The sequence below is a fragment of the Papaver somniferum genome, chromosome 4, assembly GCF_003573695.1.
Source record: "Papaver somniferum cultivar HN1 chromosome 4, ASM357369v1, whole genome shotgun sequence".
Classification (NCBI taxonomy): Eukaryota; Viridiplantae; Streptophyta; class Magnoliopsida; order Ranunculales; family Papaveraceae; genus Papaver; species Papaver somniferum.
This window is the reverse complement of record NC_039361.1, coordinates 81909045-82053223: the sequence shown is the minus strand read 5'-3', so window position 1 is coordinate 82053223 and position 144179 is coordinate 81909045. Positions and strand designations below refer to the sequence as shown.

At 37.4% G+C, this 144179-nt stretch overlaps 3 protein-coding genes, 2 long non-coding RNA genes and 3 pseudogenes across 6 annotated transcripts; 1 reads left to right on the top strand and 7 right to left on the bottom strand.

The window, feature by feature from the left end:
- Nucleotides 1-45581: 45581 nt before the first annotated feature.
- On the bottom strand, nt 45582-49398 carry LOC113276034 (annotated as a pseudogene).
- Nucleotides 49399-50235: 837 nt separating this feature from the next.
- On the top strand, nt 50236-55428 carry LOC113276033. Its single transcript, XR_003323867.1, has 3 exons — nt 50236-50527; nt 51205-51412; nt 54721-55428. It is a non-coding gene; the product is annotated as an uncharacterized LOC113276033 (long non-coding RNA).
- LOC113276032 lies at nt 52182-54725 on the bottom strand (annotated as a pseudogene).
- A 530-nt stretch (nt 55429-55958) lies between the features above and the next one.
- On the bottom strand, nt 55959-56928 carry LOC113272749. Its single transcript, XM_026522547.1, has 3 exons — nt 56454-56928; nt 56238-56385; nt 55959-56103 (listed from the first exon to the last, which is right to left on the bottom strand). Exons 1-3 carry the CDS (start codon nt 56926-56928, stop codon nt 55959-55961), a joined length of 768 nt encoding a protein of 255 aa, XP_026378332.1.
- Nucleotides 56929-57911: 983 nt separating this feature from the next.
- Nucleotides 57912-69337, bottom strand: LOC113274033 (annotated as a pseudogene).
- Nucleotides 69338-85256: 15919 nt separating this feature from the next.
- Nucleotides 85257-88744, bottom strand: LOC113274032. Of its 2 annotated transcripts, XR_003322720.1 has the most exons (6): nt 88661-88744; nt 87655-87739; nt 87229-87531; nt 86558-86865; nt 86148-86324; nt 85257-85527 (listed from the first exon to the last, which is right to left on the bottom strand). It is a non-coding gene; the product is annotated as an uncharacterized LOC113274032 (long non-coding RNA). The 2 variants fall into 2 exon arrangements; XR_003322719.1 differs by having other exon boundaries at nt 86148-86865.
- A 2831-nt stretch (nt 88745-91575) lies between these two features.
- LOC113276031 (protein NRT1/ PTR FAMILY 2.13-like) lies at nt 91576-96824 on the bottom strand. The gene is made up of 4 exons (XM_026525624.1): nt 96264-96824; nt 95953-96170; nt 92768-93345; nt 91576-92624 (listed from the first exon to the last, which is right to left on the bottom strand). Exons 1-4 carry the CDS (start codon nt 96499-96501, stop codon nt 91739-91741), a joined length of 1920 nt encoding a protein of 639 aa, XP_026381409.1. The 5' UTR covers nt 96502-96824; the 3' UTR covers nt 91576-91738.
- Nucleotides 96825-99693: 2869 nt separating this feature from the next.
- On the bottom strand, nt 99694-101433 carry LOC113272748. The gene is made up of 2 exons (XM_026522546.1): nt 100856-101433; nt 99694-100729 (listed from the first exon to the last, which is right to left on the bottom strand). Exons 1-2 carry the CDS (start codon nt 101431-101433, stop codon nt 99694-99696), a joined length of 1614 nt encoding a protein of 537 aa, XP_026378331.1.
- Between the last annotated feature and the right edge of the window lie 42746 nt (nt 101434-144179).

The following is a 144179-nucleotide window of genomic DNA, read 5'->3' as shown; positions in this document are numbered from 1 at the left end:
TCGTCAAATTATATTAAAGGGAAAGTTTTTCAATCTCGAATATACACAAACCTTGTGTTCTGACGAGACAGACTAACATCGACATGTGTGATCCCGATTACCCTTCAAAAGAGAGCTTCTCTGGCAATGAACGGGATTCAGCTGAAGAGAGTGAATCGATTCTAAATCTTGTTAGAATCCAAACTGATAGATTCAATCAGTTGAAGCACCATGTCAATATTCTACTTGGTGCAATAAGAGATTGCAAACCCAAAGGTAATACTGAAGTTCATTCTTCGTGTACGTCTCTTGAAGCTAGCCTTAGAAGAGATGCCTTGGAAATTGGACATCGCTTGAGTAAGCTATCTATTCAAGGATTCTCAAAGCAATCTAATATGCCAAGTACTTCTGACACAACTAAAGATGGTTCATGCTCATAAGTAAAAACGGAAGCCCTTTCTAGTAAAACGGATGTGCCTGAAGTCACCATCACTCAAGGATGTTGCACATCAAATGGAGGGAAGAAATCTTCTAACGATGATATTAATACTGTACTATCTAATCATTCTGATGATCAGAAAGTATGTCTTGTATGTGAGACAAAGAGTTCTGTTAAACGAAAGGGAACCTCTAGATTGAAGAAAAACTCCTTGTTTCAACTTCAACACACCTTAGATTTAATTCTTAAAGGTGTAACTAACATTCGTATGACTAAACCAATAGGTTTTCGTACCTACCATATGTATATTACCAGGAAAGTCAGTTCAATGAGTTCCTCGAACACTCAAGAACAAAACAGACGTCTTAATAAACATCGTCTAAAGGAAGATCATGTCATGGTCTCTGGAAATAACGCTGCCCCTGATGAGAAAGGAAGTTCAGAAGAAAGAAGAAAAATTGATGAAATGAGAGATAATCTGAAAGAGATAATTAAAAGGTATAAAGAATTCGTCAACATCCTCAAACCAAGATTCTTCTGGTAAGAACTCAAACTATGTCTCCTATTTTGATGACAGTAAGTTTTATGATAATTTCTCACATAAAAAGGGATCCCTCTCTAGATTAAGGAGGAAAAAGAGATTTGACCATAAACACAAATCTCTTGATGAGCTCTTGGCTCATACTTGTGCTAATTAATCACAAGGTTTGAAGAGCTTACTCATAAAAAAAACCTGTTGAGTAAGATATACTAATAATCAGGTATACTTTTGGCATTTGCGTCTGTTGAGTTGAGCTATCTTCTTATCTTCCATAGATAAACTTTTTGCTGTGCTAAAAGTATTGTCGTGTATAAATTTGCTTCTCTTTTTCTTTAAGAAGTCCTCATTTGAGTCTTGTTTCTTGCTACAACTATGCTCAAAAGTGATTTTCTGTGCTATGGAGATTTTCAAACCTTGTTTTTGTAGCAAAAGTTTTGTTTATGGGCCTTTCTTTTCTGGGTAATGTTGCACTCGAACGGGTATCCATGTTCTGGCACGAGTCAACTGTTTAAACCCTAAAATCCCTTCCTCAAGAAACCCTTAAATACTCACCTATTGAGTTAATAAAATCACGTATGCATACTCTAGGTTAGTTTCTAGGTTGTCAAGAATGTATTCTTCTTCATCTTGCTATGGTGATTTTGCAAGAGGATTCCTTGACAAAGGTTTTGTTGTTGAGTCCAAGAAGAAAAGAACCCTTGTAGATGAAGATCATCCTAATGTTTCATGTTATTTTGCCTATGTTCATGAGGATGCTGAAAAGGATGATATGATTTCTGCTGAAGTTGTTCATGACTTTCTTAAGTACTTTGGGGAAGCAAAACAAGAAATCATTGTTACTCTAAAAAATCTTGACGCATTGAAAGCTGAGTTGGAAAAGGTTACTGCTGACCTTGGTCTCATAAAGTCTTACATCAATGATCTTCCCAAAGAGAATCACCTCTCTAATGCTGCAATGAATGTTGTTGTTCACAAGCTCAAAGACCCTATGACTCGTGAGGATCCTGAACCGTCCATATGATCTTAGTTCGTGTTCGGGCATAGCGCTGGAGTCTGTTTTTCTTTAGATTGTTGTTTTTCAGTTGCCTAGTATGTCTTCTTTTTGGTTTAGTTGGAAGAATAACTAATGCTTGAATAACAATGATTGTTACTACACATAGCTATTATTTTTCATCTTCTTTTTAGGTTTATTTTGTTTAAATTCTAAAAATATTTGGAGGATGATGTTTTTGCAGTATTAATCTTTATGATTTGAAATATTGCAATTTGTTAATATTGGTGTTTACGTCCGTGAACTATGTTTTTCCCATACTCTGTCAAAAGTAAAGTCGTTTGTGATCGGTATTCACGTACTAGTAAAAGAATGAATAGACTTTTGACAAATACAAAATTTAAGCCTATACTGTCAAACATTTGATGGAAGATAGGTTAATTTTTTTTTGTTTTCAAGGATTATGTCTATTAATATCGTTATGCAAATAATGATTGAAGATAGAATGAATTCTTGAGTATTCCGCAGTATTGATCATCCCTGATCCATATTTTTATGTATTACTGTGAGGATCCGTAATGCATCTTATATTGAGCACTAAACAACCAAGTTTATTTATTAGCTTAGTTGGTGTTCCGTGAGATATGTTATCTTGAGCATATTAAACTAAATTAATCATCTTGTTTGGTTATTTAGTTATTGATCCGTAAGTTTTCTTATGTCGAGCAAAACAAATGACAATTAAATTGATTACTTTTGTGATTAGTTTGGTTGTGTATTCCAATTATATTAATTATGGGTTCTCTTGTAGTTAATCTAGTTGAGTATTGTTAGTATCTCCATAAGTTCTCTTATGTTGAGCATAATCAATTCAATTGATCACCTCTTGTATTTAATTCGATTGCGTATTCCGATTAAATTAATCATGGGTTTACTTGTGATTAATTTGATTGAGATTTTTGGATATATAAAATCATTCTCATGGTTTTTGGTGTCCAATAAAATCCTTCTTTTCTTTTGAAATTAAGGTCGCTCTTGTTGTTCTTTCGGGAATGACATCAAATGGGGGAGAGTTCTTTTGAACTTGTGCTTAATGGTCATATCTTGAGGGGTGTGCGGCTGTGGAATATTAGAGGGGTTATCTTGTATCTTTAAACTCCTTGATGAATGCATTTATCTTGGGCTTTATGATTGCATCTAAATTAGTTGGTATGTATTCTTCTTTTAGTCTATGAAACGTCTATTTCAAAAATTTCATTAGGATCCCGTTCTTGTACCTTTTCCAATTTTATTGACAAAAAGGGGGAGAATTAATATGTAGTTCATACTACAAATACATATGGTTTTTGGATCATTATGTAAGGGGGGTGGTTTCCATGAGAGATGGAGTATTGACTAAGGGGGAGTGATACATATCACCATAGTATTATTGTTAAAGTTGCGATACAATTGAACTTTGGCACTGTGTAATAATACTATGGCACTGTATAACAATGATCGAGACCGATGCTTTCTCATTGTTATAGCTAAAGATCTTCAACAACGGTGATGCTAAACTTACAACCTTTGGGATCATTGGATTACTTGGAAGTGACGAAGATTTCGAGGAATGTTGAAGATTAGACATGTGGAATAGGAGCTACTAAAGTTTCTTTATCTTTTTTGTATTCCATATGTATTGATAGTTTTGTCACTAAAATTGACAAAGGGGGAGATTGTTAGAGCATTGCTCGGTCAACCTCGCATGCGTTGCTATCTCAAGCATGTTTGTCAATGTTAGTGATCAAAACTATAAGTCTTGATTTCTAGTCTATTATAGCTAAGTCCCGGACTAGGATAGAAAGTGTAGTTGAGATCAAGGACTTCATGGATATTCATCATATAAGCAGAAGAACTACTCAAGGAACCGGTGGAACTTCTGGACAAAAAGGTATATGAAGACTTGAACTTAACTGTCACTCAAAAGTCTATCTACTCTATCTCATACTATTTGAGACAAGAAGCCGTATGCTATATATATAGACTTGGATTATACACATTTGGTATTTCGAGCCGAGTATACCTCGCCTATCTATATCTTGAAATATGTGTTGGTAAGCTTTTCGCTTCGATCAAGTTTAGCTTTACCTAGTGACGAAGGTCATGATATGTTTCAATCACTTTGAAAATTTCTTTGACGAGAAATGGTGTAACAACTATATAACGTCCTCTAAGAATGTTTCAATGATTGAAATGAGAGTTTAGATTTCATAACCAATGATGGACATAAGAATTGTTGTGGAAACACATTTATGTATAAGTCATATTCCTTGAACCAAAGTTTGCGAACTTTGTTGATCAAGAGAAACTGGAAGAATGGCTTGTTAACAAGTCCCCGAACTCAGTCCGCGAACTTCCGAACTTCTCATCCCGAGAAATTATACCAGAGTTGACAAACTAGTTGCATGAGTACCAGTCCGCGAACCGGAGGAAGGTCTTTTGCCGAGATTTTTTTCCTGGAGTTTGTAAACTCTTCCTGGTTGCTTAAGTCCGCGAACCTAGTCTGCGAACTTAAGAAGGTTATATATCTGAAGATGATTTCTGAACTTAAAAAGACTAAGGAATGCAGTTTGCAAACCGTGGCTATAAAAGTTCATGAACCGATTCAAGTGAATCAAATCATCTTTGCTTCAATTGTGTTTTGTGTAGTACATAAGATTTCCTTGCAATTGAACAACTCTCTAACTAGTTCATTTTAAGTCATTTGAACTAGTTATGGTGAACAAGAACATGGTTGATATGATATGTTCATACGTTTGGGTACGGCTAACAAACCTAGAAGCGTGCATTGTCAAGTGTGTGTAACGAGCTAAGTTTTCAATCTAACGGTTGAGAAATATTAGCTTGAATCTAAATCAGGATTTCATCTAACGGTGAATATTGAATGCTTTGTTACTAAGCTAACATTGATTGCAAACCCTGATTTTAAAGACTATATAAAGGAGACATCTAGTATTGTGCAAAACTAATCCCCACACCTTACGTGTGATACTAGTTTGCATACTAGAGTCGATTCTCCTTTAACCTTTGGTTTTCTTCTTCTAAAACCAGGTTAACGACTTAAAGACTTCATCGGGATTGTGAATCCAGACCGATACTACTTTTATCGTAGTTGTGTGATCTGATCTTGCATCTTCTATCGTACGAGTACAATCAGATTGATTGTCTTGAGATTGATATCTCCGATAGGCATGATATAAAAAGTAATCACAAACATCTTCATCTCATCGTTTGTGATTCCACAACATCTTATTTCGCTACCATATGATTAAGATTGTTGTGAGGTGATTGATAACTTTAGGATGTTCTTCGGGAATATAAGATGGGATTATCAATTGGTTCCTGTTCACCTTGATTATTATCAAAAGACGGAACAAAACCTTTAGGGTTTATCCGTGGGAGACAGATTGATCCTTTGATAGACTTGTCTGTGTGAGATATATTTGTTTATTGTCAAAGCTTGCGATTTTGGGTCGTAGAAACTCTTAGTTGTGGGTGAGATCAACTAAGGGAATTAAGTGCGCAGTATCCTGCTGGGATTAGAGGCGTAGGATCATAATTGTACCTTGGATCCGTGGGAGATTGATTGGGGTTCAACTACAGTCCAGCCCGAAGTTATCCTGGAGTAGGCTAGTGTCAGTAGCGGCTTAATACAGTGTGTGTTCAATCTGGACTAGGTCCTGGGGTTTTTATGCATTTGCGGTTTCCTCGTTAACAAAATTTCTGGTGTCTGTGTTATTTCAATTTCAAGTGTCAATCAAAATTTCGGGAGGTCTAACAACTACACCAAATATTTCGTTTTTAGGTAATCTATATGGACTTACTCCAATATAATTCCAAGAGAATCAACTAGACAGTCAGACTCAATCAAGGAAAATTTATCCAAGAGTTATATCTTTTTTTCTCAATATAATCAGCAAATCAAATAGATAGAAATTCGGGAGCCTGATTATTATGAGAAACAACTTGAACGGTACCAAAGACCAATGCTTTCAAGTGTCAATCAATTTCAATCGACAACCAAAGGTTGGATTTACCAATTGATTGAACTATGCACAACCTGTGATATTTCAATTATATAAACAAGTATATAATGCGGAAAAGAAATAACACAGACACTAGAAGTTTTGTCAACGAGGAAACCGCAAATGCAGAAAAACCCCGGGACCTAGTCTAGATTTGAACACCACACTGTATTAAGCCGCTACAAACTCCAGCCTACTGCAAGTTAACTTAGGACTGGAATGTATTTGAGCCCTAACCAATCTCATACTGGTTAAGGTGCAGTCACGTTCCTTACGCTTATGAATCCCAACAGGACTCTACACACTTGATTTCCTTAGCTGATCTCACCCACAACTAAGAGTTGCTACGACCCAAAGTCGAAGACTTGATAAACAAATCTGTCTCCCATGGAAAAGTTTATTTTAATAGATAAATTCGTCTCCCATAGAAATACCTACGAAGTTTGTTCCGTATTTTGATAAATCAAGGTGAACAGGAACCGATTGGTAATCCGGTCTTATATTCCCGAAGAACAGCCTATAAATATCAATCACCTCACAATAACTTAACTATGTGGTAGTAGAACAAGTTATTTTGGAATCACAAAGAATGAGACGAAGAGATTTGTGATTAGTTTTTATATCTTACCTATCGGAGATAAATCTCGAGCAGATCTTAGAGAATATAGTACTCAACACGATAGAACAAGTAAGATCAGAACAAGCAACTACAGAGAAAATAGTTGGGTCTGGCTTCAAATGAAGTCTTTAAGTCGTTAACCTATAATGGTTTTAGGAAAAACCTAGGTTAAAGGAGAATCGACTCCATTCGTAAATAGTATCACACATGAGGTGTGAGGATTAGGTTTCCCAGTTGCTATATTTCTCCCTTATATAGTCTTCAAATCAGGGTTTGATAGCTTAGGAACAAATCAATCAATATTCACCGTTAGATAAAACCTGATTCAAGATTCAAGCTATTATCTTTCAACCGTTAGATCGAACTTAGCTTGTTACACACAAACGAAATATACTTTTATTTAGATATGGGTAACCGTACCTAAACGTGTATATTAAGTTGGCTCAATAACAGTTAACCGAAGTTAGCCATATGAACATTTTTGTCTTAACCATATTCATCTTAACACTTATAGATCAATTGATAATCAAATGAATCTAATTGTGTTACTCATAGAGTTTTTCAATTGTTTATATTCTCATAGAATTATACAAGACAAAATTGAAGCAAAATCGGATTGATTCAAAAGAATCAGTTCATAAACATTTTAGCCACAGTTTGAAAAGATTGCATTCCTTAATTTATAAATGTATTTGTTCATGAGTATGAAATCATACTTAACCGATTTTAGGAAATTGAACCACTTAAGTTTGCAAATGGGTACGCAAACTTAAGTTTCGGACATTGGTCACAAACCGACAGTTTATAAACGGGTACACAAACTTTATCTCCGGACCGAACTCACTTGAAACCGTTTGCGAACGGGTACGCAAACTTGGTTCCTGGGCTTCAACAATTAAATCAGTTTGCGAACGGGTATGCAAACTTAAGTACTCTGACTTAACAGTTGAATAATTTTGCGAATGGGTATGTAAACTTAACTTCTGGTCCTGAATTCCATCAAAACAGTTCGTACACTTAGTACACAAACTGTAATGTATCCAGACATGTTTTTTAGCTCTTAACTCCCATTTAAATCATTGGAACATTCTTAGAAGACGACAATAGCTGTTTCACGCAAACTATTAGCTTATAAGCAATTTTCAAGTGATCGAATGATCAATACGAAAAATTCTGAGTCTACATCAAATGACTGTCTCACACAAATCATGTAAGATGTTACCGGGTGATTTTCACATGATCATCTTTTGACTTTCGTCAAGAAAAATGATGAACGTAGTTAAAGCAAAAATATTTCCAACACATATTTCGAGAAAGATATAAGCGAGTTAAACTCAGCTCAAAATATCAAATGTGTATAATGTAAAGTCTATATGGCTATACGACTTTGTCTCAATAAGAGATGGAATAGAATAGACTTTTGAGTGATAAATGAGTTTAATTCTCCACATACCTTTTATCGACGAAGTTCCACAAGCTCCTTGTAAGGACCCTCAAGCTCGTCAATGCTATTTGACTGGTTTAGCGACAGTTAAGAGACCTTTCAGTCGATAATAACTCGATTAGATTAACAAGAACGTTAACTAATGTAAATTAATCTAACAACGATCAAGATACGAAACTAGTATCACTGAATAAATCTCAAAACTTTATGCGCAATGGACTACTCGAACGTGTCATTCGGATATCAGACGAAGAAAATATCTTCAGATAAGTACGAAGGGTATAATCATCATTTATATCTTAACCGCCTGGCTGCCCTTATCAGTTCGGGTGCCTTTATCAATCTTGGCCGACCTTACCTCAACGAGGAGATAAACTCGTTATTCTTTTCTTCTTCTTTATTATTTCTTCGTCTTCTTCTTCTTCCTTCCTCTTCCTTTTGCTTCTGCTAGTGATACCGAGAGATGAATCGAGATTTGATTTGAGAGAATTAAGTGATTAAACTGTATACATGATGAAGGGGATTTTGTGTATGTGAATTATAATGAATATCAATTAGGGTATAGTTTGAAGTGATAAACAAAGAGAGTTACAAGTTAGGGTTTCTGTGATTTGGAATGGGTTGGAGATTTATGAGGAATCGAGGATGGAAGTAAGTAATTGATGGGGGATTCTATGTATTGGAGATAAATAAGATGAATTAGAGTTTGATTCTCAAACCTCAGGGAAGAATCGAAGAAATTAGGGTTCGTAAGATCAACTCTGGGAAGTTGTAGATGATGAAATTGATAATTAAGAAAGGAGATTTGAGATGGGTTTTAACAGTTTGAGTGAATTAGGGTTCAAATGAAGAGTAATTAGAAATTGAAGAAGTCAGGGTTTTGAAGCTGAGATCGATTGAAGCTCATGATTGGATCTGTTGAAGAACTGAGGTTTGATTCTCGTATGAAGAAGGTGACGAAGTTATTATTGGTGCTGATTCAGTAGACGAGCATGAGGTAATGATTTCTCAATAACTTAGTAAAGTTATTATGTTCTGTTTTTGGTTTTGTGAGATTGTTCATGGTAGAAGATTTAAAAGAGTTTACTATTTATGAGGAGCTATTAATCATTGGTAGTGATGATGTTGAACCAGTGGTGGTATGAGATTTATCATATTGAGAATGATGGATGAATGGGTGTGCAACTTGAATTACAACTGTGTTACAATATGTGGATTTTGGTATGTAAATAGTGAGATGAGGTTGCAGTTGTTCTTGAAATGGGATCTGCAGTGTATAGAAGATAGAATTACATGAGGTGTATGAACTATTAGATTATGATTCAGACAAGAAGTGGTACTGCATGTGTAGTCGTACTGGTGGCTTAAATGTGTTGTCTTAATGGAAGTGTGCAAGTGGGGAGAATATTTTGTAATACTGCAGGTGTTTGTGATTGCAGGAATTGGGTTGTAGTTAGAGTGAAACTGCAGTTATGGTGGTATTGGTTGAGGATGGAACTGCAGGTGAAGAAGAGATGAAGTTAAATGAATTGGTTGTTGCAGATGTAGATGAGTACTGAGCTATAAATTGTAGTGGTGTTGTTGCAGTTGCAGGGGATATTAGTGGCTGGTGGAGGTTTAGAAACTATAGGTGTTGATGTTGTTTGTGTGTTTGGGAGTTTGCAAGCAGGGTAGGTGTAATGAGATGGTAGTTACAGAATTATAGTTAGTGTTTGTTGTGGGAAGCTTAAAGCTGCAATTGCAGGCAATTAGAGTTTAATTGTAATCAAAATCTGAAGTTTATTTAAGAATGAATGAATTGATGAAATGTTTAGATTAATGTTTAATTGGGTTAGAATTGCAACTGTGTGAGAACCTATGGTATGTCTGACTGAACTTATTCAGTCTGACTCGGTTTGTCCTTGTCTGACTCTAGCTGACTTAGTCCATCTGATTGAGTCGAATCAGGTTGACTATCTGAGTTTCCCTTTCCTGACCCGAGTTAACTGAGTTAACCAGTTGACCATTTTGACCTGACTTTGGACGTTGACTGTTAGTTGACCCATTTGACCGTCAGTGACCGTTAGATTGACCCAGTTGGGCCAGGCCTTGTGTAGTGGGACGGACTAGTGGGTCGTGCCGGATCAGGCCCATGGGCTTGGGCTTAGGGCCATCAATCTTAATTAGTGTTTGGACCACTTATGGCCTGAATTAGTCTTTGGTTTCTTCTGCAAAGTTGTAGATATTCATAAGACTTAACTATGGACTATATAATCAATCTAATTGGATTAGTTAAACCTTTAGATATGAAAGAGATGGATAATGAAGAAGTGTAGAACCATAAATGGGCTTAGAGCAATTAGATAGACTTGTATGATTCTTGTATGAGCCATTTTGGCTAGCTTCTTAGACTTCTTGTGTGATTAACAGTTAGTCTATTAACAACGATTGATTCAAAGGATGAACCAGTGGATCGTGGATCTCGAGCTAGGTGTGGCTTGTCATCAAAAGAGGTGGGAATACTTTTAACTCTTTTGAAACCATTGTTTGTTTCTTTTACAAAGTTTATGTTTATAAAACTCATGCATTGTCTATTTGTGCATTTCATACATTGTTTAGTTGTATTATGATTGTTTTGTTGATTCCTTGAATCTTTCCATGAATTGGAAATGACCTGTAATGTCTTGTTGTCAATATGAATTTTTATGGGAAATGAGAATTTCCACTCGTGGTATATATGATACGCTCTTTCATTTATATCTACATGAATTCAGCCTTTATGCTTATTAGGTATGGAACAACCCGACATCAATATAGCTATGCAGGTGTGGAAAAACCCGGCATCACTAATATATATTGTTTGAAGAAGGAGTTTGTCCATATACATGTTTGTGCATTTCCAGTGACTTAGTCACTTTGATGTTTGGGAAAACATGTATTGTTTTCCAAATCTTGTGCATGATTTTTTTAAAGTTAAATGTTATTCCTGCTGGGCACCCCTTCTAGGGATGATGTGCTCACCCTTTCCCACTTTCAGTTTCAGAGACAGATCAGAGTTGCAACGAAAGCTTCGAGGAGTTGATTTCGTTAATTAGTTAACTTCTGCTATGTTTATTATGTTGTTTATTCTATTTGCAAACCAAATGACTATTGTATATGTATCATTTGAGAGGAATTTTTGTATATATATTTCTGAGCGTGGTTAGTTTTGGGTTAAGTATTGTAGCAGATTTATTAATTGAATGTTTAAGTAAATGATTAGATTCTTAGTGCCTCTTTCTTTAGTTAATCTCTTGGATTAGTCAGCTGCTAGCTTTGGGGGCGCTACATTGTCCTTAGTAGTTCTTCGTCTTCAGTCAATGAACGCCGTGAAGTCTAAAGCTCAACTACACATTCTATCCTAATTCAAGATATAACTATAAGTAGACTAGAAATCAAGACTTATAGTTTTGATAACTAAACTTGACAAACAAGCTTGAGATAACAACGCTTTCGAGTTCGATCGAGCAGTGCTCTAACAATGTCTATGTCGCAATCACGAAGTTCAAAAGATAGGCCTCATACTTCGTAATTCCAATATACACAATTTTGGTATATATTATTCCTTGACACTTTGATCGTACTAAGATGATTAAGTCTGTAATACTAGAGTTTTTATATATATAACTTCACATGTTATGTTTTCAATATAAACGAATTAAAAGTAATGTAGATAGAAATGGAAACAAGTCAAGCCTTGTACTACAGATCTCAAATAAAAGGATAATGTCTTTGTTGATGTCGATACGTCTACAGAATATTTAGGTCTTCAGAGTAATACTTGTATGTCTCAATATTTCTAGACTTTCTAGTCTAACCTAACGAAGTTGACTATAGTAATCTAATCAAGATACTTTGAGTTTTGATATTAAAATATGACAACCAATCTTAACATACCAACGCTTGGTGGGTTCAACCAAGCAATGCTCTAACATCTCTAAACGAGGTATTGATAATCAGCCAAATACCTTTTCCATGTCCAAGTCAAGTACAAGGTCTTTGTCTGATAAACTCTTAAATGAGTCTGCTTCTCATGACAAAGGAAAGGTATGCTTAAAATAAATATTTCAAATGCCATCTACGAAATCTGTTTTGGATCCGATATCAATCAATGTACATGGATAATTCTCAGCTTCAACCACTCTACCACATATAGAAAATATGGATTCAACTTCTTGCTCTCTTATACAGAGGACTTTACTAGTTTGTAGGTTTTTCTCAACAAAGTCAACTTGTTTTCAAAACCAGGGAAATCCATTCGTTGTCTGGAAGATGTTTTAGAACATGTCGTTCTACAACAAGTTATAATTTCTGAAATGAATTGAGAAATACTCAGTTCTCAAAATAATTTTACTGATTATTTGGAACAGAAAATCTTTCTATGGAAGGAAATGAATCAAAAAACTTATGAGTGTGATAAACTGTCAGAATTAGGAAACTTTTCACAAGTAGAGAGCAAAATTCGTGACAGAGAATTTCTAACCGAATTGTGTCAAGAATTATCATTTGATAAATCTCAATACAAACGTTTTTATCAAGGGCTTAGCATCTTGAGCAGATATATGGAAGGATTGAATCAAAGATCTCTTATTACAATAAGACTTCAGAAAGTAAATCCGAATAGTCAAACATGAGGATTGTACCACGATGGGCTCAAAAATTCATCTCTGATGTAGCTTCATGCACCCGTCACCGTGAGAATAATAAATCTCTCAAACGATGTACAAGGATTCAAGATCAATCCTTCAAAGATGAAAAAATGTTGCTCCCGCATTACTTGGATAAAACTCATCTCACCCCAACACTAACTAAAGGTGTTGGAATATGCATCCTTATAAAATGCCCAATCAATTCCGATGTAAGAAAGCACAAGTAACCGGGCATCTGAAATCCTGTTGGAATCTCTTATTCAAAATAGAGTCATTACACCAATCTTTTAAGAATATTTTTTTGTATCTCCTTGAATAGTTATATATCTTGTGATAACTGATGTAAGTAAGATGATTTTCCTTCTGTACTTTTTAACTTGTAGATGATTATTTGAATGTGTTTCTATAAGGATTTTCCATGAACTAAGTTCTTTATTATGTCCACATGTTCAATCGCTTGAACTACTTTTGATTTTACTTGTAAAACTCAAAAGGAATAAAAGATTGGAGAATCTTTGGTGTAATGAAGAGGGTACCAAGTACACCACAATCTTTTCGATATCAACCTAGAAGTCCGATACCTTAGGTGATCTACTATAGACAGAAACTATCAAGAAGATAACAACCACAAGGTATACACTTGGTATATAGTTACTAGTTCAAAATCGAACCTTAACTATGAGGATCAACCCTGGGATTAACGTACAAGTGAAATTACTTTAATTATAATTTAAAGATATTATAATGCGTAAAGTAAAGTAAAAGCACGCAACAAGATTTTGTTAACGAGGAAACAGCAAATGCAGAAAAATCCAGGGACCTAGTCCAGTTGTGAATACTCTCAGAATTAAGCCGCTATACAAAGATACTACAAACTTCATACAGTTTCGACCAAGTAAACTACCCGTAGTTACCTAGTTTCCTCAGTATTCCTGCGTCTACAACCAATATGTCCAACACATGTGAATCCTAAGATAAAATTCACTATCTTAAGTTGCTTCAATCTCTCAGAAGACTTTAAGCACTCAACCCTTTCGATCGTCTTCCAAACAGTAAATGACTAATCTGTTTGGTAACCACTCTCTTATCTCAAGAAATCAATCAGAGTTATTATAGTTGAGCATGACAAAGACTTTTCTGTTTAAAATCAATTAAACTCCTTTGTCGGGTTTAGATATTTCAAGATCTAAATTAAACAAGTTAACCAGATCGAGTCAAACAGAACTACCAGATTCAGATACTGAAGAGTACCACCAAATGATAGCTTGTCGTTCTAAATAAGACTAGTCAATAATCATTCTATCAAAATATAAACTAGATCTAGTCGGATACCATCCGATCAAGCTTGTGCACGAAGAAAATCACGAAGATACAAAACCAATAAGAAAAATCTTCTTGTTTCCATTCTTTAATAGTCTTCTGTACCTGCACAATAAAAAACTGGATTCCTGACTTATGATCGATCACGCACAGAACAAAGTATGTTAAACATGGATGATCACAATTCAATGTTAAACTCTTGATCTAGTTTGAGTGACCTTATTAAAAACGCGGGGGCACAACAACCACACCCAACTATTTCGTTCGGCAATCTGTATGTGTTAAACTCCAATATAATTCCGAGAGTATAAACTGAGTAAATTCAGTCAAGAAAAATATCAAAGAGCTTTATCTCTTTCTCAACAAAATCAGTAAATTAAACAGATATGAATCTGTGAACCTGATTGTTATGAGAATAACTCGAATGGTACCAAAGACCAATTTCCGAGTGTCAATCAAGTTCTATCTAACAAAAAAAGTCGGATTTAAAAACAGTGATTGAACAACGCACAACCTGTGATATTTCAATTATATAAAGAAAATATAATGCGGAAAAGAAATAACACAGATACCAGAAACTTCGTTAACGAGGAAACCGCAAATGCAGAAAACCTCGGGACCTAGTCCAGACTTGAACACCACACTGTATTAAGCCTCTACAGACTCTAGCCTACTACAAGTTAACTTCAGACTGGAATGTAGTTGATCCCTAACCAAGTCTCACACCGATTAAGGTATAGACGCGATCCTTACGCCTTTTGAATCTTTAAAGACTCTGTGCAATTGATTCCCCTAGATGACGTCCTTTACATCCTAGAAGTTGATATGAACCAAAGTCGAAGACTTATTAAAAATCTGTCTCCCACAGATAAGTCTATTATATTTTTTCTTCCGTCTTAAGATAAAAGTCAAGGTGAATAGGAAACTCAACTAATAATCCGGTCTCGTGTCTCCGAAGAGCAACCTAGAATATTAGTAACCTCACAATAACCTAACTGATTAACAGAAGAAGTTATTGCAGAATCATAAGAGTCTGAGACGAAGAAACTGTTGTGATTACTTTTCATATCTTACATATCGGGGATAAATCTCGAGCAAATCTTAGAGAAAATTAAACTCAATATGATAGAAAAATTAAGATCAGGATACACAACTACAAAGAAAATAGTTAGGTCTGGCTTCACGAATCCCAACCGAAGTCTTTAAGTCGTTAAACCTAGTAATGGTTTTCAGAAGAACTGGAAACCTAGGTTAAGAGAGAATCGACCCTAGTTTGTAACTAGGACACACGAAAGTGTCGGGATTAGGTTTCCCAGATGATAGAGCTTCTCCTTATATATTCTTTCGAATTAGGGTTGCTTACAATCAAAGCTAAGTTAGCTTATTAACAAAGCAATTCATATTCACCATTAGATGAACTCCTGATTTAAGATTCAATCTAAGTTTTCTTAGAAAATAAGCAATCAATCTCATGGTTTAACTTGATACACACAAATAAAATATACTTATATTCAGATATGGATGGACCGTACCTAAACGTGTATAATGAGTTGGCTCAATAACAGTTAACATAAGTTATCCACATGAACATTTCTGGCTTAGCTATATTCATCTAACACTTCTAGACTCAATCTGATAATCAACCAACCATAATAGATAATCAAATGTATCTAAATGTGTTTTAAAAGAGTTGTTCAAATGTTCACTATCTCATGGAAATATTCATGAAGCATTTGAAATATATTTGGCTTGTTTGTAAGCGTACAAAGTACTTATACAACAACCAATTCATGAACATAATGTTTGAAAACCGAGTTAGTATACCTTAAAGTATTAAGAATCCAGGGACTTCAGTTCGCAAACAGAGTTCGCAAACGAACCTGAGTTCATGAGTATAAACAATAGTTAGCATACAAAGTATGTGAACAAGTTGTCATACTTACTGATATTAGAAACTAACCACTGAGTTCGCGAACTACCATTCCGGACCTTGCTTAGTTTTTCCGTTCGCAAACCACAGTTCCGGACCCATCACATATAAAATCGTTCGCAAACACAATTCACAAAAAAAATTCCGGACCTGAACTAGTACTTCTTAGTTCGCATACTGAGTACGCATACCGTACTGTATCTAGACATTGGTAGTAGTTCTAAAACTCTCGTTAATCGATTTGAAACATCCTTAGAAGACAACAATGGTAATCTTACATATACTACTAGCTTCAAGTAATTTTCAAATGATTATTTGATCAATACGAAACATCTCAAGTTAACATCAAATGATTGTCTCACACATATATCATGTAAGATGTTCAAGGTAATTTTCACATGATCATCTTGACTTATTAATTTCCAACAACTGAATTATTTACGACTAAAGTTGTCAAGTAGATGATGAAACATTATAATCTTTAAACTCATATTTGGAGAATTATATAAATGAGATAAACTCGACTCGAAATTTCAAATGTGTATAACACAAAATATATATAGCTATACGAATTAGTCTCATTAGTAGATAGAATTGAATAAACTTGTGGGTGATAGATAAGTTTTAGTCTCCATATACCTTTTGTCATCAAAGTTTCTCCAAGCTCTTCAGTATTCTTCTTCAATTGGTGAACGCCGTGAAGTCTAATGCTCAACTACACACTTTTATTCTAATCCGAGACATATCTATAATTAGACTAGAAATTAATATATAGTTTTGATCCACTAAACTTGACAAACAAGATTGAGATAGCAACGCGTGCGAATTCAACAGAGCAGTTATCTAAAAATATCCCCCTTTGTCAATTTTAGTGACAAAATTATCAATACATATGGATTACAAAATAAATAAACTTTGTAGATTCTGATCCATCATGCTTGATTTCCTTGGCTCTTTAACTTCCTTTAAGTATTCTTAAGTTCAAGTTCTCCATAGATTCTGAACGTGTTCAACTCAGCATCATTGTTGTTGAAAATTCGTAGCAGTTACAATACGAAAACTAATGTTTTCAATTATTGTTATTCAGTGTCATAGCATTATTATGTTAGTCAAAGTCCAATTGTATCACAACTTTGAAATAATAAGATGGTGATATGATTTGCTCCCCCTTAGTCAATACTTCCATCTTTTGCACAATAAAACCCATAAATCAGAATCCACTCCCCCTTACATAATGATCCGTAAACAATATGTATGTAGTGTGAAATACTAAATTATTCCCCCCCTTTTTGTCAATATAAATTGGCAAAGGTACGAAACTATGAGATCGTTATGAATTCTCAAAAGATAATTCATGATTAAAAGCATATCAACTTTTCTTTAGATGATTTCACATAGTCGAAACTTAGTGTATTCATCAAGGAGTTTATTAAGATACAATTTAACATCTACAAATTCCACAACCGCTCTCCCCACATAGATATAACAATTAAGCACAAGTTCTTGTAAGAACTCTCCCCCATTTGATGTCATTCCCAAGAGAACAACATGAACGACCTTACTTTTACGAGAAAATAAATATGTATTTGAACATTAACAAATCACAAGGATTTGTATACTGTAAACATCGAGTAAATTAACCACAAGAGGATCTTTTTGATTAATTTAACCGGAATCACTCAACATAAGAAAACTTACGGAGTAAATACATTACTTTCACATAAGTGGTAGGGAAAGATCAATACCGTGGAATATCTCAATATATTCATTCTATCTTTTATCAAGATATGCATAAAGACACAATAGACTTAACTTTTGAGCATTTATGAGATAATAACACAAAACACAAAACGTAAAGGCACATATCTCATAAGACATTTGCAATATATAAACCTGTTAGAGCATTGCTTGGTTGAACCCACTAGCGTTGGTATGTCAATTTAGTTGTCAAATTTAGTTGCCAAAATGCATTCTTGATTTAGTATACTAAAGATAGTTTCAGACTAGATTAGGTCTAAGAAGAGCTATTCTTGAAGGATGAAGACTGAAGATTACAAGAAGACATCAACAAGGACTTCATCAACAAAGGTATGTGTTGATTGATTTCATTTGTATTCTTGTTCAATTCTACCTTTCTAATCTATTGAAACAAATGCTCACTCTATGGAACAATTCCTATGACGGTTAATATACATTTATGCATATATACTTGAGGTTATTTGATCCAAGATTTTTGTGACAATAACCTTTATCCTTCAAAAGGTTCTCATGTTATAGTGAATGAGCTTACGAATTCAACGAGCCAAGAATCACTCAATTCCGAGTTATAATGATGAAGTTATGAGTGATTTATTAAAGTAACAGTTATAAATGTTGCTGTAACTGTTACAGTTCGTTAGTAGGAAACAATCCATGGACTGCTTGTAACGGTTCACGGACTTGGGCCCAATTACGTGACTAAAAAGGCATTTTTGGTCAAGTTGGTGATGTTTCCTTATCTAGGCAAGATGGCTATTAATCCAAACATATTTGATTACCATATTAAAGTGTTTGTGATAACTTTTGGTTCCTTCTTAAGTTAAAATGTGATTTATTCACATAAATGCAATATTTGCTAATTAATTATTTATTTAATTATTTTGGCAAGAGTTGTAACTTAGGAAAGACTCCCATAATTAGGAGAGTCTTGAAAAAGGAAAATAGCTTTGCTTAGTTTTCAAGCTATGTGTCACTATAAATAAGGGTTCGTGAGTGCTACACGTTTTTCATCCCCTTTGGAAAATTGGTGCAAGCTCATAAGGTTATTTTCCATGTCTTCTGTTCTTCGTGAATAAGAGTGAGATAAAAGTCATTGTATTTGGGATCACAAAGCCGAGTTGGATTAATCTTCGTGATTGATTACACAACTTGTAATCTAGGTTTTTCACCTCTTGTCTATTTGTTTGAGGGTGAAAACCGTTTCTGCTGTTTTTGGTAAATTTAGGTTTGTGGATGAGAAACGAGTCTAGACCCTAAACAATGCACTCACGGGAGTACTTTTGATTCAAGAGATCAATCTGTACAATCCTGGCCTAAAACAAGAAATGGTCGTTCCAGGATTGCTTCGGTCACAAAGTGAAGGAGAAGGGTTGGTCTTAGGGAGGGAAGCGAAGAGAGTGTTGAGACCAGAATGGTTAATTCTGAAGGCGTGGCTTGTTTTATGACTTGTATCAGAAACTGGAACTGGCTTACAGATTGAAAAGCTATCAGTTCTTTGGTGATTTCTGGATACTATGTTGTTGCCGACCAAAAACTTGTGGTTTGGTGGAAATAGGTGAAACCTATTTATACAAGTCGTAGTAAACGTATCCTGGTCTCGTAGGAAATGGAAACGAATGAGGAAGAGTGGAGTAACTTGTAACGTCAGAATTTATGCTTCCACGATGAAGGAAACATTTACACCATTACTCCTTCCCATTACTTACCGCCCTTCTTCATGACACTTTCTTGTAACGAGCGTATTGCACGCCGCACGCTGTAAACCGCCAGACCAATACCCTTATGAGTATCCCCCAGTTTGTGACATGTTTGATGTCTCAAGTGTTTCCGTGGAAAACATGTAGCACTTTGCTACGTGTGGCAAGTTAAAATCAAGAGGCTTGCCGCAGGAAAATAACATGCGATGCGATTAGGCTTGTCTTGGATGGTCGCCTGAAACTTTCCACAAGCCTGCCGACTCGGTGGAAAACTTTGATGGCTGAGATTGCATCTCATGATGAAGGGTAGCCGTTGATTATGGCTACCTTCTGTTGGCGCCTGGTAATAGCGCAATGGCACCTTTGGTGCATGCCAGCGGCATTGCAGTATGGATGGCATGGCTAGTGCATGTCAGTGGCACGATGATGCAAGTGGCGCCTGGCGTATCCATGGCCACTAGATTTAGGCGGCGGGTCGCCTAAAAAGTTGCCACAAGTCTGTTAGTTTGGTGGGAAACTTGGATGGTTGAGATCGTATCTCATGAAGAAGGGTAGCCGTTGATTGTGGCTACCTTCCGTTGGCGCCTGGCAATGGCACAGTGGCGCCTTTAGTGCATGCTAGTGGAGTTGCGGCATGGTTGGCATAGTTTGTGCATGTGCACTTGGCATGCCTGTTTGGCGTGTGCGATTGGCATGCTTGGCATGCCGTTTGGCATGTGCGCCTGGCATGCGCGTTTGGCATGTTTGGCATGTGCACCTGGAATGCGCGTTTGGCATGTTTGGCATGCCGTTTGGCATGTGCGACTGACATGTTTGTTTTTGGCATGTTTGACACTCCGTTAGCATGTTGGCATGGTTTTGGGAAGCCAACTTGGTAGGATAACCCTTTGACGCAATTTCCACCCTTTTTAAAGCTGTGGTAGGTTTAGAGCAACCTGATTGGTCAATGAAAGCAGGAAGCCGGCCAAGCATGGGCGTGGCCACCATTTTGGTGCGCGTGGTGGGTTTAAGGCGACCTGATTGGTCGATGGTAAATAGGGCCGGTAAGTATGGGCCCATCCACAACTTATGTGTGTGTTCCAAGTTTAAGGCGACCTGATTGGTCGAGGGAAATAGGGTCGGTTTAGGATGGGGCGTGGCCAATGGAAAATGGCGTCGGTTGGCCTAAGGCATGACCACGCCTCTCTTTGTTGATGTTACTATCCTGCGGCTCCTTGTTTTCTGATTCTAGGCAAGATTTTGCATCTGCTAATCCATGGCGGATTAATTACCTAGTTTTTCCTAGGCTTAATTTCGACAAGCAAGGTATGATATACTGCGCAAGGCGCAAAACCCTAACTTTTGAAAATTAGTCAGGATAATTGATTGAATTATATGTGTTGACACAGATTTCTTTTAAGTTCATTGTCAGAGAGCAGCATGCTTTCTGATTGAATACCTTATGCAAAAACCTTATCCTTGGTACTTGGAAATTCGTGCTGCTCTGCTGTGAGTGAACACAAATTGTCATGCCATATCAAAATTAAGGGTTCAGCCGGGGAATATAGCACATAAAGTATTCAAAGAAACTTATATTAACTAAATGTAGGCAAGTTGCCAAAATTTACAGAACGCCTGGGATTGTTGCTACATGCACCACTCTGGGAAAATTTCATAAGAAGATATTGAGTTTCTCAATAAATGCGTAAGTGAAGAGGTTGACACTCATGGCTTCGTTTCCTTACAGAGTGACGTCACATCAGATGCAAGGTTTTACAATTTTAACCCTAAGCTAAAAACCACCATCAACATTAAGTCCCCTGCTTAGCTCGGAACAACGGCATTGTTGCGGGGTAAGCATGAGATGGTGACAGACAAGGATAAAATCGAAACGGCAAGTCATGAAGAGATTGTCAGGAAGATTTGGCTAACCTTTGTCAGGAGGCATGAAAAATCTGTGATCCTTGCATTGGAGACTTTGCATAAATTCTGCTTGGCCATGGGGTGTTGGCATCAGCGCTGCAGCTTTGGCTACTGATCGGAAGAGATGGCATTGCAACTTGGTCCGCGGAACGGGTGCTGGCTGGCTAGGAAAGGTAGATGGCGCTGCTTTGGATGGTTAGGGAACGATCAATGGCGTTGATGGCTATGGAGAGGTGGAGGGCGCTGCTGGTTTGGACGCTGAATTCTGGAACGGGCATGGTGCTGCTGGCTTGGACGCAGAACGACAGAGATGGATACTGGATTGGACGCGACCCGCGGGCCAAGATGCCTCCTTCAACGCATGGCCCAAAAAGGAAACCTTCTCCTACTCGAACTCCAAAGGCGCTTTGCATATAAAAGGTGTTGCCTAACTTCTTTATATTTTGTATCGTTGGCTTTGTTTGTGCGTCTTCATATTGGCAGTAAGGTATGTCGATCGTGAGCCAATCAATTGGCAGGAAAACGATATCAAAAGGAAGCAAGCATATTTCAGGTATGTATTCCAACGTTTCTTCCTTTGTTTGCTCTTCCGTGTTGGTGTAAACCCTAGCCGTAGGCATGACCTCCATGAACTTGTAAAAATTCTTCAATATGAATGATTCCTCTTCGCTAGTAGTATTGTAGTAGCGTTAGCCACAACAACGAAACCAATTATTGTGTTAGGTAAGCTTGTATGGGCGGACGACTTCGTTTTCTCTTTTTTTCCATCAAAACCTAGATGTAGGGTTCCTTTTTTTCCATGAACACAATTACCGTGGCCAAGTGTAATTTGGCTGAGGGTATGCTTCCCGCGGATTTACATGTTCCCCGCGGCATTGTCTAGTTTCGACGAAGGGCGTATCCCCCGCGACGTCACATGCCTGTTGAGCAGGAATCAATCCCAATTCCTTTTAACCGTGAGTGCTATGACATGTGACCAAAGGAAAATTTTCCCGTAGAAAATTCGTTGTTGGATCTTGATTATTGCACCCAGATTCTGACAAAAATCTCCATGTATGTTTTTTTTTATTTGTTTTTTTTTAAGTAGTGACTTTTCTCCGTTTTTGCTCCATTGAAGTTAAGCAGCATAAAAGGATTTCGTTAAGATGTCACCTGAAAGCGGTCTCTCCGTTGCATCGAAAAATGTTAGCGTCTCCAAACTGAATATGGATGATGAGTTCTTCACAAAGTTTTACACAATTAGGAGGACACATCCCAAATATGTCCCGATCCTTTTGACCGGTTCTGAAATGAGGGAGACGTCCTGTCGGTTCGTCCAGGGCGCGTAATGCGGTTTTTTCTTCAGAGAAAAGAGTATCCTGCTTCTCCTATCGATTTCAAGATCTGTCAAAGTCCATTGCAGTCTTTTGATAAATGGATACAATTCATGATAAGTCAAGACTGCGTGAAGGCCAATCTGACCAAGGCGCAAATCATCAATGCTGTCATGGCTTCTGCAACACTTCGAATCAGGAAAGACATTGCGGGCTTGGTCACTTTTATCTCCGGATGATGTCCGGATACTCACACGGCCATATGTAGGTGGGGTGAAATGACCATTTCTTTGGAGAGCGTAGCCATCTTGCTGAATCTTCCAATAACAGGGAATCTTAACATCACTTTGTCTGATGAAGAAGAAAAAATGTGTACCATCCTTGTCGAGAAGTCTACAGGATTAGTTCGGAAGGAAAATGAGACGAAATGCTTCTATAACTGGTGGGTGTCTGAATGGTTCCCGGGTGAATCGAAGTCAAATCAGGAGCTGAGTAGTACGCTCCATGTTGCAGCATTTTTGGCTCTGTGACTATCCAGAGAAATTTTTGATGATGGCTCTGGCAAGAAGGAGATAAGACAGGAACTCATCAAATTTGCCATCAAATTGGCGAAAGGTTTCATTCTCCCCATTGGTGGCTTGTTTCTTGGATCTTTGTACACCCATCTGGATCATCTGGCCGCAGACATGCATGCTTCCAATGGTTATATGGAAGTAGACTCGTATGTCCACGTTGCTTTCCTCCAAGCGTGGCTGTGGGAGAACTTCAAAAATTATGCTCCCAACCCGCTAGATTCATTTCCTGAATCCTATGGCGGCTCTAGGATACTTCGTTGGTGGAATAAGCGTCCAAAAGCTGGATGAAACCTCATTGACTTCCTCGACAACGCGTATGCAGTTAACTTTCGTCCCTGGGCTCCGGACCATGCATCCATAGTTCACGCGAACACTTTTGCCTCTGCCCCGAACACGAATTTGCTTTCTACTAAAAAGAATATGAGAGTTGGATAAATCATATTCATGCGAAGCTGTATCCTCGGGAACGTACCGTCTTTTTTCCGAGGATCATATGAGGCCGTTCCTTATAATATTGACAGATCTGCTCGGCATACGGGTTTTGACCAAGGAGTCCCATTTCTTCGTCAGTTGACGACTCCATAAGAATTGCTATTAGCTTCTCTTGATGCCAGTGTCCTTGCGCCGGGTAAAAGTCTTCCTTTCCTGCTTCCAGAATGAAATCCAGCGACTACCTCCAGATATAACATATTTTGGCAGGATGAGTTTCTTTCCATCCACGGGTTCATGAATGAAGTGGTGAAAGATCCCCGTGGCAAGCCTTCCTCTGCGATCTTGGAGAAACATCCATTATTGAGGGAGCTTCCCACAATTAAGCGGAAATCACTTAGCCCAGATACGAACAGTCCTCAGAAAAGGGAGCGAGGTTCGAAGGGTCGTATAGGAGGCTCCCAACCAGGTTCGACATCTCTTGTGACTTTTAGTTCTTTCAACATGCAAGTACGTATGATCTTCTTACTGGTTTGGTTGAATTGTATAAATTCTCTATTTTGCTGCTGAACATCTGCTCTTATTTTAACTCAGGGCCTCGACAATTCGAACGTCTTCGCCAAACTTGCTCGGGGTCAGAAAATGGCGCCTCTTGAGGAAGGAGCCAGCGACACTGAGTCTCTTGAAGGTGGGGAAGAAGCTGGAAAGGAGGAAAGCTCCAGATCCGGTGGAAATGAGAAGAACACCTCTGAATGTAGCGATGAGTCTTCTTCCAGTGAGCCCTCAGACGAGCCGGTTTCCACGTTTTTTTAGGGCTATTTATTTGGAATAAATGCCCAATCAATAACATTGCAAGAAAGAAACATTCTTGGAGATAACCCTGAGAGAGATGATCGTCAGAGTGAAGATATAGCTTCGTCTCCAATTATGGAAGCCGTACCCGCTGGTAATCTGGAGATGGAGGTTGATCTTCCTGGAGAGGTTGATATGATTAAAACGGAGAATAATGTTTCTGTAGCTGCTGGTGCGATTGTTACCAAAGAACCCTTGTTGGTTGCGGGTTCAGCTGCAGGCGCCGCTTTCGTCTCTCCATTCTTGACTCCTTATGAAGATCGCGTGATGATTGGAGGTTTCAGCGTACCAGTTAAGTATGAGGCGCTGTATACCAAGATATGGAAAAGGTATGGGCATATCGCAACAACTAAAAAGATCACCAGCCGATTTGCGTTGGTTAAGCGTGTAGAAGAATCCTTATCCTCAATTCATGACATGTGCAACGTGACCTGCCACACTATTTCGGGAGATGTAATTTCAAGCTGGAAGTTTCACCAGGATGTGTGTGTAGACTTTGAGTTCAACGTCTCTTGGTTCTGTGAAGGTTTTTCCGAGATCCAAAAGTTGCAGGCTGAAGCGATCGAAGGTCCCTCTGCGGATGTGATCAACCAACATGAAGCAGAAGTCGAAAGGTTGTCTTAGGAGTTGAAGCTGAAACAGGCGGCTCTTCAAAATGCGAAGGATGCTTTCTCCAAGAAGAACGAACCATTGTTGAATGATTTCCCTTGAATCTCTTTTGTCTTCTGAACTTCCTTTTCCTAGTTTTTTGGATTTAATAGACGATTGCTTTCTGTGAGGGTTTTTGGATTATTTTTTGGAATTAATCATTACTTTTAAGATAATAGCAGCCTGATCACCGTGAGTAGCACAATTATTCCAGAAAAGCCGCAAAACCATGAATGTTGTATCAAAGGGAAAAATATGGAATAATGTGAATTTAGGATAACATGGTTATCGACTTCCGTTGTAAATGTGGAAATTCAGAAAATAGATCGTGTAAACGTTGTCTAACAAAACTTACTCGCTTTTAAAGTTTTTTAACAAAACTGGGATTTCATAGAGCAAATCCGAGCTTTATGGTGACGCCATCCTGGCTGTGAGATCGGGATTGAAAAATGGACTTGGAAATTGGAATTGATATTGCAACCGAGAGATTAAGCTCCCACTGTGGTCGCTAATTCTTTGAGGGTGAAAACCGTTTCTGTTGTTTTTGGTAAATTTAGGTGTGTGGATGAGAAACGAGTCTAGACCCTAAACAATGCACTGCACGGGAGTACTTTTGATTCGAGAGATCAATCTGTACAATCCTGGCCTAAACCAATAAATGGTCGTTCCAGGATTGCTTCGGTCACAAAGTGAAGGAGAAAGGTTGGTCTTAGGGAGGGAAGCAAAGAGAGTGTTGAGACCAGAATGGTCAATTCTGAAGGTGTGGCTTGTTTTATGACTTGTATCAGAAAGTGGAACTGGCTTACAGAATGAAAAGCTATCAGTTCTTTGGTGATTTCTAGATACTATGTTGTTGCCGAACAAAAACTTGTTGTTTGGTGGAAATAGGTGAAACCTATTTATACAAGTCGTAGTAAACGTACCCTGGTCTCTTAGGAAGTGGAAACGATTGAGTAGTGGAAGAGTTGAGTAACGTGTAACGTCAGAATTTATGCTTCCATGATGAAGGAAACGTTTAAACCATTACTCATTGCCATTACTAACCGCCCTTATTCATGACACTTTCTTGTAACGGGGGTATTGCACGCCGCACGCTGTAAACCGCCAGACCAATACCCTTATGAGTATCCCCCAGTTTGTGACATGTTTGATGTCTCGAGTTTTTTAATGGAAAACATGTAGCACTTTGTTACGTGTGGAAAGTTAAAATAGATAGGCTTACCGCAGGAAAATAACATGCGATCTATTAGGATTGTCTTGGCTGGTCGCTTGAAACTTGCCACAAACCTGCCGGCTAGGTGGAGAACTTTGATGGCTGAGATTGCATCTCATGATGAAGGGTAGCCGTTGATTATGGATACCTTTTGTTGGCGCCTGGTAATGGCGCAATGGCACCTTTGGTGCATGCCAGCGGCATTGCAGCATGGCTAGCATGGCTCGTGCATGTCAGTGGCACGGTGATGCAATTGGCGCCTGGCATAGCCATGGCCACTAGATTTAGGCGGCAGGTCGCGTAAAAGGTTGCCACAAGTCTGTTAGTTTGGTGGGAAACTTGGATGGATGAGATCGTATCTAATGAGGAAGGGTATCCGTTGATTGTGGCTACCTTCCATTGGCGCCTGACAATAGCACAGTGGCGCCTTTAGTGCATGCTAGTGGCGTTGCAGCATGGTTGGCATAGTTTGTGCATGTGCACTTGGCATGCATGTTTGGCATGTGCGATTGGTATGCCTTTGGCATGATTGGAATACCGCTTGGCATGTGCGTCTGGCATGCACGTTGGCATGTTTGGAATGTCGTTTGGCATGTGCGCCTGGCATGCGCGTTTGACATGTTTGGCATGCCGTTTGGCATGTCCGCCTAGCATGTTTGTTTTTGGCATGTTTGACATGTCGTTAGAATGTTGGCATGGTTTTGGGAAGCCAACTTGGTAGGATAACCTTTTGACACAATTTCCACCCTTTTTAAAGCTGTGGAAGATTTGAGCAACCTGATTGGTCAAGGAAAGCAGAGAGACGGACAGGCATGGGCGTGGCCATCCTTTTGGTGCGCGTAGCGGGTTTAAGGCGACATGATTGGTCGATGGGAAATAGAGCCGGTAAGTATGGGCCCAGCCACAACTTATGTGCCTGTGGCAAGTTTAAGGCGACCTGATTGGTCGAAGGAAATAGGTCCGATTTACAATGGGGCGTGGCCAATGGCAAATGGCGCCGGTTGGCCTAAGGCATGACCACGCCTCTCTTTGTTTCTGCTCCTATCCTGCGGTTCCTTGTTTTCTGATTCTGGGCAAGATTTTTCATCTGTTAATCCATGACGGATTAATTACCTGGTTTTCCTAGGCTTAATTTCGACAAGCAAGGTCTGATATACTGCGCAAGGCGCAAAACCCTAACTTTTGAAAATTAGTCAGGATAATTGATTGAATTCTATGTGTTGACACATATTTCTTTTAAGTTCATTGTCAGAGAGCAACATGCTTTCTGATTGAATACCTTATGCAAAGACCTTATCCTTGGTACTTGGAAATTCGTGCTACTCTGCTGCGAGTGAACACAAATTGTCATGCCATATCAACATTAAGGGTTCATCCGGGGAACATAGTACATAAAGTATTCAAAGAAACTTATATTAATTGAATGTAGGCAAGGTGCCAAAATTTACAGAATGCCTGGGATTGTGGCTACATGCACCATTCTGGGCAAATTCAATAATAAGATATTGAGTTGCTCAATAAATGTGTCAGTGAAGAGGTTGACACTCGTTGATTCGTTTCCTTACATAGTGACGTCACATCAGATGCAAGGTTTTACAATTTTAATCCTAAGCTAAAAACCACCATCAACACTATTCTAAGGTTTTCTCTTCTGATATAAAACCATTCAAGAGTTGTTGATCATAAACCCTAAGTTTTGATAGATTTCGGTTTCCGATCATATACCAACACTTGTTAGTCGAAATTGGAAGCTCGAAAGAAAACTTCGATTAAGGTATCTCGTAAAAATCCTTAAGAAGTTTTAAACAAGATATCTCTAGATTTATTCTAGTTGTTATTTTTGTTGAATAATTAGGTTTTTCTTCCATTATTGAAGAGTATAATAATTCCTAATCTACAAGTTTGTTTTGATATTACTTTTACCTAGTAATTTTTTTAATCAAAATAAACACAAGATTTCCAAAACCTTGATTCACATCTAAAGGGAAATCAAATCGGTGTTTTGTGCAAACAAAATATCGAATCGTATCAATCGTGTGATAGACGCATTTATATGTCTATTTTGATCTTAATTGTATATATTGTTAGTGCTCGATTTGGTACTTATTTGGTTATTTTATATCTTTGTAGGTGTTTTTGGAGAAATACGATTTTGCGGCGAAATTGGCTCGAAAAGTGGTTTTTGCGTTCGTAGAAGGACATTTGCTATTCAGACTCTCACTTTGGATAAGGGGTAACATAATTACTAAGGGGCACCCATTTCCAGGCAGCCGCTAATCGCATCCCTACTCTGGTTAGGGGGTAACCATTCTTCAACATTTGAAACGTAAGTTTTGGAGGGAAAGTATTACACGCTACTGGCAGTTTGGATTCGAGTTTTAAAGCTTTTGCGGAGAGATTCAACTATCGATTATGATTTATTTAGGCCTGTTATTGCTAAACAGGTCTGGTATAGCCCTTTACTCCGACTAAATTGGGCTAGGTATCAATCAGAAACAAAACAGGGGAGAAAACTATTTACGGAAACATGGAAAGATTTGGTCGATATTTTGATGGATTTTATCAACTGTTGCATTTGGTACTAGTTGTAACAACACAACAGGATTTCTACGCGTGCTAGAATTGAGAGAAAATAGGAGTTGTCGACAAGTCAGGAAAGATATTCTCGGCATTGTTTTGATTTATCTTTGACAGTTACGTGCAATGGGAGAAGGTATAATCTTCATGGATTCGTATCTTCCAGATTTGGGAAGTTCATAACCATCAAAAGACGCGTTAACTGAGGTGGCAGAGTTATTATCGTTACTTGGCAGAAAATAAAAAAAGATAACTCCGTAACTTTTGGTGAAAGGCAGGGGAGATTTTATCGAGTATTTTTGGTCCTGTTTCCTATATATAGGTTGAGAAGGAGTCATAACAGGGTAATTGGGAGTTAGGGGTCTGGTCAGAGGCCAGAGAATCCAAGAAAGAAGACTTGCAGAGAAGCTCTCTGCTGCTGCTGAAGCAGGAGGAAGAAGACGAAGCTGAAGAACATTGGACAGACGAGGACAGTCCCAGAGGCAGTCTTTTTCAAACAGCATAACAGAAGTATCGTTGTTCAACAATAATAGATAACATATATCATAATCTTGTCATGTTTTCTCTGTAACAGTTCAACCCGTTGTAACAACTGTTTGTAATACCGTTGCAGCGTTGCAAACTGTCTGCTTTATTAGTTTTCTCTTGTTTTTCACCTATTTGAGCTATGAACAACTATTTTGAGCACGTGAATAGTATGAGGAGCTAAACCCCAACACTGGGATGACGGAGGAAGCCATATTTCATGCGTGTGGTAATTATATTTAATTCTTTCATGACTTTTTGCATGGATTATTAATTGTTTTATGGTTTTTATTGAACGATTGTGATTTCAATTGATGGGTTATACTTAGGTTAATTCTTTTGATATCCCATGCTTTAGATTTACAGTCGTTGATTTTCAAAAATTTACCTTGGCAAAGAAACAGAGTCAATATTCTATTTGAGCTATAATTGTCTAGAATAACTATATGAATCACATGAATAGATTTATTGGTGGAATCCTGAGTCCCAGTCTCTCTTAACATTAAGTGAAACCAAAATTAAGTCTGAAATCAAATCTTTACAAGTATTTGAACGAACTTTATGTACCACTATAAAACTACATCAATTTTTTGCGCCGCCGACGCGGATTTGTATTTAGGTTTGTTTTAGGTTTATTTTTATTATATTTTGTTCTTTTTTATGCGTTTTGGTATTTTTCGATTCTTTTCAGATTTGGAGCGAAGCTACAAGGAAAGACAAATTGCTATAAAAGGAAAGCATCGCCAAAGAAGGAAAGAAAAGAGGAATCCGAAAGGAGTGAAGAAGAAGATTTTGTATATAGTTATTTTGTTTATTTTTAGAAACTGTAAATAGGATTTTATTTTTGTAATTTTTCTTTTCCTTTTTGAACATTTTTATTTTTGTACTTTATTTTTGGACTGGACATTATCATTATTTTTAAAACCCTAAGGAAGGGTTTAAAATTAAATAAAAATTGTTTGCAGGGAAGGACGACAGTTACGATACTGTCCTGGCCCCTCGGGTTCGTACACTGACATCGAGTCGGTGGCCTGAGTCGACTTCAACGGTTCATCGCCCGTCTGGTACGGGAGGTAAGACTCTATCCACCCACGAATCCCCTGTCAGTTGGTTTTATTTAGTGTGACAACTCACACCCCTGCAATAGAATGCCGAACTGGTATTACAATAGCCAATATAACGAATATCCGACTGAGTTTCAAAATGGACGTTACTACTTTGACCATAGTGTGAATACTTTTTGGGAACATAAGCCTTTTGAAGGTTATGGTCCATACCATGGTGAGCCCAATTACTATCCATACGCCCACCGGTCGTACGATTCTTCTCTACTAGAGTCCGCTTGTAAGTTAGCTGAGTCGACACAAAAGTCACTTGAGTCGACACATAGTTCAGCTGAGACGAATAACTTAGTTATGAATAAAAGCAATGCAACGTGTGAACCTTCTTTCCTAGATAAAATTAGGAAGTCTTGTGAGTCGACTCAGAAAATGTTGTTAGAGGCCCAGGAAAGAACCGCTCAAGATAGTCTTAATTTCCAATATAGTGTTTCCAATAGTACTCTTGAAAATGAGGATAGTTATTTGCATAATCAAGATCACGAGGATATAATTGGTAACACTACTTGTTGTTTCGATGAGGTTCAACCATTTTCATGTTATTATAATGATTATGATGAGGATAGTGCTGATGAAGAATGTGAAATAAATAGGCATAGTGATCAGGAATTTGCTACTCCAACTGAGCTTAATAATAATATTATTTCTAGTTCAAATCCAAATAATTTTAATAATTATTCACCTATTCAAAAGGACGAGAATTTGACTATAAATACCCCTGTTTTAGACGATGTAGTATTTCCTTTTGATTACGAAGCTAATAATGGTTTAGAGGAACAAGTATATTTTGAGTCTAGCGATTTAGAAACAATAGACTTAGAAAAAGAAAATGAACTCGTCAAGATGAGTGAGGATGTACCTGAATTAGAAGAATAAATTGACCATTTTCATGAATTAGGTGACCTTGAAATTAGGGAAGTTGTGACTAGTCTTCCTAGAGACACTGAAAACTCTAAGTTTGGGGGTGATTATCATTTTCCATGTGATTTAACTCTTAGAAAGGTCCCTCACTTGGGACTTGACATATGTGCCTCAACCATTTTACAAGATTATCTTCATACACGTTTTCCTGAACCTAGTGATGTCCACAAGAAATTTCAGTTATTAGAAACCCATCCTCTGGTTGATGTGGTTTACCCAAGCTATGATACCCAGATTGACTTTGTTTTCCCACCAAATATTTTTCTTAAAAATGTGTAAATGTTTGATTTTCAAATGTGTCGAATATTAAGTTTTGAGACTAAACCTAATTACTTTAGGAGATTAGGGTCGACATACTTGTTTAAGGAAGATCACCACTCTCATTGTGGTCAGCTGTGTAAGTCAAATCTGATTGACTTAGAGGATCCTCAATTATTCAGGTTATTATTATGTTCTTCTAAGTTTTTATTTGAGTTTTTCCAGACTCTAAAACCTGAACATTTGGATCTAACATATGAGGAAATGCAACCCATGAAAATATTTTATTTGGAACCAGTTATAAATCCTGAACCTGAACCACAACTAGATGTAGTTGTCTTAAACAGGAAACTAGACAAGGGTGTGCTTTATTTGTTCATTTTCTTGGCATGTTGCAGATTCCTTTTACTTGTGATAGATCTATTTGGTTTTGATGACCGACAGATATTTCGGCTGTTACTTTATGATTTTATAAGTTGACTAATCCTTTCTTAGTCTGGCTGAAGACGTTAAACTTAGCACTTCTTGGGAGGTAACCCATTCTCATGCAACACGGTAATATCTTTCCTTATCTCTTTTGCTTCAAATGGTAACAGTTTATCCTTGTTCATGCTTTTAGTTTGATCTTTAGAACATTGAGGACAATGTTAGATTTAAGTTTGGGGGTATAAGAGAAACTTTTTAGTTGCATAATTAAACTCCAGAGCCTAGAAATTTATGCCTATTAAGGATGCCACTAACCAATCTAAATGGATGGAAGCATTTTGGTTGTAGGAGTTGAGGAACCAATCTGACTAGATGGCAACATATAAAGAGTCTATTCATAAAAGCACAGAGCTCAGGTGTTAGAAATAACATGATAGTTTGACCATATCTCGATGAGTCCTTTTCACTTCTATTTTTATTTTGTTTTGTTTTGTTTTTAAACTATGTTTCTCTAAGTGATTGGGTGGGGCTCACGATTCAAGTTGTTACCAATGCTAGGGTGAAATAGAGTGATTGAGATACAAAAAAAAAAAAAAAACACCTGAGACCAGACCATCAGACCAACCGGAATAAATTCAATAAAGTCGACCACTGGTACCCTTGTATATGCTAGTGTGTTGACCTAGAGTTAGGATTATCAATCACTGGTTCCCTTGTATATACCAGTTTGTTGATATTAGTCAGACTAGTATCTCAGTCCATTAGGATAGGTTCATTTTGGCGGAGGCCTTCAGACAGATATGAGAAACACCGTTCACCTAGTAAACATCAAAACCATCTATGTTTTTCTCTATATCCATCTTCTTGATCTATCCATGTGATTAGTTTTGACTCCGGATATTGATGTCCATAGTGCGACTATCTGAGTAGAGCTCCGTCACTTTATATGAATTTTAGTATGCTTGAGTGCAAACTTGTGTACAACAATTGGAATTTCGCATCAGGGTACTTCTTCCTGTAGTCAATAAGTATGATAACCAAGGAGATTCTTTAGTGCCTTCCAAGGTTCTGTGTAGATAGCTAGGGTCTGGAGTATAAAGGTTTTGTGGGTATACCTCTGGTAATCCCTCCGGAGACAACACTCCGCCACTAGAGACACCTATGGGTTTAAAGGCTTATTGCATACGCTGAATGCAATAAACGATGCCTGCGACAGTGAGTTAGGATTTTATTTTGCATATTTGATTTGCTCGGGACTAGCAAATAATAAGTTTGGGGGTGTTTGATAGTCGCATTTATGTGTCTATTTTGATCTCAATTGTATATATTGTTAGTGCTCGATTTGGTACTTATTTGGTTATTTTATATCTTTGTAGGTGTTTTTGGAGAAATACGATTTTGCGGCGAAATTGGCTCGAAAAGTGGTTTTTGCGTTCGTAGGAGGACATTTGCTATTCAGACTCTCTCTTTGGATAAGGAGTAACCTAATTACTAAGGGGCATCCCATTTCCAGGCAGCCGCTAATCGCATCCCTACTCTGGTTAGGGGGTAACCATTCTTCAACATTTGAAACGTAAGTTTTGGCGGGAAAGTATTACACGCTACTAGCAGTTTGGATTCGAGTTTTAAAGCTTTTGCGGAGAGATTCAACCATCGATTATGATTTATTTAGGCCTGTTAATGCTAAACAGGTCTGGGATAGCCCTTTACTCCGACTAAATTGGGCTAAGTATCGATCAGAAACAAAACAGGGGAGAAAACTATTTATGGAAACATGGAAAGATTTGGTCGATGTTTTGTTGGATTTTCTCAACTGTTGGATTTGGTACTAGTTGTAACAACACCAGGATTTCTACGCATGCTAGAATTGAGAGAAAATATGAGTTTTCGACAAGTCAGGAAAGATATTCTCGACATTGTTTTGATTTATCTTTGGCAGTTACGTGCAATGGGAGAAGGTATAATCTTCATGTATTAGTATCTTCCAGATTTGGGAAGTTCATAACCATCAAAAACGCGTTAACTGAGGTGGCAGAGTTATTATCGTTACTTGGCAGAAAATAAAAAAAGATAACTCCGTAACTTTTGGTGAAAGGCAGGGGAGATTTTATCGAGTATTTTTGGTCCTGTTTCCTATATATAGGTTGAGAAAGAGTCATAACAGGGTAATCGGGAGTTAGGGGTCTGGTCAGAGGCCAGAGAATCCAAGAAAGAAGACTTGCAGAGAAGCTCTCTGCTGCTGCTGAAGCAGGAGGAAGAAGACAAAGCTGAAGAACATTGGACAGACGAGGACAGTCGCATAGGCAGTCTTTTTCAGAAGTATCGTTGTTCAACAATAATAGACAACATGTATCATAAGCTTGTCATCTTTTCTATGTAACAGTTCAAACCGTTGTGACAGCTATTTGTAATACCGTTGCAGCGTTGCAAACTGTCTGCTTTATTAGTTTTCTCTTGTTTTTCACCTATTCGAGCTATGAACAACTATTTTGAGCACGTGAATAATATGAGGAGCTAAACCCCAACACTGGGATGACGGAGGAAGCCATATTTCATGCATGTGGTAATTATATTTAATTCTTTCATGACTTTTTACATGGATTATTAATTGTTTTGTGGTTTTTATTGAACGATTGTGATTTCAATTGATGGGTTATACTTAGGTTAAGTCTTTTGATATCCCATGCTTTAGATTTACAGTCGTTGCTTTTCAAAAATTTACCTTGGCAAAGAAACAGAGTCAATATTCTGTTTGAGCTATAATTGTCTAGAATAACTATATGAATCGCATGAATAGATTTATTGGTGGAATCCTGAGTCCCAGTCTCTCGTAACATTAAGTGAAACCAAAATTAAGTCTGAAATCAAATCTTTACAAGTCTTTGAACGAACTTTTTTTACCACTATAAAACTACATCATCGTGTTGTTGTATCTTTTAAAGAGATCCTTGGGTTCTGATAGAAGATTTACGAGAAGAATTCCTAAAGACAATCGGTTTTGTGCTAGGAGTTTTATTAGTGCTGAAACAGGTATTACATCTAGTCCGAATATATAGTAGGAATTTGGTGTAACAACTTATAATCAGTGTGTGTTTATTCTGGACTATGTCTCGGGGTTTTTCTGCATTTGCGGTTTCCTCGTTAACGAAATTTCTGGTGTCTGTGTTATTTCTTTTCCGCATTATATTGTTTATCTTTATAACTGAAATGTCACAGGTTGTGTATAAGTTCAATCAATTGGGAATCCGACCTTTGGTTGTTGATTAAATTGATTGACACTTGGATATTGGTTTTTGATACCGTCCAAGTTATTTCTTATATTCAATCGGGCTCGCGAATTCCTACTTGTTTGATTGCGGGTTGAATTGACAAATTGAGACATAACTCTTTGATATACTTTTCTTAAGATTGAGTCTGACTGTCTAGTTGATTCTCTTGAAAGTATGTTGGAGTTAGTCCATACAGATTGCCAAACGAATTATTGGGTGTGGTTATTAGACCCCCGTTTTTTCAAAAACCAATAAGATTAAATACTGCAAGTTTATCTTCCAAAAACTTAGAATTTAAATAAATAAACCTAAAACATGTAAGATGAAAAATGTTGGAAATAACCTGTGTAATCATAATATATGCTATACCAAACCCTAGTTATCCTTCTCAAACACAAGAATAAATTCTCACAAGAAGTTTCCTAGACATAAGATTCTTGAAAAATTCTTTATCGTCCCCGAACTCCTTGTCGTCAACATACATTGGATCATAAGGTTCATGAAGAAAGGAGTCAAGTCCTACAAACCTTTTTGACTGTTGTCGAACCAGGGCCTTTTGAATCTCCAGAGATCTTAGTACAATGGATTTTATTTCCTGAATCTCCATCTTGGTTTGCTTTAACTCTTCAAGAACAATGGAAAACTTTTGAAGATTTGAGTTGTTAGCTCTTGGTTTCTTCATATTCTTCATTTTTCTCTTCAAAGTTGAATTAGAGAAATGTGATTTTCCTTTTTCCTTCATGATTGAAGAATTCTCAATCATACGGACATCTTTTCCATCAGAAGAAATAGTGCTTGGAGTCACCATAATTTTGAAATATGGATTTGTAAATACACAAATAAAACAACTCTAGAAGCAACTTTTGATGAAAAGAGTTTCAATGAAGGAATAAGAATGCCAAAATATGGAACCTATAAATATAAGTCGAATAGGGTTCACGTAAAAATAACCTCAAAAGGGTATAAAGGTCGATTTTTAACCTTTTATAATTACATAGGGTGAAATCTTTTCAATACCATTACTTGAAAAATAAAAAATTATGAATAGAAAAGATGGAAATTCAATTAATATTATTCAAGATACAAACTAGATTAGTTTCTGACCCTAGTGCCCGGTTGTACATAGTTCTAGTTTTTTTTTATCGGGCACATGAGATAAGATGCACTCTCAACACAGTTAGTCTGTGTTGGGGTGAATAGTAACTTGTTCACCACAAGGTTCCTGCACAGATTTATCAACATACCTCTTTATAGGTCGTTTAGACCTATTTCTTTTCTGTAGAGATCTAACCTTTTCCTTAGAAGTCAACTTTTTAGGAGAAGAGTTAACTTTACTTACCTCAGATGGATTTGACTTTAGAACAAGTTTGATCTTGTTTGCTAATCGACTAGCTCTCTGTTGCAGTTTTTTTTAACATACATTACTTTATGTTTGTACTTGAAACAATTAGAGATTTTGTGACCCTTAATAGTACAGTAAGGACATGTCAATGTGAATGATGGTTCAGACACCGTGGCCGAACATGCCGCTAAGCAAAGCTGAGTACCTGACACATAAGAGATAAAGTTTTCATTAGTAAGTGAAAAACCCATTACATCCTCCAGCGTTGTTGATGACGTATCATCATGAAAATTGTCAAAATTGATATGAGTATTGCTACAATTATCAAAATTGATATTTTAACCAAGGAGTGCTACACTTGATTTATCATCCTCTGTAGAATTGTAGTGATCAGATGTTTCATCAAGAGTTGCAGCAAGACCCATGTTTCCAGTGTATTTTCTATGATTTGGACACTCATTAGAAAAATGACCAAAACCTTTACACTTGAAGCACTGTGACATATCCTCATCATCAGTGTCGACAATATCCCTGTTTTTAGGAGGAACACGATCACGTGGATTAACTGATGATCTGAGTTTGTCTCTAGTGAAGCGTTTACTACTTTTCAAAAGAAGATCTCTAAAATGTCTTGTGATCAGAGAAGATGAGTTGTCAAGATCTTCATCTGATGATTCAGACTCTGTCGGATCATTCACAGAGTTGACAACACTTTTACTTTTATCAAGTAAATTAGTGTTCTTTTGTTCTTTGAACGCAATATCCTTTCCAGCCTTGGATAGACGTTCGTGATCAAAGATCTTTGACTTTACAACAAGAGTATTTCTGGAAAGTGTTTCAAGGTTGTTTCCTTCAACGATGGCGTGTTTCTTAGAATTGTATCTAACTAGTAGAGATCATAGAATTTTCATCAGAATATCCTTTTCAGGAATAGTCTTACCCAATGCAAAGGATGCATTAACAATTTCAGACACTTTGTGATTAAACTCATCAAATGAATCTTCATCAGCCATACAAAGGTTTTTCCAATCAGAATTTAGGTTTTGAAGCCTAGCTTCTTTCTCAGAGGTATTCCCTTCAAATAAAGTTGCTAAGATATCCCAAGCATCTTTAGACTTAGTGCACATAGTCACATGGTCCTGAAGATCTGGGGTAATGGCATGGATAATAACTTTTAACCCGTCCGAGTTTTGCTTTGCAGCACTAATCTCGGATTCACTATATCTTCATATGTCCTTTGCAATACCATTCTCTAGAACCGTTGGAGGATCGTAGCCATTTAAAACACGAACCCATGATTGAAAATCAAGCGCTTGTATAAAGGCACACATAGTAATTTTCCACCATAAGTAATTCGAGCCATCGAAGACTGGCGGTACGTTTATAGAGCTAACACTTCTGTCTATATAGTCAGATTGCTACAAACACAAACTTACGAGGTCTTAGCGTGTTTTCCTGCTCTGATACCAATTCAAAATGCAGAGGTACAACAACCACACCCAACTATTTCGTTCGACAATCTGTATGAACTAAACTCCAATATAATTCTGAGAGTATCAACTTAATGAAACTCAATCAAGAAAGATATCAAAGAGCTTTATCTCTTTCTCAAGACAATCAGTAAATCAAACAGATAGGAATTCGTGAACCTGATTGTTATGAGAATAACTCGGATGGTACAAAAGATCAATGTCCGAGTGTCTATCAAGTTCTATCCAACAAAATTGTGATTGAACAACACACAATTTATGATATTTAAATTATATAAATAAAATATAATGAGGAAAAGAAATAACACAGACACCAGAAAATTTGTTAACGAAGAAACCGCAAATGCAGAAAAATCCCGGGACCTAGTCCAGACTTGAACACCATACTGTATTAAGACGCTACAGACTCTAGCCTACTAAAAGTTAACTTCAGACTGGAATGTAGTTGAGACCTAACCAAGTCTCACACCGATTCAGGTACTGTCGCGTTCCTTACGCCTTTTGAATATTCCAAGACTCTGCGCACTTGATTCCCCTAACTGACGTCCTTTACAGCCTAGAAGTTGCTACGACCCAAAGTCGAACACTTATAAACAAATCTGTCTCCCACATATAAGTCTATTCTATTTGTTATTCTCGTCTTAAGATAAAGCAAAGCTAAGATATCTTATTAACAAGGAATTAATATTCACGGTTAGATGAACTCCTGACCTAAGATTCAAGCTAAGTTTGCTTAGAAAATAAGGAATCAATCTCCACCGTTAGATGGTTTAGCTTGATACACACAAATGAAATATACTTATATTCATATATGGATGAACCGTACCTAAACGTGTATAGTGATTTGGATCAATAAAAATTAACCAAAGTTAGACATATGAACACTTTTAGCTTAGTTATATTCATCTAACACTTATAGACTCAATCTGATAATCAACCAATCATGATAGATAAATCAAATATATCTAAATGTGTTTTAAGAGAGTTGTTCAAATGTTCACTATCTCATAGAAATATTCATGAAGCATTTGAAACATATTCGGCTTGGTTTTTCAGTGTACAAAGTACTTATACAATAACCAATTCATGAATATAATGCCACGGTTTGCAAACTGAGTTCGCATACCTTAAAGCATTAAGAATCCAGGGACTCCAGTTTACAAACAAAGTTCGCAAACGAACCTAGGTTCATGAGTGGACAATAGTTAGCATACAAAGTATGTGAACAAGTTGTCAGACTTACCGATTTTAGAACCTAACCACCGAGTTCGCAAACTATCATTCCGGACCTTGCCTAGTTTTTCCGTTCGCGAACCACAGTTCCGGACCCATCACAGATAAACTCGTTCGCAAATAAGAGTTCCGGACCCGAACTAGTACTTCACAGTTCGCATACTGGGTACGCATACCGTGTTGTATCCAGACATTTGTAGTAGTTCTAAGACACTCGTTAATCGATTTGAAACATCCTTAGAAGACGACAATGGTAATCTTACACATACTACTTGCTTCAAGTAATTTTCAAATAATTATTTGATAAATACGAAACATGCCAAGTTAACATCAAATAAGATCATGTAAGATGTTCAAGGTAACAACTGAATTGTTTTCAAATAAAGTTATCAAGTAGATGATGAAGCATTCTAAGCTTTATACTCATATTTCAAGAATTATATAAACGAGATAAACTCGAATCGAAAATTCAAATGTGTATAACATAAGGTCTATATAGCTATACGACTAAGTCTCATTGGTAGATAGAATTGAATGGACTTCTGAGTGATAGATAAGGTTTAGTCTCCACATACCTTTTGTCATCTAAGTTCCTCCAAGATATTCAGTAGATCTTCTTCTACAATTGGTGAACGCTGTGAAGTATAATGCTCAACTACACACTTCTATCCTAATCCGAGACGTAGCTATAAATAGACTAGAAATCAAGATATAGTTTTGATCAACTAACAGTGGGTTAGTCAATTAATATTTGTGGAGATGTTGAAAGAATTTTAGAGACTTCTAAAATCTCTTGCTAGTCAATAAAGAGTTCTTAAAAATCTCAAACAATCTCTGATATTGGATCGTGACTTTCTAAAAGTATTCATAATTCTTTGTTATTGGATTCAGAATTTGAAATCAATGATTTATGGTTTTGAGAAACTTGTAGAGACTTTTATTACAAAACATACCATAAATGGCTAAAAGAAAAGTCTCTCCAAAGTAGGTGATAATTGGAGAGACTTTTTTCTTTCTCTTTTCTTTAAGGATTAAATATCAAAATATTAAAAACAACAACCAAACAAGCTACATTTATATTCATAAAAAATGAAGAAAAAAAAATAGTTGTCTTAAAAAACCCAATAAGTTTACTAGAGATTCAAATCCCTTCTTTTCGTCTTGCTTTGATTTTATTGGAAAAATGGTTACAATTTCAATTAGCCATGCATATACTAATACATTTTCATTAAAATATTCATATATTCATTTTATAAAATAAATAAATATATTGTTTGTCTCATGTGTGTAAGCTGAAATTCATATATGTATGTTTTATTATCTCAATGAATCACCATAATTCCTTGAAAATCATTCAGAGAGTCTCTCAAAATCTCTAAACTCACGGAGAGTCACCCAAAATCTCTTGCATAAAAAGTCTCTGAATGTCTCTACTAATCCCAATTGAATAACCTCATGTAAACTTGACAAACAAGCTTGAGATAGCAATGCTTACGAGTTGGACCGAGAAATGCTCTAACACTTATGTCATAAGAGAAGGATCTCAAGAATAATCAAACTAGGTGCAAATCAAGAGATAACCACCGTTAGTCAATCAAATCAATAATCGAAAACTAAAATATCAATGTAATTCTAGTTTCCCACTAACGGCACCAATAGACGCTTCTTGATCTCAAAGAAGTCTTTAAACTAGCGGAAGTAATAAATTTCGTTTAATTAGGTTACTCTCCTCTCCAAGATAGTATTACGAGAATACTATTAGTCGCCCACATCAGAAACAACAAGGATGAAGTTTGCCTGGCTCAGGATAAGTTTATAAGAAGAAAAAGGTTTACTATTTTTAGACCAAGGTAGTTTGGACACCAAGGAATTTTCATAAACGAAGATATTATTAAGATATGCAATAAAGCACCTAAATTCAGTTTTATAAATTCGAACCAATATCCAACTGTATAACGTAAATCTTCATGGAAAACTCAATATTAACTAGCACTTAACTAATATATATTTCCCGAGTTATGTCTTGGTAGCTAGTAAAACAAAACATATTAATTTTGAAAATCTTAATAAGCTTCTCTACAATTTCGGTTTGGGATCTCACCTTGAGTATCAAGAAATATTTTTGAACAATTAAAAAATAAGATTTCAGCACATGTTCAAATTACTCACTATATCGACATCTTGAACTTTCATATTTTGTAAACCCTCACACAAAGCCTAAAGTGTAGATGACTTATAGAAATCGGTTATTTCCTATTGGGATCGGTTTTACCATGATACCTACAACAAATTAGGATCGGTTCTACCTTGACTCCCAATATAGGTAGGGATCTGTTCTACCTTCACTCCCAACATAATCTAGGATCAGTTCTACCTTGATTCCCTATATATATGTTAGGATCGATCCAACCTTATGATCTTCAATAAATACTGGACCTTCAATCCTTTTGATTTCCTTTCGACTACGAAACAGGTTCATACGTCTACTTCCTTAAACTCATGTAATTAAACATAGTTTTCTAGGTATGAAATCAAACCCATGTTCACTACACAATCTAGTAACAAGTTACAAAGATTATGTCGATGTCGCAATTACAAAGTTCAAAAGATAAACATTATACTTCGTAAACCAATATACCAATATAAAACACTTATCATTATTGATATATAACTCCGCATATTCCTTGACACTCTGATAACAATATGATGATCAAGTCTATTATGCTAGAGTTTCATATATATAACTTTGCATGCTATGTTTTCAATCAGACACGACTTGAAAGCTTACGATATAGAAATGAAAACAAGTCAAGTTTCATGCATTACTAACCTCAAATGGAAGGATGATGTTATCATTGATGTCGATATGTCTTCGGAATCTTCAGATACTCAGAGTAATACTTGTATGTCTTAACATTTATATACTTCCTAGTCTAACCTAACGAAGTTACTCTAGTAATCTAATCAAACGACTTTTAAGTTTTGATAACAAAAGACGACAACCAACCTTGACATACCAACGCTTGGTGGGTTCAATCGAGCAATGCTCTAACATTTGGTGTGGAAGGAAATAAAATATACACATAAGAAAAGAAAATTATCTTAGGATCTGGTTAGGATTATTTTAAGACTGGTATCTGTGTTTGGTATGTGATCGGATTTTATATTCTCTATATCATTTTAGAAAATTAGTTTATGTGTTTGTCAGTTTCGATTAAAGACTCATAGTAAAGATGCATCCTCAAACCAGATCCCAAGCTAAAATCCTAAAAGCTTTGAGTGGGAATGTTTATGATCAAATCTTAGATCTTGATGATTGTGTCAAGAAATCTAGATGTGAGAATATTTATAAAGATAGCTGAAGCCAAGATGAATCGTCATCTCATGCACGAGTCACAAATCTTCTTGTCCAAAATAGTTTGGATTCTAAGATTGTTATCTTCAGTCTTCGATAAGTTCTCCCCAGTACCTTTGAAACCCATCACAAACCGGCAGCACTACTAAGAACTGTTATCCGTAATCAAAAGAAGCCGATTGAACTTGGAATCAATAATATGGAGTATGGTCGCAATATTAATCGAAAGGTTAATGCTTTAGACTGTGAACACAATCAGGATACTATTTATCGGATTCGGAAAATCAGTAGTGATGCTATGATTCATATATTGAATCATATTAATTAAAAAGTTAATGCTTTAGCCTGTGAACACAAACTAATATTGAACCATATTTTGAGAGAATTTTATATTTATAAATTTATTTTCATTTTTAGGTAGCGTTACTATTTTATATATTATTCGAGACATATTAATGCTTAAGGAAAACTTCTAAAATATATTATTTTATAATTTTATCGAGTTTATTATTTTAATATTCTTTTAACGAGAATATAATATTATCGAAAAATATTTTTAAAGAAGTTATATTGTATTTCTTTTGCAAAAACGGAGGGAGTATACATTATGCACGAATATTAATTGGTAATTTTTCTTGGATATGGAAGGGTATTGTCAATAGTTTTTTTTTTTCAATTCTAATATAGTCAGGAAAATAAATGATGGTAATTCTACTAGAATTTGGTCTTCAATCTGGTTACCTGGTACTTCGTATCCGCCTCTGTCTATTAACCCTGATTTTCATGATTATACTTTTGTTAGTGAGCTTATTGATGTGCAAAATCATTGCTGGAATATTAACCTTTTAAATTCTTTATTCTCTCCGAATGATGTTATCAAGATTAGAATTGTTAGGTTTAATCTACAGCTTAAAGATAAAGTTATGTGGGATCATACGAGTAATGGTAAGTTTACTATTAAATCACCTTATAAGGTGTATATGAATGATAGTTTTTCGGTTGAAGATGTCTCTTTTTGGAAGAAAGTTTGTTCTTTAGATTGTCTTCCTAAAATTAAGTTTTTCATGTGGAAGATTTTTGCGCAAATGCTTCATGTCAATACTATGCTTAAAAGTTATAATCCTTCAATTGATGATACTTGTCCTTTGTGCAACAATGATATGGAGTATCTGATACATGTATTCTTTCATTGTCCTATTGCTTCTCATGTGTGGTTTGGTATGTCTCTTCAAGATCTGGTTCAATCTGATTTTTCCTGGATTGAAGATTTCTTTCTCAGCGGGTTTGATAGTCACTTGGGGCTGTCTCCTTTTGCTGTGAATTAACCAAGTATTGGGGGTATTATTACGTGGTTTATTTGGAAGACAAGATGTGATGTGATATTCAAAAAAATCTCTATTAATATGGATAAAATTATTTTAGATGCTAAAAAAAATACTTACGTTGCCCCTTCTTTGACTGCTAAGGAAGTTAATAGAGAGGTTAAAACTTTAGTAAATGTCGTGGAGTATACCATGTTTTTAGATGGATCCTTTAAGAGTTTCCACATGTGGTTGGGTATGATTCTTTGTGATAATGCAATAAGAATAGTTCGGTTTCGCTTGGACTTTGGACTGATTTCAGAAGCAGTTGGTGCTGAGGCGACTGCGCTTTTTCTAGCTATCTCCTGGGCGAAGGAGATGAATCTGTCTAAAGTATCGTTTGTGAGTGATTGTCTCCAACTAGTGGATTTTGTTAATGGAGACAGTGTAAATATAGAATGGAGATGTAGTGATCTGTTGGAAGACTGCAGGGTTTTGCTTTTGAAAAGTACTAATTATAATGTTTTTTTTTAAGCGATAAAAAAAAATATTAGCTGACCGGCTTGCACGTCGGGCTAGAAAGTATTGTATTAAGGATAATTGGGTCTCTCTTTTCCTCATTTTTTGATAAGAAAGGAACCCATATAGGATGTTTGTATTTCCCTTCTTGGTTAATTTAAGGTGTGTTTTTGAGAAAATCAAACCAGTGCCGAAGACTTTAATTGATTAAATTAATAGCTTCCTAGAAACTACCCCTCCACCACTTCCTCTTAAGATTTCATCTACTCAGAAGACCAATTTCTCGAGTAAAACATGGTCAAAGCTAAACACAGGCTGGATAGTCTTCGTAGATACCTCTTTCAAAAAGGAGGATTTGTCGATGGGATATGCTTTTATCCTGTACTCAGTGGACCATGAGGCATTCATGCACTTATCAGCGGGAACAGAGTGGGCTGCCTCAGCCCTACGCGCAGACACAAAATATTTGCTAAAAGAGGTTTCATGGCTAAAGGAAAATATCTTATCTAGTGTCTCAATAGTCACCGACTGTAAAATTCTGGCGGACTCAATTAATAAGGTTAGCGCGAATATCTCTTGGACAACAGAAAACTCTATGCAGGAAGTTAAGACGATTTTGAAGGATCTCCCTCAAGCTCGAGTCAACTTTATTGCAAGGAAGTATAATTCTGCAGCAGAATTCATCGCAAAGGAAGCAAGGATTAAAAAACTTCAGCAAATGTCGACTTAGTTAACTCAAAAATTTCAAAAAGCTAGCATCTTATTTAATGTTTTTGAAAAAACTGACCTTGTGAAAAAAAAAAGAAAAAGATTATGGTGTGTTTCTCGGCAACAAAAAAACAAAAAAACATTATGCACGATGTCTCTGCCATTGAAACAAAGTTATAAAATTTTATTTGAATAAATTCCAAATCATGGATGGTTGGATTCAAGGGTTTGAACCATAGCCTTATACCTGTACCACTTGGCACAAACTAAAAAATACACAAAATTCACAATCTCAATCAGACTAATGGTGTAATAAAAGTAATCCAGTCTCCCTTTATTTAGATCCTCAGCCAACCAATTCCCAGTCGCAGCGCCTTCAGTTGTTTGATGTACCACAGAGACCAGAAAACCACTTGCATAACTCCCTACCCCAATGGCAAGGTAGTATACAGATACTCCAATGCTTCTCATGTTCTCTGGAAATTGTTTGTAATAGAACTCAACTTGACTAATGAGGCCAAATGCTTCGGCAAGGCCACTTAAAATAAGTTGAGGGATCAACCAAAGCCCTGGCATAGATGAAACAGCACCACCACCTTTGGCATAACCTAGAGTAGGATGGGTTTGATCTAAGTTTCTTCGCCTTTCTTCGGCTAATGCAGAGACCAACATAAATAGTGCAGATAGGAATGTTCCAATTCCTATCCTCTGGAGAAGTGTGATACCACCGAATTTTCTCAGGGATGGTACAATAAGTCGATCATAAATAGGGATCCAGACAACAATGGTTAGCCAGGAGACTGCCGTGTAAGATGCACCAAGAATCTTGAAGTTGTTATTGCCTAGGCGCCTATCTGACTGAAGAGCTTGGTAGACCACATACGTCTGTTGTTGGGTTGTCGCGATATGTAAAATTGCAGATGAAACCCAAATAAGAAGTACTCTAACAAGACATTTTACCTCTTCCACTTTTTGCATCGTACAAAGTCGCCATGGATTAGCAGGTGATCCATCTTCGTTGATCTGATCCTCATTTGTTAATATCGCAGCCTTGTTGATAAAGCTGATACCATGGAAAAACAAATATGACATCGGGGCAGTGTGGTTACACTTTGTTGCCCATTATATGAAATGAATGCATCTAGAAAACAAAACAATTAGCTGAAACAAGCACCTCATCTGTGAGAGGGTTGTTGAACAAGAAAAGGTTCTCGGTGAGTTGTTCTCTTATAATAGAAAGAAAGGCGCCGGCAAAAATAAAAAATAAAATCACGTACAGACTCCTACAGTTCAACCCGTTGTGGAAGGTGCTACTGATCCCACCATTCCTCCTGGTTTTGAATCCCATAACAGGTTTCATGGTCTCGAAGAAGAAGAAGAAGAAGAAGAAGAAGGGGAGGTAGCCTCTTCCGACTTGGTTTTGGAAGATTCAGGGGTAAGCATCGCAAGGTCGTCATCGTCCAAGCCAATTATAGGAATCGGAATGAAATTGAGTATCAAACCCAAAGGTACAGGTATGCTCCCTGATGGTACTCCTCGTTTAAAAAAGAAAAAACTTCCCAAGTCTAAAGCTCCTATGGAAGTCTCGGCAAATAAACTCTTGGAGTTTTGGTCTTCATGGGGTTTGGAATTTCCACCTCCGAAGACTAATCGTGAAAAAATGTTTAACGATCTCGCAAAAAATCATGATGGTTTAGTTATAGACGATCTTGACGAGTCTGCTAACTGACAATAGGCAGCGGTCCTCATTGCAGTTAGCAAGTTGCTCTTTGATTCTTGTCCTACAAGCCGTGTCTTCTTCTGTTGACACTCTTTGTATTCTTAGAAATATCTTAGCTTCAGTTTTTTCGTTGTTTTTGTGGGCTTTAGCTCATTGTCAGTTGTATTCGCAGACACACAGCTTGTGTGCATTTTAATCTATTCTCTTTGATCGATCAAAAAAAAAAAATAGCTGAAACAAGCACACACACACACTTCTCAATAGATGAACTTGGCATAGGCTTCTTACCAAAACTGATTGGTGTAATGAAGTTCGGAGTTGGTTGAACTCTTTGTAAAATGTTTGAAAAGAGAGGTTTCTGGATCCTCTGGTTGCTTTAAACTGCATTTCTTTGCTGCAGCCACCAGAACTTGAATTATGCTTGTGATAGGACTCCCCTCAGGTTTTACTTTAACATATATTCTCGATCCCATGAAGAAGAGTAAGCATGCAATGAACATTAAACAGGGGGAATAGCTAGTCCCAGAGCCCAGCTTAAGTTAGATTGCACGTACACGATGAATGTCAAAGACAATATAAAGCAAATGGAGATGACACAATAATACCAATTCATGAAGCTGTCAATACTTTTCTTGCCAGAATCTGTTTTGGGATTGAACTGATCAGCTCCAAAGGCCATGTTACATGGCCTAATCCCACCCGAACCAATGACTAATAGAAGTAGCGCGACCAACAGGAAAGCCCATTGTGATGCAGTAGGTTGTACACATAAGCTTTCTTTCGTTCCGCAAGTGGGAGGATGTAATTTGGAGATGGTCGCTGTCAACATCACCAGAAAAATTCCCTTCAGGAGAAAAGGTGAATCAGAAAAATATGAAATACATTTAAACCTCTAATTTATTAGCATTGGGACCACTAAATTTAATTAATTTAAAGAGATATTAAATTATCAATAAATTAATAATTTATTATTTTAAAAATAAATTAATAATGTATTAATTAAGAAAATATTTCCTATTGATAATGTCAATAATTGAATTTGATTCATTTAATTTGAACGATTTGGAATTTTAACTATTTTACTATTGACTACAACGTTTTTTATTGCAATATAATAATGCAACTCCGGATCTTATCAGTGCATTGCAAACTATTAGGGATGAAACACAATTAGATTTTAACTTCAAAGGAAAACAAGCAACTATTAATTCATATTTTCCTAAAGTTTGATATGTATAAAAAAGAAATTCAATTTTTTTTATTAGTAATTATTAGTTTATATAACATTTGAGACCTATAAATATTTAAGGGAGATCGTTAAAAAGTATTAAATTATTATATTATCTAAATTATTATTTTAGCATTACAGGTCCGAAAAGGACTAAGAAATTTTATTATTTTAGTGAGATTATTATTTTAGCGAGTATTAATTTACAGAGATTCTAGTGTAGTACATATTTACTTAGAGCACAGAATGGAATATTGATAATAATATCTTAAAGCTTCGTACCATAAGAGAAGCTATTGACGCAAACCCGAGTGTCTTGAAGCGTCCGAAGTAAGCATCGGCCAAGAAACCTCCTATCAATGGTGAGATGAAGGTGGTTCCGTTGAAGACCTTCATAAGTATGGCAGCACTAACATGCTTGATGTTGAAGACTGTGGTGAAATAGACTACAAGGTTGGATGATGTTCCCCAAGTTCCCGAGTTTCTCAAACATTTCATTCCCTGCATTTTACATTGACGATAATCATAGGTAGAAAATGAACTTTAAAGTACTCGTACTTCTTTCTTTTCTGAAACAATGGCATGCAGTAGTTATAAGATAAGAACAGAAACTTCATATTGTTATTTGTGCATAAGATCTTCCGTAATTGTGTTTTATTGCCCAACAAGGCTAGTATAGCATAAAATATCTAGCGGTAAGTGCATGCATCATAAGGACAAGGCCATAAGTACAACTTCTTTTCAACTTTTGAAACGAACATGCATAATTACATGGTTTCTTGTATTGATATATTGTTGCAGCGAGAGTATTCCGCAGCCGTTCGATTTAGAGGCGTACCTATGTACTAGCTATATATCTCTATCGAGTTACATACCTATTATGAAGGGCATGGCTTTGATTCCTCTATGTCTGATCTCAGTTTCATTAGATATCGCAGCTTTCTCTTCCTCCATTGACGTGTTCTTGAATAAAACCCAAGATTATATTGTAGTGCTTCTTATGCTTCTCCTTCATGAGCCTCTCATCATATATAGAACATCATAAAAGATTTGATACCTTATTGCCTTGCGTCATTTCATCACTTAATGGTGGGGATCCCTAAATTATTTAACTAGCAATAATGTTGGAAACAATGGGGTTTACTGTAGCTGAATCATCATCAAATAGTTGAAAGTTATTTTTTCTTTTTGCTGCAAGTTGAAAGTAGAAATCTTTTTGATAGACAAGAAATTGCAATTACACTAATATGGAATCATCGATGCACTTAGTGGTGGTGGTCCTTGAACTGAGCGAGATGTGGCATATATGCTCTATGTATAGACTTATATGATCTATATCGATTCCCGCAAAACAAACAGGTTCCTTTTCATGTCATTGGTAAAATTTAGAAATGCGAATGAAGTAAACAGGTACATGGAGCTATATCATAATTACTGAGCTTATTATATATATTATCGTTGGCAAACCGGGGAACCGTGTTCTATTTCCTTCATTCATATTGCGACGAAATCGAGTTTGTCTCCTGAATTTAGCCGGAATTCTTTTGATCTGATTAAAAGTTGGCTAAATATTGTAAAGAATTAGCAAGTGGATTTGTAAGTGGGATATGTGCATTTGTTAGTGTGATCTTGCCTTCTAATGACATCATCACTTGTAAGTCATCTTCTCACGGCCTTTCTACCAGTGCTAATGTGAAGCATAATCCCTCTGCAGTGGTACTCAAACTACAGCTTCAATCGGTCATTCGACAGTAACAACCAACAGTTACATGAGTACTTGGAACGAAGGAAAGTGTACAGGGAATAATATACTCAGGGCTACTCAAGGGAGTTGGGCTGCCCGCTGTGCCGTATCAAAATTAAAACTCAGGGCTGCCAAAAAAAAAAATCATACCCTCAAATGAGAGTATGACACCTCCTCCACGGAATCAATTTTCTTTTGTTAGAAATGAGGTTTTGATTCTATTTTTATTTTCTGAAGTACCATGAGGATTAGGGCTTCAAGATTTCATTCCGTCTTGAAAATCTCAATAAAATATTGAATGAAGACACTACAGTAATGTTCTTGAAGGAGTCTAATCTTTAGGGTTCCTCCTTTACAAGTGGTTCTACTAGTGGAGCTCATAGTAGAATTCCTGCTAACAGGCAAACAAAAGGTTTGTTTCATTTGATTTTGCTTCTTCCATTTTGTGGTTTCTACTGTTCTGAAGTTCAAATTTAGGCTGTTTAGGTTAAAAAAAGAAAACAACAATTTCCTGAGGTTTTGGAAGTTTTAACAAAGTCACAACCTGTACTAGAGTAATAAAGTAATCTAGTCTACCTTTGTTTCGTTCCTTTGAAACCACTGAAATTTCTAACATAAGGTTAATTATTACCTAAATTGATCGGTGTAATCAAGTCTAGAGCTTATAGTAATTTTTGGAAAATTGTTGAGAAAGAGACTTTTGGGTTATCTAGATGGATTAACCGCCATTTCTTTGTTGCAGCAACCGAAACCTGAATTAAGCTTAAGTTTGATTGCTTGTAGAGAATCACAGGTACCAATAAGCATGCGGAGATGACAAAGTAGTACCAATTGACCAAGCTGTTAATACTCCTCTTAAAGGCTTAATTTTTCAGATTGAATTGGGCAGCTCCAAAAGCCAAATTGCATGCCCCAACCCCACCTGAACCAATTACTACAAAGCACATAATAGAACAGCCCATGTAGGTGCAGTAGGTTCAGAATGAAGGTAGCTATCATTTGCTCCCCAATTTGGAGGATGTAATTTGTCGATCATCGTAAACTCAGCATTTGGATGTATGTTACTAAATTCTGAACATTTTATTGCAGAAATGAAGTTCCAGCCGAGTTTCTTTTTCCGCCACGATGGGAGAAAATACGGAAGCGAACCCCAGGGTTTCAAAGTTAGTATTGGCTACATATGATCCTATTAAAATTTGAAGTTCCGTGGAAGGCATTCATGTAGATGGTGTCAGTTACTTGCTTAATATTTAGCACTTCAGCCAGATAGATTACGAGGTCTGTCGCTGTGCCAAAGGTACCAAGTCTCTGAATCATTTCATTGCCTGCATTACTTTACATTTGCTATCACTTTACAGTGCATGGAAAATAGAGTGACTATATATTGTTTATGCATGATTAAGAAGAATAACTATCTATTAATTTATCTTTCTTTCTCTCATCACTATAGCTTGTCTATCATGAAGGGCATGGTTTTGATTCCTTCATTTTTTACTTCTTTACCATAGTTTAAGCATTTGATTGAATCCACACATGACATTTTATAAACATCTGTCCATCAATAAATGTCACACAAAAGAAAAATGGTCTGAATCAGTCATCAGATACATGCATTTATCTGTAATAATAGTATTGAACCTAGAAATTTTTGGGGGCCATTTTCCAATCCATTTAATCCATGGATAATGGATGTTGCAACAAAGTAATAATTATATATCAGTGACTTTAATGTATGTTGTTTGTTCTATATTCTTTTTATTTTCATATAATCACAGTCAATTGATGCTTTTTATACTTTGAGATTTCTTGTTTGTCACCTATAAGTTTTGTGGATATCGAATAATTTGTTCTGCTCAAATGTTTTGTATCTTAAGTTATGTGATTTTGCACTTTATTTATCTCTTTATTTTCATTTTTACTTTTGCGAAACTTTTTTTCTTAGACTGAATAATCTCTAAGCATTACTTGAACAATTGGTTGACAGAGGGGAAACTACATTTATTAACATTAATTAGAGATTTGACAAGAGCGGATCTAGTCATGAACTCATGGTCGTGAGGAATTTTACTGAAATTACATATACCTTGATGATAATTATGCTGCTTTTATTGTTAGGTAACCATAGGGGTATAGAAACATGACACGAGGGAAGTAAAACTAAGAAAGATTCATTTTATTATAGCAAGTGAACAAAACATTTTGCAGTGGATGGGTGTTTTGTCCTGGGCATTCCTTCTTGGGGCATTTTCGATGGAACTGGTTCCTTGTACCTGTACCACCTAGAACATAGTACAAAATAGAAAAAGTTTACAACCCCTATCCCAGTTATGGTGTAATAGAAGTAATCCAATCTTCCTTCGTTTAAATCCTCTGGCAACCAATTCCCAGTTGCAGCCCCCTTAGTTGTTTGATGAACTATAGAAACCATGAAACCACTAGCATAGCTTCCTACAGTAAATCCAAGTAAGTAGACAGACATTCCCATGCTTTTCATGTTTTCTGGGAACTGCTTGTAGTAGAACTCGACCTGACCAACAATGCTAAATGCATCCGCTAGACCACTGATACTAAGCTGAGGAATCAACCAAAGTGCCGACATAGAAGAAATGGCACCACCACCTTTAGTAGTACCCAAAGTTGGAAACATAAGAGCAGTGTTCCTCCTCCATTGTTCGATTATTGCAGAGACTAACATCATGATCGCGGATAGGAGGGTACCAATTCCTATTCGTTGGAGAATTGTGATGCCACCTTCTTGACCTGTTATTTTTCTTAGTGATGGTACAATAAATCGATCGTAAATAGGGATCCAAATGGACATGCTAAGCCAGCAAAAGGCTATGTAGGAGGCAGCAGGAACCTGAAACTTGCCGATGTGCCTATTTGATTGCAAGGCTTGGAAAACTGCATATGTGTGTAGTGAGGTAGTTGGTATATGGAAAACTGAAGTTGAAGCCCAAATAGGAAGTACTCTTACTAGACATTTTACTTCTTCCACTTGTTGAATTCTACATAGTCTCCATGGATTAGCTGCTGATCCATCAGCGTTGATCAGATCGTCAGCGCTTACAATTGCAGCCTTATCAAGGAATCCGTTGCATCGTAACCAATGATAAACACAAGTAGATAAGTATGATTAGTTACACTTTGAAGTCCTCCTGATGTCCTATTTATTTAGTTTGCTATTTGGCAAACTTGGCATGTGAGGTCAACCTTGAACAAGTGGAATCAAGTACCTAAAAGCAGCATATTACTGATTTAATATTTTAGCTACATAGGAATGCCTGAGCTGCAGAAGTGGGGTCATTCTTACCTAAACTGATTTGTGTAATCAAGTTTGGAGTTCATAGAATCTTTTGGAATATGGTTGAAAAGAGAGACTTCTGGATATTCAGGTTGGTTTAGCTTCCATTTCCTTGTTGCAGCCACCAGAACTTGAATGACGCTCGTAACAGGACTCCCCTCGGGTTTCACTTTTACGTAAATTCTTGAACCCAGGAAGAAAAGTATGCAGGCTATGAACATTAGGCATGATGGTAGAGCTAGTCCGATGCTCCAGCTAAGGTTAGATTGCACATAGACGATGAGGGTCAGTGACACTACTAAGCAAGAGGATAAAACAAAGTAATACCAATTAATGAAACTGTTAATGCTCCGTTTAGAAGTTTCATTCCTCGGATCGAACTGATCAGCTCCAAAAGCCATGGTACATGGCCTAATACCTCCAGAACCAATCACTAAGAATCCCATTGCAAGTAATAGAAAAGCCCATTGAGGTGCAGTAGGTTGAATACATCACTTATTTTCCTTCACCTTGCAATTCGGTGGGTGTAATTTGGATACAGCCGCCGTTAATGTCATAAGAAACATCCCCTTCAGGAAACAAGAAAATGTGAGGATAAATATATATGTATACGAGCATTTACCAACATGTAAAATGTTATAGCTTACTCTTTGCAGTTGTGTTTACATTTATTAATACTAAATTACGGGTAAACTACTATACCACAAGCGAAGCTATAGAGGCAAAGCATAAGGTCTTGAAACGTCCCAAGTAAGAGTCAGCATTATAACCTCCTATTAGTGGTATAAAGAAGGTGGTTCCCAGGTAGACACTGCCAACTATAGCAGCAGTGACATGCTTAATGTTGAAAACCGTGGTGAGATAAACCAGGAAATTCGAGGATATGCCAAAGGTCCCAAGTTTCTCAAATATTTCATTTCCTGCAGTTGTTTATATTGATTATTGTATGTCGAAAACAGACATGAGAGTTTAGCTGCCATTTGCATGGTAAGAAGTAATAAAAACTCAAGGAAATCGCAAAAACAAACTTGCGCCAGTTTACTGCAATAGTATGACTTAACGTGACTGTACATGCAATGATAAACTGATCTCGAGACCATTTAAATCAAGGAACTCTGTGATCCTTCTCTCTAAATATTACTTACCTGTTAAGAAGGGCATTGCTTTAATTCCTCTGTATTTGATTTCATTTGCATTTGGTGTTGTGATCTTCTCGTCCTCCATTCGGTCACCTTTGCTTGGTTACGGTTTCCTTGTTATCCAGTTTGATATACCCCAGCTTCTTTTTATGGCGTTGTCAGGTGAAACAGTTCCGTCAGATATCAAAAAGCTGATGCAGTAATAGTGGTGTCACCAGGTAGCATCTTAATCTCTGTTTTTGAGTGCAAAACCCTGAAGACCTCTAAAGTTATACTGGCAAAATAGCAATGTTGTAAGCGAGTGGGTTACTTGAAATAGATATAAAAGGTAAGACTAATGGTGCTGACCTAAATTACGCTGGACCATGATTGAGTCTAATTGTGTTGCTCATTAAGCATTGGGTCGACAAGTATCACACTTATATACAACTAGTGATGTACTTTGTAAAGGAGTGCGAGTACATCCGGATAAGCAGGAGAAGTATGATGCTGTCATTATGAACAGAGTCAGTGACGTATAGCTATGTTATGCCTTAAATATTTTAAGTAGCATAAGAAGTACGCTTAGAAATACTTTTCCTTTTCCATTGTCGAAGACAAGAGACTTCTAACTGACTCGACGTGTCATCATCAATTCATATCCATTCAGTGTATCTTTTGTATTTTTATGTTAGTTGGAAAGTCCTTGGCATGTTTAATTCTTGCATCCATCTTAGTTTACTTCACTCAAGTTCAACCATTCATTTGTTGGAAAGGAAAAGAAAAGGAAATGGATGTGATCTCTTTTCCTTCTAAAAAGTAAATATTCTTGTTTTTAGAAAATTTATAAATGTCAGTCAAAAGTAAATGACGCACACTTTGTTTCTGTAATTTTAATTAGGAAGAAGCATCTTTTTTTCTCCACCATGAATGTTGCAACCAGATCATGACTTGTGTACTCCAACATACTGAGGTCTAAATGCACGAGGTTACCAGTATTTAGAAAAATAATACTACTACTTGGTTTCTCTATTAGTTGGTCATTTAAAATGTAAGTAACCGATCAAAAAAAAAATGTAAGTAGGTCTCTTCCAAAAACAGCTTTAATTAGAAATTTTGGGTTTAAACGTCTTTTATAACACCCATTTTAAGAAAAAGTACACTCGGGACCTTTGTATGCTGAAATGAAAAGTAAAATAGAACAGATTTTTTCTTGTCAAGGGTGATCTCATAGAGAACAGAGGCCGTCTATCTTTACAAAAATATAGTATTTCATTTCTTCCACTTGTTGCATCCAACAGAGCCTCCATGGATCCGAACGTATCATGCAGATAACTTCATCACAAAGTAGAAAAACTAGTAAACTACTACCAAACATTTTTTTTTTTTTTTTTGAAGCAAAAGAGTTGTATTGATTAGAATTAAGAGGTTACAGATTTTGCATCATCCTGAAGTTGATATTGGATGTTCTCAGGAGGTGATAATAACCAAACACTACTAATACAAGACACTCTAGTAAAGTTTGCCAACAAATGTGCTACTTTATTTTTTTCCTTAGGCACATATCTACAAGCCAGGAGCTATTATTCATAAAGATACTTTTAATGTGCAAGAGCATGTCACGGATCTTCCAGTCTATATTGCATCTTTGGTTGTTGACGGAATCAGCTACTATCTGCGAATCCAATTCAAATTCTAACTTGTTAAGCTTATTGTCTTGCGCCCACTTCAATGCTTCCCGTAGACCTTTGCATTCCACTTGTTCTGGACTGCCAGCTGTTACTAGATAGATGCATTTTGAACCCCTGTGATAACCTGCAAAATCACGCACTATTAGTCCAATGCCACCTGATTTTAGATCATAATTAAATGAGCCATCAATATTAATCTTATAGGCATCCATTGGAGGTGGAGACCATTAGCAGGTTGAGGAGTGGTACTAGGAGGTTTTATCTTAAGAAGTTCTATTTCTAACTTGCATCTGTGGACAACTGCATCAACTGCAATCTTTCTACCCTTAAAGACAATGTCACATCTAGTTGTCCAGATGCACCAGACAACTATTGCAAGCTTACAAATTTCCTCTTGTTGAACTTGATGACTGGTTAGCTTATCAAACCAACTACATAACCAATCAACTAAATGCACATCTTGCTGAATATGAATTCCAAGAACAACAAACCAGACTGTCCTAGAAGTATTGCAGTGCAGAATAGTATAAGAAGAAGTTTCCAAAGTTTGAGCACATCGAGGACAACCATAGTCTTCATCTTGAATAGCATACACAAGCTTATCTCTGGTTTGCAGGATATCTTTGATACACTTCCAAAGGAATTGTGCAATTCTTGGTAGAAGAGGAAGTTTCCAAGGCTTTTTATAGATAGTTTGCATCCTTCTACTAACTGACTAACCAATATTATTCTCTTCAAACAGCTTTCTGTAGGGAGATTTCACAGTAAACAAGCCATTTCTTTCAAGAGTCCAAACCAACCTATCTTCATGCTATGGGTGAATAGAGATATTGAGAATAAGTCTTGCAACTGAAGTTTCAAATAGGGAGAAGATGCGCTCATGATTCCAGCCTCCTGAGTCTGAGAAAAGTTGATAAACATAGATATAATTCTGATAGTTAGTGGTACCAGATTTGGGAGAGGGAGGGACTGACAAATCTGGGATCCATCTATAATTCCATATTAGTATTTTTTTTGACCATCACCTATGCTCCAGTAGATATACTTCTTAATGAACTGAAGTTCTAAGATCATACTCTTCCAAGAACAGGTTGAGTTAGGGTTATCTTTAATGTCAAAAACCTTCACATCTGGAAAATACTTGGCTTTTAGAGATAATGCACAGACAGATGTATTGTCTGTGCATAACTTCCAAGCATACTTAGCAAGAAGAGCTCTATTAAAGAGTTTAAGATCTCTAAACCCCATACCCCCTTCTTCCTTGGGTTTAATAACATGTTTCCAAGAAATTGCAGGCTTGCCTTTGTTGGTTTTTTGTTGCGCTGAGTTTAGACTGTTGATAGTTGCATCTGGCAACTTAAAACTTATCATATGGTGAACTGGAAGAGCATCTGTAACATTCCTCACTATGACAGATCTTCCTGCTTCATAGACATTAATAGAAATCCATGTAGAGAGCCTTGTATCCATTTTATCTACCAAATTATAGAAGGGTATCTTCTTGTTTCTACCAATGAAGAAAGGTAAACCCAAATATTTTTCATCTGAAATGCTTAACTGCCTGACTTGAAGAACTCCACTGATAATTTGGCCACAAGAAGGAGAAGTATTTCTGCTAAAATAAACAGCTAACTTATGAAAATTTATAAGTTGAAGAAGCTTATTTGTTTGTGAAAGGTTAGCCTTACAAAACAGCAGGTAGTCATCAGCAAACAATAAATGGTTTATCTTTGGAGAAGATCTTGAGATTTTCATACTTGTAAGATGTCTAGTATTTTCCAGATGATACATTTGCCTTGAAAAAGCTTCCATAAAAATGATAAATAGGTAAGGGGATAGAGGATCCCCTTGACTAATACCCCTTGTTGGCTTGAAGGAAGAAGAAAGTGACCCATAAATCATAATCTCAATTGATGTTGTACTGATGCATTGATTAATGAGATGGCAGAATTTTCCACAGAAACCAAATTGCTTTAGTACCTCAATAAGAAACTCCCACTCTAACCTATCAAAGGCCTTGGACATATCCATTTTGAGTGCTAAGTGGCCGGTTCTACCACCTTTCTTTTTCATAGCTTTCACAAGTTCTTGAACTAAGCAAATATTTTCAGAGATAAGTCTACTAGGGACATATGCTGACTGTATTGGAGATATGATTTCCACCATGTGCTTCTTGAGTCTAAGAGCAATGATCTTAGAGATTATTTTGTAAATGGTGTTGCAAAGAGCTATGTGCCTGAAGTCTTCTGGCTTGTGTGCTCCACTGACTTTTGGTATGAGAGAAATCCTGGTATTGTTGATCTTCTTTAGCATATAACCTGAGTTGAAAAAACCTTTAACCATCCTGCAAACATCTTCACCTACTGTCTGTCATTGTGTTTGATAAAATCCTGGTGGAAAACCATCAGTCCCTGGACTTGTCCAAGGTTGCATAGTCATGAGAGCTTCATAAATTTCAGAATTATCAGGGATCTTAATGAGAGCATTATTTTCTTGCTCAGTAATGCATGAAGGAATATGCTGGAGAAAGTTGAAAGGATCTGCTGGGTTTGAAGTAGAACTAATCTTCTTGAAATGAGAGACAAGAACATCTTCTATAGAATTTCTATCTTTGCCACCAAGTTCCTTCAGAAGCTTGCAAAGAATCAATTTTGTTTCTTGTTTTTCTTTTGTTGACCCTAATGTGGAAGTATTTAGAATTCCTATCCATATTATTATAAAAATTATCTTTGGATTTTTACATATTTGAACTAGCTTGGATCTCATTAAGCATGTCCATTTCAATCTCAAGTTTCTTAACTGCTTCAGTATTTGCATCCATGTACTACCAAACATTTTATCTTCCAATATTACGAGAAGTTTATTAAATGGCTTTGAGCGTGTTTTTTGTGCTCATGCTACCTCTTTGGTTGCAGTTCCACTACCCTTGTACATATACCACCTAGAACATACCAAGAAATAAACAAAATTGACTACATTCATCATAGTAATCATGTAATAAAAGTAGTCTAATCTCCCTTTGTTTAGATCTTATGGCAACCAATTCCCAGTCATAGTTCCTTTAGTTGTTCTATGAACTACAGAAACCATGAAACTGCTAAAGTAACCCCCCAGTGCAAAGCCCAGAAAGAAAAAGGACACCGCAACCTTCTCATGTTCTCTGGAAACTGGTTATACTAAAACTCAAGCTGGCATATATGACTAAATGCTTCATATAGACCACTAATTGAGAGCTGGAGGATTAACCAATTTGAAGACAGATGATATGGCACCTCCACCTTTGGCAATACTCAGCGTTGGGTAAGTAAGAGAGGAATTATGTCGTCGTTGTTCCGCTAATGCAGAGACTAACATTGTGATTATAGATATGAAAGTTTCAATTCCCATTCTTTGAAGGAGTGTGATACCACCTTCTTTACCTGTTAGTTTACTAAGTTGTGGGACAATGAGGCAATCATATATAGGGATCCAAATGACAATGCTAAGCCAGGAGAAGACAATGTAAGATGCTGATGGAACCTTGAAATTATTAGTGCCGAGGTGTCTATCTGATTGGAGAGCTTAGAATACTACATATGTATGTTGTTGAGTTACTGTGATATAGAAAATGGCACCTGAAACCCGTAATGGAAGAACTCTTATAACACATTTCAACTCTTCCACTTGTTGCATGTTACAAAGTCTCCATGGATCCGTAGAGGTCGCATCATCTTTAATCTGGTCTGTATCACTTAGGATTGCTGCCTTATCAAAGAATCTGCTACAGTCGCCAAAGAAAATCATCATTAGATACAGATGATCTGGTATAGAATTTTTTATTCCTACATTAGTTTCCTGTATTCTTAGCGAAGTTGAGATGATACAAATGCTTACTCAAACTGATCAGTGTGCTGAAGCTTGGAGTTGATAGAATTTGGGTGCATACAGTTGAAGAGAGATATCTCTAGGTTATCCGGTTGTGCTAAACACCGTTTTCTTGTGGCAGCCACTATAACCTGAACGAACCTTGTCAAAGGACTCCCTTCGGGTTTCACTTTGACATAAATTCTTGATCCCATAAAGAAGAGAATGCAAGCTATTATAATGTAAACGTGAATGGAATTCAAAATATTCTCATTGATCTGTTAGAGAATTAGGCATGGCCTTATATATACAGAGAGTTACAAAAGATTACAAAAGATGTCGACATACATTGGAAAGAAAGATGTCGACATTCAGCGTAAAAGAAGTCTTTGCAATATTGCAAAGTAAGCAAGAATATGTTACAAGTATACTTTAATACCAATACCCCCCCACCCACCCACCCATCAAGTTGGAGCATGAAGATTGGAAATTCCCAACTTGGCAAGAAGAGATTGAAAATGTTGACGACCCAAGGCTTTAGTAAGAATATCAGCAAGCTGCACATTAGTATGAACGTACGCAGGAGCAATAGTACCTTTGAGAATCTCATCACGTATAAAATGACAATCTATTTCAATGTGTTTCGTACGTTCATGAAAGACTGGATTATTTGCAATATGTAGAGCAGCTTGACTGTCACAATGAAGAGATACATGCGCAACATGCTCAACACCAAGACTCCGAAGCAAGTTCTTCAACCAAATAATTTCACAAGTGGCTGAGGCCATGGCACGATATTCCGCTTCCGCAGAGGAGCGGGAAACAGTTGCTTGTTTCTTTGTTTTCCAAGATATATGAGAGTTCCCAAGGAATACAAAATAAGCAGTATGAGAACGTCTACTGATTGGACAACTAGCCCAATCTGCATCACAATAAACATGAAGAACTAGAGTGGAATCAGCACGAAGTAATATATCTTGGTTGAGACTGTATTTCAAATAACGAACAACTCTCAAAACCGCATCCCATTGAGATTGCTTTGGATGCTTCATAAATTGAGATAATATATGAACCGCATAAGAAAGCTTAGGGCGAGTAATGGTAAGATAAATTAGACGCCACACGAGTCGTCTATAACGATCAGGATCTGTCATAGGTGTGTCCGATGCAACAGCTAGGCGATGATTTTCTTCCATTGGAACACTAGCCGGTTTAGAACCTATAAGACCTGTTTCAGACAATATATCAAGAGCATATTTGCGTTGACAAAGAAAAATCCCTTTCGAACTTCTAGCTACTTCAATGCCAAGAAAATACTTCAATTTTCCTAAGTCCTTCATACGAAAACAATCACCAAGATATGATTTCAGTTTGCGAATAACATCGCTATTATTCCCTGCAATAACAAGATCATCCTCATAAACAAGGATTTTCAATATCACTCCCTTTTTACGATAAACAAATAATGAATGATCAGATTTGCTTGCGGAAAAACCATATGCACGCAAGGCTGTGGATAACTTGGCATACCAACATCTAGGGGCATGTCACAAACCATACAGAGACTTACGTAGCCTACATACCTTGCCATTCATGCCATTACTAAAACCGGGAGGAAGGCGCATATATACCTCTTCATCCAAGTCACCATGAAGAAAAACATTATGAACGTCCATTTGAACTAACTCCCGATTCTGGATGGCGGCAACAGTTAAAAAAGTACGCACAGTAACCATTTTACAGTAGGAGAAAAAGTATCACTGAAATATATTCCCTCTTGTTGATGATTACCGAAGACAACCAGTCGTGCCTTGTATCGTTCAACAGTGCCATCAGAACAACGCTTGATCTGAAACACCCACATGCATCCAATAGTCAATATTCCCGGAGGTAAGTCTTCAATTTTCCAAGTTCCATTGGCATCAAGAGCCGCAATTTCTTCCTCCATCGCTTTTCTCCAGAGAGGATCATTCATTGCTTCCTTACATGATGTAGGCTCCTTATCAGACGAAAGAGCTGCAAGAAAATGTTGATGCGCAACATAAAAAGCATTACAATTTACATAATGTGTTATAGGATACGGAGTACCTGAGGAATGGATTGGTATGTGTGAAGTGTGGGGGGGAACCAAAGTCGTGTTAGTCTTCGGCTCCACACTTTGCCATTTTACAAAATCTTTGTGTCAGACATTTTCGAATCTGGTATGTTTGCCACGACCAAGATTCGCATCAACCAATTCCGTGCTTTCAACACCACAAGTATCATCAACCAAAATATTTCCATCAGCATCTGCAGGGACACTTTCATTTTTAACCAAACTTCCACTGGAAAGATCTCACAAAACAGACAAATTTTCAGATGTTGCTGGTAACAAAACACTGTCACTGGATGAAGGTTGGGTGTCACTAGGCAGTGCATGTGTATGAAGTGGAATAAAAGTCGGCATATCCTCAGAAGACGTGTCTGAAGGTGCATCATAAACTGACGTGCTAGCTGGAAGTATGGGAGCGTCTAGAGGCCCTTGCTGCGACTGTTCAGGGACTGATGACTGTGTACAGTCCTCAAAAAGATCTCCACAGTCCGCAGAATTATGTAAGTCACCAAATTCTGTTGGATATAATGAGTGAAGACGATCCATTTCGTCGGGATCAGCTAGAGGGTAAACATCTTCAACAAAACTAACATCACGAGACTGAAAATAATCCCCCGTCGCAAGGTCAAATAGATGCCATCCTTTCTTCCCAAAAGAATATCCAAGAAAGATACACCGAAGACTTCGACTATCAAACTTATCACAAGGATTAATATTCTTCGTATAACATAAACATCCAAAAACTCTAAGCAGATCGAGAGTAGGAGCACGACCATAAAGCATTTCAAAAGGTGTCTTAGAATCAAGCACACGAGAAGGAGTGCGATTAATCAGATATGCAGCGGTTAGAGCACATTCACCCCAAAAATCAATAGGTAAACAAGCTTGAAAATGTAAAGCACGAGCAACATTAAGAATATGACTATGTTTATGTTCTACTCTAGCATTTTGCTGAGGTGTTTTAACCATGGATGTCTGGTGAATTATCCCATTCGTACGAAAATAAGTACCAAGACCCTTAAATTCTGTCCCATTATCACTTCGCAAAACTTTTACTCTTTTCGTGAATTAACGATCAACCAAGGAGAAAAAATTTATTAATAAACGTGGAACCTCGTCCTTTGTTTTCATCAAATATACCCACACACATCTAGAAAAATCATCCATAATAGTCAAAAAATGCCGAGAATTGCAAGCACGATTTGCACGATAAGGACCCCAAACGTCACAATGAATTAAATCAAACAAATCGACTGCTTTATTTTCACTTAATGGAAAGATACTACGAGTTTTTTTATCCCGATAACAAATATCACAAGATTTAAACTCCAACTTATTATTATTACTACGACAAACTTGAGGTAGTAGCTCCATTACTTGTCGAGAAGGATGTCCGAGCCGTTTATGCCATAAATCTGCCATGTATTTCCTATGAGCAACATTAACACGAGTTGGTTCCCTCACCGACAAATGATAAAGCCCTCCAATAAGCTCACCCATACCAATCTTCATCCTCAAGACAAGGTCATGTACAACACAATAAGAGAATGTAAATTGTATGCTTAACTTTCGAGAAGATAGAAGTTGCGAGACAGAGAGTAAGTTACAAGTGAATGAAGGGACGAATAACACATTTTTCAAGACCAAAGAATTGGTTAAAGTAACTTCCCCTATTCTGGTGGCCTTTATAGTAGCACCATTAGGCAACCCAACGTGAATAGGAGTTATGGCACGAGAGAAATCAAACAGATTTTCATCACAGCAAACGTGATTCGAAGCACCAGTGTCAACAATCCAAGTATAAACTCCCTTACCAGTTAATCGAATAGGATTGGTAGGTGCAGACATTTCACCCAAGACAGCATTCACTTTGGATGTAGCAACTGTATCAGGGGTATTCATGCTCTGTTTTTCACGACCTGTGGCTTGCGGACGCCTAGGTCACGGCCAGGTGGATAACCATGTTTCTCCCAGCAGCGTTCCTCAAGATGTCCATGATAGCCACAAAAAATGCATTTCAACGATGATCGGCCAGATTTCAGACCTTGTGGCATACTACCACGAACAAAAAATGCCATTGGAGATGCTTCCTCAGTCCTTCGTTGGGTATAAAGGTGAACCTCTTCCTCTTGTGCAATTCTTGAGTACACAGAGTGAAGAGATGACAATGGCTCGATGGATAAAATATTGGAACGTGCGTTAGCATAATAAGATTCAAGACCCATTAGAAATTCACGTACCTGATCCGTTTCACGTCTTTTACGAAGGATTTGATTCAAACCACATTTGCAACCAGAACAAGAACAAGAAGGCAAAGCATCAAAGTCATCGATATCATCCCATAATTTCTTTAACCGTCCATAATAGGCCATAATCGACTCACCAGATTTTTGTTTACAAGCAACAACATCAGACTTTAATTGAAAAATTTTAATACCGTTTCCAACAGAAAAATGTAAACGAATATCTTCCCACAACTCATACGACGTATCACGATAAGAAATAGTAGAACGAATATTCGGATCAATAGTATTAAAAATCCAAGCTACAGTCATATAGTTAACCGTCCACCAATCCTCAAGATCATCAGAATCAGATGTAGGTTTAATTATTTTACCATTGATGAAACCGAGTTTGCGTTTTGCTCCCAACGAAACCCGAATCGCTTTAGCCCATTCTTCGTAGTTGGATCCCTTAAGAACAACGTGCGTGACGACTGTCCCTGGACCATCATTCGAAGCTAGAGCATACAAAGGATTGGAAGGACGTGAAGAAGGTGATGGTGGGATCTCTGCATCCGAAGAAGGTGTTCCCATTGTTACTTAAAAAAAAAGAAATTGGAAAAAATATTCTGGCTCTAAAATACCATAATGTAAACGGGAATGAAATTCAAAATATTCTCATTGATCTGTTAGAGAATTAGGCATGGCCTTATATACAGAGAGTTACAAAAGATGTCGACATACATTATAAAGAAAGATGTCGACATTCAGCGTAAAAGATGTAAGAAAATATTACAAAGTAAACAAGAATATGTTACGATTATATTTTAATCCCAATGTATTAACATTAGAAAAGGGGAAGAGCTAACCCACAGTCCAGCTCACGTTAGATTGCACGTAAACGATGAGAGTCAGAGAAATCAAGGTGGAAGAAGAAAGGACAAAGAAATACCAATTGGCGAAGCTGATGATGGACCGCTTGCCGGTATCAATTTTTGGATTGAACTGATCAGCTCCAAATGCCAAGTTACATGGCCTAACCCCACCAGAACCAATCACTAAGATCCTAATGCACAAACTATAAAAGTCCATTGTAGTTTAGTAGCTTGCTCACATAAATCGTTCTTCTGCGTTCCACAATTTGGAGGATGCAGTTTAGAAATTGCTGCCGTCAACATTAAAAGAATCATCCCCTTCGCAGCACAATAGAACAAATTTAAAAACGATACTAGAAAGGTAATATTTTGTTCAGTAAAACTGATGAGCAAAAATTGGTTTTAGTTAGTAGTACGTCCGTTTCAAAAAAAGTGTTACTTTCACTTTTTCATTTTAACTTAAAGATAGGCCAAATTAAAAAAATTAAAGTAACACTTCTCCTGGAACGGAGGGAGTATCATAGTTGAACATAAACTTTCCACATAATTTTAAATGAAGCTATAGTTAAGTTGGCTACCAAGAGAGAAGCTATTGACGCAAATCCAAGAGTCTTATAAGCATCAGCAAGGAAACCACCAATTAACGGCGAGAAAAAGCTAGTCCCAGTGAAGGCATTGATAAGTACAGCAGCATTGGCTCGCTTCATATTGAAAACTGTAGTCAAATAAACAATGAGGTTTGACGACGTACCCCATGTTCCAAGTTTCTCGAATGCTTCATTCCCTGCACATGGCATAGATCAATCACTACATAAAAGGAATAAGAGATCTTCATTTTCTCAGTTTTTGTTCTCTCTAGAAGTTCACTGACCTATCATGAACCGGGCGAGATTGGGGTATATCCGGATTTATATGGATATAGTGTCCTTACTAAGGGGATGCCAAATATGAATGAAGTTACAATACTACCCTTACCCTTTATAATTCTAATTACCCTAAATCAATTTTATTCTTTTCATTTCATCTTCATTCTTCTCTTCTTTTTCTCCTCCACAACCATACCGGCTCTCCATCACACCATCATCAAAACTAATCGATTAATTCGTCGTAATCGTCGATTCGAAAATTCCGATTAATCTTCAAACATGGGGCCACCACGGCCGAAACCTAGTCGTACGAAAAACACAAATAGAAAACCCAATGAATACAACCTTAAAATTGCTTTGTTAGTTCAAAAGAAAGAGAAGAAAAAAGCGGATGAAAAAGAAGAAATCAAAGCCGCTGAAAAAGGAGAAATGACGCGATTGAGAAAGTAAGGGCCTACCTTAAACTCACTCTAGTACTTCAATTTCATGTTTGCATGTCCAATTTGGTCAGAAAAATCAAAATTCTGAATTTGCAGTTATTTAACAGGCAAGGTGTTTGTTCCGCGACCTTGCCGACATTTCATAGCTAGGTTTAGTCGGCAAGCTCTTAGGTTGAAGATCTTGCCGGCGGCTAATATCTGTAACTGCTACTTACAGGGTCGGCAAGGTATTCAACCTAGGAGCCCGCCGGCGTTAGTTTTTTTTAAGTCGGCGGGTTATGTGAGAATGATGTGTTGCGCGAGAGAAAGAGGAGAGCCTTTGTCGATTGAAGAGCAAAGTAAGCACATTGACTTTGCTAGAAATGTTGACAATGAGGATGCCTATGAATTGTTCAAGCAAGCTGGTGCTGAAGTAAAGAGGGAATAAAAATCCAGGATGGAAGCACAAGCCAAGATTAATGCTGACAAAAAGAGTGGTCGTTCCCGTGGTGGTGAATGTAGTAGTAGTGGTGGTGCTCCTAAACGGGGCCGTGGTCGTGGTCGTGGTGGTGAATGAATGCATTCCTAGTTTATTTCTTTATGTTGTGGTAGACAAATGTTAAGGTTAATGGTTGGAAAAATGTTTTTTTAAGGTTTATGGGACATGTTTTCGTATTTTGGACAAAAAATGTTGGATTTCTAGTTATTGAATGAATGATTTGTTTAGCTATGTAAAGTTTCAATAGTTCCGTCGGCATGCTTTTGTTAAGTTACATTGCCGACTAAACCAGGGCCGGCAAGGTTGTGAACTGTCAGACTTCCGGCCCTGACATCAGAAATGATGTAGTTACCAGGATCGGCAAAGTACGCAAATTACCACCTTGCCGGCTATTTGACTGCCGGCAAGGTATTAGATTATTTACCATGCCGACTATCTGTTGCAAAAAATATCTTCTCCTAATGCCTTAAAAGAATAAGGTCGGTAGGGCTGTAAAAATTACGACCTTGCCGACTATAATCAAGCTGGCACGCTAATGACCAAATACCATTCCAGCGGTTAAGAAAATTATGAACTCCTGATGCCTAAAATCATAATAAGGTCGGCAGGGTAAGAAAATTAAGACCCTACCGGCCAAACTTAGTCGGCATATTTGGGAACAAAAACCGCGCCGGCAAATTCAAAATTCAATTTTTTTTGCAAGTACAATTGCATTGATTGACTTGTACTTAGGCACTATAACGGCCAAATTTGGGCGCTATCCTATAAATACACTAGTTCTATGTACAAAATACACCCACCTATTTGCATATACTCTCCAAAGCTCATATCATCATACACTCTATCTAACTCTCCCAATACCTCTACATACAACAACGACATCATTTGACTCAAATGAAGATTTGGAAATCACCAAAGCGTGGTACGCGGAAGCTCGAGTTAGACATCAGTCTTCCGTACGGGTGGATGCCGTAACCTTTTAGGCTAAGGTACATAACAAATTTAGGAAAGAGTTTGGAAATCATCATGTGATAAGTGTTCAACAAGTCCATGATAGGCATCTAGTCATCGAAAATGCGATACTTGTTTTTTTAGCTCTCCAACCTCGGATTTTCAACGCTACCAACTTCAACTTGTTTATTGAACAATTTTTAAGTATGTTTGTGGTTTGTTTTACGTGATCCATGTTGTTTGGTCTTCCTACTAAACACCACTAACAAATTAAGTTTGTGTTTTGCTTTTTTAGCATGAAGTTGTCAAAGCGCGCTACTTGGAGGAACAGGGGGAAGCATTCACATTCGATGCAAGCTATGAATTCATGGTCTCCAAAATCCCGGAGTATGCCCCGGGCTTCATGCATGACGGAGATGACTGGGATTCTTCCAACGAAGATTGATGGTTTTAATGTAGGTTTTGTAGGTAGATCTCTATGTAAACCCCCACGAGACTATAACTCGTCCACTAGGGTCGCCTAAGGGTTCAAAGGCTTGATGCACATGCTAAGTTCATTCGTTTTTCTGTCGATAAGGAGTTATATTTTATGTTTCAATCAATGTAGTAACCAAAATTGCATGAATAAAGTGGATTACATCTTCCTATATTCTGTTTTCTGTTGGGTATAACTAAAGGTCGACAAGGTTACATTGCCGATTTTTCAACAGCCTGCAATGTTAGAAATTATTTGCATGCCGACTATAAGTCAGCCGGTAATGTTAGAAATTATTTGCATGCCGACTATGAGATAGCCGGCATTGAATGGGAATATTTACATGCCGACCGTAAGATTGCTGGCCCAAGATAGTCAGCATATTCTTGATTCAAAGACCCTTCCGGCCTAAAAATGGTCGGCGTATTCTTCATCCACGGACCTTACGGGCTATACTTAGTCGGCACATTATTCAAACGTAGACCATGCTGGCGAAACTTAGACATACCTTATTTAAACGTCGACCTTGTCGACCTTTCAAATTTTCAAAACAAAATTTTAGATCGAAATCGAACTCATAAGACAGATAAAAGGTTTAATCTCATAATTTCAAAATTTTAATCTAAACTAATCAGATTTTTTTAGTGTTAATTAAACAAGGGTATATTAGTCATTTAGAAAATACAAGGTTAAGGGGTGACTTATTTTACTTCAAAATGTCTTGAGTTTTATCTCATTAGGTATACCCCAATTAATCTGGGTATACCCCAATCTCGCCAGGATTATGAGGGGCATGGCTTTGAGTCCCCTGTAATTGACCTGAGTTTCTTTTGCCGTAGTAGCAATGACTATATGTTCCTCCTCCATGGTTACCAAGAACTGTATGCAGTTTTTCTTACTAAAAGACAAACTTCACTGAAAACTTAGACTTGTTATTGGAAAATTTACTGGAGTACATCACTTATATTTATGCAATGGGGTAGTGAGAAATAGATGCTGCAACTGTCCTTCAATCAGTAGGTCCACTGCATCAGGAATTATAATGCGATACTCTAGGTAACATGATTCTTTTTTTTTATATAGAAAAAGTTAGGCAAACCTAATAAATAGACAAAGTAGTAGTAGTACCATTGCCCAAGCTGATGGCAGTACTACTTTCATAGTTCTTACAAACAATAGTATTGTTTAGAGATTGCAGATTTTGTAGTCTATGTATGATGCTAAGACTAGTTAAAACAAAAGTAACTGGACTAACTTTTTAAATAAGTGTCTTCATTGGAACTTTGTATTTCTTCGTGATAAGAGTGAGTGAATCTTCCCTTGATATCTTGATAGTATAGAGATTGGAATCGTTGCAGGATTTCATTGGATTCAGCTTGTATTGCGATATTCATATGATGTTGTTTCTGTGCCCAGTTGTAGGCTAGTTCTGCTCCTCCTGTGGATCCTCCTTCTCCCAATTGGCCTGAGTATCCTCTGCTATCAATAAAGTTTCCTGCAAAATCCAAGATAGTTAGTGAAGAAAAGAATTTACGACTAACAAGATCATGTATGGTACATATTCTGATTATGAGACCATAGTCTTGTGGGTTTTGAAGATTATTGTTATCAGAAACTGTTCGATCATCTTGATTAGGTTCTGCACCATTAATAATATTAATTGTTGAGAGCATGAGAAGGTAATCTGTGGACTCTGTTAAAGTCACACAGATGTTGTTTAATGCTAATAACAATTTTCTTTGCATGAGGCTTTATGTTTTGGAAAACTAGATCACATCTAGCCTTCTAGATATACCAACAGATGGTAGCATAAGTGGTATATCTTTCAGAATTATTTGTATAAATGAATAAGGAATTGAACCAGTCCATGAAGTTTGTTGTATGATCAAACTTTCCATGTGATTCTCCAAGGACTTCATGCCAGACTTCAGTAGCAGCTGGACAATTTAGGAACATGTGTGTCACATTTTCCTTCCCACTTTTGCAAATTTGGCATATAGGATCAATATAGTGTAGAATACTTGTTTTCTTTGCATTTGTATGGAGAATTTCATGTGCACATTTCCAGATGAAGATTTTTATCACAGGATACACATTCTATCTTTTCTTTGTACATGGCTTTCACTGAGAATTTACCAGTATCATTTAAATTCCAGTGCATGCTGTCTTCTTCCCCTGGATATGTATCCAAGGAACAAATTAATTATGCAGTGTTATAGTAGAAAATCTGGTGGACTAGCTGAGGATTCCAGTTTCCTTGTGGTGTCATGAGCTGAAAGAGCAGATCAAGATGTTGTGGAAAATTTGTTGGTTTTACCATCTTGTCAGTTGTGTTAGGAATCCATATGTCCTCCCAAACTCTTATTCTGTTCCCTTTTCTTATTTTCCAGGAGCAAAATTGTTGTATATTTTGAATTCCTCCAAGGACCTCTTTCCATATCCAAGAATCTCCATCTTTGGCTTTTGTATCCATGTTTAAAACATTTCTTCCAAGTAGGTATTTAGAATCCATTAGTTGATACCATGGAGAATCCTTGTCTTGCTCCAGTCTGCATCCTATTTTGGTAATCATGGAGCTGTTGAAGAGTTCCATGTTCATGAAGCCTAAACCCTCAAGTTCCTTTGGTTTGCAAATAGCTGTCCATGATTTAGGATAGTAACCAGTGGGATTTCAAAGATTTTTGCCCCAAAATAAATCCCTTTGAAGCTTGTTTAGATCTTGACATGTTTGTTTAGGAATTCTGAAGCAATTCATTTGATAGATACTGGCTGTTGATGTGACAGTTTTGATAAGAATCTCCATGCCAGCAAGATTTAGAGGAGTATTTTTCCAACTTGAGAGTCTCAGTTTCATCTTGTCAACTCCAGGTCTAAAATACTTTATCTTTCTTCTATGAGTGAACAAAAGAGATCCTAAGTACTTATCATCCATCTATAAATGTTGAACTCCCATTATGTTGTTGATTATAGGAATAAGAGATGGATCAGTGTTTTTGCTGAAAAAACACCAGATTTTTTGAAATTGATTAGTTGGCCAGAAGTATCTCCAAACATATTGAGAATATCCTTAAGATTTTTTGCTTCAGTTTTATTGGCTTTGCAGAATACCATGCAATCATCAGAAAACAGGAGATGATTAATAGAGGGTGCACCTTTACATATCTTGATACCATTGATTATACCCATATCTTAAGCATGAATAAGAGTTCTTGAGAGAGATTCCAAGCAGAATAGGAACAAGTAAAGAGACACAGGGTCTTTTAGATCTCATTGAATGGATTAGCTCATGAGCTATGGCAATGTTATCAGAGATTTTTCTTCAAGGAATGAAGGCAGGTTGGTATGGTGAAATGATTTTGTTTAGGTAAGGATTCATTCTTTGAGCTAACAACTTGGATATGATTTTGTAGGTAGTGTTGCAAATACTTATGGGTCTGAAGTGGCTTGGGGAGGTTGGGTTATCAATCTTGGGTATCAGGGTAATGAAAGTAGAGTTCATCTCTTTGAGAAGGTGACCATAAATGAAGAAATGTTGCACTATCTTTACTATATCATCTCTAACAATGTCCCAATTGGCTTGGAAGAAGTTTGGTGGAAAGCCATCTGGTCCTGGAGCTTTTTCTTTTGCCATACTAAAGAGAATAACTTTGATTTCATTGTAATCAGGTGGTCTGTTTAGGTTGGTATTATCAGTATTGGTGATAGTAGTAGGTATAAGGTTTATTATTTCAGGGTTTATGGTAGGTGATTCTGTTGTAGACATCTTAGTGAAGTGTTTTGTAAAGTATGTCTTCAATTCTTCAAAGTCAGAAATCCAGTTTCCATCACTGTCTTGATTTATGTCTATCTTGTTTCTCCTTGTTATACATTTTGTTTCTCTATGGAAGTATTTGGTATTTTTGTCTCCTAGCTTGATAAACTGATCCCTGCTTTTAGTCTTCTAGAATTTTTCTTCAATGTCCTGCCACTCACTTAGTTTTTGTTTGGATGAGCTGACAACAGTACTTCTATCAACTCTGAAATAATTGTCATGCAACCAAGAGAGGCGTTGTTTACATTCTTCTATGTTGGTTTTGATATTGCCATAAATCTCTTTATTCCAAATCCTAAGTTTCAACTTGATATCCTTGACTTTTCTGTCTATAAGATAATCACTTAATCCAGAGAGACTTCTCTTCCAGCATTCAACAATTATTTCCTTGCAATCCTTATGGTCTAACCAAGGACCAAAGAATTTGAAAGGAATTTTACCAGTTTGCCAGTTAGGGTCGGAGCTAAGAAAAATAAGATGATGGTCTAACCCAATGGCTAGCATATTAGAAATGGTAGTGTTTGGATATAGGAGCAGCCAACTTTCAGTGGCTAATCCTCTATCCAATATTTGTTTAGTGAGAGCAGGACCACTTCTTTTGTTAGGCCAAGTGAAGGGGCAGCCAAAATTTCCCAAATCAATTAACTCTTACTCATAAATTTTGGTGTTAAAAATGTTTGCCTCATTGATGTCTAATGGTTGAGTACTGTACTTCTTAGTATCATGCAATATGATATTAATGTCTCCAATAATCATCCAAGATATAGAATGAATGAGAGCATTTTGTTCTAAAACTCTCCAGGACTCAATCTTGTTTTTAGTATCATAAGGGCTACCATAGTATCCAGTAAAAATCCAAGAAGTACCATTGGTGGGCTTGATTATAGCATTGATATGATTTAGGGAGCAATCTAGAATCTCAACATTAAGATTGATTTTTCATATCAAAGCTAGTCCCCCAGCAGTACCACTAGTTCCTCCAGGGTTAACAAACCAGTAATTCTGGACATTGATATCTTGCATAGTTTTTCTAAGTTTTTCTTGTTTTTGTTTTGTTTCAGAAATGAAACAGATATCAGGACCAAGTTTATTTAGCATATCATTGAGGTAATTTTTTAGCATTCTTTGTGCCCAATCCTTGACAATTCCATGCCAGAGAGGTAAAGAATTGCCTGAAATAAGATACATGAGGATATTTTGATGTGGGTTTTCTGGCAATGGGGTCATAGTAAGACAAAGAGCTAGTATGATAGTTTGAGAGTTTCAGAAGAACAAAGATAATAATATAGTGTAATAAATAAGTTACCTCAGAATAAGTGGAGGTATTTCCAGAAGCACCATTGTCATAATCACCATTATCCAATAGGGGGATGCTTGATCCCAGAGGTTCTGCAGATAAGTCTTCATGATCCTTGAATCTTTCGAGGCTTTCAGAAGCATCTAAAGAGATGTCCACAGGGTCTTCAGCTGGAATAGGTTTTTTTCTCTTTGGTTATGATTTATTGGCCAGAGATAGGGATGCATTCCTCAAAGACATGATTTTTCTTCTTGGCATTCCAAGTTTCCCTCTTTTTCTTAGATATTTCAGCTTCCATCATTTCCTCAATTTGGCTAAGGGTTGGTAGGGAATTGAAAGGGAAATGTGTAGGAGGAGGGATATTTGGGAAAATACCTGTAGGATCAACAACTTGAGTTTTGTCATTGTTAGGAGAGCTAGTATGTTTGGCTCTTGCAACAACTTTCATATTTGGAAACTTTTTCTTGTAATTGTTGGCAATTTTTTGGATAGTTCCAATTTTATGTTTCTTACTTGACATGCTATCACATCAGGATGGGGAGTGTCACCTTCCACAGTAGAAGATGCACCAAAAGTTATCGAATCACTTGAGGTAGGAGCAATGTTAGCTATGGCTTTTTCTAGTTCCAGCTTCTTTGCATTTTTCATTTTGATTTCAAATTCGACTGCAGCATCAACATCAGAGTAAGATCTGTGGATGACCTTACTTCCATCTTGCATAGCTTTTTGTTGGTAAGTTTGTGGTTGGGGAATTGGTTGAGGGGTGGAGAACTGATTGTAGTGGGATTGAGATGGGGCTGGAGGTATGGGACAGGGGGGACTTGGGTGATCCAACACTCTATAAACTTTACAGAACTTTATTCCATTTAGAGCATAAGCAAATTCCAACCAGTGAGAAGTTTTTGGGGTTTCATAAGCTTTTATCCCAAACTTGAGTGGTCTGGTAATATCAATTGTGAGTTTTACTTCCAAGTTCTTTTCATATCTATCTCTCCTATAAGTTTTTTTGCAGTTTGGTAGACTCCAACAGGTCTGAGGATGTTTTGAATATCAGGGATAATGTGGGTTGGGATCCTTTTGATGAGAAGCCATATAATCACCTTTGAGAACTGTTCTTCATGGGTTAAATATGGACCTCCTGTAGGGACTCCAACTAAAACCATTAGCTTGTCAAAAACTCCTCTTGTTCCTCCATTTCTCAAAGTAGAGTAATCTTCCTCATGTGTTAGCCTGAGAACATAATAGTTTCTCCTTATATTCCATATTTCCATTTCAACTCTGCTTTGAAGTATTCAATAATTGTTAATGAAGTTACCGACTCTTGAAGTTTGAAAACATATGTTACTACATAGTTTACCAATGAGGCACCATTTCCAGTCAATGGGTTGTTTGGTTCTGACATTCTCAGGGTTAATGAAAATAAATCCTCAGGGATAGTGAGAGCTTTATTCATCTGAGAAACAAGATTTTCTATGGAGGGAGTGGTGGTAGTATTTGATGAGGAAGCCATATTGAGAGGAAATATGTTTTTTGATGTAAGAAGGATGGATATTGGGTGTTGGTTACTGGTTATAATGGGATGAGGAATCCAACTAGTTTGTTGGTGGGAAAACTGTAGGCTTTAATTTGAAATTGTATCACTGGTGTATTTTGCAGTTTGTTGTTGCTATCCATTATCTGATGCCATCCGAGGCTTTTGTTGTTTTGCAAGAAGTTAATGTATATTATATAATTTATGTTTGGAAACTGAGTTGCAAGTACTATGTTGTTCAGGTGGCTAGCAATGAAGCTTGTTGGACTTTGTTGAGCTTTCTCTTTCTCTTATAGAAAGATTTTCATAAGGTGAGTGATGAGCTTGATGGCTAATGGGATTTGGCTGGCTTTCCTGTAAAGATTAGAAAAAATACAGCTAGAAAACAAGTTGAAAGATTTACCTTGTGTTTATGGGTGAAAACTGTTTCTGCTGGTTTTGGTAAACTTGGGTGTGTGGATGAGAAACGAATCTAAAACCTAAAAGAATGCACTGCATGGGAGTACTTTAGATTCGAGAGATCAATCTGTACAATCCTGGCCTAATCCAAGAAATGGCCATTCCAGGATTGCTTCGTTCACAAAGTGAAGGAGAAGGGTTAGTCTTAGGGAGGGAAGCGAAGAAGGTGTTGAAACCAGAATGGTTAATTCTGAAGGTGTGGCTATTTTATGACTTGTATCAGAATATGAACTGGATTGCAGAATGTAAGCTATCAGTTCTTTGGGTTTTCTGGATACTGTGTTGTTGTTCTGACCTAACTTGTTGTTTGGTGGAAATAGGTGAAACCTATTTATACAAGTCATAATTGAACGCACCCTGGTTTCATAGGAAGTGTGAGTGACTGAGTGATTGAAGAGTGGAACAATGTAACCGCCAGAAACCACATTTCCATGATGAATGAAACGGGTTTGTTTTCACCCATTACTTCTTCCCACCACTAACTGCCATGTTTCCTGACACTTTCTTATAATTAGCGTGTTGCACGCCGCACGTTGTAAATCGCCAGACCAATACCCTGATAAGTATCCCAAGTTTGTGACATGTTTGATGTCTCGAGTATTTTCGTGGAAAACGTGTAGAAGTCTGCTACGTGTGGCAAGTCAAAGTCAAGAGACTTTCCACAGAAAAATAACACGTGGTGCTATTTGGCTTGTCTTGGATGGTCGCCTAAAACTTTCCATAGGACCGTCAATTCCATGGTGAATTTAGACGGCTAAAATTGCATATTATGAGAAAGGGTGGCCATTGATTATGGCCACAGCCTGTTGGCGCCTGTCAATAGCACAGTGGCGCTATTGATACATGCCAATGGCGTAGTGGCACTTTTAGCGCCTGGCGTAGCCATGGCCGCCAGATTTGGCACATTGGTGTTAGACTCAAATGTGGTGTGGCAACATTAGTTCCAATAGCCACATCAATCCCAATGTTCTGTGGATCATTGTTTGGCTTGGTTGGCGTAGTAACTTTGCCTAAATTAGGGTTTGGCATGCCGAAACCCTAATTAGCGCATACGGCATGCGGCATGTGACCATGGCACAACGGCGTTTTGTGCAAACGATGCCAGAGCCATGCCAAAGGAACCATATCCAGGCCATCACGTGGAAACGTCCACAGGAGCAAGTATTGCCACGAGTGTCTATGGTGTGGCGCCTTTATTAGGGTTTCGTAAGTTTGCACGGCTCGTGGCATGTTGTGGGGCCCGAAGTGGCATAGTTTGTGCCACGACTGGAAATTAGGTTTCATCCATCGCCACTAAAGCAAGATCGTGATTATGGATAGAATAACCACGTTGAAGTCCGTTATGGCGTTGGCGCGTTTGGAGTGCTACGGCAACAAGGTAGCACGTTTGGCATGCGGCTTGGCATGCTCGTTTGGCATGCGCGTTTGGCATGCTCGGCATGCTGTTAGCAAGCCACTGGCGCGGTCTTTGTGAAGCCAACTTGGCATGGTGACCACTTGACGCAATTCCACCTCTTTTAATATTGTGGGAGGTTTAGAGCAACCTGATTGGTCAATAAAAAGAGAGGGCCGGCCAAGCACGGGAGTGGCCACACTTCTGGTGCGCGTGGCTGATTTACCGCGACCTGATTGGTCGATGGGGAATAAGACCGGAAAGTTTGGGCCCAGCCACAACTCATGGGAGTGTGGCAGGTTTAAAGCGACCTGATTGGTCGATAGGGAATAAAGGATGGTTTGGGCAACATGGGGTGTGGCCACTTGGAAGTGGCATCGGCTGGCCTATAGCGTGGCGACACCTTCTTTTGTTGTTGCTCCTTCTCTGTGGCTCCTTTATTCCTTTCTTTTTGGTTTTGGGTAGGACTTTGCACCTACTAATCCACGACGGATCGATTGCTTAGTTTCCTAAGATTAATTTCGACCAACGGGGTCTAATATACTGCGCAGGGCGCAAAACCCTAATTTCTGCAAATTAGTCAGTTTTATGAACCTTGAACTATCACAAAATTGATTGAATTCTATGTGTTGACACAAAATTCTTTATTTCCAGAGAGCAGTACGCTTTCTGATTGAGTACTTTATGCAAGGACCTTAACTTTGATACTTGGAAATTCGTGTTATTCTGCTACGAGTGAACACAAATTCGTCATGCCATACCAATATTAAGGGTCCTGCCGGGGAACATAAGCACAAGAAAAGTACTCAGCAGGCTACGACATTTGTGAGTAATGCATCTAGGAGCTTATACACTCATTAGGCTCTATACTGGTGAATAATTCATCTAGGAGCTTGAGTTTCAATATAATATGAAGAGAGACATAGGCACTCATCAGATTTTGATATATTCTCCAAATTCCCTGTGGAATATAGACATATCAATGCCTATTACTTATGATGCCGTGTCAGGTAGATAAACTTTCACAAATTTATCTCTAAACTAAAAAACCACCATCAACACCTTGACTCAGGTGCAGTGGTTTAGAAGCATAGAATAAGAAAGTGTTGACCAAGATTTTTTTGTGAATGCAAGTTTGGTAACGACGAATGCCCGAGTTTGGGTTCATTCCAAAGTATAATAAGAATACATGTAATCTGGTAATAATACCAAAATAACCATGGGTAAAACCCGAGTCCAAATATGAACCCGAAAGATTAAAAAAAATTGGTATTTCCAAATGGTTCAATCTCTTTCGCAAGAGCCAAGGAAATTAGATTAGGTATGCAGCGCCTAATCAAGTGGTTAATAAACTTGACAAGGCATAATTGTGTCTGACCATATTGTTTAGTGTCTCTTCTCATTATGGTTAAGAGATAATAATGAGAGATCAACAATTGATATGAAGAAACAGTTGCTCTTCCCAACCAAAATTTAAAAAGAAGAAAACTCTTCAGTTTCTCATATAGTTTCTTTGCCTTAGAAGCACAAAGAAAATCTTTCATTTTCTCAAGCAGTTTCTTTCTCTCAGAGTCACAGAAAGAAACAGTTCCCATAATCTTAACAAAAATTGAACTATGTCGTGTGTCTTATATTGTGAAGGGGAGATTGTAAAGGAAACACCAGAGATACTGATGGAACATACTTTGGATTGGTACGATCCTCGTATTCCAATCTCTAGTTTGCCATATGGAATTGTGTTTCCAAATGGCAGAGAAGCCTCCAATTATACCTGGAATTTCAATTGGCATTGGGCTAATTTTCGGTTTTAATAGAAGGGTGAAGATAGAGCAGGGGTATAATCAGATCCCTCTTGGTTTTGGTCCAATAGTGAAAAGACCTCGGTTCAATTACCCATTGTACGATCAGGTAATAAAATTCTACATGAAGATAGTTGAGTGAGTTGGTTGTGATTTCAAAGTTACATGTTTGATTTTGCATGTCATCTAATTGATTTCTTGAATTTCTGGTGAAATCATTTATCCACCAAAATTGCAGGGTCATTCTGGGAGTGATAGCGGTGCTGCTTCTGGGGGGCATGTATTTCAAGTTAGTGTGAATGAGATTGGGAGTGGCAGTGGGGGTGCAAGTAATGTTGGATATGGAATTGGTGGGGATGGAGGAGAGGCTAATGGTGGTGATGGCGGACAAGATGCTCCCCCACCTCACCCACTCGGGGATAGGGTGTGGGGAGTTAGGTATGGTTGGGTGGTATTTGCTACTCATCCTCGCCATGGCCGATTTGTAATCAATGAAGGAGTGGTTGTTGTTGCTGATCAATTCGTTGTTTGTGGTGGAGTTCGTCAAGGATTTTACGTCATTACCATGCCAACACCAGTTAGAGAAACTATCCGAGAGAATGCCACTCTTCCTATGCCAACTCATTCTGTCCATTTCCCTCGGTTGGAGATGTTGACTCCTGTAGTTGCAAGGATTGCAATAGATGTGGCGGCAATAGAAAATGCAGGTTTTGGAGATGTTAATGCAGTGTTTGTCGAGGACAATCTCCCTCAAGTTGTACCCAATCCCGTCTTGAGCCAGAGCCTGTCGATCCCAATCAAGGAGAGGAGCAAGTAGATGGAGTTACAGAGCCAACTGATAGAACTACAAAGCAAACTGGTGATGTTGCACATCCATCTCCATCTAGGGATGCTGGGGCAAACTGAGAATGCAATTTGATTAAATCTAATCCTAGAGAGGTGAGGGTTAGTCCACAGACAAAGATAACCAATGCTTTTGTGTCTTTTGGAAATCATACTATTTTGGTTTTTTAGAATCGGATTGAAAACTTGATGATGCTTTTGATGGATATTTTCACTTAAACTGAAGTCTGTTATAATCAATGTGAATTGTAAGTGGCTAGTGTGAATTTTGTTCTTGTTATGATTATAATCCTTGCTGTAAATTGAGATTTTATCTCTAGGCTTGTGACTAGCACATCTGCCAAAATAAGGGTACTTAGGATTTCTCACATATATACTCATAGTAGAAGATTGTAAATTAGATACCAATTGAAATTTGGGGAAAAGTAGATTAGTAGTGCATACCTGAGGGAGTCTTGGATTAAGACTCCAAATAAAGAAATAAAAGTATAAGAAATAAAGGATTGTCCAAGGATTGAAGCTTGAAGTAGTGTGAAAGTGCTTGATTAGTAAAGTAGTATACTTCCGATTCAGGGCACTTCTTATATTCTTCTGTGACAAGTATAAGATAAAGAATTTGTGTTCTTCTGACATTGATTTCTCAGATGTTAAAGAAACATTGCCAGAAGTAGAAGAGTTGCAAATAAATAGCTTGCTCTGATATCCTAATTGCTCTTTAGACTGTTATTTAGCATTCATGGAAGGGGATTTACCAGCTTCCAGCTCTATGAATGCAGTGATTTGTACCTGTAGCATGGTATTTGCAGAATTTGTGATTTTGGTGGTCTGGTGTGTGATTGATGTAATTTGTATGATTTTTGTGTGAATGTCATCTCTCAAATTGATTTTGGTGTTGTGGTGATTATAGTGATTGTAGATACAATTGCATGAACATGAATTGTAGTGATTTGTGATATCCATTAGGATTCATCAAATTGTTGATGTGATCAGATAACTCTGATGATGAGATTATCCGGCATTCTCCGACATAATTCGACTGTTGGGAGAGACGTTTGAAGGTGGAGACAAAATAAAACGGCTATTTTTGGTCAGATTTTGGGAAGTTCAGATGAACAGAGAGGAGAGGATTCACATGATTCGAGTTGTGACTCTTTGGGCAACTTGGAATGAAATGAAGTCAAGAATTCTTGGTAACCAAGTCAATGTTTCTCGTGGACTCAAGTGTTCAAGGACTTCCAAAACATTTCTTAGCAATAGGTAATGGTGAATTGGAAAGCTTTATTGGACCCGCCGAGCGAAGCGTGGAAGAATCTTTATATGACCACTTTTTAGTAAGCCTATTATTGGGCTTCACAAATCAGTAGAGGGGCTTCACATGTAAGACAAAATAGGGTCATCAGCTAGTAAATTCAAAAACCCCATACCCAAACAACTTTATAAAGGCTAACCAACCCTTGGTTAATTAGGGTTAATCATTTAATTATATTAGATAATTTAGTTATGTTTTTTTTTTCTTTCTGTTAAATTACTACTGATTTTGGTTTATGGTTATTGATTCAATCAACTCAGTTTTTTTTTCGCTTTTTTTTTACGGCTGGGAGGAAAACCAATTTTCTAGCCGTAAATGTATTGTTTTGCTATCTACGTCCAGGAGATAAAGAATTCCTAGCCGTAACCGGTTCGAAAGATTGTTTAAGATTAGGCATATATGGAACCTAGCTGTAATAGATGAAGATTTGTTTTTCTCCTCATATCATCGTCTTCACCGGCAGTATCATCCTTACACGTCCTATGAGAAAAAACAACGGTAAGATCTTTCGATCACCACGATAATGATAACTGGAGTTCTTATTTAGTAGGCTCTTCCTGTTGTGGTCCAATACGTACATGAACATATATTTCTCTTTTCATATTGTGAATTGCCTCAGCAGAAGTTCGATATAGTCATGCTCAAGTGTTCTTTGATAGCCTCCTGCGTGTATCATGTATGTATACCTAGAAAAATTAGGATAAGCGCCCTAACAAACAGTGTATTGGGTAATGATTAGAAAAGCATCATCCAATTGACTAAAGTAAGATATAATATCTAATTTACCTATAAAATCCATTGTTGCAGCAGAAGCAGCAACAACAATGGTTGTGTGTCAAAAAAAAAAAAAAAACACAAACAATGGCTGATCGTGAACTAAATGGCGTCTCTCTTTCACTCTTTCTCTAGAATATTATTTCTTGCCTTTGCTCTAGCCACCATGAAGTTGTAATTGTATTCCAGTATCCGGTTTTTTCCTTGTAACCAGATGTAAAGTACAAGTACTAGTTGCTGACATGATTGTGAGCAAGGAACTACGCATGTATAGTTCAAACCCTCTACTACTTCTTACTAATGTTGTCGCTTTTAGTCGTTTGATCAGTAACGCTAAAAAAATTCCAAGAAACAATTGATCTATTAGTTAAGCAACAACAAATAAATATAGCTATATACATAAAGAGATATGGAACAAGACAAGGTACAAATGGTAACAGGTGGATCATATTGACAAGGCCAACAATCCAAAAGAATTATCAATACATATTCCAAATGAGGTATTACTTGTACTGCAACATCTCATGGATGGAAGTAATATGCTATACAATGATCTAGAGATGCTTATATTTCAATTTGACAATTCCTAATAAACTTGTAGCTCTATCTTTTTCGAGACGCACCATCTACTTACATATTTCGGTTAGGTGTTGGCTTAGTCGAAGCCAACCGTAAAACAATTAGGGTTGGTTTATTCAATGTTGGCTTAGTCGAAGCCAACCGTAAAACAATTACGGTTGGTTTATTCAATGTTAAACCTAACCGTAACAGACTTTTTAAATATTGGACATTTATGAATATTTATGGTTGGGTGCTATCTCAGTCCTAACCAACCGTAGAGTCCAAACAAAAAACCCCAACCTGAGCGTATATGTAAATAAAAAGATTATGGTTGGAATTTCTTCAGACCCAACCGTGACATTCAGAGATTCATTTTAGGACTAAGAATATTAAAGAAATCAACCGTAAATCCCTTTGCACCCATCTTCTTCTTCACCATCTTTAACATAGATTTTAATCAATAATTATAATTAAGTTAATAGAAGAGATGATGCTTTCAATTGAAGGAAGAAAAGAAGAGGAAACATGTTTTTTTCTACGGTTGAGGAGATTGAGAGGAAGAGAAGAATGAGTGATTTGTCTCGAAATAGAATTAGGCTAGGTTTTATTTAGTTATGGTTTTTAATTGATAGAGGGCATCTTAGATATTTGTGATTGTCTTAGGGTCTCCCCTAATCAATTTTTTAGTCACTAGAAATCCATGTGATACCCCTCTATTGGAATGTGACGCCCCAATAATAGGTTTTTTTGTAAATAGTAAGTGACCAATTGATACAAAAAGATTGGATTTCTTTTTGGGAGTGTGCACATGAAAATCCGTAATTGTCACTCCTTTTTAGTCCAATTATTATAACTCCTTATTTATCCTATTTTTTAGGAGTATAATTGGAAAGCAAACTTTAATATAACTTATTAAAAATTCCGTGCATTGGAATTTTGTAAATTTTATCTCGTTGGAAAGGGTATAAAAGAATCTACGCAACGAGTACGAACAACAATATCAAATTTAGAGTTTTTTACGAAAAATTCAGAAGTATTTATCATTTAAGGCACAATTTTAGAAAATTAAATGCATAACCATTATGCAAACCACCATAAAGGATGCATAATACTTTATGTAGCCATATTTTGATTTATGCATCAACTAATTTTCCGTTACAACTAATAAAACGATGTATTCTCTCCGTTAAAAAAAGGATACTTTTACTTTAAGCACAATTCTCGAAAACTGATTGCATAGCCATTATGCAAACCACCACAAAGTATGCATAACACGTAGTTCGACTAATTTTCCATTTCTAAAAAAGGGATGCTTTCACATTCTGTTTCAGAAAAAGTGATATTTTCACTCCGATTCAGGACAAGTGATATTTTCGCTATGTTTATCCCGTTTCGGGAAAAGTGATACTTTCGCTATGTTTCTGAAACGGGGCAAAAGTATCACTTTTTCTGAAACGGGGGAAAGTATCACTTTTTTTGAAACGGGGGTATCACTTTTTTTGAAACGGGGGGAAGTATCATTTTTTCTGAAACTGGATGAAAGTATCAATTTTTCTGAAACAGAATGTGAAAGTATCACTTTACCAGAAACTAAGCGAAATTATCAGTTTTTCTGAAACGGGATGAAAATATCACTTTTTCTGAAACGGGCGAAAATAATCGCAGACAAACCATATATTCGGATTCTTCTTCGATTGGTCCTCCCACCATGACAACAGTTGTACTATTACTTCGAACAACCTCCTTAATATGATTTGTTTTTGAGTGATTCCTTCTTTCGCGGTACAAATCCAATCTTTTATACTGCTTTGATCAATTTATCTTATCTTAATTGATCAAAAAAATAAAAATGCTCGAGAATTGATTGATGGTCCTTCAAATTCAGGTAAGATGAAAAAAGGAACATAAAAAAAAGAATGAAGTTGTGCTATTGAAACTCTTTTTGAGACCTATTTTGGTCCTGCCGGAAGGACTATATCCAGGTTACAGTAAAGACTGCTAGGAACTATCATCTGTACCCTAAATATCTCCCACAAAATGGAGACTTATGTGAGTAGTGCACAGTTATTGAGCCAAAAGCTAACAAGTCTTTATCGTGACCATTAAGTACCAAAATAGACGGTTAGCTCGGATAGTGGTTTCCAATTACTTTATCTCTTATCTAGCCCCCTCTTCCCTTTAGACATGTACCTCTTTAATAGCACCTTATCGATCCGCAGGAACAATATAGTGGTGATGATACAGTTAAATCATGGATCCAATTACCTTTAATTAAACATTTAGAAACATAGTTAATGCCTAAATGGGGCAGCTGTAATAATTCATTTTACTGTTTAGAAAATTCTCATTTGTATGTGTTGGGAACCGACTCATTATCAAAAGAGTAATCTTCCTTCAAACTTGTTTTGGAGAAAAAACTGATTCTCCTGGAAGTGGTAAATTTAGGTGTGTTGATGAGAAACGAATCTAAACCCTAAACAAATGCCCACTACACCATTTTAAGGTATTAGCAACCTGCCATAGTTGTTGCTAAACAGGGTCGAACAGGCTTATGCCGTTGCTAAACACGGTGTCGCAAATTTTAGCAACGCCATTACCTCTGTTGCTAATCTCGGTCAGCATTGGCAATTCGCAACAGATTCCGTTGCGATATTTTTTATTCGCAATAACAACTTGTTGTTTCTGTTGCTAAATGAAGTAATAACCTTACCCGGAACTACATACTATTGGTTCTGGTTCTAATTTATTGGTTCTGGTTCTAATTTAGCAACACAGCTCGGACGTTGCTAATGTTTTGCAATTACAAAAAAGTAAGAGGTCAAGTCTATGTTTATTGACCTAGTCAAAATTCATTTCCCCCCTGCAATTACCCAGTTCCCCATATTCAACATCCACACGGATATAGAAGCTACAGTTACCATACAAAACTGTATTGGTGATACACAAACTACAATGAGCCATACAAAACTGTATTGTTGAGAATCACCACTACATGATATTATAAAAGAAAGGATTTTTCAAATGATACAAACGTACACAGTTTAAACTGTATTGTTGAGAACCTAAAATTTTGTGACTGACATACAATATTCGATCTATGTTGATGTTCATAAATGGATGGGTAACCTAGTTTGTGTCAACTGAAAAACAGGGAAAGAAAGACTAAAATATCACCAGAAATATCACGAGACTCCGCTTGCGTAACCAATTTCCTCAGCAAATGATTCAGCTACTGTTAAAATATCACCAGAGTACTACTTTTTGACTTAAGCCCAAAGACCTGCATAATAACCAATTTGATGTTTCAGTACTGAGGTCACAAACAAAATACTAAACCCTAGATTTTGTATAATCTGTAGAGACAAGTCAAAACCATGTAAAGCAAATATCAACAAACTCTGCTATAAGTGAACTAAATGGAGATGTATGTAGAAGCAAATCCAGACAAAAATTTAAGAGAACATGTGAGATGGCAAAGAGAACTCTATCTTCCACCACTCTACTATAAGTGAACTGAAATTGAGCTGTATGGCCCTGGTTATACAAAATCTAGCCTGTTGCACAAAAGCAATTAAGAATGAAAACCGGAAGAACACTATCAGTGGAAGTAACAGTCTCTTTAAGCTTAATCTCATTTTTATGATGCAATTTCTTTAGAATTTTAATTTCTCGCATGGCAGTTATAGGGAACTGCGAACAGTCAAACTTTAATGTTAGACATCCAAAGCTCAGGGTTCCAATAATAATTGGTTAAAATAAGAAAGAATTTTACCCCTTCTTTCTCCTTGTCCTTTAGTATAGACAAAAGATGAAGAAAAAAAAAACAATTAACCTCCAGAAGGTATAAGAGATATATGGTTAGAGTGCAAACAGACTCATAGTTGAGTGCAAACAATTAACCTGCATTATACTTGTCATGAGCTGGTTTTCAAAGAAGTTGCTAAAGGGTCCCAAAACACCACAAGACACTCCTTATGTTCTGGAGTGTAATTGAGAAGTTGTCTGATAACTCCTCCAACCAGCCGAAACAGTGATTGGAGCACTAGTCATCAACATTTCCATACTCCAACTACGCCGCTTAAGTTTCATATGAAAAACAACACAAAAACATAATCATACAGGCGGCAGAAGTAGATGGAAAACATATATAAATGCCTTGCTACGAGCTTATATTTAAAATTTGAATGACGGCTCTTTCCATTTTCTTATGTAAGAACCCAACCGCACCATAAATGAGTAAGATGAATCCAGAACTTCACATTATAACACACTTTGCAGTATTAAATATAACTTAGAAAATGCAAAATTACCTGCATAAAATCCAGTGGAACTCCTCGATATACAAGCATATATTACGCAATTGACAACCAACTTGAACAACGTACTCTCCTTCATGTCCTAATTCTCTATCTACCCTCGTTAGTTGAAATGTTTTCTCCAATGGTCTGCACTGGGTTTGTTCTATAAAACGGTAGCTAAAGCTACTATGTAATACAAGCAAAGAACACATAAATTATAAATGATATGAAAGATAAAGGTACACACTTACCCATCTGCTGGAAGACTAGTGACAGTCAAATTCACAGGAGGTAATGGTTGTGCCACAGTCACCCAAAAGCTGTATTGGCATACACAGACGGACGCATAAATATTATGATATACTAGATTACCACAATGAAATTTATTAACCAAAAAATAAGTAGAGCTAGCACAAAATTGGAAATTTCTATATCCTGACTTTTGCCAATGGTTTTGTTTGATTTCGATTAAGAGCACGCAAAATATACTCATGCTAATAGCTTATTAACCAAAAACTCCTTGACATACTCATGGTAATAACTTATTAAACCTAATCTCTTAGTCAACAAACCAATCCCAGGTTTCTAATATTTGATTATCAAATACTGTTTGGTGAATATCTTCAGTATTTTTATGTATAAAAGACACATGCAATCATAAACCTCGTACTAACCTTGCTTACCTAGAAACTACCAAGAGATGCAATTTTGAAGTGAAGGCAATGGAGATCCAGCCAGGCTGAAGAGTCGACTGTTGCAACTAATTATCTCTTCTTTCGGGACTTTAGACAAACCTCTTTCGTGCAGTCTTGTTTCTTGAGAGAGGTGCCTTGTTGTTGTTTGTTTCAGGTTCTTTTATGTCCCCTCCTTACCTGCAACTCGAATCCAACACGCACCCATATTTCCTAATGCTACCAGGACTCAACACATTCTTACATCCATAAAATCCAACTGCAACACAACATTTTCCAGTCCCCTATTTGTTTCTACCAAAACAAATCCACAAAAAAACCCAAAACAGTGAGGTTCAAACCCTATCTGTGGTGCTACCACTAGAGAACATGCACCCAAATCAGCAAACTAACACATTGGGGCTAAACTTGATATACCTGATTCAAAACAACTTTAGCCATACTTCTCAATTCTTTCCACACAACTGATTGTGAAAGCGAATTTATGAGTTTGTTTATTTCCCTGCAAAATCACACAAATGAATCCAAAATCAATAACCAAAATCAGATCTTTAACTTCAAAAATCAACGCAACATAAAAACAAATATTATTATACATGGGTGTGTGTAAGACGACATTGTAAAAATATCCTCACTTTATGTACAGACTGGAAAAATAAAGCAAAACCCACCAAAAATTACTAACATATATGATGAAATTAGACATCTTTATAGGTTCAGATGATAAACTAAACACTGGGTATGATTAGGGTTTTAGAGATGTTTGAGTATGCGAAAAAGAAAAGCAGCATCTAGGGTTTTACAAAAAGTGCATGTGAGAGCGAGAATGTTTTACAAATTCGATACTCTAGGTCTTAAGTTTATCATCAGCAGAACAATCATTGTCATTAGAATACCAGCTTCCAATTGCAGTATTACAAGTGAAATCTATTAACAAACACAAAAACAATGAAGCTGACTGATAAATAGTAAGAATTTCAATACTATATATAGAGTAAGTTAACCTTTCCAAGCAAATTACATTAGACAGTAAACTGAGAAAACCCTAATTGCAGACAGTTTGAGATTGGGTATAAGTTTTTTTTCTTTTTTTTTTATAAGAAAAAAAAAGAGATGAAGAGAATAAAATCTTATCTTGATTTCTTAGTTCCATAGTCAGTGAGAACCATTCAAAATCGAAAAAAATTGAAAACCAAATTTCACAGACAACCAAGTTAACTTAAAATTGAACCTAAATCATAAAACTAGAGCAAAAAGATGATATTAGATCGATGCTTTCAAATGTCACAGATGACCTAAAATCTCAGATCGATGCTTTCAACTGCAGTATAAATTCCAACTGAAATCGGTTAGCAAACCTAAACCTAAAAACCAAGATAGATATACAAAGAACAAACAGATTAAGAGAACAAAGATTATTTACCTAGTAGGATTTCAGGAGAAAAGAAGTTCTTCAGATCAATGAATGAAAGAGAGACTGAAAAAAAAATTGTGGCTGAGAAATGAGATAGAAAAATGGGATAAGGAAAGATAAGCCCGACCACTAGAATACTTTGAAGAGCGAAAATAAAAAAAGGAAGACTTTACTAAACTTTGACTTGGGTGTAAAAACAAGTCAAAGTGTTTCCGCCCACACGCGCTTCGCATGCATGAACATCTAGCGGTTGCTATTCGCAACCGAAATTCCGCCGTTGCGAAATTAGCAACAACTGTTTGCGACAAATTAGCAACAGAAATTAGCAACGGATATTTTACAACGGCGCTTGTGCTGTTGCTACTCTGGGTTGCTAAATCCTAAAATGGTACAGTGGCCCTGCACGGGAATACTTTAGATTCGAGAGATCAATCTGTTCAATCCTGGCCTAAACCAAGAAATGGTTGTTCCAGTCTTGCTTCGGTCACAAAATGAAGGAGAAGGGTTGATCTTAGGGAGGGAAGCGAAGAAGGTGTTGAGATCAGAATGGTTAACTCTGAAGGTGTGATTGTTTTATGACTTGTATCATAATGTGGAACTCGCCTGCGGGATGCATGCTATGAGTTCTTTGGTGTTTTTCTGGATACTCGTGTATGATAACAAAAACTGTTGTCGTTGGTCAAAATAGGTCGAAACCTATTTATATCAGTCATAGTTGCACGCATCCTGATCTCATAGGAAGTGGGAGTAGTTGAGTGATGGAGAAGTGGGGTCGTGTGAAAATATAGAAAACCACGTCTTACTATGAGGGAAGACGAGTCAGTTTACACCCACTACTTCTCTGCTGCCACTAATTGTCCGTCTTTCCTGACACTTTATCATAATGGCGTGTTGCACGCCGCACGCTGTAAAACGCCAGACCAATACCCTGATGAATATCCCCCAGTTTGTGACATGTTTGATGTCTCGAGTATTTTATAGAAAATATGTGGCAAGTTGTTGTGTGAGTCTTGCCTAATTATTCAGACCCGCGCAAGCTAGGTGGCGGGTAAACATGTGTAACGAGCCAAGTCATGAGACTTGCCGCAAAGAATAGCATGTGACGCTATTAGGTTAAATAACTAAGTTATTTATGAAGCCGATACTCATAAAATACCGTATTGTTTGGTCGCGGAACCTAGTGTCTTAAAAAGAGAATGACCGACCACTTTCAGGAAGTTGCTAGGAACTATTTATGCATGCCAAAGGTAGGCCGGTCGATCCCTATAGGAGAGTGATGGCCGGTATCCATTTTGACATCCTATTGGTCGGTCCAAGTTAAATCTAGACCGGTTAAATTGGCTAGCCAAATTGGATGGCTGAGATGATTTGCAACAGTTATTGGTTGCCGCTAATTTATTTAAGACTCCAACAAGAAGCGCGGCCAGTCATCTTTGGGCCATCGTTTAGCAGCCATATGGGCAGGCCGCGGGGTGACCGATTGTTCCTTATGGAAGGGAGATGGCCAGTGATCATGGTCGCATCTTGTTGAACCCCTAGAATAGGAGTTAGTCTGAGCGATTCAACTGGCAAAGTTGGGCGACCGAGATGATTTGCGGCAGTTAATGGCCGCCGTTGATTTAATTTAGGTTTTAAAAGCCGTGTGGCCAACCCATTTTGGGCCAACGGTTTTTAGTGTTGGCGGCATGCTATAGACTATTCGACCGGCCAGTGTTATAGTCGGGCCGCTGGTGCGCGTATCCACGCCTTATCCGTCGATCGGAATTGAATCTAGGCCGGTCAATTTGGCTGGCGAAGTTGGACGGCCGAGATCGTTTTGCGTCAGTAATGTAATGCTGCTTAACAGAAATTAGGGTTTCGCAAGTCATGCGGCCATCTAACATTGGGCAATCGGTTAGTGGCTCTGTTGGCGAGTTGGAAGGGCTTCGATTGGTCGAAGTATTAGTGGGACCGCCGGTGTGCCTGATGATGCTTGTCCGGTCGCGTTAGGGAGCGGCTAAGCTTGATAAATCGAGTGGCCAAAACGTACGACCGTGATCGTTTTAAGCTGTCATGGGAAGTCTATATTAAATTCCTTAAGGAATTTAGGCGTGTCGACCAGCCAACTTCAAACTTTATTTAAAAGTGAGTGTGGCGCATTTAAAGCAATTTGATTGATCGATGGGAAAGGGGGCCGTCAAACAGCAACATGGAGTGTGGCCGATCGGCCACGGGCAGCGCCTGCTAGAGCAGATCGGTCGGCCAAGTGGCGTGGCCACGCCTTCCTTTGCTGCTGCTTTTACTTGCCGCAGTTCCTCTTTATTTCTTGTTTTCTACTTTTGATAGAATTTTTCTCCTACTAGTCCATGGCGGATTAATTTCCTAGCTTACATAGGTTTTGTCTCGACCAATATGGTCCGAGATATTGCATAGGGCGCAAAACCTAATTTTTGCAAATTAATTAGGTTAAAATTTGAATTTTGCGAGCTGTCGCAAAATTGGTCAAATTTGGTGAATTCTGTGTGTTGACACAAAATTCTTAATTTTATTCTCAGAGAGCAGTCAGCTCGTCTTCTGACTGAGTACTTTCATGCAGACCTTATTCTTGATACTTCGGGAAATTCATGCTACTCAGCTGTGAGTTAACACTAATTGTCATGTCATATCAATATTAAGGGTTCAGCCGGGCAACATAACATAGGAAAAATACTAAATAAGCTATACATTAATGAATAATGTAGGCAAGAGATTAATAAAATTTATAGAATATTTGGGATTGTTGCTACATGCACCATTCTGAATAAATTTTATATACATATATTGAATTGCTCAATACATATGTAAGTAAAGAGGCATGGGCACTCATCACTTTTAAACGGCTTTGTTTCTTTACAAAATGAAAGCACATTAAAACACAGGATTTCACATTTTTAGCCCTGACCTAAAAACCACCATCAACAAAACTATACGAAGAACAACTTATTTATCCTTGTCTACATTATACACAACTCAAAATAATTACTATCTTAATTCCTATATATATATAATGTATTGATTCAAATTGTACTACAATTGGGATAAACCGTTACAATATATAACATTATTGGTTTAAGGATCAACATGTTTCGTTGAGCTTAACTCAATAACAATGTCGGTATCTTCGGTTTGAAATGGTACAGTAGCCTTATAACGATACCCACGAGCAACTACAAGAAAGTAAATAAGATTCAGGACTCCTAAACCTGCTATAAGGTAGTAGAAGTAGTCTAACTTCCCGAAATTGATATCGTTGTATAACCAATCAGGCTGACCTTGTTTACCTGTAGTGTTGTGAATGATACTTACTATTAGACTGCTAAAGTAATTAGCACCTGCCATAGTACAAAAGAACAATGAATTTCCAATACTTCTCATGTGTTCTGGGAACTGCCTATTGAAGAACTCAATTTGTCCAATGATATTGAATGCTTCAGCTAAACCCATCAAGATTAGCTGTGGTGCTAACCAGAATACGGATATGGGTTCGACTTGATGGGATTGAGAAATGGTTATTGCTTGCGTTCTTCTTTTCTCTTCAACAAAACCGGCTGCTATCATTGATAATATGGAAAAAACCATCCCAATTCCCATCCTTTGAAGAAGTGTGAGTCCGTCTTCTTGTTTAGTTATTTTCCTGAGTGCAGGAACGAATATACGATCGTAGAACGGAACCCATAGACCTAATGTAAGCATCGAGATAACCCCTAGTGAACCAGCTGGGATTTCAAACTTGGGTCCTAAATGCCGTTGCATTTTCAAAGCTTGTGATACTGTGAAAGTTCCTTGTTGTGCCATTGCGGTAAAACATATTATACCTGCAGCCCAAATTGGTATGATTCTAATAAGACATTTAGCTTCTTCAACTTGTTGGATACTACATAGTCTCCATTTATTCGAAACAGAACCGCCTTCGTTCACTTCTCCTACATTTTTTATTGCTGCTTTGTTTAAGATTCTGAATAAGAACACACAAACAAACAAGTATTCCTCAGTTTATAGGTAACCAAAACTGAATGTATAACATAGTATACACTGCACAATGAAGTGCCATGGCATGATGCATGTAAATTCCAGGTACACATGATATATACAAATTACCTGTACTGGTTGGTGAGATGAAGTTTCATATTGGCAAGTCCTTTTGACTCAGGATTATAAAGAACTTCTTTTAACACTTCTACATCATCAGAAGGAAGTTGAAGACGGCGTTTCTTATAAGCAGAAACAAACACTTGACCAATTCCAGAGAAAACACTTCCACCCGGCGGGACGTAAACATAAATGCGTGTACCCAGGAAGAACAGAAGTATTGAGAACATCATAAGAAGTGTAGGAATGCCAAGTCCAACAGACCAACTAATAATATCTTGTATATAGACGACGAGCGTAAGAGCGATCATTATGACGATTGTAAATGTGAAGTAATACCAATTGAAGAAACTGTTGATTCCTTTTCTGCCTTCATCAGTTGTTTGATCAAATTGATCAACACCAAATGGTAAACTACATGGTCTTATTCCACCGGCTCCAATTGTTAAAAATCCTAGTGATATGAAAAGAACTGCAAGCTGGCTGGTTGATGGAGCAATACATTGGTTGTCATGCTCCTGACTTTTTGTACATGTTGGAGGATGCAGTTCAGGTATTACTGCTGTTAATGTTAGTAAAATCATCCCCTGTGTACAAACAAACCAACAGTATTATCAGCAAAATAGCAATAAAAATGAATCTGTTTATTGGGCTTGGACTTGAGTCATTCTATTGCATGAGAATGAACAAATGCCAGATGGTTCGCAAGAATGGAAACCTGTTTTGAGGCATACTGTATTTTTTTGAGGCATATTAAATAATGTCAAAATAGGGTTACCAAATAAAAAACAACATCACCCTTTATCCATCCTTTTTGATAATGACATAACTACCCTTACATAATTAGTGTTAATTATGGTTAGATTTGATTAATTATGAATTTTAAGGATTGATTAAAAATTAAATTATTAGTGTTAAATTAGTAGAGAAATCAAATTTATGTGAGAGAGTTGGAATTTTTGAGAGGAAGAAGAAGAAGTGAATAAAAACTTGGGTTTGGAGATTTTAGTAATTAGAAGTGACCAAAATGTGTGATTCAAATCAGAGGTAGACTTCTATAGGAGGTTTAATGTCCTTTTTATAAGTTGAATCTAACAAAAAATTGAATTCTTAAAACCCAGATCTACTGACCAGATGAACAGTTCGGCTGTTAACTTGTCAGCCGAACCTAGGAATATTTTCGAAACACGGAGGATCGACTGACAAGTTTATCAGCCGAACTTTACTCTGTAACTCACGAATTTAGGTTCGGTTGATTCAAACAAAATCATTCTTAGCCGAACCCAGGTGTATTTTCAAAAAACATAGGTTCGGCTGACAAGTTATCAGCCGAACTTCACTCTATAACTGACGAATTTAGGTTCGGCTGATTCGAACAAAATCTAGCAAAATCGCATTAGCCGAACATAGTGTTTCTCTAAATTATGTACTAGGTTCGGCTCAAAATTGATATTCCAATATCAGCCGAACTGATCTTCTGAAAACCCTAATTTCGTTTTTGAAATCATATTTTATCGATCAAACAAAATAAAATCAATCAAAAACAAGATGGATTTGTTACAAATGCATTCTAAAATACATATAAGAGCAATTGAGATTTGGATTTCGCACTCCAAGATCGCTCACTGCGATTCGTGTTTCCTTTGATTGATTGATTGAATTGGAGTCCAACATGTTTAAGTTTAAAAGTTATTTTGATTTTTGATTTTAGGTTTTTGAGGATAAGGGCTTTCTAGTAATTATATTGTTTAAGGATATATTGGTAATTGCACTACCTTTAGACACTCCTCATAAAACCATCCTAAATAAGATAATGAATAAGTATGCCTCAAAACAGGTTTCCAAGAATTTCATACCAGACGTATCAATCACTTTCGAAACTTCAAAAATATCTCACTCAAAGTTTGAAACTTAAAGGCAAAATAAACAAAATTTACAAACAGATGCATTTTGGAATATGCCGATTTGTGGAGAAATGACCTTCATCGTAAAATATCACCCTCGACGAACATAATTATTTAAGCTACTTATAAGTTCAGCAAACTGGATAACATAAAAAGGCTATCCCAGTGTTATGCTGAAGTTGTGCATGAATTTCCCTTCATTATATTATCTAAGATAAAATCATGCATGTTCACATAAAATCATGTTTATTGTCATGCAGGCGTACTTGGTCATTTAGAGAGTAGGCAGAATGGGACAAGTTGGTTAATCAACCCCATCACGGACGGCATCTGCAGTATAGGAGGGTGCCCCACATGCATGGTCTGACGACCTTCACAACTGATCATATACGTTGGCAGTTTGGCATGACACTAATTTCTAACTAGCAATTAATAATCAATGGTATACGGTGCATCTTCATGACTCAAACTTCACAAAAGAAAATATAGAAATCCTAACTTTACTCCCCTGCCTAGGTTTATTCCAACAACTTTAATTCTGGTTGGGTATTTGTATGCCGTATTTCTGTACATCCAACCTATACAAATGGCAAATTGGCAATTCTTTAAAAAAAAATGTCAAGTTAGATTTTTCTTGCCAATATACCACCGTATGGTCTCCAAAAATTTCACTTGGTAATTAAACGTAACGCATGATGCCCTACCATATGTAATGTCATCTTCATCTTAAATGCTCTTGGTATTTAGTTACTAATAAATTCACATTTATTCAAACCATCACTGAATTTATTCGTACGTGGCATTTTTCTGCCATAATTTTTCAAAAAGTTAAGCAAATAATAAATCTTTTTCCTACCATAATAAAACTAAACAACCAATATTCTTAGTTAACCGCAGAACATTCCATGGGTAGATCTAAGTAGTGGTATGATCTCACTGGTCCAAAAAAAAAAAAAGATTCATGGGATTCCTCACCGGGTTTTCTCCGGTTGAGTAGTGTTGATCGATGGACTAGGGATACAGTTTAAATAGGCCTTAAAATAAAAGATCACGAGATTCCTCAGCCATTGATTGGTAACAGTTAAAAAAAGATTCTAAAAAGAAAAAAATACTAATAAACGGAAGAAGGCGAGCCTTACGATTACGCACTGCGGTATTTTGTTATCGTGGTTTCGAGCAACATATACGTACTACGTAAAGAAAAGCGTCTTATAATTCAGACAAAGAAAAGACGAGAAGAAGATGACGGAAAAAGACTTTAAAATTCAGGATTATTATGTGAATACTTACCACTAAGGATGCGAGAGAAGCATAAGCAAGAGTCCGGAATTTGCCGAGATAAGCATCAGAGATGAATGCACCAAAGAGTGGTGCAAAGTTTGTCGTACCAGACCATATGTTAATGATGTTTGTAGCAAACACTTGCTCCAAATGAAACTGTTTCAGTAGGTACACCATAAAGTTTGCTAACAGCCCAAATGTTGCTAATCTTTCAAACGTTTCATTTCCTGTAACAATATATTAATGATTAGCCATCAATAAGTGACTACTTAACCAACTTATCTTCTACTCCTAGAAAGATGACAGAGAGAGAGAGAGACCTAAAATGTAAGGCATGGACTTCCATCCTCCATGTTTTGTAGATTTAACATGATCTCCATCCGTTAGCTGGAGTCTGTTTTTACCAGGAACATCGTCATCATGACAATCTTCATCTGATCTTTTGGTTGAAGATGGTGAAGAGGAAGAAAAGGAGAAGCATTTCATCATAGAGCTAAACAAGAAAGATGAATTATTCGTGTTTGATCTGGTGGTGGTGGTCTTTTTGGCTACCACCATGGTTTCCCTTTCTCTCTCTATCTATCTATCTATCTTATCAGCAAGCACTACTTTAGAAGGAATTCTCTCACGGTGGTAATGATCTATGGCGAGTATAATCAAAATGACAAAACCAGCTGGCACACCTATACATAAGGTGTGTATGGCGTGTAGGAAGATATGTTAAGAGAAAGAGAGTTAAAATGACGTGAATGGCTAAGATATTAGAGACCGCAGGCGCAGTAGACTGTTACTATAGGGACAAACAAATTATGGGGCCTTTGGGTGTAGTACCATTTGGAATTCATCGGCCATGCATATTTGTGAAGCGTAACCAATATCTACCGACTGCTCGTACCAATCTTTGACACGTGATATCTCTCTTGACCATGTTGACTGTAACGTTATTATAGTAAGGGGATTTTAATAAAGTACCACACTTTTAATTTCATGTTTAAGAAAGTGCCACTGTTTTTTTCAAAATTAATAAAATGCCATTCATTTGACTTTTTCGTCCCGTTTTTTTGAAAAAAACGGCTAACGACCATTAGTGCACACCTGGCAGTTAATCTACCCTGTTAAAAGACAATTAAACCCCCAAAATATTCTTACTAGGACCGAGTTGTGATGGTGACTCAGTGTTAGGACCGAGTTGTGATGGTGACTCAGTTTTGAATCATTCCTCAATTCACTGCTGCTGTTTATCTTGTTGCAAAAAAAATTAAATTAAAAAAAAAACCAAAAAATTATTGTAATTCAATTGATCAAACCCACTGGAATCACCAAGCTAGGATAAACAGATTCGGGTCTTGTTTCTCCCTGCAAATAGTTGGAGTTGAAGTTGGTGAACAAAGCGAACTGGCTTGGGAATTCTATCGAATACCTTCCAAGCGTGTTTCTGATAATGAAGGGGTGTCAACTGCTACTGTTTTTATCAATCAACAAACAATCCTAATGAAGAAAGATGAAATAGATAGAAAAAAAAATCCATACAAAGAATTAATAAGCAATGGTTCATGAGATTGTTGCGCGAAATCCGAGTATGTACTATAGTTTTGAACCGATCATTTCTTAACATTCACGTCTGTACATGACTAATTTCCCCTAAATCAAAATCTGACTATAACAATAATTACCAATTAACAAATATCATTCATGTTAGCAAATATCCAATTGAGAGCTTACCATGACCACCAACGATTACCTAACCCTGGATTTTCTTCCTTCCGATTTAAGAACCCTAAAAGCAATCACCAATTTCATCAATCAAAGTGAAACAACAATAGAAATCTTAATTAAACCCAATCACCAAATTTGTCTCCTTAATTCATCACTCAAACAATTTTCCCCTCTTAACACTCACAATCTTCTAAATTCATCCATGGAGAACCTATACGGGCAGCAGCACTGGAAGAGAGGAAGAGAGGAAGACAGTTTTTCTTTTCTGTTTTTGTTTGCCGGTGATAAAGATGTGAACCCGTGATTAGTATGTTTTCAAGGGTAAATATGTAAATCGTAACAGATTCTTTTGACCGAGTCAACAGAAAAAGCCAAGAGTGTGGGTCCTGACGGAAAAGCTAACGGTTGTGGCATTTAATTAATATTGAAAAAAACGGTGGCACTTTATTAAACCGGATAATGAAAGTGTGGCAGTTTCTTAAAATTCTCTTATAGTAATGATTTCCTCTTGTTTGTTAAGCATTTATCTCGTTGCTATCCTGATGTTTGGTACCAGTTATATTCTTGTTTACAGCAGCTGACAGCAGGATACTATGATGGTTATGATTTAGGGGGAGCTGTAGGACTTAAGACATCCAAATGCATTGTATAGTAAAGTATAGTCTTGGTTCTTAAAACTCCTGGGCAGTCGTTATACGTGTATAAGTTTACGGAAAAGTTTGCTTTTCATACGACCTTTTGTAATTCCATTCTTGGTTATTTTAGATATTACAACATTGTCTGATGCTTAGGCAACTTTCTGCAATTCCTCGAGTCTTTGACTGACCCTAGCTCCTTCAGTTCTTAGTTGTTGTATCAAATTCAGGTTTTAGATTTTGGGCTGTCTCCAAGTTGAACAATCTTCTTTCCAAAACAAAAACCAATAAGTTGAACGACAATTTGTTCACAGGGTGATCATGAAAATGACTGTTGGCAGATTTTGCGTTTGTATAATTAAGGAATCTCACAAGGGACGATATATACTTTGAATCGTTTTCTTCTTTACAAATGGATTGTAGGTGTTTACTTAGTTATGCTAAGAGCCGTGTTACCTCGATCCAAGTTGTATCAATAATAGTGACCACATCAAATAGGGGGGGAAACTATATGCACCATAGAATGTGGACGAAAGTTAATGATAATGTTATTTGACGTAATAAGTTGGGATGATGTCTTCCCGGGACGGTGACATGGTTGTTCCTATATGTGAATATTTCGAGCGTGGATCAATCAATAAAATCAGAAAAGAATAAAAGTTCAAAATGGGTAAAAAAGTACGTAACTTATTTATTTATTTTTTGATCGGTAAAGATGAATTCATTGATCAAAAAGGAGAGGGTACAAAAGGTTTGTACCACCCTCAGAGAATAAAAGAGTGAAAGAGAATAGAGAAAAGAGAAAGAGGAGATCGAAAAGGAAAATAAAAACCTCTTCAATCAAAGTACATCCTAGGCCAACTAGACATTACATCTTTGAAACTTTTATCTTCAAAATTCTTGAACCCTAAGCACCAAGTAAATAAAGTGTACTTGATTCTATTTTGAACAGCAATCACATTGCTTTCCTTGCTCTGAAAGGCTCTTGCGTTCCTTTCTTTCCAAATGCATCATATAATAGCAATAGGTATCATGTGCCATATTTGAAGTTGTTGAGCATGGAGCTAAGAATTACCCCAAGAGAGCAGCATGGTGAAAAGGTCATCTGGCATTGTGAAATTCCATTTCATCTTCTCTTTCAAATGATTTCAAATGGTGCCTGCAAAGCTGCAATGTAGAAAAACATGTTTGACTGTTTCATGATGATTGCAGAATAAATATGTTGGAGTGACTTCAATTCTCCTTCTCCTAAGCATATCTCTGGTTAGCAAACTATTATGGGCTAAAGTCCAAAGAAAGAAGCAGATTTTTGGTGGAACATTTTGTCCCCAAATGAACTGAAAAATGTGTTGGTGTGCTGGATCAAAATCATCATTGGCAAGAGTATCACATGTTGTGTTTACTGAGAATTGACCTTTACTGGTAGTGTTCCATAAAATTTCATCTGAAGCATTAAGTTAAGCACAAAGCCTTGCAAACTATTTTGCAGACTTGAGAGTTCCAATCTAGCATCAGGTGACATTCTTCTTGGTAAAAGTAAATTCCAATCATCTGCACTGACATCAAAAACATCTGCCACTGTTAAATCTTTAGTTCTAGAGATTGCAAAAAGGTTAGGAAACTTAGTGCATAGAGGAGAATCAAAAATCCATTTATCCCTCCAAAATCTGGTTTTACTACCAGAGTTAACTTTGAATTTTATATGACTTTTAAAAATTGTACTGCACTTCATAATTCCTTTCCATAGACATCTGCCATAAGTCATTTTTGGAGTTTTTGTTATCCAACCCAGCTGTTCAATTTCATATTTCTCAGCAATGCTATCTTTCCATAAAACATTATCTTCAGTTGCAAATCTCCACAGCCACTTAGTAAGAAGAGCCTTATTCATTTTTTTTAAGTTTTTAACACCAAGACCACCATATTTTCTTCTTCTACTAATAGCAGGCCACTTAACCAAATTCATTTTCTTCTTACCTTTGTTATCATTCCATAGAAATTTTCTCATGATATGTTCAAGCCTTTTAGCCACAGAAGCTGGCATAACAAACAAAGACATATAGTAAACTGGCAGACTTGCCAAAACACTATTAATAAGAGAAATTTTACCTGCTCTGTTTAGAGTTGCTTTTTTCCATCCAGCAAGGTATTTGATAAATCTTTCAATAACCAGTTTCCACTTTTCAACACCACCACTCTTATCACTCAAAGGCAATCCCAGATAAGTAGTTGGAAAAACACTATTATAACAACCCAGAATAGAAGAAAATTGAGTAATATCTCCAGAATGTCCAACACCAAAAATTTCACTTTTTGCAAAGTTAATTTTTAAGCCTGTAAGTTTCTCAAAAGATAAGAGAAGAATTCTTATATTTTCAACTTGGACAGTGTCTGCTTCTAGAAAGATTAAAGTGTCATCAGCAAGTTGCAAATGACTGACAACAGTACCACCTTAAAGCCAGAAATTAAACCATTTTCTTGAGTTTGCTTGATCATGAAGGATAAAGCTTCACCTACTAACAGAAAAAGAAAGGGAGATAGGGGATCTCCCTATCTAATGCCTTTTTTTTGATTTGAAATAGCCTTCAGAGGAACCATTCACCAAGACAGAGAATCTCACCAATTCCACACAGCATTTTAACCAACTTCTCCATTTGTTTCCAAAATTCATCTTAGCCATGATTTCATCAAGAAAATCCCAATTTACATGGTCAAATGCTTTCTCAAAGTCCACCTTAACTAGAATTCCAGGTCTTCCACTTCTAATTCTTGAATCAATGAGTTCATTAGCAACAAGAACTCCATCCAGAATTTGCCTTTTCCTCAAAAATGCAGTTTGCTGAGAAGAAATAATATCAGGTAAAATGATTTTGAATCTGTCTGTAAGTATCTTAGAGATAATCTTGTAAACTCCATGGACAAGACTAATTGGTCTTAAGTCTTTTATTTCTTCAATTGTGTCTTTCTTTGGAATTAAGGCTATGAAAATGTTTTTTAACCTCCAGTCCAAGAAATTCTTTTGTTGCATCTCCTTAATCACCAACATCATATCTTGCTTAATGATATCCCAAACAAGAACATAAAAACTTATAGGAAAACCATCTGGCCCTGAAGCCTTTGATTGGCCTAATCTTTTCATTGCAGTAATGCATTCATCTTCAGTAATTTCACTCTCCAACCAATTATTTTGTTATTCAGACACTTGATTGAAAACCATGAAATCCATAGAAACTTTCTTGGCTGCTTGAGTTTGAAATTTTGATTGGAAAAATTGCACAATACCTTCTTTAATCTCCTTCTCATCATAAGTCATAATACCATTAACCTTTATAGCACCAATGTAGCTCTTCTTTCATTTGCAAGTCTATGAAAATATTTTGTGTTATCATCTTGCTGTTGCATATGTGTAACTTTTGCTCTTGCCCTCCACTTCTCTGCCTTGAGAATTGAAAGTGTGCAGAAATCTTGTCTTGCCTGTAGCCTTGTATCCCATTGCTCCTCAGTAGGCCCATTGTTGTTATTCTCTTCAGCATCCAAAGAAACAAAAATTTCCTCCAGCTCTTCTAATATCCTGTCCAGATCTCCAAATTGTTGTTTGCTCCATAGTTTGAGTATTGGCTTTAAAAGTTGCAATTTCTTGCAAAAAGAAAATCCAGCATTGCATGTAACAAAAAAAGAAGACCAAGTAGTAGAAATAAAATATATAAATTCAGGTTGAGAGTACCAGTAAGACTCATAGTGAAAGGGTCCAGGTCCTTTCTTCATACCATCACACAAAAGAGCAATAGGCGAATGATCAGAGAAAGGTCTTGGAAGTACTTGTTGCACAACTCTAGGAAAATAAAGTTCCCACTCCATTGAAATCAGAACTCTATCAATTCTACTTCTTATATTATGGAATTGATTGTTTTTCCAAGTAAAAGAAGCTCCATTTAAAGGCAAGTCAACTAACTCATGTCTTGAAATGAAATTGTTCAGCTTTCTCATACCTGCAGTTTGGTCACCTCCTGAAGATCTTTCATAAGCAAATCTGATTTCATTAAAATCTCCCCCTAAGACCCATGGCAATCTCCAATAACATCTGACTTCCTCAATTTCCCTCCAAAAGAATTTCCTTTCACTAGTATTATTAGAGTTAGGAGCATAGATACCAGTGAAAATCCACTCAAATTTAGTATCTCTCATCTGACAGTGAAGTGTAATTGAATAATGTCCAATGAGAGAGTCTAGAACAGTAAATTTAGAGTCATCCCAACAACACAAAATCCCACCTGAGCTTCCTTCTGAAGGGGCATCTAACCATTTAACATTTTTTCCCCCAAGTTTGCTAGACAAGTAAGTCATTACATTGTTGAAGCTTGGTCTCCTGTAAAAGCAAAATTCTAGGCCTCCAATCTCTACATTTTTTCTTGATGATGTCTCTTCTATTAAGATTATTAAGTCCTCTAATATTCCAGCAGATTATTTTAAAATCCATGAAAAATAATATCCTAAAATCCCAAAACCAAAATAAAGACAGAATCAAGTTAGGTGAATTTACCATTTTCTTCCTTAAAATTCTTGAGATGATCATTCATAGTGTCCATCATCACTTCTACATTTTCCTCCTCATTGCCTTAGAAAAGTAAGCCTAATTTTGGCCCCAGTTGGATCATTTGAGTTACAATGTTCTCGAATTGCTGTCTCAGAATTGGGTCTACCTTATCTTTGACCTGCTGCCACTGATTTGATGGAGGAACATCATTGTTGAGGCTAGATAGTGGTTCAACATTATCTTCTACAAACACAATTTCACTTACAGATGGATCTAACTTTTGAAGATAGGGGATTGAAACTGTTTCTTTCAGAAATTCATTAACATCTTCTTCTGAGGATAAGTTTATTTAAGAGCCGTTGGAGAGTTAATATCTGAATTTAAAACTGGTGGTTGAATAAAAGCTGGTATTTTAAAAAAAGGTGGTGGCCCCAAAACTGAATTAGAGATGCCTTTATCCAAAATTTGGACGCGCCTAGCTTTCCTCTTGGGTTCAACAGTTGAATTAATATTCAAATTTAAATTTGAAATTGAATTTAAACTTGTAGAAAAAGTTCCGCCTGTATTCTTTCCTTTTTGTACGCGCATGAATTTTTCCATGCGTGAATCCTTGCCAGAATTATTCGGTATTGACTTCGACTGCTGGATATTCGGCCAATCTCTTTGGAAAGTAGGAAGATTCTGAGAAGATACTGGTTCCATAGGCTCAGCTGAAACCCTAGTTTTTTTGAAAGTTTGATCAGGAATGTCATTGATGAAAACCAAAGGTTTAATCAAGATAGGAAAAGCTTGATCATTATGATGCAAATGACTGATACGTTCCTGGTGATCAAAATCTTGAACTAGTAAGCGAATTGCAGAAGCATCTTCCCATTTTAATGTAGAAGTATGAACCTCCAGGAGACCCCCAAATTTAATTCCAATATTCTCAAAAACATCAGTACACCAGAGATTGAAAGGAAGACCTTTTACTTCAATCCAAGTTCCTTCAAAAACTTTTGTAGGAGCAGAAACTGTGTTAACTGAAGGCCACCAAGGATATAATCTAATTTTAGCACCTTCAAAAATCCAAAGACCCTTGCTTAACAAAATATTTTTAACCTCTATAGATGAAAACAAAAAGGCCTTTTTCTCCTCAAAATGAAAAATATCAAAATCAGCATCGAACGAAAATCGATTTGAGATTTCCTTTCCAACCTTACACCAAGAATCCACATTGTGAGAGGACTCTATAACAATGCAGTTTTCCCAGTTGTTTGTGATTGAAGCTTCTATCTTGTCTTCCTTTGTCATTGTCTCTGAGTTTTTTTCTTTAGGGATGTAATGCACCTGTTGTGGATCTGTAACATCTGGTGTTATTTTTCCATTTAGAAGTTTATCAAAACCAGAGACAAATCTCTTCCATCTGTTAATACCCCTCTCATCAGGCATAATCGTATGATTTTTAGTCTTGTTTTCTGTAATTGAAAGACGAAAAAACTCTCCATATTTGTTCTTGTCACGAACCAAAAGTATATGCTCAGATCCCTTCTCAAAGATCCAATGCCGAGCTCCATAAAACTCCTTGTTGGATTCCTTGCGCATGATGTTCTTCAACCAAATAAAAGCCGATCTGCTTAAAGAGAATTGAATCAAAATCTTTGTGTTTCTGGTTTCTTCTTTAAAAAGAATCTCACCATTATTTTTGTTAATAACAAAAGATTTGTATTCACACTCGATTTTAATTGATGATGATGTCACTGTCATCGGTTTCTTTGTGTGAGATACCGAGATCCAACCTTCTTCATCCTTTTCCTTAGTACTATCAGATGTTGTTGCTTGTTTTCCTGTGACTACTGATACCCAATCCTTTTGCTGTTGACTTTGAGTTGATGTTTGTTGTTTCTGAAATCCTCCTTTTCTTATTGATTTGCCTTGCTGATCACTAATCCATTGCTCTCCTCTGTTGCTTCGTGAAGACGATCCCAAAACCATTTTCTCCACGAGAAACCCGGACATTCTCTCTCTTCTCATGAGTCTATTTCATTAATCACAATAGGTGGTTGAATTCTCTCAAATAGTACGTAACTTTCACTAACCCATTGCTCTTGCTGATTTACCTTGCTGATCACTAACCCATTGCTCTTCTCTGTTGCTGCGTGAAGACGATCCCAAAAAGTACGTGACTTTCAAATGAATGTTCTCTCAAATAGTCTCAGCAGAATACATAGGATCAAGCGTGTCATAATGGTCAGGTCAAATGGGTAACGCTGCACATAAAATATCCATAACGAACTAACTAGATATTCATAATTGCAAGGACCGTGAATAGAAAAAAGTTATGGCCAAGTTACTGGGAGCTAGCTAGGTAGGTTGATAATAAGTGAGTGGACCAAACATGATGCTTGAGAGAATTCAGAGTTAGTTTTCTAACTGTATCAAAAATTGAATACAATGTGACAAATCGATAAACATTTCAACTAGGATTTCAATTTCTCATACTTGTTTTTTCGAAGGGTATAATGTGTGACTTTTTGGAGTAATGAAATGACACTTCAGGTAATAGTAGAGTACTAGAGTTTGAATATCATATATGAGCAATAGATTTTTGTGAGAGAAATCCCTCTTGAAATTTTCCACCGTGGACGGAAAGTTATTATCCTGAGTAATGAAAAACTCATGCCAAGGAGTAATCCCGCATACGTCTAAACTCTATGGAAATTAATCTGCTAGCTTGGATAGAAGAAAACCTGTTTAAAACATGTGCATAAATCTATCTAGGAGCACCCACGGTGAGCATCAAAAAAAGCTAAACATACCTATACTAATTTACATTTGCCCCATTTTAGAGCAACTCCAGTGGGATGTTCAAATTTTAGTCATTTGTCCATCATGTGGATGGGCAAACGTGATTTCTTACCTTTGTCAATTGACAGATTTAACTAGCGAACCCATTTAATATTTTAAACAAATATTTCTTTAATTAGTGGAACCCGTCTTTATATTAAAAAATATTTTCATAATATATTATAGAAAATATATAAAATAAACATAATTAACTTTCCAGTTTTTTTATAATTAACTTTCCAATTCTTTTATTGTTTTTTTTATTGGTTTTATAATATTTGTACAGTCTCAAATTGAGACGACTGGCTCAAGTTAAGTCGGGCTCGTCCCAATTTGAGCTGATCGACTCAACCTGAGACGCGATGGACAAACCTTCATATTTGAGGGGTTCGTCCATCCATTATATTTGATTGTCCGTCTTACTATGGGTGTAGAATAGGCAATTGTTTTCCCATTCTATTGGAGTTGCTCTTACACCCCAACTTGGCAGTTATTTAATTTTGTCCAAGCCCATTTTTATATGCACCTGATGGGTGAAAACGATATGCTGGTTTTTGAGGAAAAGTGGAGAGACGCGTGATTTGTCCAACGAGGAAATTGCCTAAACCCTTAGCAAACAGATGCACTGCATGGGAGTGCTTTGAGTTCGAGAGATCAATCTGTAGGATTCCGTTCTAAACCAAGACAATGGTCGTTCCAGAGTCAACTCGGACACAAAGAGGGATGAGGGTCGATCTGTAAGAGGGAAGCTGAGAAGTGTGTGAGATCAATGATCATCAAGGATTGTGTATGTATTGTAGAGTTCTGAAAGTTTTTGTGAACTTTTGAGTTCAGATAAGTTCTGATCGACTGATTTCTATTCTGTTGAGAATTCTTGTTGTTCAGTGGTGGACTCATCAACTTATTCATATTGCAAGAGTAGTAGACACATTGATCCCAAGTAACCGTGACGGTTGCAGAGGAGTGAAAGAATGGGAAAGTGGGAAATCGTTTTAAACCAGCTCCACGTGTGTGGGAGAATTGGTTGATTGTCCATCCACTACTTTGCTAACTCCATCAACTGCTTGCACGACTTACTCATATTTCTCATCGTCGGTGTACACACGTTCCATAGGGCCACCATACCAAAACCCTAGTGAATATCCCCTCATGTGACATGATTGATATCTCATGAATGTAGAGTCTCCAAGGAAGACGTGTATTTAATTGGTCAATTGTTGACTTCGCTAGATCATGAGTCTTAGCTTTGATGAGTCGAGCAAAATGTGGCATGCTCTGAGACTCATGGATTGAGCATAAGGTGTCTGCTGAGACAGAATAATGGACAGACGTTGAGTCTGATGAATTGTTATATATCATTTTACCAGTTGAGATATAATAATGCACAGACGTTGAATCTTGATAAATTGTGATTTATTATTTTACCAGTTCAGGTAATAATGATGTTTTGATAATTTGGATCGACGCGCGTCCGATGAGATTGCTCGAACATGTACTTATTCTGATATCGAGCATTCAACATGAACTCTGTTACTGAGTTATGAGTTGTCTAGAATGCTCATTCCTGATATACTATGTCATGAATTGTCGAATGACAAGTTACGATTAAAATGTTAGTGAATATTAGACGATCGAAGGTCCAATTGGATGGACGTCCAATGAAATACTGAATGTGTGGCCAAGTGGATGGCCATCCAATGATGGTGCTCGGTCGAGCAACTAAAATGTTGGCAACATGACCAAATATTAAAATATTGATTGCTAGATCAATATAAAAGTTCTCAACGTTTATCGAATTATCGTAAATTCGAAATCCTAATTTTGGAGAACCATTGGATCCTGGAGATGGAGAGTTTTCCAATGTGGGTCAAGAAATATTGACCAACCAATGGTAATGAGAGCCGTCCATTGATGGTGAACGGACGTCCGAGCATGCGGAGGATTTTCCATGAACGAGGATTAATTATTGGAGAATCCTAAAAGATATGGAATATTTTTTTAAAAATAATAATAAAATACATGAGACCATCCGGCCTTGATGACCAAGGGACCGGCCAGTCTTTTCATGGTGATGCACGGATCACCATGTCCTTCGAGCGTGCATTCTTGAGAATTTTAGGTAATTTTTTTGGATATTTGAGCAATATTATGGATTTTCAGAAGAGTTTGATCTTGACTGAAACTCTCAATTTTGCATGAATAAGCAAGTAGAATTTGCTTGCATGTCCAAAATTTTAAGAATATTAAAGTAATGATATTTTAATATTTATCGTGAGAAGCCCGGACAATCGTGGGACCATTTGACTTTTTGGCTTTTTGGAGACTTGAGCGATACTGGAGAAAAATGGAAAACAAGAATTTTCTCGAACGTGGGAGTTTCAAGAGATGTGGGGAAATAATAATAAAATAATAATAAAAAGAAAAGTGAGAGGCGTGGGACCGGCCGGACGGTGGGTCCGGTCTCGTGCGCCTCTTATTCTTTTTCTTTTATTATTATTTTGCTTCCCTTTTCTATTTTACATGGTTCTCCATATATCCTTGCGCGTGCGTCTAATATTTTATTTTAAAATATTAAAATAATATTATTTTAATATTATTGATAAAAAAAATAACCTAGTAGTCGTGGAACTAGGATTTTGGAGAGTTGAGCAATATTTGGAAAAATATGGAAAACCAAGAGTTTGCTCGAACGAGAGAGTTTCAAGAGATAGGGGAAATGATAATAATATAATAAGGAATTGGAGAGGCGTGGGACCGGTAATGGTCGGATGGTCAGTGGGCCCAGTTTCGTGACGCTTCTTCCCTATTTTTTATTATTATTTCTTAGTTCTTCATATTTCCTCGTTCATCCATATTTTTGGATGCTCGTTCCTGCATACTTTGGGTGTTCGTTCGTGCGTTATTGATAAGTACACTCGCACCATTTTCTCGACGCTTATTAGGTGGTGGCACGTATTCCCTAAGAGTGAATATCTATTACTAATCCATGAAACTCAGATGAGATAAAGCCGTGAGTTGAAGTAACGAGATATTATGATAAAAATATATTATTTTCTAGGAATTCGAATTCAATTGATGAATATTGCATTAGAATTAATTAGTGGATGCCTCTATACTAGCAGGGAATCTGTCTAGGAGCATTATATTTATTCGAGAATCTAGGTATGAGATAGTAGAAGCGTCATACTCAATCTGAATATTTATTATGTATAGTCAGGGAACGTTACGACATCCTGAAGATGTTCTTGCTTTATACTAGTGGCCAATCCATCTAGGAGTCGTTCAATCATTAAGATTCTATAAATATGTATTCTATATAGTCAAGGAACATTGCGACATACTGAAGACGTTATTGCTCTATACTAGCAAGAAATTTGTTTATGAGCCATGCAATCGTTTTTCAGTTCTATATAGAAGTTAATACTGAAATTGCTCAGTATTGATGAAATATGCAAAATATTGAAAGCTCAGTTGAGAGGCTTTAATGATTTCATATTTATGTGTGAGGCTATAAACTCAGTCAGGGGTGACATGAGATTTCATGTCTAAATTCTAAAATATGAATTTCACATACTCGCCTGAAGCTAGGTCAGAAATATGAAAATTTATGATTTTACGATTTAGCCTTTGTCAAAATTCCACCATCAACATTAAGTCCCATGTATAGTGAGGGACAGTCATGTTCCGCAGTAAGCATTGGATAATGATTTTTATAATTACAAATGAAATAAGTAATTGAACTTAATCGTGAGAAATGTTACCAGAATTCTCGATTTGCTCCAATGATGTCACGTACGAGCAGTAGCTTAAATGAAGATCCTGGCATTATGATAGAGCATCGTCCGATGAGCGTGAATTGATGAGGCACTACTGATTTGGGTGGTGGGACGTCCAATATTGGTGGATTTAGAACTTGCGGGACCGTGGCCCAAAATACTTGTCTAATTAGGTTTTGTAAATAAAAATTAATATAAAAGGGATGAGACGTTTTTTTTTTAAATTTCTCCACGACCGACCAAGCGCCTCCATCTTCCTCCACCTCCTTCGTCCGAGTAGCAGGAAGATTTCCGGAACTTTGCGCCACCGACCATCGCTGGCCGGTGACACCAACCATGTAAGCAAATTTTATTTTACTTTTGATAAATGTGTGGTTCCCTAATAATTTTTTTTTAAATTCATATGTGAGCTATCACGAATTTTAAGAATGGACGTTTGTTCGTTTTTGAAAAGTGAACGATTGTTCGTCGTAAAGAAATCTTTTTTTTTTGAAGAGTGGACGTCCGTCCATAATAAAGAATTACTTACTTGAGTTAATCATCACGTCTTTTTTGAAAACTTGGTTTCGATTTTGAATGATAAAGTTTGCTCACTTTTGCAAGTATTTAAGACCCTTATGAAGAGACGATTAAGTGCTAAAGTCACTTATTGCTAGTGAAATCGTAAACTTGTAAGGATTGAATTGTTAACGTTTTAGCGTCGTACCGACGTGTTTTAACTCCACACTTTTTGTAAAAAAATAATGGTGGCACCTGATTATAACCATGTCTCAACTTCTTCTGAGAAACAATTTGGAAACACCAAACCAAAGATTAGGACTTTTGTAGATGTTCATGCTAAGGTGGATCGCCGCTTCAGCAAGGCGAGAGAATTGATATGTAGTATTTCCCTCGATCATCTGAGAATAGTCAGTGATACAAATTATGCTTTCCTGACTTTACTGGATGCTAAAGAAAAGCAGAGACACGCTGAAATATCCCAGAAGAAGAGGGCTGAAGATGAAAATCTCAATGCTTTTCAACAAAAACGGCGTCAGCTTCAGAATGCGAGACTAGAGGTTGGGGATAAACCACGATCTTTCGTTGAAGGTGTAGCCTCTGATCCAGATGCAGATGAAGTTGAACCTGCCTGGGAACCTATTGGTCGCGAAGTTGAGCCATATCCACCTGGTACGGAGGCTGACTGATTGTCCAATATCGATTTCCAAGATAAATGTGAAGAAGATGACTACTTAGATGCAACATATGATGAACCCGAAGACCATCTCGAAGAGATTCTTGAAGAAAACTCTAAGTATAATTCTGGAGAAGAACTTGAAGAGATTCCTTATAAGATGATGATCGTGAAAAAGATGACAATCGTGAAGAAGATGATAATCGTGAGGACGGTGACGAATCTGATGATTAGGCTTACTAATCGTTGTAGTTCTTCTCAGCAATTGAACATCTTTTGATTTCCATTGGTGTAGATGTTACTTTGGTTATTTTAGTAACTTCATTCCATGAGTACCGAAGTATGATTTTTTAAATGTTAATCCTTTTATTACATATCTTGCTTGTATCTATTATGACATTGATTGAATCAAGTGGACGAACGTCCGTATTCATGAAAGATAAATTCCATTATGATTCGTCTTTAGAAAATTCAGAAGTAAGTTTTTTACCAAAAATACCGTGGAATCTTCATCTGACATCCATTTTCGATGATCTACCCCAAATTTTCGATGCCCGGGAGGTTTCCTAGATTTATTAGAGAATTTTTTTTGGGTTTTGAGACCGTTTAGTGGTTTAAATCAACGAAATAGTAAACTTCCAGGAAGTCTTCAGAAAATTTTCAGCTGTCATGTAGCTTGATATTTTGCCCACATATTTTAGCTCGTTCATCTAACTACTGTGAATTTTAGATATGTTGTAGAATACAACCATACGAAGAGAATGACATATGACCCTTCCATAGATTTTTTCATCGATGTCTCCCAGATCGCTGCTTCTTTAAGACAGTGTAAAATTTTGACATACGAGCTTGCTGCAAAAACATCCGTTTGCTTGCTTCTGGAACGTTTCATGACAGATATTGTTAGTTTATCCATGATTTGACAATTATGATAGATGTTCGCTTCTCATGTTCGTGAATTTACCATTTATGGAAATGTCATCTTTGAAACTTCTAGAGCCGTCATGGAGAGACGTGCAGTATAATGGTCGTCAGTCCCCAGCATTGGTGGGTTCTTCTCTTTGTTCTTTCTCTTTATTCTTTCTTATTTATAGAAAGGTGGAAATATCGAGGTTTAAGGACTTTGTGAAAATACATAGGTGGACGTCGATCGATTGTGAGTGCCATGAATCCCATTTAGAAATTTCTGCTTGCACGTCGTTCGCTCTGGAAGCTGTTGAAGCTTCATACGATGTCGGAATTTGATGTTTTACCCCGACTTTCGAATTTAAGAGAATGAGACATCGTATGCAAACAATATCATTTAATTTGGATATGTCTAGATCAGTATATGACGCATGCATATTCGTGATTTGTAATCCCGTGCAAATTTTCAAATTCCATAGACCTGGGTGTAGACACCATATCTCTCAGCTCGTATATCCTGATTGATGCGCCATTTTGGTATATTGTAGCAGAGATATAGACGAACATCTTTCGTTAAGGAAACATTAACCCATTCCTCACCCATTGGTATGTTTTTTTAGTCAATGGCCTGAAGTATGTTGTATCTCATCTGTGAAGGTCATGGGAACATCTTTTAGAAGACTTTTGTTAGAGCATTGCTTAGTCGAACTCACAAGTGTTTCTATATCAAGCTTGTTTTTCAAATTTAGTTGTCAAAAATATATCTTGATTTTTAGTCTACAATTAGTTAAGTCTTGGATTAGGATAAAGGTGTAGTTAACGGACATCACGAAAGTCATCATTGCGTTCTACCGTTTAAAGGCGAATATCAACCGAAGAATTTGGAGAACTTCTTCAACAAAAGGTAAGTGAAGACTGAACCGCCTATTTCTCAAGTTATATTCATCTTTTTATCTATGAGACGATGTTGCATAACTAATTAGACTATCATGCATATACGAGAATTTCGAGTTAAGTTTATCTTGATAATTAGTGTTAGAGCACTGCTCGGTCGAACTCGAAAGCGTTGCTATCTCAAGCATGTTTGTCAAGTTTAGTTGATCAAAACTATATACTTGATTTCTAGTCTATTTATAGTTATGTCTCGAATTAGGATAGAATGTGTAGTTCAGCTTTAGACTTCACGGCGTTCACCAATTGAAGGCGAAGATCTACTGAGGATCTCGGAGGAACTTCATCAACAAAAGTTATGTGGAGACTAAAACTTATCTATCACTCTGAAGTCTATTCTATTCTATCTTCTAATGAGACTAAGTCGTATAGCTATATAGACTTTTACATTATACACATTTGATGTTTGGAGCCAAGTTTATCTCGCTTATCTTTTTCTCGAAATATGTGTTAGAAGCTTTTTGCTTTAGCTATGTTCATCATATTCTTGACGAGTTTAGTTGGAAACAATTTATTTGTTGGAAACTAATTATAAATCAAAATATGATCATGTGAAAATTACCTTGAACATCTTCTATGATTTGTGTGAGACAATCATTTGATGTTAGCTTGGGAAGTTTCGTATTGATCGTTTGATCACTTGAAAATTACTTGAAGCTAATGGCTTGAGAAAACCATTGTCGTCTTCCAAGGATGTTTCAATGATTGAAATGAGAGTTTAGAAGAATTACCCATGTCTGGATACAACACGGTATGCATACCTAGTATGTAAACTATATTGTGATGATTCAGGTCCAGAACTCTTGTTTTCGTACATAGTATGCGAACGTATTTACCTGGGAAGGTCAGGAACTATTGTTTTCGTACCTAGTATGCAAACGGGTTTACCTGAATTGGGTCTGGGACGGCTGTTTGCGAACGGCTTGACTAGGACAAAGTCCGGAGCTGCTTTCCGCGTACCTGGTTGGCGAACACAGTGGTAAAGTTCTGGAATCGGTCATGTACTTATGAACTAATACATTTATGATTTAAGGAATGCAATCTTTGCAAATCGTGGCTTAATGTTCATGAATTGATTCTTGGATAAGTACTTCGTACAATTACGAATCAATTTTCGATTCAACTTGTTCATATATATTTATATGAGATAGTGAACAATTGAACAACTCTATTTGAAACACAATTAGATTCATTTCATTATATTTCAAGATTGATTGATCTTCATATTTTATTTAGAAGTGTTAAATGAATACGGCTAAGACATAAGTATTCATATGGCTAACTTCGATTAACTATTATTGATCCAACTCAATATACACGTTTGGGTACGATAACCCATATCTAAATGAAGGTATATTTCATTTGTGTGTGACAATCTAAGACCATCTAACTGTGGAGATTGACTGCTTTATTTTTAAGCAGACTTAGCTTGAATCTTAAATCAGGTTTCCATCTAACGGTGAATATTGAATGCTTTGTTACTAAGCTATCTTATCTTTGATTGAAAGCAACCCTGATTTGAAAGACTATATAAGGGAGAACTATAGCAATGAAAAACTTAATCCCCACAATTATGTTTGTTCCTAGTTGCAAACTAGAGCCGATTTTCCATTAACCTAGGTTTTCCAAAACTATTATTAGATTAACAACTTGAAGACTTCATTTGGGATTTGTGAAGCCAGATCCAACTATTTTCTCTGTAGTTCTGTATTCTGATCTTACTTTTTCTATCGTGTTGAGTTTAATCTTCTCTAAGTTTTTCTTGAGATTTATCTCCGATAGGTAAAATATAAAAAGTAATCACAACAATTCTTCGTCTCAGACTCTTGTGATTCCTCCATAACTTTTTCTGTTAATCAGTTGGGCTATTGTGAGGTGATTGATATTTCTAGGCTGCTATTCGGGAGTATAAGACCAGATTATCAATTGCTTCCTGTTCACCATGATTTTATCAAAAGACGGTACAAAAACCGAATAAAGAATAGACATATCTGTGGGAGACAGATTTGTTTATAAGTCTTCGACTTTAGGTCGTAGCAACTCTTAGTCGTGGGTGAGATCATCTAAGGGAATCAAGTGCGCGAAATCCGGCGTGGTTCTTGAGGCGTAAGGAACGCGACTGTACCTTAATCGGCATGAGACTTGGTTAGGGCTCAACTACATTCCAGTCTGAAGTTAACTAGTAGTAGGCTAGAGTCTGTAGCGGCTTAATATAGTGTGATGTTCAAATGTGGACTAAGTCCGGAGTTTTTTTTTGCATTTGTAGTTTCCTCGTTAACAAAACTTCTGGTGTCTGTGTTATCTCTCTTCCGCATTATATTTTTATATAATTAAAATATCACAGGTTGTGCATAGTTCAATCAGTTGATAAATACGACCTTATTTGTTGGATAGAACTTGATTGACACTTTGGAATTGGTCTTTGGTCCCGTCCAAGTTATTTCTCATATCAATCAGGCTCGCAGATTTCTATATGTTTAATTTGTTGATTGTATTGAGAAAGAGATATAAACTCTTTGGTTTAATTCTTGATTTGAGTTTCGCTTTTAAGTTGGTGCTCTCAGAATTAGGTTGGAGTTTAGTCCATACACATTTCTAAAAGAATTATTGGGTGTGGTTGTTATACCCCCGCTTTTTCAATTAGTCGTCGAAATATAATGACTAAGCTTAATGAACATTTGTTCATACTTGATGAATCTCGGTTAAGGAAAATTTATTGTTTGCAATCAAAACCAAGATTCAAGTTTTATTATTCAAAAATAGCATGGAACAGTGATATGTGTCATTGATGTTATTCGGGAATGTTTCGAATCGATTTAGAGAGAAATATAGAACTACCGTAGATTTGGATATAAGACAGTGTTATCAGTCTTAAAAACTAGGAAAATTATTATAAGTCTGAAGTTGTATTACATGTGCTCGTACACGTTGCGGAGTAGCTATATGTCGACAAACAAATTTTTGGTACACATATCCTTATGCACATCTTGTGAAAATTTGTTAACTCGTGAACCGGATCGGTACGCATACCTTTATGTAAACCGAAAAGAAACTTTGGTCATAGAACCAGTTTTGGTGTCCATACCGATACACATACCAGAAAATTTTTGTGTTCCGAAACTCAGTTTGAGTATCCATACCGGTACGCATACCAAAATAGTTATATGGACTCCGGAACTGGTTATGGTCGTAAGGTACGCATGCCGGTACACATACCTAAATAGTTCTGTGCACTCTGGAACTTGGTTGTGCTTAATAGTATACAAACCGATACACATACTGTGACTAACCTAACTCACGAACGGCTATGGTATTTATACTCTTTACATCCACTAACCATGTCGATTATCTTCAAATGCAATAAAGTTATTTCTATGAGATAATTAGAATTTGATCAAATCTCTAAAAACACTATAGACTTTATTTAATCAAATAGTTGTGACTCAAGGTTAAAGCCATAAGTGTCTATAAAAATGAATATTAAGCTTATAAGTTCTAATCTTCTAGTTTCGGCTAACCAACTTGAACATAGTCTTTATACACGGTTCGGATACGGTTTCACCTAACCAGAGTGTATATCTTGTTTATGTAAATCATATTCAAAGATTCATCTAACAGTGAATATTGATTGCTTGGATATACAACTATCTTAGCTTAAACCTAAAGCAACCTATGTTTTGAATGTCTATAAAAGGGGAACTTCAAGCACTTAGGATCTTTGAATCCCGACACTAGTTTTTTTGGTGTGTCGTAGTTGTTACTAGAGTCGTCCTCTTCTTAAAACCCTTTTAGGGTTTAGTGACTACAAAGTCTTCACTGGGATTCATGAAGCCAGGTCTAGCTATTGTTTATCTTGATAGCTCAAGTATACTGATCTTGTTCGATTGTTGAGATGCTCACTTGAACAAGATAAATAGAAATCATCAAAGTTCTCTTTGTCTTAGACTTTGTTGATTCCACAAGTTTTATACTTGTGATATGAATAATAATATAAGATGCACTTCAGGTTGCATAAGTCCGTATTTTGAGGTTATCTAGACTTTGTCTATTGCTATCGATTTCCATCACCTTGATCAAACTTTTTGATCGAAAAGGAAATCACATATAGGTTTATCTGTGGTATGAAGATTGGTTTAAAGTTTTCAATTAATTTGAAGAAACTCATAATTGGTGTGACTTCAGCTAAGGGAATCAATTGCGCGGAGTCTTGCTGGGGTTCAAGAGGCGTAAGGAACGCGACTATAACTGGATTGCTGGGAGGGTTTAATATAGTTTGGTAGTTTGCTAGTGTCTATAGCAGCTTAATATAGTTTGGTATCCAATCTGGACTAGGTCCCGGTTTTTTTTTGCATTTAAGGTTTCCTCGTTAACAATACTTCTGGTGGTTGTGTTATTTCTTTTCCTCATTATATTTTTTATCTTTATAATTGAAATATCAAAGGTTGTGCGTTAATCAATCATACTAGATACATCCGACTTTGTTTGTTGGATGCGACTTGATTGATTACTTAGGAAATTGATATTTGGAATCACCCAAGTAGTCTCACCCGAAAATCAGGTTCATGGACTTGTGTCTGTAAACGTTCTAAATCGAGAGATAGACATATAACTCTAAATATTGTTTCTTGCTTGAGATTCAATTAAGTTGAACTTTGGGAATTATATTCGATTTTGTCCATAAAGATTTCCTAAGAAAAATTTGGTGGTGTATTTTGGTACCCCCACATTTTCAACTTTGACTTATGTCTGTCCGTTGTGGAAGCTCTGGGAAGAGTTTCATATTAACATATTTTCATGTCTACACATCTTCGTATGAATCAGTAATGCTTGTAGAAGTCTGATTCATCGAGTAACACTTCATATATAGATAATGGACAGTTGATCAAGTCGTCCATGAGGATGTCGCTCCTAAGACCGTTGTTGATGCTGAGATCACGACTAATTTTTCTCCATAGATCCTTGTTGATGCTGAAACCACAACTGGAGTTGTTACAGAGACTAAAAATCTATAACCATGATAATCGACATGCTCTTTGATCCTTCATCCAACGAGCCTTTAAATTTCCGAACTAGTTGGTGGGTTGATCATTCCGATGAAAGTGTACTGGGAGTTCAACCCGAATGTTCCTAAATAGTATGACTTTACTTTGAATTGGATTCATCATGGAATCGACGTTGTTGCGGCAGATAGCAGCAACAGTCTTCATTCTGGATGTGATCGGTGAAGAGAAGAAGTTCCCCAATCATGTAAAGTTTGTGATGTAAAGGGGTTCCGTTGATGATGTTTCATGGCATCACATTAGGGAAATGACTTTTTATGTGGATCACATTTATTGAAATATTTTTGAATTGATTTTTCCAACAAGATCAAGTCCATAGGCGCATCCCAGAGGTGTTCAATTCACTTAGCATAAAGATGTATGTAGAAGAAGTCTTGTCATGAGGATAGTGAATATCTATCAATTATAGTGGGTCTTAAATCAGTGTGTCGTTGTAATGATACTCTTGCTGAAGATAGAGACACCATTACCGAAGGTGTAATATTTGATCGGGAGTACAATTTGAAGGCTTCTGCGGAATATGGCACCGAGAGATGAGAGGTTTTTTGACTTTCGGTTTTCCTTGGACAAGTAGGAGATTAGGATTTCTTCAAAATTATGGTGCAATTGAATTTTGTGGAAGGTAACAATACTATGTTTTTATATAACGACTAATGATTAGAGTGTATTAACCTCATTCTATAAAAGCTCTTAACGAGTATTCTCATAAGTTGTTATCGCTACGGATCTTCAATAACAAAGTGTTGAAAGAACACATGCAGAACATTAGAAGAACTTGATGTACGAATAATTCAAGATGTATGTTGAAGAACCAAGGGAAATCAAGTATAGTGGATTGAGATGAAAAGTTAATTTATTTTACCCATATGTATTTAATAGTTTCGTCACTAAAATTGGCAAAGGGGGAGATTGTTAGAGTGTTGCTCGATTGAAACCACAAGTTTTGCTATCCCAAGCTTGTTATCAATGTTAGTTAATCAAAACTATATCTTGATTTCTAGTCTACTAAGTCAAGTCAAAGACTAGGTTAGAACTGTAGTTGAGTATCAAAGATCACCCTTGAAGACTGGAGATAAACGCAGACTTTTGGAGAACTTTTGTATCAGGTATGTGAAGACTGAACAATTTTACTTTACTCATTATACCATCATTCTTTCTATTGAGACTATATCGTATGACTTATAGTAGATTACAAATATGAGGTTTCAAGTGAAGCTTGTCTTGTGAAAAATCTTGAAATATGATTTAGCAATTAGATGTTCGAAATTCCTTAAGAATATTAGCTCTATGGATTAATTTGTGGATCAATTGAAAATTTCCCATGCAAGTGATCATATCACTCGGGAGTGTTTCAAACATCATAAGAGAGAAAATATGAACTTACTGATATTTCTCCTCAGAGTAGGTTGGCGAACTAGTTCGCAAATAATAGATATCTGAGATACAGAAATACAGGAAGGTTGCCGAACCAGTTCGCAAACCGCAAGTTCAGTTGGGAACAGTTCATGAACCCGGTTGGTCCGAACTTGGGTAGTCTAGTAGGATTGGCGAACCCGGTTCACAAACCGTTGCATCCTAACTCGTGAATAAACCCAGCGGTTCACGCACCGTTGTACCAACTGTCTCAGTTTATATTTAGTATATGCTTAAAGACTTATTTTCATAATATGTTTAGAATTATTAGAACTCTCTTAGACACTTCTAAGACTTCATTGATTACTTAAACACTTATGTGTGTATAATATTATTAAATTCTTAGTTGTTTAAATGAACATTCTGAGAAAGAAGTTGTTAATAATTTTTCATATGAAGATATTGAAAATTCAGTTTCTCTTACTACAAGACATTTTAGAGACCTTAACAAAATGATAAATGAACGACTCTCAAGAGAACGTCCTTCATCATCAGTCGAACCTCGTGATCGTATTACCTCTAAAAAGGATGATGGAGAAAGTGATGATGAGGATATTCCACTGTGCTTCAAGTGTAGAGGTTTTGGTCATTTTTCTAATGAGTGTCCAAACCGACAAAAATACACTAACAACAAGGGTCTTGCTAACTCTTGATGAAACTAATGATTGTTATGATTCAGAAGAAGAAGAAGGTTCAAGTTTAGCACTCCTGGATGAAATAGATAATCTTGATTGAGCTGAAAATTTTATTCATTTTATCCATATGTATTGAATAATTTCGTCACTAAAATTGACAAAGGAGGGAGATTGTTGGAGCATTGCTCGGTTGAACCCACAAATTTTGCTATCTCAAGCTTGTTGTCAATGTTAGTTGATCAAAACTATATCTTGATTTCTAGTCTACTAAGTCAAGTCTCAGACTAGGTTAGAATTATAGTTGAGTATCAGAGATCACCCTTGAAGACTGAAGATCGACGAAAGCCCCGTTTGGGATTGCTTTTTTTTCAACTAAAAGCACTTTCTAACAAACTTTTAACAAAAATTGTGTTTGGTAAAAAAATTTCAAAGTGCTTTTGGAGAGAAGCACTTTCATTTTAGGCCTGCTTTTAAAAGCTACTCAGCATTAGCTTTTAAAAGCTGGAAAAACAGAAGTTGTGGACCCACATAATTTGGTTTAATTGATTCTCTATTTTAACCTTGTTATTTTATTATAAAGACAAGTTTTACCCTTGAATATTATACACTTATCATTATATTTTTAACTTATATTTTATTTCTCTAATTTTATTTTAAATCTTATCATTATATTTTTAACTTTTATTTTATTTCTCTATTTTTTATTTTAAAATAATACATAATAATTATAATATAATAATATTTTTCTAATCAAACATAATTATAATTTTTACCAAACAAAATTATAATTTTCAAAGCTAGTGTTCCTGCACGCTGAAGTTGCTTTGGGTTTTTTGTCAGATAACAACAAGGATTTACGTCCTGCGGATATCCTTGTTCTCAACTGGGAAAATGTCCAAGATGTGTGTATGGATGTCACAGGTGTCTCACCCTTTACTGGAGATGGTGTTCGTGCTTTCGTCCCAGTCCAGGCTATTTCTAAAGCAATTTCGCGTAGACGTTCTAAATATTTTAATGAATGTGCTTCGCATGGTTATGGTTTGGGTTTTCTAGCTTTTACTACCTTAGGGGAACTTAGTCAAGATACTGTATTTTTTTCAAGAGTCTGAAGAATTTTTTAGTTAGCCATGACGCTGGTAGTGGTTTAGGTAGTTTTATTTTTCACATATTCAGTGTTGCTATTCAAAAAGGGGTTGGTGCTCAGCTTGTTACTCGTCTACCAACTAAAAACTCTGTAATTTAATTTTATATTTAAGGTAGTAAAAATTATGTATTAAAATATAATTTATTATAATTAAAGTGTATTTAAAACTAATTTTTATTTTCGTCATTAACTACATTACCAACACTTTAAAATACAAGTTTACCAAAAAGAAATTACAGTTTGTTAGTTTCACAGTGCTTTTCAAATTATAGTTTACTAAACGTCATTCCTTTTATTTCCACAACATAGCACATCAACGCACAACACAACACAACAGAAAAGAACTTTTGTAAAACTCACAGCAATGCTAAACTAGCCTGAAAACTTTTGGAGAACTTATGTATCAGGTATGTGAAGACTGAACCATTTTATTTTACTCATTATACCATCATTCTATTTGTTGAGACTATGTCGTAGTACTTATATTATATTACAAAGATGAAGTTTCGGTTCAAGCTTGTTTTGTGAAAAATATCGAAATATGGTTAACAATTAGATGTTCAAAGGTCCTTAAGAATATTAGTTATATGAATTAATTTGTGGATCAATTGAAAATTTCCCACGCAAATGATCATATCACTTGTGAATGTTTCAAACATCATAAGAGAGAAATATGAACTTATTAATATTTTTCCTCAGGGTAGTTGGTGAACCAGTTCGTAAACCATAGATATGTGAGATATATAATTACAGGAAAGGTTGGGAACCACTTCGCAAACTGCAAGTTCAGATGGGAACAGTTCACGAACCCGGTTGGCGAACTGTGGTGAACTAAATTTTATGAGTTTGATAAATTGGCTAGCAATTGAGGAACCCGGTTCACGAACTGTGGTAAACTGAGTTTTGTATTCTAGTAGGGTTGGCGAACCCGGTTTACGAATCATTGCACCTTGACTCATGAATAAGCCATGCGGTTCACGGACCGTTGTACCAACTTCCCCACTTTATATTTAGTATATGCTTAAAGACTTATTTTCATAATATGTCAGCATTACTAGAACTTTCTTAAGCACTTCTAAGAATTTATTGATTACTTAAACACTTATGTCTGTGTATCATGATTAACTTCTTAGGTGTCTAAATGAACATCAAATAGCTTTTAGTTCCTTGGATAACTTGCCAAACCGAAAAGGCATCAGTAATCGAATGATGAAGTACATAGCTCAAATATTAAAATATTGATAGATATTGGATGATTGAACAAGTGGATGGTCAACCAAATGTTGCTTCTCAATTGGACAGTCGCGCAAAATAATGTTGGTAGCAAGACCAAACCTTAAATATTTAATTAAAATATTGATAATTGAATCAATATGAGAATTATTGATGCTCTGACTTAATCGGAATTATCTTCTGAACAAAGTATGAAACCCTAATTTGGAAAGTGATGGATCTTGAAAATGGAAGACTGTCCAATATGGGTAGGGAGACCTACCAACCTACCAATGATTATGAAGGCCGACCACTGGTGGTGCTGAGACCGGCTAGGCGGTGTATGGAGGATTGTGCAATTATAAAGAGGACTAATGAAAATAAGGAGGATCAATCAAATGAAGGATTAATCAAACAAATAATTAATTATTGAGTGTATGGAACCGGATGGCCATTCTGGCAAAGGGACCGGATAGGAACAGGCATGGTGGTCTACGAGATACCATGTCGACAGATGTCCATTCTGAAAATTTTGGTAATTTTTTGGTGGTCATTTGAGCATTATTTTGCATTTTCAGAAGAGTTTGATCTTGACTGAAATACGCAATTTTGCTTGGATGAGCAAGTAGGATTTTGTTTGAACGTCTAATATTTAGAAATACTAAAATAATAATATCTTAATATATTTACCGATGAAAAGACCTAACGGTCGTGGGACCATTTGATTTATAGGCCTTTGGTGAAATGAGAAATATTTGACTAAATAAAGGAAGTTGGTTGAATGAGGAAGTCCTCAATTTAGGAAAGATTTTTGTTAGAGAAAGAACAAAAGTGGATTTGAGGAGTGCAAAAACTGTAATTAACACACTAACTAGAACCTGGTCAATAAAAATTTCCAACTCTTACCAAAGTATCCTTGCCCTATGAAACTAACCACACACGACAACACCTATCTCCTCACCGCCCAAACCTATGATGAGTGAACTGTGAAGAATCTGTATTTTATACTCTTTTTCTGGTTTTTGTTTCGATTCTTAAAAAAAACGGTTCCACTATTAATTAATATATAAGTCAATATGGTTCTAGTTTTTTTAGTATATCTTTGGATTTGGATAGATATAAGAGATCATAAGAATCGTTTGGTTTTTATCCTGCCATTAAAGAAACCATTATATTTCCAGTGATGATGATGACGGAGAAACAAATTAATCAATCGCCATTTTTTCTTTGTTTATCGCCTCTTTAATCTAATTCATGAGTCAAACAAAGAAAGATTACTCATTCAAGTGTGTAAATTTTGTATGTATTATTAAACCCAATTTACTTACCCATTAATCTCGATGCATATTTTATTTCTCTGATTCAGGTATTCAAAGGTGATAAATTGGTCCTCATGGTGTTGGTGGTGAAGTTAATGGCAGACGGGGTGCTGGAATTGCTTGGACGTGCCTTGGCCCTTGGATATTCGGTGTGATTTTTGTGTGATCAATACGTGTACTTAGCAAGGGTAGTATTTGCACAGTTAGAGAGATGTATCAACTAGGTCATGAGTAGCGAGTCCAATACAGTTTTTGCTCTCCTCATATCCATTTTTGCTCTCCCTCTGACAAATTTTTTTAGGAAATAAAAAAATAACAAAATATATAAAAAACAACAACAACAAAAAACAGGGATCAGCCACGACATCGACAACATGGTCGGCTGGTGGGCCCTGTACCACGAGTTTTTTGCTTATTATTCTATTCATGTTCTCTCTCTTACTTTGGTGGGTTTTTCATATCCTCGTTCGTCCATGCTTTGGGGGTGCTCGTTTGGGCATTAAATACACCCGCAACATTTTCTCGGGGCTTATTCGGTGGTGGCCCATATGCCGGGAAGGTTAATATTCATTACTAATCCATGGAACCCAGCTGGGAAATGTCGTGAATTGAAGTGATAAATATTATTGAAAATAAAATATTTTATAAGAATTAAATTGATGAGTATAGCACTAGAATTAATTAATTAATTAATTTTCATATACTAGTAGGAAATATTCTAGGAGCATTAAATTGATTTGGAATCGAGGTATGAAATGGCAGAAACATTGTACTTGTTTTGAATATTCGTTCTGCATAGTCAGGGAACACCAGGAAACAAATTGTTACCAACTTCAATGACATCCTAAAGACGTTATCGTTATCTACTAGTGGTGAATCCAACTGGGAGCCGTCCAATCATTGAGATTCTAAACATATGCATTCTATATAGTCAGGGAACACCTGGAGGGGAATTGATATCCGCACCAGTGACATCCTGAAGACGTTACCCCGCTATACTAGTGGTCAGTTGATAGACGCATTTATGTGTCTAATATAACTCATTTGTATATATTGTTAGTACTCGATATTGTACTTATTCGGTTATTTTATGTATTTGTAGGTGTTTTTGGAAAATAATCTCTTGCGGCGAATTTGGCTAAAAATGTGGCATTTGGACCTCCGTTGATAACGTACCGGAAGCGCCTCAGAAGTGTACCGGAAGTATCCCAGAAATACCCCGGAGGAACCCCGAAAAAAAATGCGGAAAATGCCCCAGAGGACACTTGCTATACAGACCCTTGATTTTGGATAAGGGGTAACCTAATTACTAAGGGGTGACCCATTTTCAGGCATCTGTTAAAGGGAGACCAGCCACAGATAAGGGGAGGTCAACTTCTCAAATTCAAAAGAAAATTTTGGCGGGAAAAAAGGCAGCAGCGTCAACAGTTTTGGATCAAGGATTTGAGCGACCTAGCAGGCGATTCAATGGGCAAATTTGGTACCCACGGACTCTACAAGACATAAGGGACCTGTTAGAAGCGATTAGACCCATCTAATTGGGCTGGATAAGTCAGAAAATCCACACAAAGTCAAGACAGTGCACACGGTCCCTGTTTAGGGTTTTGAATTGGTTTGAAAGATTTGGGAGAGATTCTTGCGTGGGATATACTTCAAAACAGTTGAGTTCAAGTCAGAGAAGATTTTGGGAGCAATAGAATAGCTCACAGACGCATACAAAGATCGACAGATGGAATTATTGTTCAAACTGCACGTGAAGAATAAGAGATTTATTCTCGAATTTGATCGAGTTTCTAGGGAATCTGAAGGCTATATAAGTGTTGGTTTACATCAAAGAAAGGTTAGAAACCTTTAGGAGAGAGTTTAGAGTCGATGAGAGCCTAGGAGAAGCAATTATAGAGGAGACAACGCTGCTGCTGCTGCTGCTGCCATTAAAGCTTCTGAAGAACACGAAGAACAGACTAGCAGAGTCAGTCGTTCTTCAGCAGACTTATTTTCAGACCACTGTTGTTGTTTCACAGCAGTAGGTAGTTATCGTTTACAGCAGTCTTAAATTACCATACCCCTTTGTAACAGTGGCGCTGTAACACCATTACAGCGTTGCAAATTTCTTTCATCTTATATTCATCAATAAAAACACCTATTTTAGCCATGAATTCATCTTGTGAGTGTGTCTTTGGGATGAGGAGCTAAACCCATTAGCCGAGACGACGGAGGAAGCCATTGGTCCATATTGATTGGTATAATTCTAATTTTATTATTTATTTGCAATATTATTATTTGATTATTTGCATGGAATTGAATTTAAAATATTAGTTTTTATTGAATAGTTGTGAATTATTTTGATGAAGCATGCTGGGTTTTAAAAACTTTTGATGTTTTATACTTTGTGATTACAATTATTACTTCAAAAATATATTTGAGGCAAATATTAGAATTATTTTTAAAGATAGAATTGCATGAATATTATTTAGAATTTACTATTTAATTGGTTAATGGTGGAATCCTAGTCTTGGTATTTTCTCTAAAGGTTTGAACTATTTTATTTATTTGCCTGTTTAATTTAAATCTAGAAAAATTGTTTTCTTCACAAGTCTGAAAAGACCCTGTTTTTACCACTACTACAATCACAATTTGAAATACATCATCAGTCAATCTAGGAGCCTTCTAATCATTAAAATTCTATATAGAATTGGACTACTATATTAGAAAATTCTTAAGTAAGTTTCAAAAGAGATTACCAAATTCTGGTAATTATAGAGTTAACAAATATTTGGACATGAATATAGAATTGATCCATGTTGAAGGTCCGGTCCAAAAAAAATCGGTTTTCCAAAAGAAAAACTTGTTGCGAAATCGGATTTGTTTCCCCACAAACTATGGTTTCCGATTTTTAAAGGATTTCCTAAAACTAGTTATTTCCGAAAATTAATATCTCCACTCCCTATAAAAGAAGATTATCTTGTGTTGTTTTTACAAACATTCTGGGAGAAATTGATCGGAACAGGAACTAGGGTTTTTCATATATCTTCGATATTTGGAAATATGGTAAAAAGGAAATCAAGAGGAAAAACAGCTGAAACCAACAACTTGGAGTTGAATCCATATATTCCTATTGGTGAAATTGAAAAAAATCAAGTTTCCTCACTTGATAAAAGACAAACATGAACTTACAAACTTTGTGGATAGCTCATGTTTTGATAAATATCAAGCTCTAAAAGGAGTTAATTTCACTGCTGAGAAAAAATTCGACTCGGATGTTGTAGAAGGTGAATATGTGAAGTTTGTTCAAGACCGAAACTGGGGAAATTTGTTTGGGTTCTAAAAATACTCACCTGACTTGGTAAGAATCTTCTATGCTAATCTTCATAATATTGATTATGAGAATCTAACCTTTAGCACTCTTGTTGGGTATAATTTTCATCATGTCAATAGAGAGATTATTTCAAAGATCATTAAGTATAATCTGAAAGGCGATCATTTGATTACTGGTTTTGAAATTGATCAGGATAACATTTCAAGACGTATCATTGGAAAATCTGTTGGCTGGAAGAATGGAAGATTGCTAACCAAATAGGTACCCTTTTACTTAAGGGTTTTTGGTAAGCTCGCAATAGCAACTCTTTTTGTTTGCACAAGAGATACATCACAATGGGACAAGGAATTTGTTAAGTTTGTATACTTTCTCCTTAAAGGAGAAACGCAAATCGATCTCTGTGGAATGATTACAAATCAAATGATCGGGATTTCTGAATCCAGCACCACCACAGCGTCCCAAAGAAATCTTGGAAATCCCTGTCTCATCACCAATATTTGTGAAAACATAATGAGGGAAAATTTTGGAGATGAGAATTTCACTAAAACTGTCTCTCATGGAATTATCAAGCAAATGAGTAAAACTCGAAAAGAAAGAAGAGTTGTTGCTTCAGATCTATAGCAACGGAGATCTTATGTTTCATATCTTGCGTCTTGGTTGACAATTAAGTTGTATTCAGAAACAGCTAGCCTTCACTGCTCGAGATGATACAGAAACTCTTCAAGGGATCTTAGAGATTAATGCAAGAATTTTTAAAAGGCGAAGAGGATCAAGAGTCAGAACTAGAATATGATGAGCAGTTAAACAATAAGGAGTAGCCTATCTTCTTATTTAGAGAAAATAGACATCAATGTATTGATTTATTTAGATATTTTTGTATAAGGTATATTTTGAATAAAACATCAAATATTATTTATGAATAAAATTATTATTTTATAATTTTTATTTCATGTGAATAGTTTCCGATTACATAGCCTGTGAATGAATGTTTATATTTTTGCTATGTGATTTCGGTTTTTATGAGATGTCTGACTTCGGTTTTTATTAACCTTAATATTCGATCTCATATGATGTAACCCTTATGATTTGTATGGCCTTTTGATTTAGCGGGATTAAGTTATAGCCCATGTTGGTAGACTTTATCGAAGGATCATAAGGTGTTCCGATTGAAACTCATATGTGAAAAGTCACAATATGTTGAATAAATTTATGTTTACATGAGTTGTGTTTAGCATAACATATGTGTTTCCGGTTTTCAACTTTTGCTATTGGAACGCATTAGTTAAAACCGATTCAACCTTTCTCTGGTAAAGGTTGCTTTAGTTGTTGTTTTTTTGTTCTTGCGAGAGGATGACAACACACTGGGGGAGAGTTCTTATTTGAACTTGCGCTTAATGATATATCTTTCTGGGGAGATGTCGCTGCGGAAATTGAGGTAACGATTTAGTTTGTTAGTTAATAGTTTTTCCTGTTTAAGAAAAGCATGTTTATAATGCATATATTTTGCTTTTGCTTAAAAAAATTTCAGTACAATTGATATCTTCCATTATGTTGTGTATGGATTGTTTATGTGATTCAATTGTTTCCGGTTAAGAAAAATTGTGTCAATTTATTTGACTTATTGTTTGGTATCTTCTTTATTGTTGGGTATCAAGTGTTTTTGCTTAAGGAAATTCAGTGCAATTGCGGTCCTGTAATGTATATATTTGTTTCAATTGCTTCCGGTTAAGAAAATAATTGTGCAAGTCAATTTATTTTGGTTTGTATCTATTGTTTGTGGCTTAACAAAAATACGGGATCATTTGTTTATTCCAATTTATTCCGGATAAGAGAAACTAAGTTAATTCTGATCTTAGTTAGACTTATCAATTGGAGGTTCGGTTATTCAAGTCAAATCGAATGCCTTGACGATAAAAACTAGTTGACTAACCTAGTCTTTGTCTTGTCTAAAGGGAAAGGTCTAAGTTATTTTCTGAATAATTAGAGGCTGGTTGGAAAAATAAAGTTAATTCTGATCTTTATTTTGGTCTTATCGAAACAAATGATTGTTCATACGCAATCGATTCAACAAGGGAATTAAGTATCTTAATCAATTTGTTATACTATTAGGGAAAATTGCTTCGGGAATTTTTTTCCTTGACAAAATATTGAAACTAAATTAATTTTGTAATTTCAGTTTTAATATTGGTTATCTAAAATGGTATGTGAAACCTTCGTGCTTAACTCTTATAGGTTGTATACAAGTTTTATAGATTTGTAAGATCCTTTCGGTTTGTCTTTTATTTTCTCGAACCTTTGTCATTTTGTGAAAATAATGGGGAGAAATATATGGAGTAAACAAGTGATTTTTAATCACTTGGAAAGGACAATTGTGCCTAAATGTTATATGTAACGAAAGATCAAAGCATTGACTAAGGGGGAGAAACATATCATATTGTTGTGTAGTAATTCTTACTACAAAAGGGGAATAACAAAGATGTTCGAATTGAATATTTACCTATCTTTCCTTTAGGGGGAGTAAAAGTTTTTGTTATTCAAGTTTCAACAGCGGCATTTATTGATTCAATATATCCAGGTTATTGTGCTTTTGAAACTTGGAATCAAGCGTATGAAGAATGAGTTATTTTGTAATTCGTTTAGCTCCATATGTAATAAGAGTTTTGTCACTAAAATTGACAAAGGGAGAGATTGTTAGAGCATAGCTCGGTTGAACTCACCAAGCGTTGGTATGTCAAGTTTGGTAGTCGTATTTTAGTATCAAAACTCATCTAGAGTCTCTTGATTAAATACTACAGTCAACTTCGTTTAGGTTAGACTTGAAAGTCTAGGAATGTTGAGACATACAAGTATTACTCCGAAGACCTGAAGAATGAGAAGAAGTAACGTACTATAATGACGACATCATCCTTCCACTTAAGGTTAGTAATATTACTCACTTGAACTTGTTTCATTCCTAACGTATCTTTCAAGTCATGCATATTTTAAACATAACTGCGAAGCTGTATATATTGTACATATTGTATATAATGCTATAGTGATGAGACATGATCATTATATTATGATCATAGTATTAAGGAATTAGACTATGAAGTATAACGCTTATCTTTTGAACTTCCTATATATGTGTTGATGGTGGTTTTTAGTTTAGGGTTAAAATCGTAAAACCTTACATATGACATGACGTCACTACAACCACTAGCGCATTTATTGAATCATTCAACATACCTACGTAAAAATTACCAGGGTACCTTTTTTTATATACATGTGTCATGTTCCACGACAGAACCCTTAGTATTGACCGACATCATCTTCGTACATACCAAACCCTAATTCTCATGTTACCGTGCCAAGGCATTCCAACCATGCTAGCCGCACCACTGTGTCAATGGAAAACCATGCCAGCCACATCTCCGCGCCAAGGCATGCCAACCATGCTAGCTGCGCCACGGTGCCAATGGCAAACCATGCCAGCCACATCTCCGTGCCAAGGCATGCCAGCCGCACCACTGTGCCAATGATAAACCATGCCAGCCACATCTCCGCGCCAAGGCATGCCAACCATGCCAACCACATCTCCGCGCCAAGTCATGCCAACCATGCCAACCACACCACTGTGCCAATGGAAAACCATGCCAGCCACTCTACCAACCATGCTAGCCGCACCATGCGCCAATGGCATGCCAAACCCTTGGCCCCACCATGCCAAGCCAACCGCACCTTTCCTTGGCCCCAACCATGCTAGCCGCACCATGCGCCAATGGAATGCCAAACCCTTGGCCCCACCATGCCAAGCCAACCCCACCTTGCCTTGGCCCCAACCACGCTAGCCGCACCATGCGTCAATGGCATGCCAAACCCTTGGCCCCACCATGCCAAGCCAACCGCGCCTTGCCTTGGCCCCAACCATGCTAAGCCGCACCATGCGCCAATGGAATGCCAAACCCTTGGCCCCACCATGCCAAGCCAAGCGCACCTTGCCTTGGCCCCACCATGCCAAGCCATCCGTACCAAACCCTTGGCCCCACTATGCCATCCGCGCCATTGGCCTTGTCTCCACCATGTCCGGCCTTCCCTATGCGGCTACCAAAACGAAGGCGTGCGACGATCAACGACCACCCTTCCATCCTAGATGCAAATCCTAGCCGTCCAAGGTCGCCAAACAATGCATGGTAACCTTTGGACCAAAACCCTAGTTTTGGCCACGCCAAGGCATGCCATGCCACATGTGCCAATGGCATGCCAACCACCTTGTCGCGCCATACCATGCCCGCCTTCCCCATGCGGCTACCAAAACGAAAGAGTGCAACGATCAACGTCCACCCTTCCATCCTAGATGCAAATCCTAGTTGTCCAAGGTCTCCAAACAATGCATGGTAACCTTTGGCCCAAAAACCTAGTTTTGGCCACGCCAAACTGCGCCAAGGCATCCATGCCACATGTGCCAATGGCATGCCAACCACCTTGCCGCGCCACACTATGCCGGCCTTCCCTATGCGGCTACCAAAACGAAGGCGTGCAACGATCAACGACCACCCTTCCATCCTAGATGAAAATCCTAGCCGTCCAAGGTCGCCAAACAACGCATGGTAACCTTTGGCCCAAAACCCTAGTTTTGGCCACGCCAAACCGCGCCAAGGCATGCCATGCCACATGTGCCAATGGAATTCCAACCACCTTGTCGCGCCATATCATGTCGGTCTTCCCCATGCGGCTACCAAAACGAAAGCGTGTGACGATCAACGGCCACCCTTACATCCTAGATGCAAATCCTAGCCGTCCAAGGTCGCCAAACAACGCATCGTAACCTTTTTCCCAAAACCATAGTTTTGGCCACGCCAAACCGCGCCAAGGCATGCCATGCCACATGTGCCAATGGAATTCCAACCACCTTGTCGTGCCATACCATGCCGGCCTTCCCTATGCGGCTACCAAAACGAAGGCCTGCAAAAACAACGACCACTTTTTCATCTAAGATCTGCATCTTAGATGTCCAAGGTTACCAACTAACGCATGGAAACCTTTGGCCCTAGTTTGGTCGCGCCTAAACAAATCCAAAACCCTAACTTTTGGCCGCGCATAAACTGGGACATATTAAAGCCATACTGATCATACTTTCATGCCACTGGCTACCAAATGAAAGGTTGCAATAATCAACGGCTACCTTCCTATTAAGACGCAAAATCTCGACCGTTGAAGGTCACCACCGAGCCGACAAGTCTCCTTAGCTCAACTTGCCAGACAACAACAACATGCTACATGTTTTTCACAAAAACACTCGAGACATCAACACATGTCACAAACTGGGGGATGCTCATTGGATATTGGTTTGGCGGTTTACAGCGTGCGGCGTACACTACGCTCGTTATTAGAAAGTGTCATAAGGATGAGGCGGTTAGTAAATACAAAGAGTAATGGTGAAATGCTTTCTTTTATGGAACATCAATTCCAAGCATTACCGGTTACCACCTCCTCGCATTTACTCACCTGTTTTCCATTTCTTAATGAGACCAGAGTATGTTTCACTTTGACTTATATAAATAGGCATTACCTATTCCACCGAACGACAAGTTATGGTCAGGAGCATACAACAATCAGAAAACTTTTGCTAGATTTCCCAACTGTTAGCTTCCCACTTTCTGATACAAGTAACAAAACAACTACTCTTCCAGAATCAACTATTCTAGTCTCAACACTCTCTTCGCTTCCCTCCCCAAAACCAACCTTTTTCCTCCACTTTGTGACCTAAGCAAGTCTGGAACGGACATTTCTTGGTTTAGGCCGGACTTGTACAGATTGATCTCTCGAATCTAAAGTACTCCCTTGCAGTACATTGTTTAGGGTTTAGATTTGTTTCTCACCCACATCACACGAAATTACCGAAACCAGCAGAAACTGTTTTCACCCTCAAACAATTGGCGACCAGAGTGGGAGATTGGTCTTTCGGTTACAATGTCAATTTTCAATCCTCGATCTCATACTTCAACCCATACTTCAGGACGGTAGAGGAAAACGATCCGCTTAAGGATTGACGACTCAGCTACCAGACGGCCCGATACGATCCGCTCAGGGATCGACGACTCAGTTACCAGATTACCATTCATGACACCGCAAGGGGCGACTGGGGACTTCCCAGAGGTTAAAAGAAAACGATCCGCCCAGGGATTGCCGACTCGATTATCAAGTGACCCAGGGATGACTGGGGACTTTCCAAAATTGTCGTGCTTCTCACAAAACTCGGACTTGCACCTGACTCATTTTTCGTTAGCAGATCCAAAAAACCGAGTAAGTATTGCCTAGAAAAAATACATGGTTTACTATTTCAAGTTTTCACGGGAATGATAAAACCGATAGTCATGTTATGTTTCATCCCATGTCATCTACCGACACACAACGTTCACAGTTCCATATCTTCCCTGGGATGTTTGTGTCACTTACAATCATAACCAAAAACGGCATCATCCTAAAACATTTCGTCCCGAATAATAATCCAAAACCCTCATAGGTAACACTTGTCTATCAACCCAAAATTCCAGAAAATCAAAACCACAAAGCCAGATGTTTCATTTGCCTTTCAAAAAAAAAAACGAAACAGAAGAATTTCAGAAGAAAGAACTGCATTCAAAGGAAGCCATTCAACGATGTTTTGCTCTTCTCGAAGAAGGCATCCTTCGTCATTTGGAGGACCGCCTGTTTCAGTTCCAACTCTTTGGACAACGTTTCGACCTCCGCTTCTTGTTGTTTGACCACGTCCACAGAAGGACCTTCGATCACCTTGGCCTGCAACTTTTGGATCTCAGAGAAACCCTAACGCCCAGTTCCTCGTGGAATCAGTCACCTACCCTTACGTACCTACTTTGCATAATAACGATTACCAGTCACTATTCATGAGGTAGCCGACGCTACTACAGTGATATTCGAAGAGAAGAACAATATTTCTACAGATTCATGGAAGGCATACCTATGGCTAGGATTTTCCCAAAACAAGAAAACAAATTGAAAGAGAAACAATGGAGTACATAGATGGAATACGCTTGCCCACTTTATTTCTACCGGGCTACCGCTAACACCAGGACGTGAGAACAAAGATACGAGATAAAAAGGAGAGCCAACCCTTTCATACGCATAACACTTTTGGAATTTGAATAAGGAAATGATTTCCTATTTGAGCTACGTATGGAAAGAGGCAACTGGGCCCGCAAGAAAAAGTCTGAGCCACGCCAAGCCAGCGCCGTTCCAAGCCAACGCTGTGCCAAGACAACAGTCCGCGCCATGCCCAGCCAACAGTCCGCATCATACCAAATCCAAGACAGCGTCCACGCCAAGAAAGCGCCCATTCCAATCCGACCCAGCTCTAAAATCTTGCATCTTTCCAGCGCCAGCAGCTTGCATCCTTCCAGCGCTAACAGCTTGCATCTTTCCAGCACCAGCAGCTTGCATCCTTCCAGCGTTGCCTTTTGAACGCCCAGTAGAAGGGAATCAGCAATCTAATTTCATCACACGTAAATATTAGGAACTAATTCTCCAAAATCGAAGCAAAGAAAATCAGCAACCCCCCTGAGTTCACAAAGACTCTCTTCCTGTCAGAAGCTGCATGATTTCCGGGGACTTCTCTCACAAAATCGTGCAGTCTATGATGAAACACTTATGTGAGATTCTGTAGGCGTAGCGTCAAGACATATTCGCAGCCCTCAACCGCACTGCATCAGGGAAGCAGTTGTTTCCAACCAGAAAAGTCGTTCCCAAACCCCAACCTCTCCTGGAAAGCACGATTGATAGATGAAACTAGGGATTCCTAACCATTGTTCGCTTGAAGGGTGTCCAGTTTGACAGCACACTGATTAACGTAGCCACTCCGCTTAAACGTTCGCTCCAACAGCCGCTTCACTTCAACGTCCTCCAGCAGCGGCTCCGCTTCAACGTTCGCTCCGATATCCGCTCCTCTTCAGCATTATCTCCATAAGCTGCTCTAGAATCCGAAGCCGAAGCTTCAGCGTTTGGCTCCTTAAGTTTCAACATCCTTTCCAAGAGCCGAAGCTGCTTCAACGTCGTTTCTTCCTATAAAGGGTCGTACCACCACGCTCCCCATGTCAAGGATCATGGTCACAGCCAGCCAACCTTCGTAGTCATGACCGCCTTTTGATTCATCTCGCCAAAACTCGTGATCATGGACAGTTTGCTCGCTTACGCGTCCAGCCAATACTTTTACTTCCATGGATGCCCATACAATTCCAGCCAACCTACTTTGTTACCACGACAATGTAGTCTCTTCTTATTACATCTGCTACCAAGAACTGTTGCCGCTCATTTGTTGATACCATACAGAGCTTCACCACAACAGTAATCACTACAAAAGTAACCTGTACTCCTCCATATTTTAAGTTCCACGTGAAAGAAGTAACAAAATCACCAGTACGAACGCACGATGGTGATGTCTTTATCATGGTCAATCCACTGACCATACAATATGGAAACATGTAAACCATACTTGTGGACTGAGGATATACACGGAATCCCTTCACTGTTAAATCTCAAAAGACACGTTCAACCAAAAGGTCATAGCCAAAACAAGGTCATCTACTCTTCAAGGGTGCAGCGTAAGAAAATCATCACCTATCTGTCCAGAAGATTCCTTCAACACTTTAAAAGGACGCGGAGGATCCCAAGCATGCTCAGAGGAAAACAACTTCAGAAACTGAAAAAAAATTCGACTGGGGACTACTCATCGCAGTCCATCCCGACGACCATCAAAGACTCATGAGATAACTCCAGAGACGCGGGTGAAACATTTTCTTGAAGAAACAGAGGGAGCCATGATAAACAACATAAATTTCTCATTCCTACCACTTGACTATCCAGGATATTTCATCATGTGATATTCTGATCACCCAGCGTCACATCCATAAGAGTACGATAAGCTTATATCAAATCCCATGGACGTGGATTCAAGGTGATTCCATGAAGGTAGGCTACACATGGGGACTACCAACATGGGACGCTTTCACTCCCCTCAACCAGGTTATTTCTGATTTCAACATCATCACTGTCGAAGTTTTACGAGCCACAAGAATTTCTCAACATGAAGTCGTACATGTGCAGCGAAGACTCCAAATGCACGCCACAAAGATACATTCACATATTCGGCCAAGCCATCGGATCTAACAGAAGCATAACTGGGGACTGCTCACCCCATCCCATTACACACGATAGTCCAAGATTCGGAAGATGGTTCGAAGGATGCCACTTGGAACCAAGTCTTTGAAGACTTGATAGTAGCACATCGCCAACGAAACGTCTCCCAACTCATCTATTTCATCCAGTGTCTCCGGAAGATTTCGACCAATACAAGCATCCACAACATATTTTCATCGCGATCAGAGGGTCCAGGCACCGAACAACCTAAAATCAAGGATGAACCGAAAACGCAACCACATCCATCCGTCCTAAGAATGCAATGGAGTTTGATAAATTTTGGAATCCACTGGAGAGACACTGCAGACGAAAGCACGGATCCGGAAGAGCAACAGAAAACAGAAGAAGGTCAATATATCTTTTCATGCGGATGGAGTTTCTAGAGTTTGAACAAAATAAAGATTCTTTCTTGATCCATGAAACGGATGACTGGGCGCGACTGTGCTACCTCGGGCCCACAACATCCTTCCTGAGTTCTTCCTGAATTTTACTGTCGAGATGTTTTCACTTCCCGAACGAGCTCAAAACCTAAATACTCCCGCGATGGGAGATAGGAAATTCTTTTCCGTTCAGAATGGAGGGGCGGACCGTCAAAATACGAGTTTTTACGAGAATTCTACAGCGATTCTTGTAAGGGGCGCTAATTAGGATTGCAGCATGCTAAAAACTGAAGCAAGTTGTTACCTTCCCGAAGCCAGTCGTCAACTTCCCAGGAAACTGAAGCAAGTTGTGATCTTCCTGAAACCAGTCGTCACCTTCCCAGGGAACTGAAGCAAGTTGTTACCTTCCCGAAGCCTGTCGTCACCTTCCCAGGGAACTGAAGCAAGTTGTTATCTTCCCGAATCCAGTCGTCACCTTCCCAGGGAACTGAAGCAATTTGTTATCTTCCCAAAGCAATTCATCATCTTCCCACGGAACTAAAGTAAGCTTCCATCATTCCATGGGCCCGCAATTCTTCCTGATTTTACTGTCGAGCTGTTTTCACCTCCCGAACGAGCTCAAACCTAAATATTCCCGCGAGAGGAGATAGGAAATTCTTGTTTGTTCAGAATGGAGGGGCGGACCATCAAAATCCGAGTTCGTACGAGAATTCTACAGTGATTCTAGTAAAGGGCGCTAATTCGGGTTTCGGCATGCCAAACCCTAATTCAGACAAAGTTGCCATCATCCCATGAAACTGAAGCCGGTCGTCATCCTTCCGCAGAACTGAAGCCAGTCGTCATCCTTCCAAGGAACTCAAGCTATCTCCACTCCAAGCCGAGCAACGCAAGCAGCTCCATTTCAAGACGACCAATGCTGACGGCTCCCATTCCAAGCCGACCAACGCCAGTGGCTCCCATTCCAAGCCGACCAATGCCTGCGGATCCCATTCCAAGCCGACCAACGCCAGAGGCTACGCTCAAGCCGCACCAACAACCGGAAACTCGCTAATCCAGCACCTCCGCTTTCCCTAGCCCAGCCAAGATGACGCGTGACCAAGCCAAGCCGACAGTCTGCATCTCAACCAGCAACCGCCTCTACCATTTCAAGGTCTAGCCAGCAACACCACGAGTAGAATTTACGCAAAGCAGCCAACACAAGAGTTACGAATTCTCCTTACCTCTCTAAAAAGGTTAGTCGGCTCTTCCTGACCATCTTTTCATGACTTGCCATTTCGATTTTGTCATGGCCTGTCACCATCTTATGCTTACCTCGCAACAATGCTCCTGTTCTGAGCTAAGCAGGGGACTTAATGTTGATGGTGGTTTTTATCTTCGGGTTAAAATCGTAAAACCTTACATCTGACATGACGTCACTAGACCCACTAGCGTATTTATTGAATCATTCAACATACCTACGTAAGAATTACCAGGGTACATTTTTTTTATATACATGTGTCATGTTCCACGGCAGAACCCTTAGTATTGACCGACATCATCTTCGTACATACCATACCCTAATTCTCATGCTACCGCGCCAAGGCATGCCAACCATGCCAGCCGCACCACTGTGCCAATGGCAAACCATGCCATCCACATCTCCGCGCCAAGGCATGCCAACCATGTCAGCCACATCTCTACGCCATGGCATGCCAACCTTGCCAGCCGCACCACTGTGCCAATGGAAAACCATGCCAGCCACATCTCCGCGCCAAGGCATGCCAACCATGCCAGACGCACCACTGTGCCAACGGCAAACCATGCCAGCCACATCTCCGCGCCAAGGCATGCCAACCATGAAAGCCACATCTCCGCGCCAAGGCATGCCAACCATGCCATCCGCACCACTGTGCAAATGGCAAACCATGCCAGCCACGTCTACCTCCACAAGGCATGCCAACCATGATAGCCGTACCATGCGCCAATGGAATGCCAAACCCTTGGCCCCACCATGCCAAGCCAACCGCACCTTGCCTTGGCCCCACCATGCCAAGCTGTCCGCACCAAACCCTTGGCCCCACTATACCAAGCCATCCGCGCCACTGGCCTTGGCCCCACCGTGCTGGCCTTCCCTATGCGGCCACCAAAACGAAGGCGTGCGACGATCAACGGCCACCCTTCCATCCTAGATAACCGTCCAAGGTCGCCAAACAACGCATGGTAACCTTTGGACCAAAACCCTAGATTTGGCCATGCCAAACCGCGTCAAGGCATGCCAACCACTTTGTCGCGCCATACCATGCCGGCCTTCCACATGCGGCTACCAAAACGAAGGCGTGCGACGATCAACGGCCACCCTTCCATCCTGCATGCAAATCCTAGCCCTCCAAGGTCGCCAAACAAAGCATGGTAACCTTTGGCCCAAAACCCTAGTTTTGGCCACGCCAAACCGCGCCAAGGCATGCCATGCCACATGTGCCAATGGCATGCCAACCACCTTGGCGCGCCATACCATGCCGTCCTTCTCCATGCGGCTACCAAAACGAAGGCGTGCGACGATCAATGACCACCCTTCCATCCTAGATGCAAATCCTAGCCGTCCAAGGTCGCCAAACAACGCATGGTACTCTTTGGCCTAAAACCCTAGTTTTGGCCACGCCAAACCGCGCCAAGGCATGCCATGCCACATGTTCCAATGGCATGCCAACCACCTTTCCGCGCCATACCATGTTGGCCTTCCCTATGCGGCTACCAAAACGAAGGCCTGCAACAATCAACGGCTAACGCATGGAAATCTTTGGCCCTAGTTTGGTCGCGCCTAGACGTCCAAGGTTACCAGCTAACACATGGCAACCTTTGGCCCTAGTTTGGTTGCGCCTAAACAAAGCCAAAACCCTAACTTTTGGACGCGCCTAAATTGGGACATATTAAAGCCATCCTGATCATACTTTCATGCCACTGGCTACCAAACGAAAGGTTGCAATAATCAACGACCTTCCTCTTAAGATGCAAAATCTCGACTGTTGAAGGTCACCACCGAGCCGGCAAGTCTCCCAAGCTCAACTTGCCAGACAACAACAACATGCTACATGTTTTCCACGAAAACACTCGAGACATCAACACATGTCACAAACTGGGGGATGCTCATTGGGTATTGGTTTGGCAGTTTACAACGTGCGGTGTACACTACGCTCGTTATTAGAAAGTGTCATAAGGATGAGGCGGTTAGTAAATACAGGGAGTAATGGTGAAACGCTTTCTTTTATGGAACATCAACTCCAAGCGTTACCGGTTACCACCTCCTCCCATTTACTCACCCGTTTTCCATTTCTTAATGAGACCAGAGTACGTTTCACTTCGACTTGTATAAATAGGCATTACCTATTTCCACAGAACGACAAGTTCTGGTCAGGAGCATATAACAATCAGAAAACGTTTGCTAGCTTTCCCATATGTTAGCTTCCCACTTTCTGATACAAGTCACAAAACAACTACACTTCTAGAATCAACTATTCTGGTCTCAACACTCTCTTCGCTTCCCTCCCCAAAACCAACCCTTCTCCTCCACTTTGTGACCGAAGCAAGTCTGGAACGGCCATTTATCGGTTTAGGCCGGACTTATATAGATTGATCTCTCGAATCTAAAGTACTCCCTTGCAGTACATTTTTTAGGGTCAGATTTGTTTCTCACCCACATCACACGAAATTATCGAAACCAGCAGAAATTGTTTTCACCCTCAAACAATATGACATCGATATAATATTGTATATATTTTTATAATCATGTGCATGGGTGTATTGTTAAGATTTCATCCTATGAAATAATGTTTTACATTTTCTTAAAGGAAGTACATTCATGAACTTGCTTCGTGAATCGCAATAGGTTTATTGGTCCAGTTATTCATTGCATATTCTTCGGATGACCAATGTGTGTGAGTTGGTAGAACCGATCTTAACTCAGGTTATGTATCTTGGTATAACCGGTCACAATACCTAAACTTATGATTTGGTATGACAAGTCCTGGTAACTGGTGAAAAAAGAGGGGGTCTAACAACCACACCCAATATTTCGCTTAGCAATCTTTATGGACTAACTCCAATATACTTTCAAGAGAATCAACTAGACAATCAGACTCAATCTTAAGAAAAGTATATCCAAGAGTTATATCTCAATTTATTAATTAAATATGAAATCAAACAAATAGAAATTTGCGAGCCTGATTGAATATAAGAAATAACTTGGACGGTATCAAAAACCAATATCCAAGTGTCAATCAATTGTGAATCCAACCTTTGGTTGTTGATTAAATTGATTGAACTTACGCACAACCAGTGATATTTCAATTATATAAACAAATATAATGAGGAACATAAATAACACAGACACCGGAAATTTTGTTAACGAGGAAACCGCAAATGCATAAAAACCCCCGGGACCTAGTCCAGATTTGAATACCACACTGTATTAAGCCGCTATAGAAACTAGCCTACTCCAAGTTAACTTCAGACTGGAATGTAGTTAAGCCCTAACCAATCTCACACTGATCAAGGTACAGTCGCGTTCCTTACGCCTCTAGAACCACGCTGGATTCTTCACAGTTGATTCCCTTATGCGATCTCACCCACAACTAAGAGTTATTACGTCACAAAGTCGAAGACTTGATAAACCAATATGTCTCACACATAAAAGTCTAAGAATAGATAAATTTGTCTCCCACAGAAATACATATGGGTTTTGTTCCGTTTTTTGATAAATCAAGGTGAACAGGGACCAATTGATACACCGGAAATATATCCCCGAAGAACAACCTAGTAATATCAATCACCTCACAATAATCTTAATCGTATGATAGCGAAACAAGATATTGTGGAATCACAAACGATGAGACGAAGATGTTTGTGACTACTTTTTTATCTTTCCTATCAGAGATTAAATCTCGAGCAAAACTTATAGAAGATAGTACTTAATCACGATAGAAAACAGCAAGATCAGAACACGCAACTACATAGAAAATAGTTGGGTCTGGCTTCACAATCCCAATGAAGACTTATAGTCGTTAACCTACAGGGTTTTGGAAAAACCTAAGGTTAAAAGAGAATCAACTCTAGTCGCAACTAGTGTCACACAGGAGGTGTGGGGATTAGGTTTCCCAGTTGTTAGAGTTATCCTTTATATAGTCTTCAAATCAGTGTTTGCAAACAATGCTACCTTGGTAACAAAGCATTCAATATTCACCGTTAGATGAAAACCTGATTAGACTCAAGCTAATATCTTTCAACTGTTAGATCGAATTTAGCTTGTTACACACAAATTAAAAGTGACTTCATTTAGATATGAGTAACCGTACCTAAACGTGTGCACCTTGTTTTCTCAACAACAGTTAACTGAAGTTAGCCATATGAACACTTTCATATCAACCTTATTCATCTTAACCATAACTAGTTCAAATGACTCAAATGAAACTAGTTCTAGAGTTGTTCAATTGTTTTATATTATCATAGAAGTATACAAGACATAATTGAAGTAAAATCGATTTTGATTCACTCGAATAAATTCATGAACATTATAGACACGGTTTGCAAAAGATTACATTCCTTAATATATAAATGTATTAGTTCATGAACAAACCGATTTTAGAATATAACCTACTCAAGTATGCAAACGGGTACACATACCTAAGTGGCCGGACTAAGATTTTTGTCTTCAGTATGCGAACGGGTACGCATACCTTCCAAACTCAGTTGAATTTCCGGAACTTGAAACTCACGCTAGTACGCATACCGGTATGCATACTAAGTTCCCAGACTTTCATTAACCAACCAGTACGCATACGGGAATGCATACTATGGTTCCCGGACTAGGAATAACTTGCGACAGTTAGCATACAAGTATGCATACTGTGCTATATCCAACCATGGTTAGTTGTTCTAAACTCCCATTTCAATCATTGAAACATTCTTGGAAGACCACAATAGTTGTCTCACATAAACTATTAGCTTCAAAGCAATTTTCAAGTGATCGATTGATCAATATAAAACATTCCGAACTTACATCAAATGACTGTCTCACACAAATCATGTGAGATGTTGCAAGGAGATTTTCACATGATCATCTTTTGACTTTCGTCAACAATATAAGATGAACTTGGTTAAAGCGAAAGATTACCAACACATATTTCGAGAAATATGTAAGCGAGTTAAACTCATCACGAAATATCAAATGTGTATAATCAATTCTATATAGCTATACGACTTTTGTCTCAAGTAGGAGATAGAGTAGATAGACTTTTGAGTGATAGATGAGTTAAAGTCTCCACATACTTTTTGTTGATGAAGTTCTACAAGCTCCCCTTAGTAGTTCTTCGTCTTCAATAAATGAACGTCGTGAAGTCTAATGCTCAACTACACTTACTATCCTAATGCGAGAGTTAGCTATAAGTAGACTAGAAATCAAGTCTTATAGTTTTGGCAACTAAACTTGACAAAAAAAGCTTGAGATAGCAACGCTTGCGAGTTCGACCGAGTAGTGCTCTAACAATCTCCCCATTTGTCAGTTTTAGTGACAAAACTATCAATACATATGGATTACAAAATAAATAAACTTTGTAGATTCTCATCCAAATGCTTGATTTCCTTGGTTCTTCAACATTACTCGAAATATTCGTCACTTCCAAGTACTCCATTGATTCTGAACGTGCTCAACTCATCATCATAGTTGTTGAAGATCCGTAGCTATAACAATGAGAAAATAGTAGCTCTCAATCATTGTTATTCAATGTCATAGTATTATTACACAGCATCAAAGTCCAATTGTATCACAACTTTGAAAACAATACTATGGTGATACGTATCACTCCCCCTTAGTCAATACTTCATTTCACATGAAAACCACTCCCCCTTACATAATGATCCGTAAACCATATGTATTTGTAGTGTGAACTACACATTAATTCACCCCCTTTTTGTCAATATTAATTGTCAAAAGTACGAAAACTTGTGGGATCATAATGAAATTCTCATAGAGATACTTCATAACTAAAAAAAAATATATCAACTTTTTTTAGATGCAATCATATAGTTGAAACTAAATGCGTTCATCAAGGAGTTAATAGAGATACAAGAAAACTCCTACAATATTCCATAGATGCACTCCCCACAAAGATTTGGCAATTAAGCACAAGTTCAATTAAGAACTCCCCCCCATAAAATGTCATTTCCGAAAGAACAACAAGAGTGACCTTACTTTTGTAAGAAAAGAAGGATTTAAATGTATACTTTGATTCCTAACAGAACTGTTATCTAAGGAGAAACAAATACGAAACTGAAACAACACTATACTGACGTTTTAAGCCTTGATTGCCCAAAAGATATGAATGAGTCCAGGGGCACAAGGATAGAGAACTAATGAACCAAAACAACACCAAGAGACTGTCGTAAGTGTTGAAACGTAGCAGTATCTAAAGGTTTGGTGAGAATATCAGCCAATCGTTGTTCGAAAAGCACATATTCCATATTGATATTACCATTTTCATAGAGATCTCTAATAAAATTATACCTTATGTCAATGTGCTTAGTTCTTGAGTGATCAACAAGATTCTTAGTGATGGGAATCACACTTGAGTTATCACAAAAGATCTTCATTATCAATTCCATAATCAGCAAGCATTTGTTTCATCCATAGAAGCTGAGTACAACATGAACCTGCAGCAATGTATTCTTCCTCGCATGTAGACAGGGATTGTGAGTTTTGTTTCTTGCTATGCTATGCCACAAGATTCAACCCAACATAGTTAAATTCCCATGAAGTACTCTTTCTGTCTTCCACACATCCTGCCCAATTTGCATCTGAATAGTGAAACGACGAGGGTACCCAAATATACCTGAAACTAAAACTTTTCCACCTATAAGTCCTTTTTCCGAAAGTGATTGTCTATGGACTGAGTCGAGACAGTACAACTAATCGGTTCACACTTCGAGTGATCGTCTATGTATACGAGATCGAGACAATACAACAACGAAGTATATTTACTTGATAAACAGTTCGGACTTAACCAACATAATAGGATTACTT

Coding starts and splice junctions, on each gene's coding strand:
- LOC113272748 (XM_026522546.1), bottom strand. CDS start 101,433: ATGAAAAGATTAGGCCAATCAAAGGCTTCAGGGCCAGATGGTTTTCCT. Junction 100,730..100,855: donor TATTTCAAATCAAAAAAAAG/GCATTAGATAGG, acceptor TACTGTTGTCAG/TCATTTGCAACTTGCTGATG.
- LOC113276031 (XM_026525624.1), bottom strand. CDS start 96,501: ATGGTGGTAGCCAAAAAGACCACCACCACCAGATCAAACACGAATAAT. Junction 96,171..96,263: donor GTCCATGCCTTACATTTTAG/GTCTCTCTCTCT, acceptor ATATTGTTACAG/GAAATGAAACGTTTGAAAGA. Junction 92,625..92,767: donor CATCTCACCAACCAGTACAG/GTAATTTGTATA, acceptor GTTCTTATTCAG/AATCTTAAACAAAGCAGCAA.
- LOC113272749 (XM_026522547.1), bottom strand. CDS start 56,928: ATGCAAACTATCTATAAAAAGCCTTGGAAACTTCCTCTTCTACCAAGA. Junction 56,386..56,453: donor CACTCCTCAACCTGCTAATG/GTCTCCACCTCC, acceptor ATCTAAAATCAG/GTGGCATTGGACTAATAGTG. Junction 56,104..56,237: donor CAAGACAATAAGCTTAACAA/GTTAGAATTTGA, acceptor CCTGGCTTGTAG/ATATGTGCCTAAGGAAAAAA.